This window comes from Anser anser (genome assembly GCF_964211835.1).
Source record: "Anser anser genome assembly, chromosome: 7".
Classification (NCBI taxonomy): domain Eukaryota; kingdom Metazoa; phylum Chordata; class Aves; order Anseriformes; family Anatidae; genus Anser; species Anser anser.
Genome location: NC_139727.1, coordinates 31,167,465 through 31,280,721, shown reverse-complemented (window position 1 = coordinate 31,280,721; position 113,257 = coordinate 31,167,465). Strand labels below are relative to the sequence as shown.

At 45.5% G+C, this 113,257-nt stretch overlaps 3 protein-coding genes across 5 annotated transcripts in view; 1 reads left to right on the top strand and 2 right to left on the bottom strand.

Annotated features, from left to right (window-relative positions):
- Positions 1 to 21,535: 21,535 nt before the first annotated feature.
- Positions 21,536 to 25,134, bottom strand: ADRA2A (adrenoceptor alpha 2A). Its single transcript, XM_083843201.1, has 2 exons — positions 23,295 to 25,134; positions 21,536 to 23,194 (listed from the first exon to the last, which is right to left on the bottom strand). Exon 1 carries the CDS (start codon positions 24,800 to 24,802, stop codon positions 23,468 to 23,470), a length of 1,335 nt encoding a protein of 444 aa, XP_083699327.1. The 5' UTR covers positions 24,803 to 25,134; the 3' UTR covers positions 21,536 to 23,194; positions 23,295 to 23,467.
- Positions 25,135 to 35,630: 10,496 nt separating this feature from the next.
- SHOC2 (SHOC2 leucine rich repeat scaffold protein) lies at positions 35,631 to 102,497 on the bottom strand. 2 transcript variants are annotated; one of them, XM_083843194.1, is made up of 9 exons: positions 102,341 to 102,497; positions 75,348 to 76,286; positions 61,919 to 62,056; positions 49,498 to 49,628; positions 45,836 to 46,024; positions 44,286 to 44,408; positions 42,081 to 42,218; positions 41,465 to 41,582; positions 35,631 to 40,275 (listed from the first exon to the last, which is right to left on the bottom strand). In XM_083843194.1, the coding sequence occupies exons 2-9, from the start codon at positions 76,048 to 76,050 to the stop codon at positions 40,067 to 40,069; spliced, it is 1,749 nt and encodes a 582-aa protein (XP_083699320.1). In that variant the 5' UTR covers positions 76,051 to 76,286; positions 102,341 to 102,497; the 3' UTR covers positions 35,631 to 40,066. The 2 variants fall into 2 exon arrangements, with proteins under 2 accessions (XP_083699320.1, XP_083699321.1); XM_083843195.1 differs by lacking the exon at positions 102,341 to 102,497 and adding an exon at positions 101,510 to 101,534.
- Positions 102,498 to 112,181: 9,684 nt separating this feature from the next.
- BBIP1 (BBSome interacting protein 1) overlaps positions 112,182 to 113,257 on the top strand; it is a 2,376-nt gene continuing 1,300 nt past the window's right edge. For both annotated transcript variants that reach the window (XM_083843199.1, XM_083843200.1), the window contains exons 1-2: positions 112,182 to 112,320; positions 112,422 to 112,603. In XM_083843199.1, the coding sequence (XP_083699325.1) occupies positions 112,275 to 112,320; positions 112,422 to 112,579 (204 nt within the window). In that variant the 5' untranslated portion in view covers positions 112,182 to 112,274 and the 3' untranslated portion in view covers positions 112,580 to 112,603. The remainder of the gene's footprint in view (positions 112,321 to 112,421; positions 112,604 to 113,257) is intronic.

Sequence of the window (113,257 nt, the reverse complement as noted above, 5' to 3'; positions counted from 1 at the left end):
AGGTTCATTTTGCAAGTACCTACACTTGTCAAAAGGAAATCTGGGACAGAATGGTTCAGGAGATGAGATAAAACTGGATATGAGAATTAGTCCCCACTAATGAGCTAAAAGGAGGTTTCCTACTCACCTATGGAAATAAAACCAGGAGTGAAATCAACTCATGAATTCAGCTTAAAACAAAACACTTTTTTATCCTTCTGTAGTAAATTTTCTGCCATGTTAGTGAGTTAAATCAGCATAAAAAGGGCCTTACAGGCAGCAGAAGTTGCATAGATAACTGGTAGATCCTTAACAGTTGGATTGGAGAGGATGCAGGATTAGTGAGCAGTAGTCAGCAAGAAGATGATCTTACCTCATCTTATGGCACCCTCAGCCTGTAAATCTGTCGAGACCAGGACAATACTTCAGCACTTCTGTGCACTTCTTGATCTGAACCTACAGATATAGAAAACAGAATTTATAACACACCCAGAATAAAATATCATCTATGATCTATAAAGTACAGTCTCTACATATAGGAGTATAATATAATCAATACAATATATTGGTTATATATATGCGTGCGTGAAAAGTGGTGATCAAAGGAGCTCCTGGTTTCTGCGGGACTCTTGCTGTGGATTGCACGTGGCTTCTCCCGTGAGCAGCCTGTGTAACACCAACCTCTGGTGGGTTGCCTCTAGCTGAAGCACACACTACCACCGTTTTCTGCTGCCTTGGTTAGAGCCAAGTCCACTGGACACGGAACCCCTCCAGCCTTCAAAGCACTCCGCGAGGACTCCTGGTCAGTGCAGGAGGAGGGCTGGCAGAGCCCTCTGGAAGCACTCTCCCACACACCTCAAAGTTGCATGGGGAAGAAAGGGCTGGCTCTTCTACACCTGCTCTGCATGCTCACGGCAGTGCCGCGCTGGCCCGTGGTGAATGACACAGCCACATGGCTGGTCACATCTGAAACCCAGCCAGCAGCTTCTGCAGTGCCATTAGCCCCGCTAATTAAGGAGTGAGTCACAGCCTTGGCTGTGGCTTTCCCCTCTTTCAGAGAACCTTAGCATGGACATTTCACACTTGCCGACGGCATGCTTTGAGATTTTCTCCCTTTCTCACTTTTTTTTTTTCTTTTAACTAAACAGCAAACCATATGGTGTATCGTTGTCTGATTAGCTAACAGCTTCCTGATGCCTGTGGGAATTACTGTGTCCAAAGCTTTTAGAGCAGGTATTTGCACCGCCTTTACCTGCCACTCTCTGGATTGATCAATTCCTGCCTTCAGGATTTTATTTCTGCCAGATTACAAGGATCACTTTACATTAAATCCACTCTATCTCCTGGGTACACATCAGCGAGAGAAGCATGCACTGCGCTGTGTCCTCTTTAACTTTTATTATATATTAAAGGAAGATTGATAATAATGACTCTGCTTAAAATGCTGTGGTGCAGCAAGATGACTTTCAGTTCCCTTCAGATAACATACTTAGGGCTACTCCTGTTGTCTCCTGCATTTGCTTGTTTTCTTGTATTTTTTCCCCTTCAGTAATATTTCTTTCCCAAGAACTCTGCTGGGTACCAGCCCTGAGCCTGCAGGCTCACATCTGCAGCCCAGCTCTCCCCCACTGGCCACTCAGAAAGCGTCCCCTCGGAAGGGCACTGCCGACGGGTGCAGTTCCTAGAAAGAGGGTTAGCTGCTTCCTCTGGGCCACGACCGGGTCCCGACCCTGCCAGCAGAGCCAGGCTTGGGCAGAGATACACGGGCTATTCCACACAGGCAGGGACATTCAAAACAAGCCCTCTGCCAGGTAAAAAATGGTAAAGAACAAGGAACGAAAAATCCTCTCTCAAATATGGTAGAGAGAAGAATATTTGTGCATAATCTTATACTGTACTGAAATAATACAATATATAGTCTTATACTGCACGATATGTAGGATATTTCAATGGGTTTTCAGTGTCCAGAAATAAGCCTTCAGCAGACATAACACGATTTTCCAGTATATTTCAATGAGTCACGCTCTCACCCCTACAATATCCCTCACACCTACTGTCCTAAGACTCAGTCAAAAAGGATGGTGACTTTACTCCGAGCCTGCTTCTCAATACATTCTAATACTGAAATTTGTAAGCTTCTGTTCAACTTTAAAACACTAATAAAAATTCAAAAGCCTCATAAGCACGGCCATTATTGCTTGGCTGCTTGCCATTTTAGACAGAAAGTTGTTCAGGAGAGAAGACTTAAGCATTGCAATCATGCTAGTAGGAGATATTTGTCCAACTCAGGATTGTCCAAGGAGATATTTGTCCACCTCCCTAAGTCGGGAATAAATCTACTCTTTAGGAAGAAGAGCTTGACAGTCCTAGCAGCCACTGGCTGGGAGCTCCCAAGGACTTATCGCTGACCTAATTTTTCTCCTGTTTGTATCAGTGGTATTTCTAAAATACCATGCTCTTCACAGATTGGAAAATGGAAAATTCCTGGCTTGGATTCATTTCAGAAGTTGTTCAAATATCCAGTGTCAGCAAACATCCAAATTCTGATGAAAAGCAAAGAGAAAAAAAAAAACTCCTAACTGATGTAAAAAAATTATGATATATATATATATATAAAAAAATAAAAATATATATTTATTTTTAAATGGAAAAGTCCTGGAGATATAGTAGCTTCCAAGCCAGTTACTACCAATCAAATGAATGTTGTTGACTGCAGAGTATCCAGGATGTGTTATTTTATTTGTTGATATTAAAGAAAAAAAAATCCAACAAATTGGGAGCATGGTGCAGAGAGAAACTTCCTGGGTCATAAAGTCCAGACTTCTAGTATCCCAGGCACCACATAATTGACTCCTTTTCATCTGAGTTATCTCCGGTCTTCTAGATGGATGCCAAAAAAAATATAAAACAGGAGAAGCAATGAGAAAATAAAAAATTACATTTTTTTTCTGTATCATAAACAAAACCACATTAGCAGTAGGAGCAGCTGTAAACATAGCAATCTGTAAGGCTCCAGCAGATAAGGCAAAGACTAAAGTGTCGTGAAGGATCTGATTAATTTTTAAATAAACGTGTTGTAGTCTTATTACACCTATATTACAGGAGCAGCTGAAGGTCCCTGGGAGAGAGGCACTGAAGGAGAGGGCTGGAGGCTGGGGACTGTTTGGTACCTCGTTCCTGCTGTGCTTGAGGTTTTCTCCCACTCCTGCCTGATGGGATGCAAACATCCCTCACTCACAGAGGAGCGATCTTGGGTTCAGCCCATGGTGACAAAAATCCAAGAGTAAGGAAGCCAGAGTGACAGTAACACAAATGGGAACACAGCTGTGTCCTATAGGGTTAAACCATATCTCTGGCAGAAGAGGTACAAGGCTGATAATTTATTGGTTGTATAAAGTGGTTTAACATCTCTTTTAAGATCTATCAGCACCCACTGTCTCCTTCTTGGCATCAGTGCCAAATACTAGGGCCATGTTTCCTTTCAGTCTTTTTGTGACAATCAGCATTTAACTGGTCTGTGTGAACTGAGATCTGGAGGGTCAACTCTACCTGGGCAGAGATGGAACTTAAAGTCTGGTCTCTCTTGATGATGAGCAGTTGAGTGCAAATGGAGGCACCGTTTGTATTGTTGTTTGTAAAGAGAAGTCTTGTATCCTACAGCAGAAGGTTCAAAGGTCCAAAACCTAATAAAGAAGTTTCCAAACTAGAGAAGGTAGGTGGTGGGTTTTAATAGACTCTTCTGTCCGTTTTCCAATAGCTTGGGAGATTGCCAGAGGAATATCCCAAGACTGGTTGCTCTGACTCTCCATATATATTGAATGAACCCTAAATAGGTGATGAGGTGTTTACAAATAAAGTTCTGAAATATGGAGCTTAAATATCATGGGCGGGTGTTCACCACTAACAGCCAAATCATATCGTCATTCAAGAACCCCAAGAAAAATCTCTCAAAAAATGACCTCTGGATTTTTCTGTGAACCCGCTGCTCAATAGCAACGAAAAACTGATCCAGCAAAGCACAGAAGCGAACAGCTAGTCACAAGGAGGTGATCAGTCCCACCCAAGCTCAACCAACAGCTGCAGTCACCAGGGTCTTGAATAATGGCCTTAATTTCCTAAAGAGACCTGCTAATGATAGTACCAGCCTGTGCACCTGATAAAAGGGATTTGTGCTGGATTTTTGTTTGACATGTTTAGAAGCAAAGGATGAAAAGGCTGATATTAATAACCTTGATTTCTTCACCAGGGGAAGGAGAAGTTCATATAAAGCTTTCTGCCTTACAAAGCCTTTCCAGACCTGTTCTCTGGACAAAAGAAAAAACTGTTTTTAAATATACAGTATTCTTAAACAGGCATTTGCCTGAAAGAGACTGAGCTTTGGAAACCATTTTTTAATTACAGCCTAATAGATAAAGCATTGCTTTGGGCTTTATGAAAACTAGAGTCCAGTCCCTCTGAAAAAAAAAAAAAGATATATATATATATATATGGACTATTTTGACAAGTAGAGTCATCATTGCTTTTTCTAATCCAAATATTCCGAAGTTGGCACATAAACAGATTACAGTAGAAAAATAGGGAAGGTCCCTGATCTCTCTCTTCTTTAACCTGAGCTTAGTTTCATCCTCCACAGTCTGTGCACTGCTTGGGGCTTTTGATGAGAGTTCATTTCCACAAGTTGTTCCTGTTCAGCTGGTGGGTCCATGTAAGAGCTGGCAGTGTCTCCTTTCCAGCCCACAGGGAAGATGAGAATCAGCCCTGTGTCTTTTACAGGAAGGGAAGGGAAAGGAGAAGCAGTAACAAACTGTATGAGGCAGAGGGAATTGATTGCAACCAGCCAGATATAATTACATTGTGGAGGACATTTAATATTTCATCTTGATCTTTGCTGTATCAGGAGAGTAAAGAAAATCACAATATGAGGGAGAGAGAGGCTGCAACTGCTCTTCATTTGAATTGTAAATTCCCACAAGCAAAACCATGAGTTACTTTCAGACAATCTGCACTGAATATATCTGACCCAGATTGCAGGGAGAACCAGAGAGCTACTCCACCTGCTTGGAGACAACAGTGGCACTAAGCCATCATGGCAGGTCCCCAGCACAGCAGGTATTTAATCCAACCACACTAATGAATTTCTCTCCTCCCTTCACTCCTGGGTAGCTACAGACATGCTGGCACAGGGCTCTTTGGTTAACCACTACAAGAAGGAAAGAGCTTTACATCCCACAATCCTAAATGGTTCTGTCCTCAAAGCCAGACCTTTAAAAAAAACACAGCATACATTTTGGTAATGACTGCTGTAATTAATGTACACACACACACACACACGAAGAGACAGTTAATGTTGAAAACAAACTTTACAGTGTTGAAAGGAAAAGGCGGTCAAGAGGCTCTGGACCAAGGTCGAACAGAAAGACAAGAGGCAGATTAAAAAAAAAAAAAGGATGCCTGCTATATATACATATACACACACAAAGAATGCCCATCCCATCCAAATTCTCCAAGAAAACATACCAAATCCCAGTAAATCCATTCAAACTCTACTGTTTGCTACTCCTGGTGCCTGCTGCCCCCCCAAAATGGGCTACACATTTGTTGTGGTGGGAGAAGGCCCAGCAGCATCAGCTACCAGGCACCTCAAGAGGGGAAGGGAGGATGAGGCATTGCTGAGCATCCCTGCAACCAAAACATCTCCTTATGACTCTGACTGGCCCGATGTGTCTCTGGCAGTTCTGACACCCACCACTGAAATGCAGCTCCCTGAGGTGGATCAGAGCCAGCTCAATCCAGACCTCATAGCAGGGAGAGAAAAGTTGCCCCAACAGCTCCGTGTGTTTGTCCTCCCGCAGCCTCAAGCTGCCAAACACATCTCGGTTTGCCATGATCACTTCCACACTCACTCAGACAACTAAGATCCAGCTCTACATATTAATTATCATAAAAGAGGAGGAAGATCCGCTCATTGCTCCAGATGATTAATCAGCTAGTCAGGCATAACACCACTCATGCTATTGTAATTGCAGTCAAATAATAACGCTACAACACACGCTGCAATCATAACCATCATCAAACACCGGAGGAGTCTGGTAATACAAGCAACTTTGTCCCTTCGCGGTCCACACAAGATGATCTACAATCTGGAACAAGTTGTTAAAGACAGCTCATGAGGTGCAGCCTGCTCACCCGAGGTGAGGGAGGGAAGCAGACCCTTACCTCTGTTCAGAGGACAGATGGGGAGAGGAGGGATGGACTCATCTGTGCTCAGCGCATCCATGACCTGCTCTTGTGAGCACCCACTGCAAGGGGCTGCAGCAACAATCTGGAGAGAGAAGACCGATTTCTTGGCTGATGGCTCTTTTAAAATACATCTCACTACTACTTTTGTCACCTGCTCTGGTTTCAGAGCAGTAAAGGCAGAGAATTTGCTTAACAGAATTGACCTTCTTTGCAGCTCCTCCTGGCCAGCTGAACCTGTACCCCAAAGCTTAGATAACCCTTTCCAGTTGCCTGGTCAGTAATTCTCCATGCACTGGCCCTGGTTTCTCACTGAACTTGTCACTTAACTTACCTCAGTGCAAGGTCTCTGCTAAACTTGCTGTTGGCCTTACCCAGAACTCAGACCAAGCAATGAAGATGAAGCCCGTACTCCCTGGTCCTACTCCCCAGCAGCCACAATGCGCTTTTCTTCTCGTTCTCCATTTTATACAGGAGCAATTTTCTCCTCCAACTTTCTAAACTAGCAACTTCTGACAAGGGTTTGGAGGACTGGATCCTGAAGCTGGGCTACAGCAAGGAGCAATTTTCACTAGCTACAAATTCACCATTAACCAAACATATATTTACTGTGGAAGGCAGGTGAGAACACTCCCAAGCTGGGGGCTGATAGTGCCGTCCCCAAGGCCTTGCACGTAGGTAGGCAAAGGTACTGTCTGCCCAACAGCCCTCTCAGCCCCCAAAACTGCTTTGAAACACCTTGTGCACTTGCAGAAAGATCTTAAACCCACTCTAAGTTTGAGCCAAGCCTTTGAGACTGACCTCACCACTCGAGACAGGCTATACAAAGACTACATAGCTATTAGCCTCGTAGCACTGAATCCCACCTCCTAGGATGAAGCCGAAAATGAAGTAGCCAGAGCCCAGAAGAAAGGATATAACGTAGAAGCAGCATGAGAACTTACAGTCATTATACCAGCTGTAAAAAAAGTGTTTTGCTGGGGGGTTGTTTTTTTTTCCCCAGTGCACATTTTGCCCAGCGCTGGTGGTGTTCACTTGTTGAGCAGCTCTTTGGCAGCCTGCGGGAAGCTGATCGGTCTTCTCAGTGGGGCAGTTTTAGTTCAGAAGGGATAATTTAAGACAAAGGCTATCAACCTGTTGTCCATCTTAGGAAAAGTGGCTGAGCCCGCTCGGGGGCTGCCTTCCAGTGGAATGAGCAGCTGCTTGACACAGGGATCTTTTCTCAGCTAAGTAATGAGCTGTATTGATTTCCCTCAAAAAGAAAATTGGACTTTTACAAACAACGCAACAAGCTGCTTGAGTCAGGATGTTGCTGAAGTGATCTTGTGACCACCGCAGGCTCTTTGCTTGTCATGAAAGAGAAGAAAAAAAGTCAACCATTTATTCTGCAAGGGCAGACTTCACCAGTTAAAAAAAAAAACAAAACAACTCTCCCTTCTGATATATTGGGCAAGTACCAGAGCAACATGCCCTGCAGGGATGGTGAACATTCATCCATTTGGAAAACAGCTCCAGGAACAACGCCTGTACTTGTTCTTGTGTGCCAAGGCCCTAAGTCTGCAGCAGGAGCCCACACCTCTCTCCATGTGGTCTCTCCATGGGGATGATATGAACGCTATCACCGCCGGCCAGATGCCTCTCTGTTGAGGAGCTCTGAGATACATCCTCCAGGCCACCTGCTAGCTCATCCCTGTCAGTCTGGGCAAAACAACTCCAAGGGCAGAGCCCCTAGAAATGTTTTTCTCAGTCCCACATGTTTCAGAGCAGCTGAGGAAGAACGCAGGTCCTTCACAGCCCCCACCCTGCTCTGCAAGCAAGGGGAGCCTGCAGGAGCCAGGATTAGCACCCTGATGGGCAAGGATGGGTCAACAGCAACAGAAAGTTTCCACCCTCTAGACAAAAGGGATCACTGCAGAACATCTGAAAGAAGAAACCTAACCATGGTGTGACCGACTGCTGCTCTCACGTGCTCAGGCTGTCCCCAGAAACCCAGCCCCAGCAGGGTTTGTGCTGTGCCCCAGCCCCCCAGGGCTGCCACCTCCCCGTGGCAGCAGCATCAGTGCCACATCCAAATCTCAGCTACATGCTCAAAATCCCCCTGGGAGCCCCACCAGCCCCACAGCGTGCAGGATGCTGGTGGGGGTGTTCCCTTGATGTACCCACTCCCAAGGCTTTGCCGTGCCCCAAAAGGCAGCGGGACACCCACGCTACCTCCAGCAGTATGACAAAGCAAGAGCATCCCAGACCTTGCACTCAGCTGGGACAGAGCCAGAATGTCAAGTGCCACAGCACCCAGTTGCTCTCGGCAGATCAAAAGATTCCTGTCTGTATTCTAAATGAGATCTCTGGACTCTGCAATTAAGCACTTTGGGGCACTAATTTCTCTGATCAGGCATGGACACCCATAGAAACATACCAGGCTAAAACCCTAGCCAGCATTTGCAAAATTAGAAAGCTGAAGGGAATAGCAGTAAGCTCAGCAGGGACAAGAAGTGTTAATTTTGTGTTGGTAAGTGGGAATTACAAGAAATGGAAAATAAATAAAAATGCAAATTCAAAGTAATAAAAAAGCACAATTAAAAGAAACAGCCAGCATACTTTCCTGTATCAGAAAGAAATGCAATTATCATCACAGAATAGGCTTTTCTAATATTTTTCATATCAGTAATTTTTGTGTTTTATTTAGTGCATTATAAAATTTGGAGAAATATTACAATCTCTCCAGTAAGTCAATGTTTCATTATTTAAAGATATGAGGGGAAGAGAGATTTATAAAAACTTCAGCCTACAAAACAAGATTATGATTTCCTTTCTAACTGGAAAGATAGTGCCAATAAGTGCTGAACTCACCAGCATCAGGAACCATCAGCAAGATGCTCTCACTAAACATGGAGACACAACATAAGCAGCTAAATCCAACCTGGGTTTAGAGGAAATAGATTTGGTGATGAGTGTAAGGATGAGGGGCACCTGGGCACTCGAGGTTGCCCAGCTGACCCCAGTACTTCAGCCCGTAACGAAGCAGCACTGACTGAGAGCAGATGCATCCTGCCCTCTTTAATTTGGGGCTGCGATGCATAAGTCAGCAGTGGCTGTGTAAAGGCCAGCACTGTTGTGATGTGCTCAGCTCCAGCAGTCTGCACGACCCAGCTCAGACACTGTGTGTTTTGCCAAGGAACCAGCAGTGATTTGCTGTGGTCATCCCCTTAATGGCTGAGCAGCACTTGGAAAGGAAAGGGAAGGGCTGGGAGGTGATCACCAGCTCAGGGTAAGGCATAACAATCCCAGTTTCCAAAGCCCCTCTTCCTTTTAATACAGACTGTGATGGTTTAATGATGAATGCTCACACAACATCCGACCTCGTTCCTAAAAATGAAATAGAAAAAAGAAAAATTAAAAGAAGAAACATCTCTCCTTTCACCTTCCTCTCATTCCTTTAATAATTTTGCAAAATTAAGCCAAATGTGCTGATTATTTTCCACGTGCATTAATCATAGCCAAATCACGTTAGCAAAGGAAAATGCACAGCCTGCTGTTTCCTCTCAGCACCCTCCTCACCCTGCACTCAGAATAGTCTCAGCCTGGAGGGCATCCTGCCGGTGCAATTAGCAGTGTGAAATGGGGAAGGGGAGGAGATGGGAAGATGGAGGAAAAAGAACTTTTCTTAAAACTTAGGCACAGCTTTGGGCTTAGCAGAGCAAGCAAGCAAAACCTTAAGAACATCCTGCTTTTTTCTCAGCTCATGAAGTCCAAGCAGGTGCGTGAGCAACTGCTGTCATCTTCTGCACTCTTACTGTAGTCCCTGTCCAGAGCTGCACTCCAAACTTACATGTCCAAACATTAGGTGCATGAGAAATACCTGCCAAGCTTTGCACGTTTTCAGATGTTTTTGTGCTTATTTAAATATTCTGGAAAGGCTTAATAAATTATAAAAAGCTGCAAATGGTCAGCCTCTCATGGTAGACTGGGATGGAGCCCACCAGGACAGGAAGTAGGAGGAAAGCAGGTTATTCCCTCCTTGATGGGGTTTCTCTCTGCCAGCTTGGCAGCTCTGCAGAACCAGCATCCCCCAGCAAGCTGGCCAGAAGGTTCCTTCACCACCAACCAAGAGAAAGTGACTGCTCCAAGTGATTCAACTCGCCTTCGTGCCAGCTTCTGAGGCTGAATCCCTCCAGCCCTGGATTGACTGGTCACGTCACTAAAGAGGTTCCCAGACCACCTTGTGGGAAGCCGTGGAAGAGCATCGCCAGCTTGGACTGGATGCTGGAGACAAAGTGAAACTGCACGTGTCTAATTTAGTGCTCTGTCACATTTCAGGCTTGATTTGGCCATCACCACAGGGAGGCAGCTTGTGCTACCAAGCAAAGAATGAAGCACAAACCTTGATCCTCAGCCTACTAACTCCTCCAAAGCATGGCCCTGCAAGCTCTCCTCCCCAGCAGCTGCTGCATCAACCAAGAATGGTTCTGCCAAGAAGATTGAAAAAAAAAAAATCAAAAGAAAGCAGATATGAAGTGGAGATAACCTGGCAGGAAGGATTTGGTGACAAGGCCAGGAAGTAAGCAGTTAGTGCAGGGTTATTTCCAGATGCACTGTGATTGTGCCATACATTAAAAAGCTGTGACGTGCATAAAGATGAGCAAACATTTGCCTCCAAAGTCAGCTGCTTCGTGCGTAGATACAGCCACTGTAGATAAACCCACTCTTGGGAGCAGGTTTCTACTCCTTGCCTTTGCAGAACAGGGCTAGACAGTAGGGATCCAGAAGAGGGGAAACCTAGAGCTCAAATAAAAAGCCATCAAAGGCTCCTAATGCACCTGAGCATCCAGAAACACACACATTTCATGTGCCAGGGCAAAAAGTTTAAGATGTCATTGAATGTCTGAGAAAAACTGTGGCCACAACTTCTGGGTTCTTCCTAGGGAAGTGCAAAAGTCTCTCCTCATGCTGACAATGAGAAAGACAAAAACAGGGCCTCGCAGGTGCTTCTGATGAAGGATGTTCCTCTTCCTCCAGCCTGGAAATCCAGATTCTCGTAAGAATCAGGCCAGCATTAGGTAAGCAACATGGCCTGAAAGCTCAGGCTTGCAATTGTTTCGTTCTCTGGGAATACAGAGACACACAGCAATCTGCTGTGACAGCAGGTGGTTTGAAGAGTATTTACTGAAAGATGGATTTTCCTCCCCACCATGCCCCAAGCAACACAGTTGGGCAAAACAAAGCGATCACAAAAATTACACATAGTGACAGAAGCAAAACATGTCACCAGAAAAATGCCTTCTGGTGCTGGTTTGTTGTTTTTGTGGGGGCATCCCAGTTGGGTTCTGAAAAGCTCCCAGCACTCCCTTCAGTAATTTATCTGTTTTAAACAGCTTGAAGAAATATCGCAGCTTTCTTCCTATGACAGTGATCAGGCGTGTTTCTGGGTGAAAGGACTCTTCAGAAATGAGGATTTCTCTTGATATCCAGCTCACGGGACATGGCATGTTCCAGCTCACAGGGTCTATTTAAGTCCCGTGAGGGTTAATATGTTCCTGGGCGAGCCAGCTGGGAGACCTGCCAGGCACCACAGAGGGTGCTCTGAGCTGCCAAGGTGAAGAGCCTGCCTTGCTCACCCCCCTCAACCCAAGGGACTCGATGGCCCTCCCTGTGCCACCTCACATCTCCCTTGCTCTTCTGCATCATACCAAAGGATTTGTGTAATGGTCTAATGAAGGTGAGACCCCTACAAAGCCCCTCGGGACGTGCAGCTGACACCCGCTGACCTCCTCTTAGATCACACATTGCTGACCGCTGACGCGATCCGGACCTCTTGGTCCCACCGTGACATCACCCGTGCTTTCACACAGTCAGAGGCAGATGAACTGAATCTCACCAGGCAGGTCCGAGACAGATTTTTCCCTGTGGAGCCATACTCCGCCGCAGACAAGTCCTTTGGGGAAGCCCCCAGTGCCACACGATGTGCGTGCTCTGCAGGCTGGTGGCCTCAGCACCCTCTTGTCACCGCGCTCTCCATGCTCTGGTGGTAAAGGTAGCAGGCAGGACTTGCCCTGACACACTGAGAAGATGAGGTGAAACCATCAGACCTGGGTGGAAAAGCATGCAGTCTGTCTATTTTCAAATAAAATGCACTCATGCTCATCAGCTCCAAAGGAAAAAAATCCCCTGTAAGATCTTAGGAGGAGGCCCAGAGGACTTTGTGATCACTGCTTGGAAAGGGCAAAGCTGGAGCAGAGATTAATATTATATTAGTGAGAGCTTTAGATGGAAAACACTCCGAGACTACTTGCATGCTGTCTGAGTTACTACCAAGGAGTACCCTGCAGGTTTTCAATCATTCTCAGGGCTTTGGCACCAGCATCTCTGTTTACAACCTGGATTCACTCTGAACACAGTGTTCGCCGAAGCTGTTGGAACTGCTGGCTTGAGAAAGAAACTGCTTGGGAAGCTGAGGCAAAGAAATACATGAAAAGGAGGGAAAAGCCGCCTCGTTGCTTCTGGGAGTCTCAGAAACCATGCCAGAGAGGGAAGGATGGCAAAAAATTAGTGTAAGGGGTTGAACAGAAAGAGAGCTCTGATCTTGCCTCGCTTGCAAGTATTTTTCCTTCTTCTCCTTCTGTGATGTCACTCCTGCTTTAACAAATAATGATAATAATTAAAAAAAAAAAAAATTAACAGCATGCAACTCCTTTCCTTAGAAACCCTTGCACATTCTCAAGATGGCTGCCAGCACAGCAACATGGGAACCTGCAATTCAGCTGCCCCTGGGCAAACCCTGCCCACCTGCGTTTCTCTCCGAAGCTGACAGCTTTGGATTGTGCCCACCCCTGCCTCTGGGTGCCTGCAAGCACGTCCCCTGCCACGGTGAGAGGTTGCCTTCCCTTCTCCTCTGAAGTGGCAGGCCGTGTTAGGCTGCTCGGAATCACATTTGGTTTTCATTTTCTAGCAGACATCCAAGATAATATTTTTAGAAGAAGCTATACTGGTATTTGCAAAAAATAGCCTTCTTTGCTTTTATCCCAAATGGGGTCTTTTCCAAGTTTCTTTTCCTACTTTAGTCATATTTTTAAAGCTGTTTGCATTAGACAATCCGATCCTGGAAGAGCATTAATCAGACTCTCCGTGGGCTCCAGTTGCATGTGTGTCAGATGGCAAAAATACAATCAGCTCAGCCGTAACCTAATTTTCTTACCGAGTGGATGAAGCCCCAAGCCGAGGGCCATATATGGGTGATGGCGAGATCAGTCAGCGTTCGCGTGGTGCCGCTGACATCCCTGCATCAAGAGGAGCCGCTTCCCGAGGCCTGCCCGCCACGGCGGGTACCTGTCCCTTAAGCCACCACGGCTCAGCCTCGTGCAGCCCATCGGACAGAAAGGGGAGCCACCAGCAGGACCCCCAGTGCCAGGTGCTGACCTGCCCTCCCGGCTCTGTGACCTGGGGGCACTCAGCAACCTGTCTGGGGAACCGTTTTCTCTGCTTGGCTACGTTTTCAGCTCTGCTGAAAGCCTGGCAGGGCGAGAGGGAAGAGATCCCTGCCGGCAACCGAGCTGGAGGCAGTTCAGCAGCACGGAGATGAGCGATAGAAACAAAGACAGGTTTCGTGTTTTTTTTTTAAGAAGATTCCTGGAAAAAGGGCCTGGGTTAAGGAGGTGCTGCAGCAGCAGCCAGTGGCAAGGCGAGCTGGGGGGGGCTCGTGTCTGCGCTGAGCTTTGGGCAGCCTACATCCACAGGAACAGGAGCGCAGAAAAAGGCAGGGAGTCACTGGGCTGGGCTCCCTCCCCACGTGTCTGCAGGTGCCCACACAGGTCCTGCAGTGTGGGGAGGCCCACGGGTCCATCACTGCTCTGGTGATGCTGAAGGCACTGGGGATGCCCCTGCCCCAAGCAAGGACCATCTCCATGGGCCATGTCAGGGCTCCCTTCCCCACCACGGCAGGTACAGATGTGGATCCCGCTGGGATGTCGGGCATATTTTTAAAGTAAGCTTAGTGTACCCAAACCCAAGTACATACCAGCTAAAATACTGCCATAGGATGGGATAGCGGAAAAAGAAGGGAGCTATTCCTTCCATAAAGGGCCAAACACCAGCACTGAAAGTCTGGGCAGTGAAAGGAACACATCCCAGCCCATCCCCTTCCAGCACCCTGGGCTGTCTGCTCGGGGGGCACCAGCTCCCCCGGGCACAGGACAAGCTGCTCTGAGGTCCACGATGAGGGAGGTGGCAGAGAGCCCCTGTGCAGGTGTCATGGCCAGGAGCAGAGGTGCCAGGAGGGCAGAGCTTATGCCCTTGGGGCTCAGGATCTTCATCTCAGACCTAAATCAGTTTTATGCCACCAAAATTCCCTCCAGACACGTACAGGCTCAGAAAACTCAGGCTGAGAAAGAGTTTGGGAATAATCTAATCCAGCCTCTTGCCCCAGCAGACCAGCTCTAAATCTTTGCCATCTGACCTTCTGCAAAATGGGGCCCAGCGTGGGTGCTGGGCTTGAAGATCAGAGACTTCAACAGGGCCTTGTCAATTTACTCCTGCTGGGGAACTGGCCCCAGCCACTCAAAGTCCCCTTAAGAGCTCAGACAGCTCCCACAAGCTAAGCACATCCTACTCTTTCTATTCCTCGCATGCCCTTTTCACACCGACCTGTGCAGATCACCCGCTATGGCACGTAAAGGGACATTTCCATCTGAGGTGAGACAAATGAGACCTCACAGACCTGGTCTTACCCCCGTGTCAGCCACACGGAGGTGGCACGACCCTGAGCGTGGTGCAAGCACGGTCAGACACGACCCAGCAAAAGATGGAGCAGACCTGGTAAAGGTGCCTTTAGGACAAAAATCCTATATATCCCCCTCCTGCTCTAAGTGCCTGGAGAGAGGCCCCGGCTGCCCAAGCCTGCTAACCCAACGTGCTTTAAGTCGCATGAAAAATTCTAAATAATTTAACTAAGTAAGTAGCCTTGTGCAAACAAATGAAACCCTATCTGCTGCTGCAGGAGCAGAGTGGATTTGTCACTCTAGGTTATAAAGCAATGCCAGGCTCTTACAGATAAAGCAGCGTGCTGCAATATTTATAAGATATCTGAACGTGGTTTATAAATGTGACATGAATTCCTCTCTCTTCTATAGGGAACCGTACGGAACTGCCAGCACACGGGTAGGCAGCACCATCAGCTCCAAAGGGACCTTTGGTTTGCCCAAACCACGAGCCCTTTTTTCAGTCTCTGCTCACTGGCAGGTGTATTTTGGCACAGGAGACTGTTTCTGGTTAATATCTACCCCCAAAGCCCAGCAGCTGATTTCTGGCAGCTCCATGCAGAGGCCCGGGCAGGGTGAAGGTAGGGATCACAGTCCTAATACCTCCAAAGGCGATAAACCACCCACAAAAACAAGGCACGCCCTGACCAAAGGAGACCTGTGCAGAGCCACGGAGGGAGAGGCAAAGCTCACGTTCATCAAGAAAAATAGTCAATCAATAATCCAACCAGCACCAGCTGAGCAGCGTGGAAGGTGCTGGGGCAGGCTTCAAGGGGCCCATGCCTAATTACAAGACCATATTTGCAGTTCACAATGAATTTCTGGGTATTCTGGTTTATTGCTGGCTTGTTCAAAGTGTGCTGCAAGCAAAAATCCAGGGCTGAGAGCTCAGTTTTGTTGTGGTTTTCTTCCTCCGATCTGACAAAGAGGGAAATGCCAACTGCATTAAGCTTTATTACATTTTCTTCCCCAATTAAGCCACAACCACCCATGCAGGAGGACCTTTCCTGGGGACCTGCTAGCTGGCAGCGATGCCACCAAGAGCAGCGCAGCCGTTCAAGTGACCACTTCACAGTCCTGCAATGAGATCACCAGCAACCACAGGGGAAAAAAATGCCCAGTGCATGTCCCAGGATTTCTTAACTTATGGAGAAGTCCCTTCCCCACGAAGCCTCCTTGCTGGTTCAACACAGACTTGGCAGGAGAGCAGAGTGCCAGCCAGCATTTCGGGGCTCAGTAGGCCCAGAAGAAGGACTGCCACATTCCCACGCAGGCTGATAGAAAGAGGGGCCCAGAGTAATTTAATCCCCATCTGCAGATGATGCTCCCATGCAGCTTGGGTCTTTGAACACTCTCTGGTGCTCAGAAGATGTTCTAGCATTACTGCCCACACAAACATCCACTGGGGCTGCTATCTGGGGGAAAGAGGGAGCTAAATATTTAATTCCAGTCTCTTTCATCAAATATTTAATCTATTTAATATTAATTAAATCTTGGTCTGAATAAACAACAGCTAAAAATTCACCTCTTCCTCCAAACATCTGATAACGTGAACGTGACAGTTCATGACATTCCAACTGAGATGGCAATTAAAATAAGGGTTTTTTTCCATCTTTACAGCCCCAGTTGTTGCAATTGCAATGGCAGGTTGTTGGCCTCAGGTTTACACCAACCATTATCCCCACAAACACACACTCCCAGACAACGCTGCATCCCCAGCCACAGGAATCCATGAATCCAAGGTGATGGGAACAGGCCAGGAATGGGCACTTCTGGGGACGATGAGTGAGGGCTAAAATAGGAACAGATCTTTTCCACCACGAAGGATTGAAGCCAATTAACACCGGGCCATGAAGGCAGCTGCCACCGTTGCACCTGCAACAAGCACCTTACTTTATGGCAGGAAACCCTGCTTGGACCAAGCCCCACTCCTACCTGTCACACCAGCCAGAACTCATTTTCTAATTAGCCCCGGCAGAGCCAGCAATGATGAAGGATTGCCCTGCACACAGCACCGCTTACCTTGCTGTCCTCAGCGCACGGCCCGTTTAGCAGGGCAGCACTGAGCACTTCTGTTCTTCTCTGCTGAGCTGTTTTAAAGGCATCTCACCCAGACGATGAGCGGCGGTGATGAAAGCAATTATGTTGCTCTTCAAAATGTATTGGAAGCATCTTCATCATCCTGAGGCAGCAGTGCTGAAGCCCTGATGGCAGTAAATCCTTCAGTGTGAGCAAGTCAGGTCATTCAGTTTATACTGGTTATTTTAGCTGTTCTGGCCCCACAAAATCTGGGGCTTAAAAGCCAGTCTTTGAGAATAATAAGTGCTGGATTGATTTTAAGTAACTTTTCTTAAAGTTTAGTCTTTTGTGCTTGGGTTGCTGGTCAAACCCACAACCAAGGGGATCAGAAGCTTCACCCCATTACCTGCAGCAGGCTCCTACCTCCCAGCACCTCTGCATTTGGGGCGTGAGGAAGCCCCACAGCCCAGCAGCTTGATGGACGAGAGGGAAGTGCTGGGAGGGCAACCAGGACCCCGCTCAAGCAGGACCCTGCACAGCCATGCCTGCACCAGCGGCAAGCTCCTTCTGGCAAACCCAGCTCCAGGAGCCATCCCAGGTCACATACCTGCTTCATGTGGAGGTGCCCCATAACTCGTGTACCCCTGTGGGGTAACCGTGAGGTGAGGGGCATGGATCAGCATCACTGCAGCCGACCCTGCATGCTTGGGTCTGGAACAGGAGTCATTTGTCCACATTTTCCTGATGGCAAAAGTCATCCCAGTGATAAAAGGCCAGAAATTCAGCATTTCGCTCTTTAAAGACATTTGGTCGATGCAGCAAAGCAGAAGGTTGGCTGCAGTGTTTTCAATATTGATCTGTACATTTACTTTTTTTTCGTCAGGGAGCTTTTCAGTAGCACCTTAAGGTTGCAAGCTTCACACAAATGCTTTGCAGCAACTCCAAGCATGCAGCTGAAGGCAAAGCAGACTTCAGCAGGAATTACTTTGTCAGAAATGTCCAGTGGTGGCTTTCTTTTTTTCTGTGGAGACCAATTGAAAAACAAAGAGGAAAAAGGCCACAAAGTCACAGCCCAGCAAAGCACAAGTGTTTCGACCAGCAAAGGAGCAATCAATTCTCTCATGTAGAATTTGATTTAAAACAAATGTTTCTCATTTCTGGGAGTAAACCTTACAGCAAGCAGGTCACACAGCTCTGGAGGACTGCAGGGCTACTCCTGCAAATGCAATGCCCTGGCTGGCCTTGAACCGATACAGGCCAAATGCTGCAAGAATGGCACACAGGGAAGTGGGGATGTTTAGATCAGCTCACCTCAACTCCTGGTGAACCTCATTTACCCCAAAACTCTTGCATTCAACTCAAAACACGTTTTTGAAAACCATCCAGACCTCCTGACACAGAGCACTGCTGAAGGGAAACACATGTTAGTGGAATTTCCCTGTTCGCACAGAAGGCACCACTGGCCTCACGAAGTCCCTGAAGATCCATCGATCCCCAAGGCTCCCTGGAAGGGTCCTTGCTCCTCCATGTTCCCTAAAATCTGCTGCTGGCCACTGTCAGAGCCATGGCAGGAGAGCAGAACCTCAGACCCGTCCCAGCATGGATGGTGCCTCCTAACCTGGTCAATATGGAGTTGACCACCACACTGACAAACTATCCCAGAGCCAGCTTAAGCAGTTTGAAGCCAGTTTAAGCCAGCAAGTTTATGTCTTTACTGGTAGACATATATGCCTCTGCTCAAGTGAAAGAGATGCCTTCTTGCTCTGTTTTCTTGTTTGTCCTCACATTGCTTTGTTGGATTTTGCATGCTGCGACCCACCTCACCTCCCTGTATGCCTGGCCATGAGATGTTGCCCTCACACACTGGTGGTCTCCTGTGGGAAATCAGCACTCCTGTGAGATGTCTCCAATGCCAAGAAAGGCCCCTGAGAAGGAAGGAATATTGAACGACCAGCTGAAACATCAGCATCTCCATTCAACACCTCCCACCATCCCGTACCCCACAGCAGCAGGTCTCCTCCTCTGCTTGAGACAAACCTCATGCTCAGGTCAAGCTAGTTCAGAAAATCCAGGAATACCACAAAGTAGAAGAAAAGCCAAAAGCTGTCTCTGTATCACCAGGGCACTGCACAGCAGAAATAAAGTGCCTAGGCCCAGCTCCCTCCTCACGCAGAGAAGCCCAAAGCCACGGCTCTGCTGGGCCAAGTGGCCGTCCACCTCCTATGTGGGCCCACGCAGGGGTCTCTGCTGTGCTCTGCCCCTGGGACTGGCCAGGCTCAGGAGCCACAGTGCAATCCGAGGAAACATGATTTAAGGCACTTCCCCACAGCTGTAATTTCACCTTGTCTTCCTGGGGCTCAGACTACAGCCCTCGCAGTTCACAGAAGAGTCAGGATCTGCTCGTGGAGCATTTGTGAGTTGATCGATGCTCTCTGCTGACCCTGCTCTCTCCTCACTCCATTTCTACCACCGCAAGGAAGGCACAGCAGCAGCAGCTACGGATACCTGGCACATCACAGAGACGTTACCACAGACCAGCTGCACAGTGAGGTCCAGAGCAGAAGCAGTGCCACAGCTCCACGCAGAGCTGTCTGCCAGGGCACTGGCTGTAATCAAGGAGCAATCTCTGCAATCTTTGAACTTTTCCAGCAGTGAAAGACCAGGGAATATTCGGAAATAAAATAACATGGAGAGCCTCAGCTGAGGAGAGCCTCCAGGCTGCGCCACTGCTGGGCCGGCCACCCAACCCAAGAGGGACATCGTGGGGCACCAAGCCCTGGGCGACAGGGTGCTGGGTGGGGGGACACCCACAGCATGGCACAACTGAGGGACATGGGGTGAAACCCACAGGGGCTCCCCCAGGCCTGCAAAACACATGGTCTGTGAGCAGAGTGACTGGGGCCAAGCCCATCCCTCCTTGGACCACCCTGAAAAAGGCTCCTCGGTGTGACCAGTTCCTTGTGTCCCAGGGAGTGGGGGCAAAACCCCACGGAAATAAATGTGAATGCCAGCAGGATGAGGGGTCAGGGACAAGCCCTGAGCAGGCTGTCATCAGGCTCTGCAAGGACAACCCTGCTGCTCCTGCTGATCACCCATGGGGACATCTGGGGACACTTGCCATGCCAGGCCTCCTCCTCATGGCTGCACATCCATGTCCCTGAGCTGGCACCTTCTCTGCCCCCGCACGGTTAACATTCCAGCCCCGACATAAAAGGTTATTAAAAAACAACCACAGCTCATTACATCCCATAATGTGGCATTTGCATGGGAATGAGCCGGAGCGCTGATGCTGCTTTCTCCAAACTGAGGGAGGAATGTGGGAGAGGGAAAACGAAGGGCCAGGCACTGGGACCGGGCCTGTGCTGCAGGGCCCCAACCCCCCAGCAAGATGTGGGGCAGGCTCAACATTTACCTCAACGTTTACCACCACACAGGGAGAAGAGCGGTGGTTTCACCCCAAAAACAGCATGACACGGCCCACAAGACCCCTGCATCTCAGACATGCCCCCCTTTAGCAGGCAGAAAGGGCCCGGGACAGAGCTGAAACCAAAAAGACCAACAGCTCAGGGAAATGAAACACAAAAACGAGTCAGAAGATAGCAAAGGCAGCAGGACGGTGGAAATTCAGACACCGGCCACAGGGACGGGCAGGCAGCTCCATGCCAGATGCAGGGAGTCACTGTCCCCCCCTAACATAGCCCCTGGGGTATTTTATTGGGCTGGGCTGAACTGTGAGGACACGGGGTATTGGGAGGGACACGACCCCAAAAGCACATTGCTTTTATCTTTGATGGAAACTGGGAACATTGCTTTTATCTTTGATGGAAAACTAGGAATAATCAGCCATGTTTCAGTTGTGCACAGCTTCACCGACAGCCCGTCAAAGCCACAGCCCCCACCCCCAAACCCACCAAAATATGCTCTTGTCTGTGCTAGAGACTCGGACATGAGGACAGCAGAGAGCCATAGGGATGAGGAAGGCACCGACCCCTACATCTCCCCTGGGTCTACTTTGGAAAACCCCCCAAGGCCACCAGAGGGGACAGCAGGACACCCTGCCTCCATCAAGCCCTCCTGGCCTGCAAAGGCCACCACTCTGGGCGGGTGGGCACTCCCGCATATAGCAAGGAGTACTGCCTTCCGCCCTGAGCACTTCTAATCCCATCTGCAACCTAATTATCACAAAAAAAAAATCAACAAAAGACCTACAAAAACTGCACCAGCCTGGCATTCCCAGTGAGGGCCAGGCTGCATTTCCAAGGAGCAAATCACACCTAACCTCTTTCCTTTAAGAAGCACGTGAATGCTCTTACCGGGGCATGAAAAGGGGGGGGGAAAGAACAAGAAACATCAAGGACTCATTTGTTATTCTGCCCTTGCGCAATGAAGCGAGCCATTGTTCCCTACCTGGGGTAAAAACGTCTTTCAGAAACCGCCAGTGCTTTTCCCAACGCGCTCTTGAAAAAAAATGTCAAGACCAAAGCTGCCGGAGAATCGGTGAACAGCTGGAAAAAATTACAGCTAACAGATTATTCAGAGGGTTTTCACACTTGATCTGTAAACGTTCTTTTATTTAATAAAAATAATCATCCATTATAGCAACTTCTGCTTGTGTTTTCTGTTGGTTTGTTTTACAGTAAAGCACAGTTTATTTATTTGCTTTCCTCACGTCTTGAGGATTCAACTCTGAAAATGCAAGTGAATGTAAACATTGCTCTCCAGGTCCCAGGATGCAGCCGGGCACCCTCAGAGTTAATTACAAAGCCAAAGAGAGAGCAAAATCAACAAAACACTTCCAAAAGTAAAAAGGTATTGTTTTAAAGTCTCTTCCTTGCACCACAAAATTCCAGAGAAGGCAAATTCATCCGATACAAGAGACTTAAACTTGGCTTTCTCAAACAATTTCTACGATTTGTCAGCACTTGATAAAGCTATTTTCATAACATTTAAACTCTTGCCAATGCATTTACTGTGATATATCAAGAATTTTTTTTTCCTTTCAGTATTCTCCATAAATTTCTTCATGGCACAAAGATGTTACATTTGTTCTGTTCATTATTTTTTTCTTTTTAATTTTTATTTTGTAGCAGAAAAAGCTGAAAGACATTTCAGGAAAGGAGTGTAAAAGCAGTAATAACTCTCTCTCCTGCTCCAATCTCACAATATGTACACATTTCTTTAAATAAAAAAAAAATAATAATACATTATAAAATACAGGGGAAAGTGTCAGTAAGTTTCCCATTTCAGGGTTTTGCCCTGTGTAAGACTGAAAGAGGGATGCTTCAGTATTTCCTAGGAAAGGTGAGTCTGGCATATTAAAAACTTAACTCTCCTCCGTTAATTCAGAAAGTTGGAACCACCTCTGCAAACAAACCCCCTCTGCTTCTCCAGGAAACCCAGCAGGATTTAAAACATCAAAAAAAAAATCAATACAAACAAGATAGCATGATATACAGAGCCCTGATATTTGCTATGAAATGTTATCTATTTACAGTTGGAGGTGGGGGAAGTAGTGTGTTAGTGCTGAACACGTTTCATCACTGCAGTGTGGTATAATATCAGGCGAGATTAACTCGCTGGGAGCTTGGCTGGGTCCCAAGCCTCGCACGGCGTGAGAAGGAGCCCACCTCGCAGCCCCCCAGGACTGCATGGCACTGCTCTACCTCCTAACGGCTGGGAAGTTCCCAGCTCAGCTGTATCATAGCACGGGCAACACAAAAATTAAATACAATCAGGTATGACACCAAAAGAAAAAAAAAAAAGAAAAAAGCCAGTCTGGCAAGATGTGTGATACTAAGCTCTGTAGTAAAAAAAAAAAAAAAAAAACCAGACAAACAAAAAAACAGGACGGACATCGGAAATTTTGGTAACGTCAGACTGATGGGTAGGGGAAATGGCTCTAATTTTTCAGTGGTTTTGAGTTTTCGGAGGGTGGGAAGAGAGGGACTTTTAAGGTATCAAAGATAATTAAAGCATTCACAGTTTCAAAGCTGCTTGCCTTACAAAACTTAAGACATTCAGATTCAGGGATACAATACTGTGTTTTACACGGGGGGGTAATATTAATTACATATACAATACAACGAAATAAAAAAGCCGACACCTCTGGGGTGGCATACTCCCTCTTTGTTGTTCATCTCATGGAGCTGCACGGAGCTTGTCTTTAGAGAGTCAAACTGAGCAGTCATGAAAATATCCACTGAGAGACTCTGGCAAAAGAAAAAAAAAAAAACTAACAAAGTAAACCAAGCAAGTCAAAAGCCATCCTCCCCTGGAAAGCCGAATGCCACGGCTCGGACTTCCACTTGCCTGCTGCTCCTCGCTGCTGCTGTCTGGCGTGTCGATAGGCTCGTCTCAGGTTTTGAGGGTTTCCTACTCACAGGCTGAAGGAAACCATCCCATGCAAGCACAGCCCAAGGGAGCCATGCCTTACACTCCTACAAAGTCTTGAATGATTAGTCCTGCCCAAACCAGGGGGTCCTTCAAACAATCCTTTTCCTCTCTATTCTGCAGAGGATCCTTTTGAAGGCCCGCCTGAAGTCATGGTTGAAAATTGTATAGATGACGGGGTTCAAGGAGCTATTGCAGTAACCGAACCAGAAGAAGAACTTGAAGAGGGTTTCGGGCACGGAGCAGCTCCTGCAGACGGCAGTCAGTGTGTAGGTGAAGAAGAAGGGGAACCAGCAGATGACAAAGACACCGATCACCACCGCCAGCACAAAGGTGAAGCGCTTCTCCCGGTTCTGCCTGCCCCTCCACCGGGACCCTTTGGTGGTCCTCTCCTCCTCCACCTTCCTGGGCAAACTGTCCCCAGGCTTAATCTGGCTCAGCTTAGTCTTGGCCTTTCCCCTTGATGGTCTCTCTGACTTCTTGGACTGGTTGTTGTCCTGGTGCTCGGAGGAGGAGGTCTCCTCCATGTCTATGCCATTGACCTCTCCCTCCTGCCCGTCGCCGCCTCCGGCCGCTTTCTCCCCGTTGAGCTGGGCTGTGGCCGGCAGGTCCTCCTTGTCGGCCAAGCCGTTCTGCTTCTTCTCGGGGCGCTCTGCCCGCTTGTTCGGCGGTACCCTGGTGCGCCTCTTGGCTATCTGATAGATGCGCACGTAGACCAGGATCATGATGAGGCAGGGGGCAAAGAAGGAGCCGATGCTAGAGGAGATGATGTACCACTTCTCGTCATTGATCTTGCACACCGCCACCCCCTGGTCTGCCTGCTGCCCGCTCTTCTTCTCGATGGAGATGAGCGGTGGGAAGGAGATGACGGCCGAGATGACCCAGACGATGAAGATGATGCACTTGATGCGGCGCGGGGTGCGCTTGAGGTTGTACTCGATGGCTTGCGTGATGGACCAGTAGCGGTCCAGGCTGATGGCACACAAATGCACGATGGAGGAGGTGCAGAAGAGCACGTCCAAGGCCAGGTAGATCTCACACCACACCTTGCCGAAGTACCAGTACCCCATCATCTCGTTCGCCAGGGAGAAGGGGATGACCAGCGTGGCCACCAGGATGTCGGCCGAGGCTAAAGACACCAGGAAGAGGTTCTGGGGCGCCTTGAGCGCCCGGCTGGTGAAGACGGCGATGATGACCAGGACGTTCCCGAAGACGGTGAAGAGCATGAGCAAGCCCGCCAGGCTGATGAGGGTGACGGTGGTGTGCAGGGGGTACGGCATGCCCCATCCCGGCCCGGCCCCGCTGTCGTTGAAGCTCCCGTTGGCCGCGGGAGGCGGGTAGCCCTCCTCCTCCCCCAGCTGCCGCTGGTACTCCATGGAGGAGAAGAAGTGGCCCCTCTCCGTGAACGGGCGCTCCCGGTTAAACATCAACCCCGGCTGCTCGGCGGCCCTCGCCCTTCGCCCCCAGCCCCAACCCGGGGGGGCTCCGCGCTCCTAGGGCGCCGCGGCCGGGGCCGGGGCCGCTCGGGGGGCGCCGGGGGGGCGCGGGGGGCCGCGGCTCATGCCGGGCGCTGCCGGCGGAGGGCGAGCGGAGCGGGGCCGGGGCTGCAGCCGGCGGCGGCTGCCGTGCTTCGCCCGCCTGCCGGCCCCTTTATAGCCCCGGATCAGGCCGGGGCTGCCGCGTCAGCCCCACGTGGGGAGGGAGCTGCCCCCGGTGCGCGCACACGGACACGGACACGCCGCGCACACGCGTGCTCCTCCCCCCCCCCCCCCAGCCCCCTGTGCTCACCCCCATCCGCACCCACCGCCCCCCGACCCTATTGTCACCCCCCCCCATCCCCAAATCCCCCCCCCCAGGGCAGCGCAGCCCCGCTCCGCACCGCTCCCCCCCCATCCGCAGCCCACCCCACGGGGGTCTCGCCCCGCTGCGGAGCCGCGGCTCCCTCCGTGGGGTGGGGACACGGGGGAAGGGGGGGGGGACACACACGGGTGGGCTGCTCCTGCCGCCACCCCCCCCCCACGGGGCTTCGTGCGCCCCCACGGGGGGGGCAGCTGCGGGCCGGTCCCGCGTGGGGGCCCCGCAGCCAACGTCCCCGCGGGGAGCCCCGGGGGGGGGGGGGGGCACCGCCGCCGCCCCTCCGTGCGCCCCCCGTGCCGTGGGGATGCTCGGGGTGGGGTGGGATGGGGGGGCCGGGGGGGCCGGGCGGCGGCGGGCAGCGCGGGGGGGCAGTGGCACCTGCTGGCCGCGGCGCCTCACTGCACGCTCCGGCCCCCGGGGCCGCGGCACCCACGGGAGCTCCCGGCCCACGGCCGAGCCCCCGCAGCCCCCCCCCCCCCCCCCGGGGCTCGTCCTCCTGCCCCTTCCCTGCCAGCTCCCCGCTCTTTCTCCCCAGCCCCTCAAGCAGGAGGGTGGGAGGGGGCTCCGGTCCCCACGCCTGCCCCACGGGGTGCCCAGGGGCTTTGCCCCGCTGCAGCAGCAGCAGCAATAAGGGACATTTCTGATCGGAAAGCAGAGGCGACGTACCTGGTGGCCCCGAGGATGCCAGCTCCCCGCACACAGCTCGCTCACCCCCCCCGGCACATGGACTCCAGCCCTGACCCTCACGGGCTCCTCGCTCTCATTTTCAGCCGGCTCTACCGCTGCTCACGCCGTGCTCCAGAGCCAGGCAGCTGGTAATTAATCGGCGCGCCGGGCGCTCGGGCCAATGAACGGATTTGCTCTGCGAGATGGAGGAAGCCCTGTCAGCTTCGTCCCCGCACCGTGCCAGTGTTATAAGCCAGGCCCAGGAGCGGCGATGCCCGGCAGACAGAGCTGGGGTGGAAAATGGGGTCTGGGAGCTGCAGAACCTCTGGGGCTAGCACAGGATGGAGAGGTAGGGGAGTGTGGGACCCACTGTGCAGCGCACCTGGGAAGGTGGCAATCCACGGGGAGTGACTTAAAACCTGTACGTTGAACCCAAAATGATGTGCATGCACCTTTCCATGCACGTTGGAGGGGTCTCCATCAGAGTGGCCGTGAGCTACAACCACTGACTTCACAACAAGGGGAAGGTGTGGGCACACAGGGTACAGGGACTCACCTGGGTATGTGGAAAGGCCAGGGAGGGGGCGAGGAGATGCTGGACGTTGGGGCCATCTTCTGCTTTCTGCTGGCCGCCGGGAGCTGCGTGCTCTGCAGGACATGGGGCGCTGCCTCCGGCAGCAGGGCTTGGTCTCCCTTGGGTGCGGGATCAGTGGGGGCTTCCAATCACCCCAGCAGAAGCCGGGGGACAGCTGGGAGCACGCTGTGCTCATCTCCAAGAGGAAACCTGGCACATCAGCACACTTTCCTTGCATCACCACCACAGCCATGCGTGTGACATCCTGGTGACATTATTGACGCTTTGGGAGCCCCAGCAGTACCCAGCGCTGCCTGCAAAGCGTCTCAGCGACGTCACATCTCCCTTCTACCTCCTCTGCAGGCCGTCCCATAGCTCTGCATGGCAGGCAGGTGGGAATGCCAGGGCCGGCGAGCACCCCTAGGATGCCCCACAGCAGCCTGCAGCTCCTACAGGATGCCGTGTTATGAGCTCATCCCGCACTTTATGGTAATTTGTAATAAAGCCTCAGCTCTCAGAGTCCTGGGATTTGCTAAGAACTGTGAATTTGTAGCCTGTGGAAGACTAGAGAAAAGCTTCGGGGGAAAGAAAAACAAAAAGTAAATAAATTTTTTATATCAATCCCCCGGCATTTGCATCCAGATGCTCAGCTTCTGAATGCGAGCTGCTAACAACGCTGGTGTGAGCGGCAAGGTCTCTGCAGCTCAAACTCCACCACCAAGTGCCTGATGAGAGGGCCCAGCACACAGCTCGTCCTCGTGCCACATGGGCTGCATCGCGTGCCGATCAGGGGATGGGAGTAGGGATGGAAACAGGATGGATTCAGACCAGTGGGGGACCAGGGGAAAAGGGCAAGCAGTAGCCACGGTGCAGAAACACTTCTGGAAGCAGCTCCGTGCGGGCTGTAGGAGGGAGCTGGAGGTCTGGGCTTCGCTTGCTCACCCTGATCTCCGTATTTCATACACATGGCAGGAAGCCCTGGTTGTGGCTGTGGGTTTTGATTGTGCTGCTGGCTTTGTCTGAATAAATCAAAACAGGGTGTTGTGCGGGGAGGTTTGCTTTAGTAACCGGGCTCTGTTGGGGGTAACGCGCTGAGAGCCCATGGCCTGGGATGCTCTGCGGTCTAACGACCAAATAGCCCCTCCTATTAGCTTCCAGAGGGACAGCTTTTCCCCATGACAAGCAAACTGCACCCAAGCCACACCAAAAAAATAGAAAAAAAAATATCAGAGAAGAGGCAAAGATCATCAGCAGGCAAACCTGGCATGGTTGGGTACATCATAGTGCCACTGCCCTGTAATACCAACGTCAGCAAATGCACCATCCATTTCCAGGGAGGCAGTGCAAGTGCTATGATTCATCTTCTTCTTCTTTAAAAAAATAATAATAATAATAAATACTTTAAAAAATCATCAGAACTGTGTCTGGTCTGGCCACCCACCCGTCTGTCCCCACCAGCTGCTCTGGGAACCCAAGCACTTGGCCCTGCGCGTGCATTCAAACCCACAGACCTCCCCTTCCCCATCCACCACTGCACTGCAGCTGTAGATTTTGCTCTTTTCCTCGACCTGACAGCGATGCCTTCCCCAGAAGCTGCGTTTTTCAATGGAGTTTATCTGGACTCAGCTGCTGGATGTACTTTCCCGAGTTATTTGAATAAACCATCGTGGAAGGGATAGCAGCGACGGCGTCCTGCGCTCGCACCTAATCCCCCGGCGAGCAGAGGGACGCTGCCGTGGTGTCGGGTGTTGGGCAGGGAGGAGAGGAGCACGCTGAATATTACCGATCCTAGCAGATCTTCCCTGCCCCGTGTCTGGCCCAAACCAGCACGAGACAGATCCTCTGTGACCACCTGCTCCTTCAGTATTTTTTTCCCACAAACAGCCTTAAAGCCCGGCTCGCGTTTCCTCATCAGCTGCACTGGGGTTGCCTGCCCTGTTTGGCAGGATTGTAGCCGCCAGGTTTGATTGCACAGCCCTAAATCAACAGCCAGGAGAAGCATTTCCGTGCTACGGCTCACAGCGCGGGGTGAGGCTGAGCGCAGGCACGGCGCCCACGTGAGCCTCCCCCAGTTACCATTTCCCCTCCTTTGTGCCGTGGTGGCCCCCGTGCCGCTAAAGGCTCACCTCAGGAGCAGGATGCACACCTCTCGGGCACCTCATGCCAGGGGTGGAGAGAGAAACAACAGTGCATGTTGTCTCTGTGGCACCTGTGGGTACGGATACAAGTTCATTCTGATCACAGGTTTTCACACAGCCTCTTTATCCAGTTCCGCCCACCAGGAATCCTCCATCCTTGCTGTGCCCTGCAGTGTGGCCACAACCAAAGGGCCGTGGGGCCAGCCCCGGCCCTCCCCCGGCCTCCCACCCCATCTGCCCACGGGATGCATCAGCCAAAATGGGCACAGAAGGGATGATGCACGAACCCGACAGACCACGAGCAGCTCCCGTAAGACCCCATACCAGGCAGCTTTCCCAGCCAGCACCGACCCATGGCCAAGGGCCCGGCTGTGGCAGGGCACCTGGGCCAGAGTTGCCTTTCCGAGGGCGGGCAGGCCCAGGCGGGCAGAGAGGAGCCGGGAGCGCAGCTGGGTGCCGCTGCCTTCCCTTGTAACCTCCCCTGAACGAAAACAATCCAGGTTCTTGCAGCTCAGCAAGTTACCTTTCATCAGCAGAGCCGGCCCGTGTTTAAAGCAAACTTGAGGCTGCCTGGCTTTAAAGCGTTTAATTTCATAACTGGGAGAGGCCAACGTCCAATTAGTCAGCTGGGAAGCCGTAACTCGTTCGCTCAAGCTGCGCACCCCGGGGCCCGACCGCATCCCTGCCCTTTTCCCTCCCTGTTCTTCACCATCTCTGTCTGAGGCCCTGACAGCGACGCTGCCTCGGGGCCAGGGCTGCAGTCAGCAAGTTTCCCTCCTTCACGGTGCCCCAGCTGAGCCGTGCCCTCACGTGCCAACCCCAAAAAGCTGCCAGCAACGTGAGTGACTGGGCACAGAGAGGGCCCGGCAGGCAGCAGCGAAGGCAGGGGCCTGCAGTGCCCACCCGGCAAGGTGTGGGTCTCACAGCAGGCTCAGGTCACCATGAAGGGGGTCTGGGTCATCCCCCCCTCTTCAATAAACAAGCAAGCTCCCACAGAAAGCTTTCTGAGGTGGCTTTCCACACACACCAGCATCAGGCAGGCTTGCGCTGCGTTTAACCCAGCTCGGCCTGTCTGAGTGAATCTGGAGTTAGAGATCAAAGGGCTTGGCGTGGCAGCAGCAGTGCTCGGAGGCCGAGCCGCATAAAGCATCCAGGGGATAATTGCCTGAAATTGCCGGGTTCCCAGAAAGCAAAGCACACTGGCGTGATTCCACGAGGAGGGAGGCCGCTGGGGAGCACAGCAAGACTCTGGGTGTTCTCACTTATTACTTACTTCACCATCTAGTGGCAAAAGCAAATAACGCTGAGAAATCATCCAGAAGCCGCAGCTGGATCTGCGAGGAGACCCCTCTGCGTGCCAGCTTCTCGCCGGTGTCCCCAGAGGTGCCTGGGAGCATGTCCCAGCAGCAGGACACATCCCAGCAGCCCTCCCCGGGCTCCCACAGCAGCAATGACGGGGAGGAGGATGCCAGAGGGCACAGGGCACTACCCAGAGCTGCTCAAGTCTCCCAGTCCTAAACCACAATGGCTGATATTTAGGCTGGCCACCACCTCAGGACCCTCCGTCCTGCCGCTGTGCCCCCAAAGAGCCCCCCTCACCCCCAGCAGCAGCCCCGACCTCCACACGGAGCCCGCCTGGCCCCAACAGCCGCAAGGGCAGCCCACCCGGTGCCAGCAAGGCCGTGGGCAATCCTCCCATCGAGGAAAGCTCGCACCTCGCTGGCAGCTGCCCCTGGTCCAACACCCTCCTTCCTGCTGGAGTGTCGGGAGCCAGGCAGGCAGGCAGGCAGGAGCATCCGACGGCCACGCGAGGGAGGCTGCTTCTCTCCAAAGCCGGGGCTCCCGTCCTGGCGCTGGTCTGCAGATGCTGCCTGTACGTGCCGCAGAGGGAAATCCATCATCGTGACTGCGGCCGTCCCCTCCTTGTCTACAGTACAATTAACCCTGTACGGATTACAAGGTACTTTTTTTTTTTTTTCTTCTGAGAGGCTCAAATTAAGTTTAAACACCAGCTTCTGATTTATTTGCTTATTCGACACTATGACCTGCTTTTCAGCAACACGCAATAGCTCTCTCCCCAGGAACCATTTATCCTATCTGGGAATACTACACCGAGGGCGGTGCTGCGTAACCAGGATAAGGCACTTAGAGGAGGCAGGCTGACACGCAGGATGCTGAGAGCAGAGGCATAATGCATCTCCGCTTGTGCTTTTTCGATTCTGGTTTTCCTTTTCCCTTGAAACACCACATGTAGCAAGGGAAATTTTCACCAGACAGAACTCACGAGCAAAACAATCCATGCCTTGCACTGAAGCACCACACAAAACCAAGCACATAACGTCAAACACAAACCTCTGCTGCTACAAAAAAACCCTCTTCCCTTTTTCCTGGGAAGTAATTTCCAGCCCTGCACAGGGCAGCGCCAGCAAATTCCCCCGCCAGGGCTCTGCCTCGGCGCTCGGACAGAGCCTGCAGCAGGTCAGCGCTCCCGGCAGCACCGGTGCCACCGCCACCTCTGCCCCTCGGGGAGCAAATGATGGGCACCGCAGCCAGGAAGAGGGAAAGGAGCGATCTCCTCTGACAGCCCCGCTGTTCAGCCCGCCAGCGTGAGTTAAACGAAGGACAGGATGGACAGGGAAGGCAGCCGTGGTGGGAAATGCCTGAGCTCCCCCACGGATGGCGAGCGTTGAACCCTCCCTGAACTCCGCTTTCCACTTGTAGAGTCCAAGCAATTTGCTGGGTCACAGCCGCCAAGAAGTGGAAATTGCCAGGCGGCACCCAAGCGTTACCGGAGGCACGGTCCCAAATGCAATCAGATGCACTGACAGGAAAGCAGAGTTACCGAAATCAGGGCTCAGCAACACCCTTTCATTTCAGCCAGGCTGGAAATAGCCCCCAAATCCTCAGAAAGGCAGCACATCGTGGATTTCAGCTGGCTATAACCGACAGCCCTGCAAAGCCGCTTTGGGGACACGTTGGCCACACAGCAGCCAGCCTGGGGTTCTCCAGCCAGCCAGGAACCGGGCTCGGGGCCGCTCAAGAGGGCTCCCAGGTCTTGGGCATCAGGCCAACCAAGTCCTCTGGAGCTGAAAACCACCACTGCTCCCCCACCACGACCCACTCCTCATTGTCCTTAAGCTGAGCTAAAGACAGCAGTGGCAAGGAGCAGTCATGGTAGCTTTAACACATACCTTAAGAAAATCTCTTCATTTATTTACATTTCTGGGGAACTAAATGTCTGTACGAAATGAAAATATCATTTTCTCATTAATATTTCACAAACGATTTAATTGTGGGAGGGCGGGGGTTTTCCCCAGAAGAAGCGATGAGTATTACTAAGTATTACACATATTTCAGAGCCCTTTCAGGGCTGCTTAGCGCTCTGTGTCACTTCAGGAACTAAGACATTCATCCTTGTTCCTGACAGGTTTGGAGCAAAGATCAGCCACAGAATTACTTAATCAAAATTCATTCCTCCCCAAGCCTCGGCACACACCCCAGGCCAAGCCATTTATCCAGTGAGTGCTCAGACATCAAAACCTTCACAGGGACTCAGGTTCGCTCCGGGACACCGCGTAAAAACCCAGCTGCACTCCATAAATCACGTGTACAAGGAGCTAGCAGAAAAGTAAACCAACGCACGGCTGAGCCAGATGCTGCAAGTCCATCTTTTATTTTCCTCCCTCCCAGCCACCTGTTCCCAAATCCTGTTTTCCTCCTGGTGTCTCCGTTCAGCAACAGCTCTAGAGAAAAGGGGGGTGTGATGGTACGAAGCAAATTCAGACGAGGATCAGGATGCACCAGCAGGTATATGGACCACAAACCACTGGGTACCCACTTTTTTCCCCCCCTCTCCCCCCCTGCCCTTCTCCACTTACTTCCACTCAGCACAGCACGGAAAGCACTGGGCCAAGACACCAGGCTTGCTGCAACAAGTGGGAAATCTGGAGAAGGAGCGATGGGAGGTGAGACGACAAGACCACAAGTGACACCGAAGAAGCTGGTAAGGTAAAAGCAAGCACTGCTGGAAAAGCCCTTCCTTTTCGTGCATGATTCTGCTGCTCTCATCCCATCCAGGCGTTTTAAAAATTTCTTGAAAAAAAATGCACTTCTGTTAAAACTATCCGGACAAAGTTTGGCCATCATTTGAGGCCCCACAACTGTAACAACACGGGACAAAAAGCAGCGACGAGGTCAAGTGAAGCAACTACCAGGTTACAGCAAATTAAGGATTCAACGTGAGTTTTAACAAAGAAATACTTTACCAACAGGAAAATTGAAGAAACAAAAAAAAAGAGATGGTGTTGTGGAAAGAGCTTTTAAAAGGGAACGATTTTTTTTCTTTCCCTTTTAAAAGGGAACAAGTGTGCAATTTTGCAGATAGCATCTTACTCAGAGCAGTGGGGTAGATTGATCTCTAAAGACTCTTAAAAGGTTTTGCAGTGGAAAAATAGTTGCAAGGCACAGTCACACAATTAACCGTGCAGCCCAGGCTGCCAGCTGCTCACTCCAATGCTCCAGATGGCTCCTCCTCTAAAACATCATCATTTGATCTTGGTAATCAAATTATCTCCCACTCTTACAAGCCTAAGTGAGGCCGGGCTTGTATGAAGAGATGATGTATTTTATTTGACTGACGGCTTGCAAAACCAAAACAAATTAGCTTTCAAGGCCCTCTGTCTCTTCTGATTGTATCCAAGCTAACCATCTCCAGCTCTTTAACACCTTTTTCTCTGGCATAGGCTGCTCTTGCCACCACCTCCAACTCAAAGCACTAGCTATAATCTATAAAGCTGCCTCGGGTCCAGGTTTCGTACGGTATTTGCACACCGTACACCTCAACGTGCACCATGTGAGTGAGGACCTGCCACTGGACAGCAGTGTTGGGAGACTCAGGGTCCAGAAGCACTTGGGGCTGGGTTAACTACACCAAAACACAACCCGTTTGTCTCACCGGGTACCCAAAACGCCGCCTGTACATTTTCGAGGCCTTAATACAGACTTTAGGACACAGGGTGCCGGGAACAGACACGCTCTTCACTTCTCACTCAGATGAAGCCCTCTTCCGAGGCCAGGCTCATCTGGGGATGTTTGTTTAAAGCATCTGAACAGAAAGTGCTCGTGGCAGGCAGGGGCCCCCTTGGGAAAATCAAAGCCAACCAGGGCAGCGTTGATCTGCAACTAAAAAAAAAAAAAAAAAGAAACTAACACTAGAAATTTCCCAATATTTTCAGAAAATGTTACGCTTGGGCTGCTTAAAATGGCCAGCTGAAATATTCAAAAGTCCTATCTTCTAAAACCATGCACTCCTGCTGGCACGAAGATAGCGTTTTAAGTTCTGGCGTTATTTAAAATCAGCACACTCGCGTAAAGTTTAACACCAATTTTGTCTCTCAAATCTAGTTGCAAGAGACAATGAAAATCAGTGTTACAGCTAATCAGAGGAAACAATTTGTTATTGCAGTGGGTGGCTTGCCTCCGAAATCTAAATCCCAATCTGGTCGGTTTGGAGTAAAATTATTCTCCACTGAAATTTAGCACTACACTTTATCCCCCACTGGGCTTCAGTTTTTCATGACAGCTGTACCTTTATTTCACAAACTAGAAGGCAAAGAACAAAATAGCCTGCTGAAAGCCATGAATTAAGGAAAAAAATGTCAGAGCAGGGCTAGAAAACTACAAAGAAAGGCAACAAGAACTACCCCAGAATGGAAGAGGTTTTGTTTGAAGATAAAAAAGGCAGAGCTCTATGACTTGAGGAAAAAAAACCCTCCCCTTTACGAAAAACCCTCAAGAATAATAAAAAGCAGATGAACAGGAAAGAGATTCTTGATAAATATCTCAGAATATAAGAACTGGGAGTCACCAAATGAAATAAGGTGGTGTGGTTTGAAACAAACAGAAGGAAGTCCTTTTTCACCCAGCACATAATCATATTGCAGAATTATTAGACACAGGATGTTGCAGAGGCCAGAAGTACAAATAGATTTAGGAGGAAAAAAAAAAAAAGAAAGAAAAAAGCACTTCTGTGAATTTACCAAATCTATCAAGGGCTACTCAATGCCACGATGCCGATGCTGCTTCCCGCATGGTGAGCCCTTCAGACTCGGCGGGTGAGCTCCGGGGCAGGGTGCCAGGGGAGCTGCAGTCCCTGCTGCTGTCCTTACACGTCTGCCACTCAGCACCATGAGATGGGCAAGGATGGTATGTGGCCAGCACCGTGGCACGGCACAGCTGCTCTCATGGTATGGCTGCAAATCCCTTAGGGTCGCCGTGTTCAGGTCGCTAGGACACCGATGCTAACAGGGATGTCCCCAGCTCAAAGACAGACCACGGGGCGGTTTGATCGCATCCACGCTACCGCAGCAAGTGCTTCAGTGCCCTCCTCAACACCGTATCTCAACTGCTGTGGCCTCTATATTAGGATTTCGAAGGATATCAGCATGTTTTTGTTTGTAGGACATGATGCAAGCCGTGACCTTCTCGAAACAGCATCTATCCTAGGGAGCTTCACAGAGCTAAAGGATAGCACTTCAGAGCTGTCAGGTCAGCTTGGAAACACTGCCTTGTACATCCCAAGTTTAAATGCAGATGACTTTCTTGCAGGCTGCACAATTCTGTACCTACTTCAAGTTTCTTGTTTTTGCTGAAATGCATTTTGCACTAAAATCTAAGGCATTCTCCCTTTCAAAGTTTTTTGTTGTTGTTTTTCTTTATGCCTTACTGTACTACAAGAAAATGAAAGCAAAATATTTTACCAACATTTGCTTTATAAAGGTGTGCAATTTACACGTCTCTTTTGAGTACAGTAGTTACTGTCAAGCAACTCTGAAGTTTCCTGTAATTGCTATACATGAAAAAACTGTATTTTACTTGAAAAAAACATCTTTTCAGGAGTGACAAGTATATAACAAGAAGGCAGTTCTTGATAATTTGGGGTACTGCAAAAGTATGACTTACATCCAGCTCGTGTTAGACTATAAATACTAGAAAACTTTCAAAAGACTCAGTGGCAGCTCATTTACAAATATACTATTTATAACGAATGCATTGATACAGAATGACTCTTATAAAAAAGCAAGGCAATCTTTTATATAGACATAACAATCAACATTACAATAATTCAGATTAAAAGTACATTTTTGTAGACTGTTTACACTCTTGTTTAGCTTGTAACCACAAAATTAGTGTGGTCTGGTATTTTTCCACAGCAAAAGTCCTGCGCAGTCCTGGTTAAGACCTAAACATCAGAATAATAAACATAATTTTCTGATCTTTGCCAGCATAAAAACAAAAACCGCTTGCAGATACTATCGTTTGTTTGTAATTGTCCTTACTGTGCCTTGAAGTTCGTGTTGGGCAAATTACTGCCAACTGCAGATCTAATTAGAAGCTATTCTGGCGTGCTAATTTGATACAACTGAGGTGTGATACTGACTATATGAAAATTCTTTGTTGTATCCAGATACGAAGACTCCCCAGCCATGAGTTTGCACTGATTCAGAAATTTAAATTAAAAAAAAAAAAAAAGCTCTGATAAAGTTTTCTAATTTTTAAATAAAAAGTACTTTTCCAACTCCCAAGATTGGAGATCTTGGGATTTCAGGTGACACAATGGGTTTAAGTGCTAACCAGCCAGCCAGTCTGAGTACTACTTTACTAAATCATGTACAAACACGACCTTCAAGAAGTCTGAACATGCACTCACACAACACCAGCAAAAGATGGACAAAATCGCAGAGAAAACCTAAAATCCAGAAGAGGCACTGAAGCAAATATTCTACAGCACGAATCTCTTTCTAAAAAGTGGGCATGAATTTAGAAGTGTCCAATAACATCTGACAAAGTGCCAATCACACAACTTTGTGACCCCACCTTTACATGCAGCACTTCCACTGCATTTTTACTAGACAAATTTGTTTAGGAAATTAAATATGGGATAGCCAGAGACATAACTTTAATAGTTTTATATTAGTTATACTAAAGGAAGTCTTTTTGCAGAGAATAATTACCAATTTTCTATTTAGCAAATTTAAATGCAAGATGTGACCAAAATGAGTCACGATAGCATTTAAAGCTTCTTTTCGTTATTTAACAAATCCCTAATCTGCTTTAGACCTCATCGAAGTTCCATAATACCGTATAGTCTATAGTACAGTAACTCAGCTTCTGTGAAGTCAAGGCGTGATTCAGGACAGTGTCTTTATAGACCATATGTATATGCACTTTTTTTTTTATGTACATAGGCAGACATACAAAATTGACATTTTGTCCATGGGCAAGCAATAAAGGTCATGATTTTCACCCCGAGTAAAGATTGTCACACTTCTCAATAACCCTTGTAAATTATTTTGAAGATAACAGTAGGGCAAGGAAGATTTAGAATATTTATTGTGAGTATCTGGGAATTGCCTGTTTCCCATCCTTATTTGAAAGGAGCCCTAAAGAGTTCATTTCACCACCTTGTCTACGCTTTCATACACATATAGATACACATATACATGTATGTATGTATGTATACATACACTTGTCAGGAGGAAGTTATTTCCATTCATACTTTAATTGATCAGGCCCAACAAAATACTTAAATGTTTATAAACCAGCATGTGTCCAACTGAATGTCATCAGGCATTAAATACAATTTAGAAACTGCACCAGTTAACAGTCCAGCATCCTGACAAATGCAGAAGTCTTATGTCAGGATATAAGACCGGTTTGAGTGGTCAAAACAGCTGGATTTATATGGATCTGTGAATAGATCTGGATATAAATCCCCGTATGTGCATATAGAGATCTATATGCACATACTCCTAAGCCATGCCACACATTTAATACCTAAACTTTAGGCTACTTTTAAGAACTTCATTTTTTTCTGACTTAATTTCTCTTGTACCAGAACTTCTCTCACACTGCTTTTATTCAAATCTCTCTTGAGACACTGAAAAAATAAGCACTCACCTCAGAATGTATAAAATTAAACTTCTAAAACAGGGTTCAGGATTATCTGGCACTGCAACAACCATACTAGTACAAAGATAGTTTGAAAAAATATCCTGTTTTTAATATAGTAATGAATTAAAACATAGCTTTATTTATTCCTATAAGTGTAATGAAAAGAATACTTTGTTTTTAAGCGAGTGTAACGAGCGCTATTTTGGTAGCCAACTTCTCCACAAGAACTTATGTGAGAGAGGGTCAGCTCCAATCATACAGTCATTAACCGTGTACCTTAACAAGGTGAATAATCAACATATTTACAAACTAAACAAATTAAATCCCGTCAGCTCTTCTAAAAATGGGATTGAGAAGCAGACAGGGAATGAGACCAAGATGCTTTAAAACACAAGGGGTCGCCACTTTAGTTTTAAGGAACCATATTACCCAAACCAGTTTCCCCTAGTGACCTGAGGGCACAAATACGGGTTTAGCAGTATATTCAATAATTAGATTACAGTCTTGAAAATATGCACTTCAGCATCTTCATATTTTAACACCTTAATGCTGAGAAAGATTAACTTCAGGCAGAACCGTAAGAAAACAGCCTTTTATAAACTTAAGTCTAAACTGAAAAGCTACAGTAGATGTAAAAAAAAAGGGGGGGGGGGGAGGGGGCAGAGAGAGAACGTGTGAGAAAGAAAAAAAATTATTTAGTAAAATCCAGTGACATCTACAATAGTTTTACAGCATGTTTAAGCCCTCTAAGGTTTTATATCTCCACCTGCCTTCCATTTAAAACTTACTCCTTGTTAATGAAAAGATGTAAGACAAAACAGAATGCAATGCCAAAAAAAAAAAATAGATCAAGGCAATATACATAAGTAAGCATGCCTGAAAGCCAGAAATAACATTCCCCAAGTTTCTGCATGTGAAATAGATTTCTCATGGCATCGGCTGATTTTATTTTGTTCAAAAGATACAGTCCTCTAAGCCACGCTACCCCAGCAGCAACTCCAATGATTACAGACTGGACAGCTCTTCAGTAAACGTGGAATGCAACCGCCTCAAGCTCCTGCCCTCCTGGAAAAGGACAACCGGCCCTGCAAGTGCAGCAATAGTGTATATTTCCCTGAAGCATCTTCTGCCTTTTGAGCAACCAAGAAAGTCGTGATAAAACTGAATGTCCACTACTTACAGTGTTTCTCTTGAGCTATCAACGTCTATGCACAAATGAAAAAGGTGCCTCTTTTTTAATAGATCAGTTTAATACTGAAACAGATAGGATGAAGTTAAAAAAGAATAATCAAGATACTGAACTGAATATTTTGAAGCAAGTGCCCCAGCTGTGGGGAAAAGTGCATTTAGTTCAGCAGCAAAACAGCACAGTGTGAAGATATTGTGCTTGGACACAGAAGTTCCATAATGGAAGGAGGTACAAGGCAAGTCAAGATATAAAACCATAGTACATTGTTAACCAACCTTAAAACTTACATATATTGCAGTGTTTAAAAGTAAGACACATTCATTTATTGTACAAGGACTAGAAGGAATCCTCAAAATTGCCCGTTGTAGTTTATGACTCAACATTGTAATAAAAATGTACATATATATTATTTCCTTGCCACTTAACTGTTCTGTTAGACCTCACGGAATCGTTACTTCACAACATGAAAACCGCTCTTCACTGAGGATACTCAATGATTTTACCAATCTGAAAAGGTTTACTTGTGCTAGAAAAGACCAACTGCAAAAGGCTCAGTTCAGATATGTTATGCCTGCAACTGATAACTCAGGGAAGCAAGACTTAGAATTCAAGCTTTTTTTTTTTCTTCCTTTTCTTTTTGTTTTGACTGCATCCTTTTCACCTGCCAGTTGTTCTGATGAGAATATGTCTTTAGTATACAAACCAGTTGATAAAAATTCATCAGCAGAGGCATATAAATTCTAGATATGATTGATTAAAACAGAGCAAATCAAAATAAAACAAAATCCAGTGATTTACTCTGACTGTAAACAATATAAAAACACCATTTGCTTCAAATTTCAAAATAAGTTAAAAGAAAATCCCAACCTCAGGACACATGACCCTTTCAGGCTTTGACACAAAAAAAAGAGGGAGTAAAACAGAAAAGTTCATTATATAAAGGTTACATGTTTCTCTTAACTGAAAGTAAATCTAAGCAAAACTATTTTTGTCCCTTAAATTTGAGTTCATTGGCAATTGCTTTAAATGAAATGGCATTTCCAGATTACTCAGACATCCATCCATCAAATTCAGCAAAGAAAACTTAGACAAGCATTTTTACAGAATAAAAAAAATCTAAATGGCTATGATTCCTCTATTAGCAGAAACACATAATGCAGTCTTAAATTCGCCTTTTTATATTATTTATATATTTATATATATATAATATAATATAAACCACATATATTATATTATATTATATATACATATGCAGACAATTACAACATTAATGCAGTTTGTATTTTGTACAGTGTATTGGACAATCCGATTAGCATCAGACCATGGCACGGTATGGTCCCTGCATTTTTAGGAACTGAATGATGAAGGAGGGTCCTCCTGCAACAATCTGAGGTGGAAGGTGGCTGAGCGGGCAGTTCTCAATACTCATTATTGACAGTTTGCTGCAAAGAGCCAGCTCAAAGGGAAGGCTGTGCAGATTGGGGTTGTCATTCAAATACAGTTCTTCCAGATTCTCCAGTGTACCTGGTTAAAATAAAATAATACAAAGAGGTATGGTTTGGTTCATGCAGTTTTTAACTTTTAGACAGGAGCTCTTAGTCCACTTGGAGACCCTTCGCAATATAAAATCTAGAGTCAGTTTCTCAGCTAAACTTCTAAACTGCAAGTTTTTTTTTCACCATTATCTAAACCGGAGCCACACCTACATTAGTTTTCCCATGAAAATACTGATTACAACATCTCCCTCAGAGAGCAACTGAGAATACACAGAATAAAACAACTGACAGAGATTTCACCTTCACTGTCCAGCTTAGCACTTTGAAATTGCAGTCAACGTTGAATAACTAAAATTAGAAGGGCCTAGAAACTACTCCTGCTCATGGTATCTATTATCTCTAATAAAATATCTATACCCTACCTTTTACACAACCTATTTATTACAGACCTGAAGCGGTAACTGTAATGTGTCACAGGAATATATACTTTTGAAATACACTCGAAACATACAAGTCCTCCTTACAACACGCCCCACCTTCCCATCTTTCATACCATACACTTCTTCTATAATCTAACAAACTATTTCATTCCCCTTGAGAGAAAGAGTAGCAGCCAGGGCAGGATGTCTCAAGTAAACAGAAAGAATAATTCTATTTCTCCCCTACTTTCTGTAGATCTCCTTGCTTAATTTTCTTATCTCCTCAAGGTGAAATACAGCATGATGCATTACAAACGGAAGTGTGTGCAGAGGAACTACCATCAGAAACGTTTGCTTCAGCTGTCTATACCTTACACAGGCACAAGGCTTTTACCTACACCATGGAATTAGAATAGGACTTGTGTATTTTCTAACACTGACCTCTTTCCAAGAAAAAGAATAGTTTTATGAGGTGATCAATAGCATGCAGCTTGTGGAAGAATTTGAGGATAAATGGCATCTCACCATTTCAAGTTAGCGTGCATTTGGCAGCTGTCTGCAGAACAACTCAAAAAAGCTAGACCATTCATTTCACTACAGCTTGCTGAGGCGAGATAAGTATCATACACTTATAGTGCTTTTTCAGTGGCACATCTTTCACATCAGGTTGTGTATACTGGAAGTTTCGCATGAATTTTGTAGCTCTACTTGTGAGCACAGTAGATGCCTATCTTCTGTGTCAGTAACTACTTTTGCTCAGCCACACCGCATAAAACTATCAAAAAAAATAGGTCTTACCAATTTCCTCAGGAAGGTGTGTGAGAAGATTCTCTCCAAGCCCAAGGTGCGTTAGATTGGTAAGGTGACCAATACCTCTTGGAAGGGTGGTCAACTGATTATTAGTCAGAACCAATTTCTAAGGAAAAAACACATTTTTAAAAGTTAACTTGTGCCTTAAAATAACAGCAAAAAACAAGATACATGGCTGATAACATGGTGGTTTCTATCTCCAGCATTTGAACAAAAAATTTCTACATCTCAACATTTCAGAACTCTACTAGGCATCACTAAACATAACAAAAATATAACAGTACTTAATATTAAAACACGCACTTCCCATCCTAAACATAAAAGCTTTCATGAACATGACTGAAACCACAGAAGCTATTCCCGTTGTAGTATCGTACTCACGGCGCACCACAGTAAAACTCTTTAAAATTTGTTTGTTCAAAATCAGCTGATGAATCTGGGGAAGAACTAGTGGGGACAGATTGGGGAGGAAGTTGTGAAAGATTCTTAACTTTTGGTTCTATATCCATCCAGAATAGTTTCCCTCACCAAACTAGCTGTAATTAAAACAGTATGGTGTAAAAAGAGGATATAAGATGTTTATCTCTGCCAATTATTGTTTCACCTGCAGATCCTTGAGGTAAGCTATTTCATTTGGCAAGGATTCCAGTTTGTTTTCCTCTAGATCCAACTCTCGGAGTTTCCGTAGATTTCCAATTCCATGGGGAAGTTTTTTTAGGAGATTGTTTGACAATATAAGAACCTTCAAAAAAAAAGAATTTCAGCAATGCAATAAGCAAACAACAAGACAGGCTATGTTATAAGATAATAAGACAGGATTCAAGTAATGAAGTCCAAGATTCAGACAAAATTATGGAAGCAAACTGAAAAAACTAAAAAACCCAAATCAGTGATTACTTTAAAAAAGTCTGTAAATGGTACAAATCCATAGATCAATGGCAGAATTATTTCAAATATTATTTTACAGAATAACAATAAATGTAAACCAAAACCAGAGAACATTTATTTCTGCAAAGAAAGAAAAACTATTTTTTCATGGGCTTCCCTATCATTTTGTAATCCTTCCTCATAGCTATCCTCAAACTCATATTTTACATTATTTGCTGTGTTTACAAGGTCCGCCTTGAAAAGCTGAGTACTTTCTTTTCTCCCCATGTCCTTTTGAGTAGGAGTAGCAGCAAGTGAACGTACAGATCGGAGCACCTAAGCAGAACACTGTGTAGATATCCATTGGCTTTCTAAAATGGTCTCCTACCACACACTCACCCCTACTAGAGTATTATCTTCTCATGTTTCTCCTTCTTTCTAAACTGAATTATAAATATCCTACGTTCAGCAAATGTATCCTCATTTGCAATGTCAACTAACAGAGTTATTCATTGAGCCACAAGTTATACTAGTCAACCATTTTGCTTCAGACAAGCCTAACAGTCCTTAGAAACAATCAAGCCTCACAATAACACAGTGAGCAGTAAGGTAATCACTGATTAAACAATGCTATTATCTAGTTATTTAACACGGCAGGCGAAAACAAAAGTGTGGAAGAGCACCCAGTGCAGAGGCTCATCCCTGCTAGGCTGGACAGTTTCAAATGCCAAGGTTCAACAATCTCACTCTCACTAGCTTCGTGGAGCCTGGAAACACTGAAGGCAGAAACAGAATCAAAAACAAGGATAAAATCAAAAGTGAAAAATCAAAATGAATAAAAGCCAAAAATTTAGCATTGGAACAAGCAATATTACAGTGGCCTTCCTTTATGTGTTAAGATACACAACGGTAAGAATAATAACGCTCTAATCGCATATCCAGAAACAAAGGCAGGAACAGAAAATATTACCTACACACACGGCAGCTGACTTAGCACTGCTGTGGGAACCTTCACTTTTGTGTAAACACTGCCCAAATAGCTCTTTGTATTTGATTCTTTAATTACAGAGAAAGATAGCACTAATGGTTTTGTGGACTGCGCAGCTTCCTAGCTTCGGCAGCTAGCAGACCACCCACAAATCCAGCTGTCAGAGATTACCAGCTTCCCAGTCCAATCAGCCCAAGCCTTAACTTAAAGAAAACTGGGCTGCTAAAGTGCTATAGCTCTGCCGTATCAACTTTGCCTCAGGCTAAACAAATGATTAATTATTCAGAGCAGCAGCCACACTGAAAACTTGCAATTTCAAATATACTGTTTGCTGTTGCATTTTAAGAGACTTTTCCCATTGGCTCACAGAGGTTGCGAAGTCCCCTAATAACATGTCAGAGCTGCCCCAACAAGCACCTCTATTCTTATGTCCCTCCAAGACAATTAAGTTTGACCATCTCTGCTGATGGTACCTTGAGAAACACGTATAGGGGACAAGACAGGTGTAGTTCATGATTTCCGTCTACAGAGCTCTTACCCCTTCAGGCCTGAGGAGAATTCCCACCTGGCTGCTTACAAGGTTCACAGGGCTATGTTCAAGATGCTTCTGACTAAAGACCATTTCATTGTGTTTTTCTGATCCCCTCTGTTTCCATGCTGGTGCCTCCAAGAATTAAAACTGAGTTCAGAGCCATTTAATTTCCAGCAATAACTTTCCTGTTGAAAACTTTTCTTTCTATATAATTAAAAATACGTATGCAATAACCCTTTGTCCACATTCATCTACAGTCTGAAGAAGTTCACGACAACCATAAAGAGATCAAATCTATTTAAATGCCATACCTACACGCATTCGTTTGGCCTTATTTGACCCCAAATAACATTACCTATACCTGGAGTAGAAAATGCTTATTTGCAGGGATTGAAGTAGCTCTTCATTTATACTCTTCTCACCTCAAGAGAAACAAGCCCAGACACATCCTCAGGGATTTTTGTGAGCTGGTTAGTCGCTAAGTTCAGTTCTACCATACTAGTCCAAGTTCCAAAGTCCAGCGGGAGAGAGGTCAGCTGATTGTCCTGTGATTTAACATACCAAACATTTAGGGTCTGCATTTGCAAGATGTCAACAAGGCATCTGAGAGATTAAACAAACATTATGGCTTATAAAATACTTCACAACAAAATAGTAGATAATTAAATCAGAAGAATAAAAAGGTGACAACTCCCTCCCCCTTTTTTTTTTTAATTCCTCAACATAAACAAACATAATAAGCAGTCCCAACCTATAGTTACAATCTACAGTTGATTCTATGTTACTAACATGAAGTCAAGTGTTAAAATCAGAAGTATGTATTTCCCAAGATCGCACGTCCCAGTAGTTAAAACATTTTTCCCTTTCATTGCTGAATACAATGGAGAGAAAAAAAGGACGGAGAATTCACCATAACTTGCAAAGTTGCTATCAGCAATGCTGAAATACTAAAAATATATAGAGTTTGATTAAAAAAATAATAATAATAAAACTCCACCACCTCTTCCAACCATTTAACAAAAAAAAAAAAAAGGTGAGGTAGTTACAAAACAACGAAAGCAAAGACATTACTCAAGGCTCTGACTACGTGGCTGTGCGAGCTGGGACACAGGGAACAGCCAGCAGTGCTCCATAGCTCAGTCTGAAATCAACAGATACACATGGTTTAGGAGAGGTGGGGAAGAAAAAATAAGAAAAAATAAGAAAAAAACAATAGAAATATACCTTAATGGCCCAGAGTAAAATAATCTGAAATTAATCTAAACATCCTACCACTCAAAATGCTCCTATGATTTAGATCAGACACCATAAATTAAAAAAAAAAGTCAAAGTCCTGGTAAACATGCAAAGTTACAGATGGATACGTGCTACAAAAAACAGTATAATGAAAACTGAGAATGCATGTGTGCCAACATATTTCTAAGATAGTTGCTGAGCTTAATTTCTGCTGAAACTTTTTTTTTTTTAAATAATTTGTTTCAAGAACTTAAACCCATTTATTGAAAAATTTCATCTCTATTCCCTGGTTCTCTTCACTCTCTGTTCTCTATGTGTTCACAGCACAGATTTAAAGGTCCTTTTTCCTGCATGTTCTGAAACTACTGCAAACATCCTCCAAACTTAGGTTTTAAAAGAAAACATCTTAAAAACATTACATAATTTTGTTTTACATAAGTTGCAATACATGCTCACATCTTATTTGATGATTAGAAAACTTTGCAGCCCACTTTGTTACTGTTCAGACTCCAGCAAATGTGACAAAAGATTAACTACCAAAAATACAGACAATTCAATAACATTTTGACAGTACATTTTTAAACCAATCCAGAATGGTTTCAATGTCTAACAGCAGCAGTGCCCACTTGAGCATGATAAATTCATTCCTTATATCGTTAGGCTTGCCAGAATTCAGGGAATAGGGAACAGTGCTCCTCATTGATTTTACAAACAGCAGCATGTTTCTGTGCCTCACCTTCATGTTCAGCTTACTTAATACTTTAGCTCTAGAGAAAATTCCAAAGGGGATTTTATTGATGCGGTTGTGCTCCATATTGAGAGAGTAGATTGTGGAGAACTGGGACGGGCCACCCACAGGATAGGACTGGAAGCAGTTCCTGGCCAGCGTTAAACTAGTCAGTTTGACAAGGCTGGATAAAAGACCCTGCAGAGAGAAGAAAACCACCCGGGAACTTAGGACAGATTTATTTGAATACAGCTCTTTTCCTTCACGGGTCTAATTAGAAATGCTTCCCCCCAAAGTCTATCCCCCAAATACATGTTGCAACACACAGAGCAGGGTTAAATTTGATAAAACTTCCATCAACAGCAATCTCCCCTCACAGTCATCAACCTTTACGTTATTTCCCGTTTTCCTTATACACTGGTATATACAAAAAAGCAAAGACGCCACATTTGAAAGCACAAGTTGAGTAGGTTTTGCAACTCTTTTATCCTCAGAAAGGAATTTTTCAATCACACCTTGCTACCACTTGGGCAGCTCTGAAGCCCAGGCGGCAGGCCCAGCCAGCAGCATGCCCCCATCGGACGTCCTGGCTCTGGGGGATGCACAGCCCACGGCGCTGAGCTGCAGATCGCTTAGCTCTGAGCTCTGCTCACAACTCAGAGCGAGGCCCAGAGATGTACCAACTGCACACACTGCTCTTCAAACAGGTATTAGATACCTCCTTTGGAAATTGCTTTGAAAATCCCCTTTTTTTTTTTTCTCCTATTTCCAAAATATTCCTAAATAGTTATCACTCCACCTTTCTCTTCATCCCTCTTCAGAAAGGAAAAGCTAAACTGGAGCTAACCAGGTGGCAATGGTTGCCCGTTGAGTGCACAGCCTCATCGTACCCCTCCTCACCAGCTAAGCTGACTCCGAAATCTCAGCAGCACGAACCGTAGGGTTTACCGTTAGTTACGTGCCAAGCACGTTGCTGGAACCACGGGGATAAATAATGAGAGCTAAATTACTGCTGAAAGCGTCACCTTTGCTTATTACCATGCCAACTTGAATTCAGCCCTATATGCTTAAGTATTGCAGGAATTGGAGATTTATGTGTGGCATTACGTACCATAAATAATGCAACATCTGCAATCAGGAAAGAGCCGTAACAAGATAAAGATTCCGACCGTACTTCTAGTGTCAGTCTTTCCGGATGGCGATTACAGTGCTACATGCACTGTAAAACTTTAAGAACATGGTTTTGCTGCTTTCACCAGGAAAGCTTTGGTCAGTTTTCTCTTCTAAACTCTTTACTAACATTGCTGTAAGTAAAACGGGATTAAATAGGGAATTGTCTACATGTCATGGCTAAAATTTTTAAGCATCAAAATACAATTCTGGGGGCATCTCAGTAAGCATCATTAAAGCAGGTTTCCCCCTGAAGACAAAATAATGGATCTATAAATCAGTATTAGTCATTAAAACCTTATCATTTACTAATACAACCTCTGAGTAGGAAATACTGCTTCTAGCTATACTTTACTTAACTGATACTCTTTGTCCTAGGGTTAGGCAGTCCCTGAGCTCTGTTACAGAAACACTTTATGGCTTCAAATGCATCTTGGCATTTCCTAAAGCCATTTTTTCAAGTCTGCATCCATACAAAAAATATTAAAAATGTTAGCTAATATACTCTAATAGCCTAGAGTAATTAAACACATTTGAAGGGAAGCAAGAGAGCTTTGGCAGTACAAAAAGAGCAATGCTCTTATGTCTGTGAAAACTGTGGCAGTGCTGCCTTCTCCCAACCCACCCTTTTAAGATAAAATATTTATTAGGCATTGTGTCAGCAGCCTCAGCTATGTTTTGAAATTCCAAAGTTTCTTCAACAAATACAGTTCTTTGTATTATAGCAAGGAATGCTTTATTTTAAGCTGATTACATTATAAATGATACACTTCTGCAAGGTAGCTGCTGAGGTGGTAACAAATTATTGGCAAATACATGAAGAAGTCAGCACAGTCTCAAATAGTTTTGTATTAGGACTGAACATATTTTAAAAACAAGCAATCATCTTCACATTATCTTTTTGTAATTACACCATAGTTGCTTTTATAATATGTCTGGGTGGGAAGGGCTAGCTTAGTTCTCATTTTAAAAGCAGCCTGGTGGCTTTCACTCAATGGCATTTCCTTAAATGATAGTTTTATCCAAACATTTATTAAATTCTTTGTCTTCAGTCTATCATTGCTGAGTTTAAAAATTTATCTGAAAGAAAAAGGTCACGACATTTTGTTACTATGAATACTTTGCTAACTCCAAATTTAACTATAAATGCATTTATTTTTTTCTTGTATGTATAGTTTTATATACCTCTTTGATGCTAGTGATTTATAGAAATCTCTCTTTTTTTCAGCTTAGGAAAGCAGTTTGGACCACCATTAAAACAGAATAGAATGTAAACTCAAGGCTTTGTCTTGCAGCTTTGATCTCCAAACAATTCTAAATCAATGGAAGAAACATCCAAAATAAGAATAAATCACATCAGATTTTTTTCTGTTGTCCAAGCAATTCTGCCCAGGCACTAATGCTTCAATTCAAACGTTTTCTCTAAATGTTTACTAGCACCAAAAGCATGCAGTCGAGCATCTTACAATCTGCTGCCCTGAGAAATCAGTCTCAAGAAATTATGAAAAGAAAAAAAAAAAATAGGATGAAATGTATAACCCAGCAGTATAAATAGTTTGAAAGTATGCAGACACCAAAACTGTATTGAAAAAACGGTCTGTAACCAACTACCACACCTATCCAGGACTGTGAAACTGAAGGCCAATGAGGCGAGTTTCAGGGAATTTCTGAGAAGGAGTACAGACAAATATAAAGATGCACTGGGGACTAGGACTTGTGTCTCCACCTCAGCGTTAACAAAGCACTCCATTCAGGAAATGTGTTGCTTGAAGAGACTGAAAAGGTGACTCCAGAACTTCTAACAATGAACTTTTTCTTTGCTCCCACACTAAGCTTGTAGCAAGAGACCAGGGTAAAACAACCAAGTGCAACAACTATGAAAAGAAAAGCATGAAAACCGATTCTCTTCCCTGTTCTGTGATCCTTGCAGAGTTGCTGGAAACTGAAACATTATGCAAATTTTTTTTTTTTTTTTTGTAACTTATGAAAGGTGCATCAATGAGTAGCTGGATGATACCCCACCAGTGCCAACAGCATATGGTTTTCCATGTTAAAATGAGAATGCTAAAGCCAAGTAAGTAGCTGTAAGCACACTTCATTCACTCTCTTAAAGGTCATTCTTGCCTCAATTCGGGATAGTTATCCTTTTTTCTTTTTTTCTACTTCTACTTCTTCCACGAAACACCTTATACGGCTCAAATGATGGGAACCCGGGCTCCTTAGTTAAGGTTTCCTGAAGAGACTCAGGACAGCCAATTTAACCACATGTACTGCTCCTACTCTTGACGGAAGTTGTGTGACATAGGCATATCTAACTACTATAGAAGAACTTAATACGTACAGAATTGCAGTATTTCATGTTACACATGTAGATTAAAACAAAGGGTATTCCTCAGAGTTGCGAGGCAAAACGAAATGATTTGACATGTTCCAAATCCTCTACAAAACAAAGATGCCTTACAACGTATTCCCTCCCAAACCCACTCCCCTCTAACTCTCACCTCTGGCAAAGTAGAAATGTTGTTGTTCTCCAGATTCAGTTCATCAAGTTCACTGCATTTTGCTAAAGACTTCGGAATTGCTGACAGCCTATTGTACCTCAGGCCAAGACGACTTAGACTGGACAGATTTCCTAGAGGGAGGAAACAGTTATTAATACATCATTATATTAACACCAAGGAACAGAAAACGGTTTGACTTCTGATTCTTCTGTAGTCTCACACTTTACACTTCAAACTTTTCATAGGGTGAAATGGAGCTGTCATCCCCAAACAGGACATTCATAGCTTACCGTGCTTTCCAATGCTGACATCAACAATGCAGGAGAAGTAATTGTACATGCCGCACGTTATTCTTAACTTGTACATGATACAGTAAGCAAGGAAAGGAAAGCCTACATCCTGTTGCAGAAGTATTCCATCCTGATCTTTCTACCAAAGAACTCTGTCATTTTCAATATCCCCAAAATAACTTCTGTTTTTCAAAAAAATTTACACACAGCATCACTGAATGCCATGACTCATATTACCAGAATTTGGGCATACTTCACACAGCTTAGGTTCTGGCAAAACAATTTCCTCTACAGGGGGCGAAGGGTTGTGGGGGAAAACCACACAACACCAAGACTTTACTATCCTCCAAAAGCAACACAGTCTTAAAAAGTGATGATGGGGAAAAAAAAAAAAAAGTCTTCCAAGTTTTTCAAATGATACTGAGGGAAAAGTCTGGGAGAAGTCCGCAAAAATCTGGACAATAGTGCTTTAAAAATATTTCCCAATATTGCCAGGCTGACAGTCCCAGCTGATCTGTATTTCTGTCTAAAGAAAAAACCTTGAGAAGCTTGCATCTTGAAAATTTCCTATGTGAAGATCCCTTTAGCTCCAACCTTTAACAGATAACAAGCACTCAAGGCCAAAATCAAGTGCTTAAGGATGTCTTTGACCTATACAGTCCTGGGGCATTTGGTACTCTCCTGCAGGTAATAAGGCACGGAACTTCTCTAAGAAGTCATCTGACAAATAGTATACAGAACAGTGCAAAGCCTTCTGTCTCATCCATGTGTTTAGAAAGCATGTTTGTGCACATGTATGTTTCAGCATCAGAAGCTTATGAACAAATTCACACGCTTAGTCTTTGCAAAACATTCACTATTTTAGACTGTTTCACATTTTGACAACCACTCGTGGGACAACCTATTTCTTCTGCATATTGAAGTACCAGAAAGATACACTATAAAAGGAAGAGAAGATTCAATTGTAGCAAGAATAACCAAAATATTTTTAAAATACAAATAAAAAATGAAGGGAGCCTTATACGTATAGTCTGAGCGATTACTCATGCACTGAAGGATATAATAATGTCTACATATATGAACTTCTACAAAGGTTATCAGAACACAGCAAATGAAGAAGCAAATTAGTGTATGAAATGTGCTTGGAAGCAAGAGATGAATCTAAAAAAGAAATGGAGAATGAAAATTAATAGGAATAGCATAATGAAATTCACTAGACAGAGGAAAAGTCTGAGCAAAGGAAATGGCAAAATACCTCTTCCTTGAACTCCTCTGGACTGGTCAAAATATACTGTAAGAATTGACCCTAAATCATTGAGCAGCTAGACTGGGAGCGTACCTAACAAAAACTGAAAACTGGAAATGCTGAATGATTCACTGTAGTTACTAAAAAGGAGATTCATAAGAACAGTGAGAGGCAAAAGTCCAAAAAAGCCTTCCATAGAAAAAAATTTCCAGGTCTTACAAATCAAGAAAAAAAAGATGACAAATTTTTCAGTGTGTTATCTACTGTCTAGCTAACAAGCTTAGCAACAAATTTCACTTGGTATTGTCAATAACGAAACAAAAGTTTAAACAACAGGTAGCCACCTGGAGCTGCTTAACTAACACCATCTCCCACTGGGATTTTTATAAGTGCTTTCTTTCTGAGCAAGTCTACAGTTTACTTTGACAGAAGCAGCGAAATAAGTCTTCCCCCTTAACCAAAAAAGGCATTCAAAATCCAGGGCTACCAATATTGCTCTCTGATGCACAAATTGTCATATTTTGGTTTTAAATCCTACAGCACATATACACACACAAAGCAGAATACTTAAGACCTGCTTTGAACCTACAATCCACTAGTATCAAAATGCGCATTCATGGGCAAAGCATGAAAAGCATTTCATGCCATACTCAGCAAGATCCGTCCATACAGGACACCGGCCTCGCTCCACAAGATGCGCATCCTATTGCAAAGCACCACGATCATTAGGATTCGCTGCTCTACGATGAACAAAGCACACCCTGATTGTGTTTCTCTGAATTAGTATTTAACATTACTTACAAAACAAGCGATAAACTTTACACAACATGAGATACTAATTTATTTTTTTCCACTACTTAAACCTTGAGCTGGATGCTGATCTTGATTTTTCGGGCACTCTCAAGGAGAACAAAGAGGGCCCGGCTCGAGCAGACAGCGTGATGCCAACTGTTGCTTAGCAATACAACGTCGCTGCGCCGATTCCAGATTGCGAGCACAGGTTGGATGGCTATGGCTCCATTCCCACCAGCAACGTGGCATTTGAGAAAAACAAAACAAGGCAGCTGTTACAGAGAGTCAAATTATGCCTTAATTTTCCAGGAGAGAATGATACACATTGGTTGTCTTCATAGCGTTGTCAGAAAGGAGGCATAAGTAGCAGCTTTCAATACAATTTTTATCATGAATAGTATTTCTCAAATAAACTTTTGTTTTCTCTTTTGCAGAAATCTTTCTCCTCCACAGGAAAGGCATACCACAGGAAAAGCAGAACACACATCCTACGTGTCCTACCTTTTCGTGACTGTTTTACACAGCACAGCAATAATATGGTTAGTTCTTCCTGGGAACGGCAACACAAGCAGCATGATTTCAGCTGGAGCTTCACCTCCAGCGCCTCTCCTGCTCCTGGAAAGGCTGTCCTGCACCCACCGACCCAGTCAGCACAGGCCACCTTCTGATTTCAAGCCAGTTTTATGGCCAACTCATCGCCATTTTGTCTTGTGTCAACAAGACTCGGGTATCTTTTCATCCTCTTCAGTGTTCGTATTCATGCCTCACTGTGAACGTATCATAGTCGGCAGCCCCGATTGGCTTTTATTTTGGTAAGATTTGGCATGTCCAGCATAGTCTTCTCTTCACAGAACAGGATGATCCTTATAGCTCTTCCCTCTGCTCAAGATGTTAAAAATTCTCCCTGTGCTTTTTTTTTTTCCCCCAAAAGGCAAGCCTGCATTCTTCAAAACGAGGGTAGATTTATTTATTTATTTATTTATGCGTGTGTGTGCCATCAGGAAGTTTTGTCTCCAGACGTTTGCTTTTGCTGCCCAGAGCCGCAGCGATACCGCCAACCGGCAGCTGTCAGGGGGGGCCCGGAGGAGGCAGGGCCGAAGGCCCGCAGGCCCCGCAGCACAGCCTGCTGCCATCTTCCTCACCCCGCTCCCCAGCCACCTCACCTTCCCCGTGCTCCCCTACCTCTTCTCCAGTTTAGCTACCGGTTTGTGATATGGCACCACATTAAGCCCTCAACTGGCATGCTGTCAGGCCGAATCTACCGTGCCAGAAGTGAGGCGCGGAAGGTACCAGCTGATCACGATCAGTTCGGGCAGTCAGACAATCAGGATCATCTGCGGCTGTACTTTTGTCACCGAAACCATACCGCTGTGGTTCCTCTCCAACAGCCCCTTGCAGGCAGGGTGACTCAGAAAACGCAGCACTAAGTGTTCACGAATGTGACAGTTTGATAACCACAACTGAAAAGCAGCTACTGGCAGAAAAAGCAACAACTAAAAACCCTTCCAAGAGTTTTTCTTAGGAAGCCCATTCCAAAAAAAGAGCTCATAAACTCAATCACCCCGTTCACAGGTAATTCTCAACATCATACTAAAGCCGACCTAAGCCCTGAACTCACACCAGGCACAAGGAAGTCACTGTACAATTGTCTTAGCTCAACCATTTGCATGAACAGTCACTCTTAGGAGTCACTTTTCACACAGCCACCTTTGTAGCAATTGCTTCAGACACATTTTATTACAGGCAAGACGTACTGACACCCATCAGCAGGCTTCACCTCGCCCGGCGTGACACCCATCTCGCTGCACTCAGTTCTGAAGCGCCCTGAGCGCAGAACTCCCCGTCACCTCGCTGCGGAGAATACGGGTCTCTCTTAATTTACACAGAAATTAATTAAAAGTCACTTGGAAGCACGTAAATCTAAAACTATTAAATTAAATCCTGCTATTACAAATGGGACTCTAGTTTAAATTAAATTCTTTATCAAAGATACCTCACAAACGTTAAAGAAAAAAACCCAGTGCAAAAGAAGGGAAGACTGAAATAAAGCGGAAAACCATGCTCACCTAAACACGCTTTTTAGAAAGACCACTTGAAGCAGTTCTCTAATTAGGAGCAACATCTCTTCCTTGAATATGTCAAAATCAAGAGAAATGGGATCCAAAGCATTAAATAATAGAAATAAATCCAAATTCCTATTTCAAAGTCTTACCAGCACCATCTAAAGGGGGTGACAAATGTTCTTTTTTCTGAGATTCATCACACCTCTTTCTCTCCCTTCTTCAGTTAAAATAATCCTTCAAATTCACTATCCTTAGATGAAGGGTCATTATTTAGTGCAAAATATTACCGTATCGTTACTAAAACATGGAGCAATTAGTCTGATTTATGCAACTTCGTTCATCAAGCTAGTTTGCCAGTTGCTTTTTCCTAAAAATACCAGAAACATACTGATCAACTTAAAATATGTTTGCTACAGAAAAGCATATTGCAGATAGTATTAACACGCAAATTTAACTAAAAGTGCTGCACACATCAAAAACCCTTCCCTTAAAGATTGCGATAATAAGTATACATGAACTTCAGCATGGAACAGATAATCACAAGACTGAACTACAAACATGGCTCACGAGTATTTTTGATGATCTAACTTTGATAAATATTCTTAGATTTCGATTTGACTAAACTCTGCATGCTGTAAGTAGCAACCAAAGAACTTACATTACTATACATTATTTCATACATCTCAACTCACTTAAATCACTAAGGAATTTTCTTCTAAGGGAGATAAATTATTTTGCCCACAAAAGGTACCAGATGTCATTGATTAGCCTTAAAACACCACATATCCTTAATGCTGTTTAAAATAACAAAGATGACAATATGGAAGAAAAAGTCACAAGAGGTTCAAAAAAAATTAAATTTAAAAAAATAATAATTAAAAAATATATTAAAAAATAATTATAAAATCCAAAGAAGGTAAGACCAAGGGCCTTAAGAGCTGAAAACTTTAAAGGAGAGACCAGGCAAACTAGATGTGGCCAACTATGGATAGAAATTAAACGCTGTTCAAACATTTCAGCAGTGCTCATAGCCTAAAATAGCCGTAAGGCAAACTAGAAGTTGCCTATATCACACTTTGTGCTTAGTACGTATTAATTTTTCCAGATGTCAGCCATACTCCATGACAATTGTTGAACAGTTTCACAGATTTTTTTAGGTGAAAGGAGCTGTTGACATCATTGTCATTGACAATCTAACCTCTTGTCAGAAAGGAAAAGATTTCCCCTGATAGGTGTGGAGTAAAATGAAAGGCTTTAGATAAACCATTTTGATCTTTGCTTGCACTCCTGAAGCACAAACCATGCCTATGGACATCCAGCACTGCTAGAGAGAGAAGCCAGTGGCCAGGCAAGCCATCCTGAACATGATCTCAGTAAGCATGCTGCAGAGGAAAGCAGAACAAAATCCTACAGTCATTTCTCATCCGATGCTCATCTGAGATGTTTCACTCCTCTGCCTAATCACTGATGTTTCAGGAGAACTGTGGATGGGGACAGAAAGGTGATTTGGAGGACAAGGGGAGGCAACAAATCAGAAAAACTATAGAAAAGAAACCCCTCCTGATTAGTGCTACCAACTACCAAAGCCAAAGCATGAAATGCAATCATATTTTTTCCAAATGCAAAGGCACAGTAGGCTTAAGACTGCTGAACAACAATTCAAACAATTACAAGTTTTACTTGCAATCTCTGGATATTACTGCCTTAATAGCAAAATTATTCAAACTTTTCTTTCTGGCCACCAGTACCTCTTGATGCATCAGACCAGTGTAGGAGACAGATTCAGACTCTCCAATTACGAGGTCAATAGCGCCCACCATTTTTTGTTCTGCTCAAACCAAAGTGCATTATGCTTCTTATGCAACTCTCCAGAGAAATCCTCCTTGAGAAATTCTCCAGTAAGATGTTAATCTATTAAAAAATCTATCATCACTTTAAAATGAATCTCTACAACTCTTATCAAGTTAAATGCCATTTGAAGAGAGCAGAGATTCCTCTATTTTCAATCTAACAGTATCAACTAAAGACGGGTTTCCTTCATTATTTCAGGGAGACGAAAGCATGACCACTACTTGTTTTTCCAACTGTGATTCAATACCAAAATCACTGCAGAGTGCATGTGGGAAAGATGTAAGATGCTGGCAAAAACTGAGTGGCAGAGGCTAAAGTATCTGACATGTACTATACACAACACCTGTGTAAGGTAAGAGAGCACAAACAAGAGCGACATGTTTCTGAAACTGTCTCTAAGCCATGAAAATTCAACTTCCTTTAACATGTGTTCATCAAAATGCACTTAGCTAAGAGACCTGCTTGCCTTGATTCCTTTGAATCACTCTTCCTTCCTGCCTGCTTCTTACATGTAAGATTATGGGCTTTTTCTTCCTACAGTATACAAATCACCCTGAAAATGCTGAGCTGCAGTTATAACGCATCTCTCCATACCGGTCTCTGCATCTCATTACCGTGTGATGGTATGCACATTCGCTAAAATAAACAGTCCCCATCCTAGTCTCACCAGAAAGAATATCCAACCAAAATACAAAATAAGAAGTATTTTCATAAATACAGATCAAATCAATAAACTCAAAATTAATAAGCCAACAGAAGCAGGCCTAATTTTTACAGAAGAATACATGTGTATCTAATTATATACCAGGCTTGCACTGAAGATTATTTATTGAAACAAAAACAGAAATTATAATTAGCTGAAAATGGTATGAAAACAATACAAAAACACTTGACTGCAACAGTCAAAAGCAACAGTTGGGACTTGCTCTGGATTATCAGTGAAATTGTTACATTTTTCTCAATTCATATTTCATACAACACAAACAAAGCACCTGAAATTTATTTCACTCGTTTTTTCTTTGGCAGTCTTACTTTCCTTTTCAACTGAATATTAAAAACATTTATATAGATCTTGAATTTCACAAAAAAGTTAATCACCGAGAACAACGTATACCTAACTCACAAGTATCTTCTCTCCGGAAAGAAAAGCTCAACAGCCAACACCAAGAGAAGCAGCTAAGGAAAGGGAAAGCACACCCTGAAACTTCCCCTGGAGCCTGGGGAAGATTCAACAACGTGCGGCTCGCAAACTTCCTGGAGTTAGCAGCAACTGATACAGTTTTCTTCTGTGGAACCGTCATGCTGTCCTGGGAGCCCGCGAGCTTTCAGCATCCACAACAAGCTGTGCAAACACCGACACCTAAGCGTTACCTACCCATCGCAGTAAGGGCGGGCTGCTTTTTAGTCCTTTGGGGGCTGGCGACTCACAGCTTTGCTCCATACCCTCCAGTTCAGCCCCCAGGAGGCAGTGAGCAGGCACTTCCCACTTCCCACCTTCGTGCCACCCAGGATTTTGGGACAGTTTCACTGCTTTGTATTTACTAAATTTAGAAGCAAAGACTTCATCCCCTTTATGAGAACACCCTGAAAACCAGCAAAGGTTTGTAATAACCTGAAAACTGAAAGAGAAGAGTGGGAGCCGCTGCTTTCGAGGAGGTAGAGAGAAGGCAAGCTTATTGTGATTGCCAAATAGGAACAGAATCTAATTTAAATGCTCCATTAACAGCACAGTCCAAGAACAATAAGTGCTGACCAGATCTCTCCTCTCCTTTTGAGACTGGAAATGGTCTTTATCCTGAAAGCACTGAACGCCCGTAGACCCCGCCTGACCAAAGCACTATGTTACATGCTTCAATGTTAATGACATGAAGATTGCCATCCAAGCTGGTGCCTATCCTCTGCTCCACCAGGATGGCAAGAAATGGAAGCGATCAGCTGCGCGGTTCCTGAGCAGCAGCCCTGCCACCAAGGGCTGGCGGTGCTCGCCTGCTTCTCATTAAGACCAGAAGTTTCAGAGTGAGACTTCTCCAGCTTTTGCTAAGCCTGCAGTACTTTAAAAAATAAATAGTTTCACTTTTCTATGGAAATATCTTTATGAGGAATTCTAGGGACCTAAAGGTGTCACAGCAACAAGTCGTACAACCCGAGCTGCATGAGCTGTGCTGCTCTGTTCCCAGGTTTTATCAACCACATGCATAAAAGCAGAGCAGCGCTCTGAAGGTAAAGCAGCTAGCAGCACAGTTTGTAGCTCGATGTCAACAACAAAAGCAGCAAAGCTTCTCCCCAGAGTATTTGCTTTCGTGAAAGTTGTGATTTCAGCTCTGAGCTCTTCTGTCGTAGCGAAGGGCACGAGTTCTAGGCTTTGAATATGCCTCCCATTCTCCTAACCGTATTTTAGGAACAGTGCCATGTCAGACACTGGAAAGTGTATCCAGTGACAGAATTTTTTGTGCTTTTAAAGCATCATTTTGGAACATTTACAACTGACTATTCTTTTTCATATTAAAATTTCTGTTGCCTTAAATGTCTATGAATATGCCACATTTGACTATAATCAAGCTGCACACGTAAACACATGGAAGTGGAAAATTACAAAACAGTTGAAGAATCTGGCTCTTTAAAAGCAGAAATTCAACAGAAACAAAATTACATTCTCAAATAAGCATTTCTGAGCTTTTAAATAAGAAATTGCAAACATTTATACGGAATGCTATAATAAAGTCTTCAAAAAGAGCGAACGCTCACAACATGGTACGTGCAGCATAACATTTTCTAAGCTAGTTTAATCCAATGGTCACCTAACAGAAACACTTTCTTCTACCCCAAATTTGCTATCTCAAAAGTCCAATTATTAATTTTGATAATTCACCTCCTTGTTTATATCTTTTGGATAATCCCTCTTATTAGTGCACCAGGTACTTATGCAGAGATAAACCCCTGAAAGTAAAATCAGATTTTAATTCCCACCCCAAACCCCCCCAGAAAACACCCAGGGCAGGGGGGCAATCTGCAATTAAAGCACGGAGAAGCTAAGATCCCACTACGATTTTGATTCTAGGACTTGAAACTCTTGGAATGTGCTAAGCTGTTCCACAAAGCTCATTTTCCTTGCAGGAAGTGACCTAATATACAAAGTACTTTACAATTTTCAATCAACAGAGATACAGATATGAATGTATTAAGCCAATATCTGTAAAGCAAGACATTAGGTCACTTCCTGACAACTAATATCTAAAATTGACATTTGCTACTGCAAGAAGGCGTGCTTATGAAGCGTTAGTTGAACCAAGAACTTTGTATTTTTACAGAGTGGATATATTGGCTCTGCTACCTCTAATCACTGCTGATGCATAATCCCCTCCCAGCCACTCCCCTGCGTGTCACCCTTTGGCGTCCCTGCCTTCCAACGCCGCCTCGGCTCAGGAGGTACTGGTAGTTAGAAAAACAGCTTCTTAGTAGTATTAGCTTTTTATTTTTTTATTGGCAGGTCCAGGAACCTTTCTGTGGTAAAACCAAAACTTGGTTAGACAGAGCAACAGTAAATGTAAGCATTTTCCAAGTTTGTTTGTTTGTTTTTCACTTTTTTTTCTGTCAGGGGTGTCTGTTTGGGGGGGGGGGGGGGGGGTGAAGTAGAAAACGAAAGGGGCTGCTGGTTTTTCAAAGCAGCTTGACAAAAACATCCCTCACAAGCAAAACCAGGCCTCCATCCGAAGGGTGTCAGCGGGGGAGGAGGGGACAGATCTGGCAGTAATGGAAAGTCTCTTCCACAACAGGAGGATTGTAGTGCATTAAATATTTATAACGAGCAAATGTGTTTGGTCTTTTTTGTACCAAGCGTGCAACCCCCACGCTGCTTCGAGTAAATTAGGGGAACACTGACAGTGCTTCTATACCAAGCATGCCAAAACCTGGCAGAGGGAAGGCGCTGCAAGACATGGCAGCTATGCCCAGCAGCAGGCAGGTATCGGCGGGCGAGGGAAGAGGCAGGAACCGGCGAGAGCGGCCGAGAGGCTGGGCAGGGCGTCCTGCAGCCCAGCCCCTGCGTCTCGGGCCGGGAGACGGCCTCGGTGTTTTTCTCAGTACTCAAATTCTCTCGCTGAACAATCCTAACCGCAAAGTAAGCTGTAATCTAAAAATCAAGCCACAACTTGCTTTAATGTTGAACCAAAACTGTGATGACTAAGAATTAAAGCCAATGCTGCTGAACTGGCTACGGCTGCCTTTTCTGTAACATGCATAAATGTAGGTTGATCATTATCATTTAAGTTGGAGCTCAACTTTTTTGCCTTAAGTTTCCAGTTCTGGCCATTTGTGAGCTACACTTTATGCGACACAAATACTGATCTCTGGTTTTCAGTTTTCACTTAAATGTGGTGCTCGGCTCCTAGACACATTCATCAGCACAAACAACAGGGATTTTCCAGTGGAACAAAAGCTTAACCAGTGCGAAGTTAAAGGCAGGAGAGTGCACTGTAATTATTCATCTGTCTTTGGTGGTTTGTTGAGCTACACAGCACTGATGTTCAGCTCCGATAAGCAGTGTAAAGAGACATCTGTGTGCATTTAAAAATAAATGACTTCAAAACACTGTAAAAACAATGCAATGGGAAAACAAAACAAAGAAAACATGCAGAAATCCAGTTTGACCAGGTATAAACTCAATGCAAGCAACCTACCTTTACAGTAACTTCCTAGAGAAATAGAAGAGTCCAAACTATCTTGATTGCATAGTCAGCAATCTCCTATCTATCACGAATGGCTTAACAGCTTAAGTAACTCTGTGCCTCTCACACCCAAGGACCTTTCCTTGTGTAAAGCAAGGAAGCTCAATGACTGCCAACCACTACATAACTCGGTACACCTTTGGCACCATCCAGTACAATGGAAACCAACTTGCCTAAAGACTTTTTTCCGTAATTAACAGCTTATCCAGAGAACTCTCTTCCTAAATATGAAATTTACAGTACATGTAAATTTTATTTAAAACAGTTTTCAGTAAGATTTACATAACAGCTATAGAAATAAAGGCTGTGCTTACAAACTGTGTAAGTTAGATGCAAATTCCAGATGGAAAGAGATCTCCAGAGTTTAAAAATACCATCAAACCAGGAAGGAAATTTAGCTAGAGTGGATAGTTCATCAATGTAAACTCCGCTCCAGTCAAACTTTCTAATCAAAAAGCCACAGCAACTACACACAACAATTTACTGCTAAAAGAAAAGCTGGAGTGTTTTTAAGTGGTTCTTCACTCTTCTGTTCATTCACTTCACTACGCATTAAAGAACATTAAACACTGCCTAAGTGATAACATATATTCTTTTGAGTATGTTGTGGTGACAAAGAAGGGCTTAAAATCATGATGGCCTTGGTTTTTTGTCTTTTTTTTCTTGTCTTTTTAAAATCACAGCATGCATCTTCTCCTGCCATCTGTTTAAAACAGACTAAATTAAATAAGAGAATCTCCTACACGAGATTCTGAAACTGACCAAAAAGCCTCCCAACCTCAGTCACAAACCCTCTGTATTTTATTGCATTGCAGAATAATTACTTTGTTGACTTGAGAAGTTTTTTTAAAAAAATCTTTTTTAATTTTCTACCCAAAAGCATAAAGCAGACAGAATTCATTGAAAACATTTACCTTTTTGGTTTTATTTTCTTTTAGCCAAAGGTGTTAGTTAAAACTATCTGTCCAAGTATTTATCTTCAGCTAATACTCTTTTAGCCTTTTATTCCTTTACATGCTTAATTATATGAATTTGTCCATTCATTATAGATGAATTTGTCCAGTCAATGAATGGACATTCAATGAATGTCCATTCAATGAATTTGTCCATTCATTATAGAATGGACAAACAAGCTGCAAATACTTAGTCATGCTCACAGAACACCTTAAATCGGAGTTAGAAGTGAAGGATTTTTTTCTATATAAAACTCTCCTTCTTAGACAATGCTTTACAGACTCTGTGACACAGCTAAATTTAATAACATAATTCCAAAAACTAGAAACTACATTTAAAGTAAGATGCACACGTTGCTTCTAATCTCAATGGTGAAGTTGCCTTGAGCAGAACACCAGTCATTCTACAGCTGCCAACCAAGCACTTATTCGCAAATTTGCTCCTCTTACTGAACATTTTGAAATAGTGATTTGTTTTCCCTTCCCCAGCCTCCTTACATACCTATGGTTTCTGGCAGGTCCAAGAGCTCATTGTGCTGCAAGTCAAGGTTGGTGATCTGCGTGCAACTTCCAATCTCTTCTGGAAGGTGTTCAAGCTGATTGTGCGCTACATCCAGCGTTATGAGGTTACACAGCTCACCTAGAAGCGCACAAGAAAATTAAAACATCAAGTTATTTAACGTACAGGTCTGGAGAGATTTTTCATGATGATCATAAAAATATATATTTATATATATATATATATATATAGCTACTATAAAATTATAAATATAAACTCAGGCCTTAGAGCATCATAATTTTATTAGTAAGATTTAAAATCTGATTGACAATTTTTTTAAAAAACTTGGATAAAGCTTTTTATAGATTCTCTAAAGAAATCTTATTTATTGATTTTCTTCTAGCACTTCAAGCTGTGGAATTTGAGGAGTACAAAATCCATTCCTCACACTTGTTTCATGCTGACCAGAAGTTTAAAACCTCATGGAGTAAGTGGATTGTATTGAATTATGAGAAACCAAGATCTGCTTTTATGGCATAAATTATGTTCAGACACAAAATGAACGCTTAAGAGACATCAAAGTTATTTGGCTGACACCCTACAAAACTCATCCAAAGTCCGGAATGTTATTTTTAATCATTTTTAGTCATCAAGAAAAGGCAACTTATCATAAGAAGACTGTAAAAACTATTTATACAGATTATGATATAATATATATGTAAGCACAGGTATAGCCAATAAAAGTTTGAAATAAAAGACTTATCTGTTAAGCCTTAAAAAGGATAAAAGGATTCTACTTGCTTAGAGCTAAGAGCAGCTTTACTGCTGCTCTGTTTCATTCCTGACTCTTATGTACCAACTGAAGAGCACAACTAGGCACAGCTCTCTCTGTACAGTAGTTCCAGCTATTTTAACAACAAACGTTGCATTCTGAGCAATAGGTCACTGGATTTGCTTGAGAAAACATGCATGCATGCATGCACACAGGTACCAGGTACACGTGCTCATATTTTTTGGATCTAATGGAGGTGAAATTAATGTAAATGATTTGAATAGCTTCAACTCTATCCAGTAAAGGTCACTGTATTTGTGTATCAAGAGCATCACTCAGTGAGTAACAAATTTGGAAAAGAGGCAAATTCCTTTTGAGGGATGACTGTCTATTTTTAAGCTTCAGTATTGTATCTTTGACATGATCCTTTAGGGATTTTCCCACAGGCTTGGCTTGGGCAAGTTCTGATGCGTAGACTGTCTACATATTACATCATCAGCGGATCACAAATAATTTATTAAATTGTAATATATTTATGGATTCAAGACTCTATCCAAGCTGCAAGTGGCACAAACTCTTATCAAGGATCAGAAAACAGTTGTGAAAATCCAGCCAAAAAAAGAGTCTATGTAAAAGTGACCCTATTTTCAGCATTTATTGACACACATTGGGGTGTTTTTCCTTGAAAATAGGCACATGAAAATGTAATGCTTAAGCACCACCTCCATGACTGTGTGTGCTCACCTCCCAAGTCTGAATTCAAGTGTATTTCAGGCAACCACAGAGTCAATATCCAATCATGCTGCATAAACCACACGATTCAATGCCATTAATAGGCAGAAGAAAGCAAACTTAAGAAGAAGGCCGAGCAAGAGTTAATGTTCTGTGGTAGAAGCATCTGCTTGATATTCATGAAAACAAGTGGGCAAAGTGTAGAAGGCAGTAGAAAGAGGAGAAAAAGCTAGAGGAAAACTTCATTCTCCCTTTAAACAAACCAAAGAAAAAAGAACCCCGTATTATCTTTAATAATAAAACCCTAGAATTTTGATAGCACTTCCGGTCAGCATTTTTCACCTCACGACTGCTGAAGTTCAGTCCTGACAATCTTGTTTTCATTTCTTTTTCCCTGCACACCTAAACCAATGATGTCAAACTCGATGTGGCACAAATTTCATTTCATCCCATTGATTTCTCATTTACTTGACTCTTCCCACTCTACATCTGCTAAAGTTGAGGGAAGAGTTGGATTTCTGCAGTACCATTTGCTGCATTTCCCTTTTGCACCTGCTGAAAACTTTGACAACAGCAAGATACGTGTTGCCACAAACATCTCAGAGCTAATTCTGGGAAGAAGAAAAAAAAAAAGAGAAGCTCAGGTTCATGTAGCCAGTCAAGCAAAAGTTAAAGTCCTATCATGAAGTACAGTGACTTAAGGGAAACAATTTCAAGTGATACTATTCAGTATCTCCCATTCAGCTTTCAGTTCACGTTGCTCTGTAAGGAATCTTGCTCTTGGATGTAATAATACTTGTGGTCTGACAGCAGCTCACCAAAATGTCCTTCCTAGCCTACAGGCAAAGGGAGAGGGGAAGGGAAGTGAAATTCTTTCAATACTTTAATGTGGATTGCTGAGGCACAACACCAAGACCCTGCAAGTCAACAGAAAACACGCAAGGTATACTTATCCTGCTGTTCTCCAGGGCAAAGAAAAAATTCTTCCATCAGATACGCTTCTCGTAACAAAGGGAAAAACGTTTGGGTAACGTGGTGGGGGCTCACCTCCAGGCACAACGAGGAAGCCCAGTGGGGCTGTGACGCTTCCCATGGGATGCGAGGAAGAGCACCTGGGGACTGCAAGCCTTACCGCGGGATCTTCAGGGAGGGAAAGCGGAGGAGTCAGTGCGGTTTGGGAGGAATAACCACGGGAAGAGTGGAATTGGGAATCCAAGGGGTCCGATCCTTAATAAACCAATGCTGGCCAGGCCCTGCGCCTGATGAGGCCAACGCGGCCTGCCTCTCACCAGCCTCTGCTTCCAACGCCTCCCGGGCACGGGGCCCGCGGCCTGCGTGTGCTGAGGGGCGAGCTCCAGCCTCAGCGCCGCCAGCACGGCCCGGCCTCCGTGTGTGAGGGCAGGGGCTGTCAAAAATCAAAAAGAGTTTTCCTGAAGGAAAGATTTGCACGGGTACAAAAAGCAAAATGGCTAATGAGTGAGGAACTCATGGTGCTGTTCATACTGAAGACCACCCCAGCTAGAAACGTGCTGCCCACAGCTGGAGATGAGCCTTACCCGGCCTGCACAATCACTTCACCAGCGAAGGTCAGACACCAGAGACCACTGGAGGAGGGCAGGCAGTACTTTAGGGAAAAGCTAGTCACAGGTAAAGTGAAGGAAGCCGTTTCACCACAAGTAATGGCCAAAATTTTCATCTCAAGGTAGTGAGCAAGGAATTCTCTACAGACTGCTCCCAACTGCACTGCAGAGATGAGCAACCTCAGGACAATCAGAAAACAAACCAGGAAGTTCTGGGGGGTTGGAGTTGGATTTATATATATTTTTTAAACACTATTGCTCTGCAATCTACACATAAAAGGCTATTGAAACCCAAAGTCTGCCAAGAAAGCGGGCAGAAATTGCATGTACTAGCAGGCTTGGTAATAGGAAATTTTAAAGTAGAAGTAATGTCCATATGAAATACATAAAACAGCTTCTCCATGAACAGAAGGCTTAATTATGTATTTTTTTAAATCTTACATTTTAAAAGTGCCTACAAGACAAAAATTGCAGACAATTCACATGTAGTTTTCAGAGAAAATAGTTCTTGAAGATACCGAACTACTTTCTAGTTAAAAACATCACTAAAAATACAGCAAAGTACACTGCTCAAAAAAAAAAAAAAAGTGAGAGGAACAATCGCTTCACTGCTTTTGAGAGGTACACAGAGACTAAATGGTATGGTATGACAGAGCTAAATGTGTATGCTGGAAAAACACTCCTGGGTTAGGAGGAGACTCGTGTCTTCCACACACTGGGGCAGAGTTACAGTCCCATTACACGGCCAACCTGGGAAGCCTGTCATGACAAGAGGGCCAGGCTACGTGCCCTGACTTACGTAACTGAAAATTCCTCTTGGCCATTTAAAAACAGCACACAGCTACATTAAAACAATATTAAAGGCTTCACAAAGTAACAGTAATGTAGGGAGATAGCATAGGTCAGCATCAAAAGGGCTGTGGTGTCTCCCACCACAAATTCTCTCGGTGGGCAACTCTCTTGGATGGCAAGGAGGATTCGCAATACAACCTGTTTTCCTCCGGATTAACTCTATGCCTGCCCATGCTTAAGCAGATTGAAAATTGTGAAATCCTTCACAACATGACAGATCCTGGGCCAGATGACACAGCAGGAGGATAAAGACTCCTACAGAAAGCGCGAGGAAGAGGAGAATGCAAACAGAAGTGGAACTTGACTCCGGTGCGTCAGCACTCTGGTTGCAATCTAATTTGTAAAGAACAATTATCTGAAATCAGCAACGCTGTGAACAAACTTCAAATATTTCCCATAATCATAACATTCACCTCTCACTAGGTTCCCTGATGGGAGGGGAAGCAACCCTTTCTGTTTTTTTTTTTTTAGCCTGTCTATAAAGCTACTTGAGGTAAGAGTTCTGATTTTAGTAAAAAAAAAAAAAATAATAATAATAACTGCAATTTCAGAACCTTATCCCTGAACACAAGGGTTGAGTACATCATTGTAACAGACAGGATGAATTTTTTGCTGTGTATCACCAACAGTTAAAAATAAGAGCTATTTTGAATTATTACTGACAAAATATAGCCTATACAGAAGAGTTACACAGTAGAAAGAAAGAAATCTTAATATGGTTCCAAATTACTTATGTATCAAAATTACAATATTCATATAAATAAATAAGCACAGTGCAATATTTAAAATTTGCAGGGTGTAAAACAGAAGCTAGTTATGGGAACCGCTCAACCACGCAGAAGCTAAGCTCACTGAAAAGACTAAAAATCAAGCCTAAAACAAGCTTCAACAAGACAACAGCAAAAACACTTTTTGTTACTTTCAGTTATAAACAATGAAGGAATACAAATAAAAACGTGTTCAAACAACCTTTTAAACATATGACACAGGCAGAAGAAACAGCCTCAGCGAGGGCTGCAGACAGGGACGGAGACGGGCACGTAACAAAGCAGCAGGAAGCTCGCGGAGCTGGGGGAAGGCAAGCGCAGCCTTACAGCCCCGTGAAGCCGAGCAGCCTCGGAGCAGCCTCGGAGGACTGGGGTTCTGGACAGGCTGAGCCTGGGGTCACATCTTGGCCCCCATGCCTTTTGAGGGAGGAACAGCAGCATGCACAAATAATTAAGGCTAACCACACACCGCTGCGTTAGCGAGGGCAGGCTCTATTCAGCGCTTATGAAGTACTCCAGCAGTTAAAATAATTGCAGCATTGATATTAAAGAAATGCTGGACTTCTAACAAGCTGTCAGCATTCACTGGAATACCATCAGGACATCATCCCAGTAAGCTCCGCAAGCAGATCAAGGAGGCAGGACTACTCAATCGTTATCGTAAAGCCAGTCTGAAAACATCTCAACTAGGACAAATTTGCCAAATAGCTGACGAGACAAAACTGAGTCCCCACATGAGCTCCCGCAGGAATCAGAAGCCAAGCACCAAAGCTGAAGCTGGCCAAAATCAAGTTCTTCACCCTGCCTGAAGCTCAGGAAAGGGACCAGAACTGCATCAACTACGGAGTCATGTTGACTTCTAGGGAACAGCACACGTGTATGGACACCCGTATTTATTACACTTTGGTTCCCAAGGTCAGGCTTTAACCACGTTAGACCACAAACATACAAAGATATTCTCACCCACTGGATTCACAGATATTAGCGTGACAGCCGAGCCCAGGACCACAACTTTCAAACTGCTGAAACTGAAAAAGAGGTTCTTACATACAAACAGTATTTCTCTGTATTGCCAGGTCTGCTAAGAAAGGGGAAATGAAATTCAGAGCACCGCTGAGAAGCTTTGCAACCAAGCAGTCACTGAGTAAAGAGGCACCATATTCAGCATGGAGTAGACACGAAGTAACGCAGCTGCACGCATCTGCTTTGCTGTCTATGCTGCCGAAAACCAAACAGGTGCAAGTGTTATGAAAAAGTTTCAAAGTAGTGAAGAAACCACAAATGATCTAAATATTGGGTAGATGGGGGAAGGGAAGAACAGACGAGAGTCTTAGAGACATTCCAAGTCTGGTGTAGGCAGATTCCCTGAATTACAATCTAAAAATATTTCCCTTGCAGAACAGCCCTGACCAGATTCTCCACAGAATAAGAGTTGCATTCACAGACAGAAAACACAATATTTGGAGTCTTAAGAAACTTACAGAAACTAAGCAGATGAAATTTCAACTGTGTTGACTATATTATTTTTATTTGATCTGTGTGCTAAAGAGAAAAAAGTCAAAAATTGTATAACACGCAACATTGCCTTGGTAAAGAAAATATCAACTTGAATGTGCAAAACAATTCCTTCAACACAACGTGAAAGAATGCAATAAAACTCTAGATATAAGAAATGCAAAAAACTAGCTTAAGTAGCAGACTGCAAATCGAAGCATTTGCTTGGCCTCAACCCAGAAGAGTTCCTCTGGTTTTCCTCCTTCCCGTGCTCCCTGTCTGACTCACCATCGCGTTCGCATTCTTCCATTCTAATCTTCAACTTTTTAATCTCGGAGGAATGGAGAATTTACCAGATATGGCGATGAAGCCAGAGTCCACCTTGTGCATTCATTTCCACATTATCCCTGGAGATTGTTTTGGCAAAGCTTCCACGTGGAACCCTTCCCATTAACATTTTTTTTCCATGGGTGCCACCAGAGACTCAACAGCCAAGCGCGCAGGTAGGTTCTGCTTTCACACTTGCAATGTACGCGTGTTCAGCGAGTGCACAACAATGAGCTTTCCATCGAGGGCTGAGCAGCAGCAGCCGTCTCCGGATTGAGACTAAATTATTCACGACCATAAGGACAAGGGTAGAGTGAAACACTGCAGAAGAACTCAAGTCTAAGTGACTGAGCAACAAAATGACAGATGAAATTCCCCTATATACTCTAAAGCAATGCATATGGGGGACCAAGAAAAGAAATGTATCTAGCTTTGTGTATGAAGTGATGGGTTTCAAACAACCCATCAGTGTTCAGAAGCAAAACTTGGGGAACAATATCCAAACTGTGAATGGCAGAGAGATCAGGATGACTGCTGACCATCTTGGAACATGAGAACCGTAGCTCGTTAAATGAAGCGATCAAAAGCTGTGTTCAAAGCAAACCTGTGGACCTTGCCAAGGATGAGAGAGTTTATAAAACTTTAAGGGAAAAAAAATGGTGAAGCCCTTGGAAGAGGAGTCGATTGAGAATTCTTAAATAGAAAATCTGCACCAGACTCAGGAAATCCCCAATATGAAAATAGCTGGGATCTGGGAAAGGAGTCAGGTTAAGCCTTGTATACATCTGCATAATAGCAGGGCAAGCATATTTGTTTAGGGCCACAGTCAGGAGCAGGATATTGGGCAAGATGCACTCTTACAAGAAAAAATAGGTACACAGAGCAACGAAGAGCAGCTTTGCCATCATGAAATTTGCATACATAAATTCTCACAAGTATTCCAATAAATAAATAAATTAAATGATGCTTTAGGAAGGTGGGGCTAAGCTGGTGCTACCAGAACACCCATGTCACACAGGATTTTGTGGAACATGAGATGGAAGGTGGGAAGGAAAAAGGAAGAAAGATTCTGAAATTATAAAATGATGCATTTTCAATGGCTCTGTAGAGAGTAGCTTATCTTTCCTCAATTTGCAATGCATTTCACGTGCTTTTACACAACATAAGCAGTGCTACCTGTGAGATTTCACAAGTGAGCTGCAGCGAGCCAAGCTGATTTAACAGCTCAGCGCTGCGAGAAGCAGCAGTCATGCTCTCCCTGCTGCAGTCCGTGCTGTCCCACTGCTCCTCTTACACCGGATCCCGTTTTATCTGAAATTTCGTTGAACCCAATTAGTGTAATAGAAAACAAAAGTAGCAAAATCATATCCTGTCATTTTAGTGAGAAAAATCAGCTCACCAAGGAACAATTCAGATGCATGAGGCAGAAGGCCTCAGCAGCTGGGAGGACAGGAGGGGGTACTGCCCTTGTCAGCATCATGAAGTTGTTGCACATCAGCACAGCCATTTTATGAAAACTCTCCCTAATTCAGCCACTCTTGAACAGATCTTTTAGCTAAACATCCAAGAAAGGATGGATTAAATATATATATATATATATGTTTTCAGTTAAATGTATTTTTATGGATTTTTAGATCTTATTCAAACAGATCTATTTATATTTGAAAATAAAACAACACATCAGGATTTCAGCTTGCTATGCAGCCTATGAAAATCATTTCAATTGCATTAAAAATGTAGAAACAATTCATATGTTGCTGGAAAAGTGGTTAGGAGAAGTCCAGTAAAAGACTGGCAGCAATGACTTGCTACCTACCTAGCGCCTGAATTTGCTGAGTTACTAAAAATCTTTTTCCAAAGTACAGAGAATATTTTCGCCATTCTTTGGTTTACTCCGTGAGCTCAGTAAGCTGTTATTTAAAGTTAGGAAATCCAAATATCAGAAGACTCAAAAGTTACTGTCATCATCCTACCTACCCATAATAAAGCAACTGGAGGCACGGGACCAAGATATACTGCATTCTGGGGGAAAAAAGAGACCAGAAACACACACATCTGTTTACTAACTATAGATAACACTTCCTCTTTCTTATAAAAACTTTAAATGCAAAGCAACTTTTCCCCCCACTGTAGTCACCTCATCCACGTTTGTGTTTAATTACTGAAGGTGCTTTAAAGCCCAAAACAGAACCAAACAAGTATCAGAGTGCTTCCTGTCAGCTGAGCGCTGGAAGGTTCATCTCTTCAAGGCAATACATGCATAACAGCTCAGCTGTTTTCGAGCAGATTCCTCTTAAAATCTGATGAACTACAGGTTTTGTAAACAACATTCTGTAAGATACTTTACCTTCACTCAGTCTCTTCAGAAATGTTTCAGTTTCAGGTCTCCCGAAAGGCATCTATTTCTAATATTAGCACTTGCACAGCAAACAGTGGATGTTCTAGGTAGGCAGTTCTAGAAACTTATTCTGAAATCACATAACCAGTAGTATAGCTTTGACAAGTCATCTATCAAACAAGGAATGCTGCCACAGGACTGAAAACCAATTCAAAATTTAAGAAAGGAGAAAAACCAAAGGGAGATTCTGAAAGGGCATCTAAACACTACACAGAGCACCAGGTTTAGCAGGAGACATTAACAAAAGGCATGAAAGTAGAAAGAGCTTTCTACAAAAGTATGGCAGATCTACTTATTCTGTCTAGTCCACCAAGACTCTGCCAAGAAGTCTGATGTAGTAGCATGTAGAAAATAACCAGGAAACTCAGGTGGCAAGTGGTAGAAGTCAAGATAGCAACTTGCTATGGATGTAAAAGGACTGAAAGTTAAATATCAGCTCATTGTTCTTGTGTCTTCAGTAAAGACTAGTCAGAAAGGGTCTTCTCAGAACCTGAAGGCACTGGAAGAAACAGGTAACTAAGAATTACAGAAACTGTATGAAACTTAATAGTGTAAAAAACTAAGGCTATACTAAAATGCTACTTTTACCTTAGGATCTCAGGGCTGTCTTCTGGCAGAGGGGAACAGCAAAGGCAGAGTGCAGGTATCTGAGGTGACCACACAAGCATCTGTATGGTGACAGTCTAAAAGCTGCAGTATGATCCAGATGCAGTGAGTTACCTCCAGCACAAACAGGGAAATGCTGACCTGGAACCACACACCCAAACTAATCAAGCGTGCTCTCCATCCAAAACAAGAGAAAATATAGAAAATGGGCAGTGGGGTGACAGAAGGGATGGAGATGTTACGCAAGACTTAAAACTGAAACCTGAGTAATTGCTAGGAGAAGATATGACTGCTGTCTGCAAATGCAATGGGGGAGCAAATATTAGCAACAGAGGAAAAGTGCTGCATCTAAAACCAGCGCTACACCGCAAGCCCAGAAACCAGCAGCTCACAGACTTACCGGCTGTTGGCAGAAAGATCTCAAACATCAGAGCGTTAAGGCTCCAGAACCTAGTTTCAATTTCTTTGATTAAGAGCAGAAGGAGTACAAATTGTATTTAATAAGGCTGGAGACTAAAGATTCCTAGAAAAGTAATTAAATGGGATGACTGCTTGCAAAATCTGGCAACCCTTTATTTAAAACCAGCAAGCCCCTAAAGCTGGGAAGCCTTTTATAACTACACAGGACTGATATCGTGTGGTCAGTGGTACCAAAAGCCAGCAGAACTCTTCAGCGCCAGGGTAAGACTTCACAGTCAGCCCCAGCTCTGTGAAGGGACTCCTCGCTACGGGACAGCAGCAACATCCCACGCCTCAAGCCTGGGGTTTGCATTTCTTTTTTGTCCAGGGCAATGTTTTTAGTAAGCATGTCTACCACCAAACGTAAACCAAGGATTCTTCGCATACTTGCATACCAGGGTAGCTACACGAACAGGCTGTAGCCAAGCGCTGCCAGACTCTTCCTTGCCGGACAAGTCAGCAGGTTACATAATCTGTGAGTTTTTAGACCTACAAATGAGCACACTAGCTCACCATCAGATATGTGAGCCTTGGGCCTCAGAACAATGGGGTATTTTTAAAAAGAATTTGTAATGTTCCGCGTGATATTGCTTTATAAAAGATAATGGCTTCATTTTACTTCCTGCTTTGCAGCACCAAAAATTTCTGTGTTATTTACAAGTCGATAATACAAGAATGTTTACTATTAAGTTCAGCTTTGTATGTAATATTTGGGAACCGTATTACAAAATGTACAAATTAAGATTTCTGGGGCTTAAAAAGACTAGTATTTTTTTGAAGCATGCATGCAAGATGTAGAGAACTAACAAGTGTTTAAAGAACCAGAGAAATTCCATTGGAAAGTAAGAGATACATTTCTTAGCAGTTTCATTTCTCAGCTGTGTCCAACTCAAACATTTCATCTTTGTACCAAAACAAAGAGATGTGAAAGTCAGCACATAGAAATCAATTACAGAAGTGAAACCGTCTTGTCTGTTTTCACTACTTAGAAAAAAAATGATTTTCAAATAGCTGTTTTGTATGTTTTGACAGTTGAAGTTTGTGTTTCTTAAACTTCAAAATCCTTTAAACTCATTTTTCCAATGATTCAAGTACAGGCAACCTAGTCAGAGAAATGTGCTTTGCATGAAGTCTGCTGTTAAACGTGGTGATAGCCCTTCCAAATTCTTCATCAGAGTGAGTCTTCTTGCACTTGTGCTTCTAAAATGCCTTCCACGGCAAGGTGCTGAGCCACGAAAGGAACAGAACCATTACCGCAATACAAACATGGGCACGACTAACTTCTGGATACACAGAGAGAAGTAAAGTGGTTCGTGTTCTCAAGCTGGAGTTTGATAAAGAACCAAGAACTCTGCCAGTACGCTAGCAAGACAATAAAAAAAAAGGCAAAATGAAATGCAAATGAAAGGAGTAACTGATTTTCTCCATGCAACTATTACACATGGTCTCTTTCAAGACTACTTTGAACACTTGTATGTAGAGAAACCACGTATTTTAGTGGAAACCTAACCATGAGATTCCACAAACGAAACAGCAGAGAAACAAAGCAGCTCCACCAGCACCAATATCTGCAGTATCAAACACACCTACTAAACGTTTGGAAAGGGCAACACCAAACACTGGAATGCAACATCGCAAGAAAGCTTTTTCTTCACAGACTGCTATTAATTTAAATATATGCAGAACTATCCCCAGATGAACTTCAGAGGCTGACTCTTTGCTAGGTCGTATTTAATAACAGCCACAAAACAGACATAGGTAAAGTACTGACAAATGCATAACATAACCCAGCCAACTGAATCAGTCACAATTTCTTCGACGTCTGTAGCAACACACAGCACGTTTCAGTATGGGTCTTTGATTCGTGAAAGACCCGGGCCGTTAGGTTGAAACTGAAGTGTCAAATAATCGGTCAAAATTATCATTCCTTAGCTCTCCCAGGGGAAATTCCCAGGACTGCTATGATGCTAGTTGCCAACTGAAAAATCATTTTATCGGAAAACGTACCGTATTCACTGTTCCATTTCTGCCTACCAAAAATGAGTTTCTGTGGCTCTAACAGAATCCACTCCAACAGCACCTGCAGGAAGCCAAATACTGACACCGCCGGCAGACAGCTTCATCACATTTCTTCACTCCCTGGTGAAGCAGAAGCCTTCTGCATGTCAGCATTTAGGAAGTGCCGAGGAGTTCTTGCTATCCAGCACACGTTACTTTATATATCTCAAATATCAAAGTGATGAAGGAGGCAAACACTGCTGGCTTGAAAGAGATCAGTTTGGGATCCAAACGAGCATTTCCCAAACTTTGCAAAATTAGTGAATATTGGGACAACTTCAGTAGTGCTTAACTGAGCCAATGCACAAGTGTATTGACAGGAAAAAGTGCCACATAATTTATAAACACAGGGCTTAGGAATTCTTACTCAGTGTTACAAGGAGTAAGGAACTGCTACAAGATTTTCCCCACACTTTAAGAAACTGCTTCAACTTTCTCCGATTCATGAAGAAGTTTCTGTTCCCCCTCCACCTAACAGCACTAAGCTATGCTTGTGTTTTAAAAACTGAAGCTACCTAGAGAAAAAGCTCATGGTACACCTTCCCTTTTATGAAGCACATAAGTTACAGAAACACTGCTTGAGATCAGTCTGATGAAGAGATGTTTTCCATGAATCAGAACGTACTGGGAACAACTTAGGAGTTACTGATATACAGCCATTCCACCACACTTTTTGTAATAAACTATTTAAATCAATAAGCCACTTTTATATCATTTCACATAACCATCTTTCAAACTTTTGTAACAACACTTGGAAAAACAAATACTACTCATTAAAAAGTCATAAGAATCATCAGCCGTGCATACAACATTTGGTCACTTTATATTGGGATTCCATGTATTAATATATTCATGACTGAGAAAAGGTAGAGGCTTTCACGAATCATTAACCTGCATTATCAGCTGTTAGGGCATCCAGCAGCTTGCCCGTGGTAATAGCATGTAGCTACCTTTTCTACCTTCTGCTGCTGTGGTCATACCTCTCTGTAACATGCCCATAATGTGTTTATAACTTGCAACAGTTCGTAAATGATTTATAAAAAAATCCAAAAATAAGATGTGCCCCTGTATCCTTTCTTTTAAACCATCTGGGCTCCAAAGACACAATATGTGAAAGCACAAGGCAAAGATGAAAACAAGATATAGCTGGTTTTAAGATGATGGATTAAGAAGAAAAAAGGGTGTTGTTTTGTTTAAAAATATACGTCTAGGGTATTGGTTACTCTCTGTACAAGCTGAGATTGCAACAGTATGATCAAGACCATAACTGTATGCACATTTTAGAAGCAGCAGAGCACCTGAACAAGTGGCAGTTTACATATACATAACTGAACTGCAAAATTAACTTAAGCATTGAATTAAGCCCTTAATCAGTGCAATCGCTTACCAATTTCAGCAGGTAGTTGCTTGATTTTGTTCTCTCGTATGCTAAGCATGGTGAGTTTTGACAAGTTTTTGATATCCTTTTCCACAGTAGTTATACGATTAAAGCGTAGGTAAAGAGTGGCGAGAGAGCTTAGCCTGTACACCACCGACGGGATCTCTCGCAGTTTGTTATGCCGCAGGTCAAGCATGCGCAGTTTCTTCAAGTTATCCAGAGAGTCGGGCAAACTGGTGAGTGAGTTTTCACTCAGGGCCAGTGTCATCAGGTTCACAAGACAGCCCACCTCTGCTGGTAGAGACTGCAGTTTGTTACTGTATAAATAAAGTTCTGTTAACTGCGTTAACTCTTTGATAGCGGATGGAAGCATGTGTATAGACCTCTTGGACAAGTCCAAGCGCATTGAATTCTCTTCCCGGCATTTATTTAGCTCTTTGATCACTTCAGCATTGCTGGATTTTTTGCGGGTACCTGTGGCTGGATTAGGTCTTTTTATCGTATTGTCCACTGAAAAAGCTACCCCAGGCTGCGTGCTACTGGAGTCTTTCTTTCCGTCTTTGGCATCTTTCCCTTTGGTCTTAGGCTCTTTCTCTTTGCTGTCTTTCCCAAATCCTCCAGAGGCTTTGGCCTCCTTCTCCCTTTCTTTTGACGACGGGACTTTTGGATCCTTCTCTTTACAGTCCTTTTCTTTTCCCAGGTTACTACTCATGGTGACTCAATGTTTAGCAAGCACCACATGAAATCCGTTTCTGAAGTTAACAAGAACAACTCACTGCTGAGGCTACAAGGATCCTTAAAACATGCACGTGTTGAACCAAGGGGGGAGCTTCGGAGGTGCGATACCCATTTGCTACATATTGGTTCTGAAGGCACTCTTTCCCAATCCTGGTCTCAGGAGATTCAGCTGTTAGGGATTAGAAGGTCAAGCACTCCGTATTAGTATTTCTGTAACACAGGAGAGAAAAGAAGCCAAAGTTAGTGTAAATACAAAACCTCCCTTCCAGTTAAACCTTGAATGTTTCTAATTCCAGCCAGCACTCACTCACTCAGGTTAATGATTTGTCCTTCTCTTCAAACACCAACGAAAAACCCCTTGTTAACACAAAATACTACACTTACTGCTCAAAAGACCCACTGCAGTAGAAGAGCTGTGGTAATTAGTACACACGAGGAAAGAAAAGTACAACTCTTAAGCGTAACACTGCCTTCAGTTCTCCATTTGAGTCACGAGCTGCCACCTGATGTCACAGCTAGAGCTGAGCATAACACCCTGGTCACCAGCATGAATATTCTCTCCCCTCCGTGCCCAATCAGTCAACAAAGGTCTGCTTTAATTTTAAGTGCCTGTCTCTTCAAACAAACTTATGCAGGTTTATTCTTTCAACACGAGAGAGCCTCAATTCGATCTACAGTGAAATTTAACATGGCGCTGTAACACGAACACTTCGCTTTGAGATCTCCCTCCTGACCCGTTCTGAACCACAGGTCTCTGCTTTTAACACGAAACAGCATGCTGTCACCAGGCGCATATACCTCGAAGACGCAAACGGAAAGATTCTTAACTATTTGAAGAAGTTCATTAAAGAATAAACCAAATGAAAAGTCAACTGAAATTTCTGAAGGAACACGGCACATTATGCTTCCAGACAAGCAAGATTAGCAAGGAGTTGTTCATAAACGTAGGATATAACATCTTTGAAAAATATCTTGACTATCCCCCCAGTGAATATAATGCAGCCTAATAACTGAACAAACGTCTGAAACCTACAGAGTCCCTTTTACATTTTCACAAAATCATCACGCATCATAGGAAGCGGTGCAATTCACGTTTCAATTCAAAACACAGGACACAACCAAGAACTTCACGATTCTGAATACCCTGAAGAGGTTTTTCAAGTTATCTTCACGGAAGAAAAGAAACAGAGAATCAGTTGCAACAACAATTTCATGTTCCCATGTTAGTCCACCTAGCCCTAACCTAAAGCCAACCTTCCCGTGCTGGGCAGCACTCATTGACAAGGAGAGCTTTGTTTGCTTTTCAGAAGAGCACCTTGCTTTTCCCAGCCATGAGAGCTGTTGAAGCCTCCTTAAAACCACCGCAGGAACCTTCTCTTTCATGACACCCCATCTTCTGCCCCAGTTCATAAAGCTGATTATCAAAATCAATTAAGTAATATTTTGCATGCTTGAACCATCATCAAGAACTAGAACTACAAGAAACTTGTAGCAAAGCCTCAGCAGCTATTTTTAATTGCACGGTTACACTGTGTTTGCTTACCTTCAAGTATAAACATGTGCTCAAAGAACACAGGAGCACACTTTGCTCAAGGTATTCCTTCACATAAAAAAAAAAACTAATAAAAAAATCTATTTAGGGACAGGGTAAGGGGGGCAAGACATTTCACCTCTGCAGCAAATCGGGCTGTTTACTGCCAGGGCTCACAAGAACCCTCCCCAGGAGGCAGCCTCCAGCCCTCCGCCCTGATCCATTCCTGCTGCAGCATCACAAAGCCTGTGCTCCAGAACACGTACCGAAACCCTACTGCCTCCAGTCACCGCGTGCCGGAGCGCTCTGTTGTAAAGGACTACGGCAGCTTGAGAGCAGCAGCTTTTAATTTTGACATTCTCACCAACAGAGATTTCCAAAGCAGCACAAGCTAGTTCCTTATTGTATGATTAAGATTTTACACCCAGCTTTTACAGCATCCATTAACCTGCCCTAATCTCAAGATTACCAACCTCACCACGTTCTATTTTAAAACTTGTTCTCGGCACTGTGTAATCTACATGCTTGCAAACCTCCAGCAGTAGGAAATGCAATGACTCCACATGCAAAAACGCAGCTGACTAAAGGGTAAGAGCCTCAAATGTCTGTCAGCTGGTTTACACTACTAAAGGTGGCAAGCAGAATCCAGTACTAACACAGCCAGGTTCTAAATCCTGGTAATATTGAGAATATTATTACAGAGCCAGCCCCTGAAGTGCCCCTCTTGCCCCCCACAAAAAAGGCTGCTGCTCTGGTGAGATTTCAATTCAGTCAAATTTAAGCCTTGACAAGAGAGACTTGGTTAATGTCTTAAAGGCACTGCAGAAGCAGGTTTTGAAGGAGACTCAGAAAGGAAAGCCGGTGGGAGACCAGCGCTGGTGAAAGGAGCTCAGGAGGGCAAATGCTCCAAGCAAGCTGCGTGCATTTCACTGCCTTCACCAGCGATGACTTGCAATCTGAAAAAACAAAGTGGGTGGGAGGCGCTCCCCGTTACAGCGTGCCAGTTTAACGTTTCATTTGACAGCGAGGGACAAAAAATAAATTTTCACCTGTACAAAAGGATAAAAACTGAAAAATGAGGATTAAAATCAGATCAATACGAAGTGTCACTACCAGGTATTTCAACCCTTCCTCAACGTTAAGGGTGTTAGGAGGCAGTCAGCTTGCAAGCAAGCAGCAGGCAGAGGCAGCTCTCTAACGCACAGAAACAAGGGCAGAGCTCAGAGCGCAGCAGGGCTTCAAAACATACACCTTGTCCACAGTGACAAAAGGCCAGCGAATAAATGTACTGCACCTGTCTCTTATCCCTGTACTGAGGATTTTAATTACTGCCTGAGTCCACAAAACATATTCAAAATAGTCTGAGAAGGTTTAGTCTCTCTTTCCAAACCAAATAGTTCTCTAGTCCATACAATGAGAAGAACTAGCGCTTCTAGGAAGGAAAATAAAAAGCTTCCCATGAGGAATTCTGCAGTCCGACCGTCCCAAAACTTGACACAGCAACTCTGCTCAATCAAGCCAGCACTTCCACAACTGAAATGCTCAGCCTCACGTAAGCATCTCTACAGAAATTTCACTGCTGTTGCGGATCACTCAGGCTAACAGGGTTACTCGCAGATAAAGTTCAGCAGATACCCAAACTTCTGAAGGACACGAGCATAACTTCATCTAGCACAGAGGAAGTCGAATATTTTTCAAAAGGTTATTCATATTTTTCAAGCCCTTTTCATTAAAGGACAAGAGTCACCATCTCTACATTAGAGCCCAACAAGCACTCATTGTATTTCAAAAGGAGAGCTTCTTTTAGAGATATTTTTAGCAAAAGGAAATTCAGTGAAATTAGCCAGTTCTGCCAACTACTTCCATTTTCCAATGCTGTTCAGACTGACTTCCTGGCAATATTAATTGACATAAAAACATTTAACCATGTGCTGGAGATCTTGGGAAATGGAGCTTGGAGCTCCTGCTTGGTGCAGCGTATGAAGGAAAATACAATTTTTAGAGAAGCTAAGGAATATAACCCCTTTCCTGTTCCAAATATATATATATATTTTACGTAAAAATACTTGTAAATAGTTATAAATAACCAGCATCAGAATTTTGATTTGCTCTTCCTTATGTCTGGCAAGCAGACCAATACACCTGGGCTGTTCTCCTGACAGCTGTAACTGACAAAGCTTCAGAAACAATTTCAGCCTAAGCTGTACCACCTTTCTGAGCCGCCTGACAGGGTCCACACCCACGTCGTGCACGCTGGAAACCTCAGTAAAGTGCCCAAGTAATTGGAAAGAGATTTCAGCTGCTTTGAGGAACAGAACCCAAAACATTCGTGCAATAAGAGCTTTATAAAAAAACACGGTAACGTAAGAACAGCAATGTTTCTAATTCCAGGAATACTACTAAACCAACGAGCTGCAACTCGGCAAATAAATACTGGTGCTCGCAGGTCATTATCTAATAAAATCTTGTCCTGAGATACAGGACTCACAGCCTTCCGCGAACAGCAGCTGGGTGAAAAAACTTAACTGTCTCCTACCTGCTACTGCTACTGTTAAGTGAACCAGATAATTTCTGTGTTTAATGAGGCATTTAAAGGTAAAATTCTGTTCTCAAATGCTCCCAACAGACTTCTACACGACTCCTTAGGCTCTGAGGACCTCCAACGGGTTTTCTTCCGGGATGACCCGGACCCAGAGGCCCATGGGATGGGCCAAAGCTCCCCGCTGGGAGCTGCAGCAAGGCCCCGCAGTGAGACCCCACAGCGAGACCCCACTCTGTGCTGCTGCTCCCAGCCCGGAGCGTCCAGACCCGTGCCAGCCCCTCAGCTCTCGGGGGATGCACCAGGCTCTGACTCACAGGTAGCTGAGTTTCCTCTGGGTTCACCCAGGCAGCCTGAAGATGTCTTTAAGTGAAAGAAGTGTTTCCCCGCTGCTGAAGTGTCTCCTCTCTCTCAGGTGAGGAGGCGAAGCAGCGGCAGCCCTTTCTGCCAAGGGGCAGCACGGCGGCACGTTACCGTACACAACGGTCACTTTGCAGCGCCGCTGAAACACTGCTGCTTCCCACTACGTGTTTCAGCAGACAAAACAGGCGCTTCAAATCACAGACATATCACACACCCAGAACAATAAAAATTTAAGGCGTTATATTCACTAAAGCCTAATACACTACACCCAAATCAAATGTGATTTTGCTTATTTCATAATGTAGCAGGAGGCCTAAAGGCCTGTGTTTAAACTGAAAATCCCTTATTACATGTATAGTTTTATCTCAGGGAATAGAAATTATTTTTTTTCTTTATTCCAGTTGTGCTAGACTTAACTCAGAGGCACAGAGCATGGCCTGGGCTTTCCAACCCAAATCACAGGTGAGGATCACTGAGCATTAACCACGCCAAAGAAATAAGGAATCAGCTCACACTGACACTCCAGAGTAAGCAAACAGTGATTCCACTACACAGTAATAATAATAATAATAATAATAAAGTGTTTTGAGGCAGCAACTCTGATCGAGGAAATTCTTGGTCAGACCTGAGTGGCTTTTAACAGCGAGGCAGAGTTCAAATGCTATCTAGGAATTGCAGCAACACCTGCGCACATACAAACAAGTTTGAGAAAGTTACCTCTTAAAAGTGCTTACCTTTGACTTAGAATAGTGTGGGATATCTCAAAAACATTACATAGTGCACTACCACACAAACAAGCAACGGCTGAAACTTAAAGTTTAGCCAAAGACCTTCCGTTCTCAATACCACAAATGCAAAAAGCGATGGTCACTACTTTCATTTCAAAACCCCAAAAGCTGAAGCCAGGCAGTCACTTGCAAACAAAGCAAATTCTCTCCTACAATTTACTAGCTTCAGCCATCTGACCTAACAGAGTTTTCATCAGTGTGAGTGCAGCCGAGCTCCTGCTGCTGCAGCCACCAGCAGCCCAGCCGGGAGCAGAGCGCTGACTCAGTCACCGAGCGGTCGCGTTCCTCCTTCAAACACAAAACCTCACGCTGAGGCTCGCAGACAGCAGGAGAACGGCTAGCCATCACGTAGCCATAGATCACAAAAGTAGCCTGATCCATCCGACAAAAGGAATGCTCCCGGGACACGCCGGCCAGACACTTCGTGTTTTCCTTCTTTGGGCAGAAATCTCCTCCAGCTCGGAGCTCAGGGCTGTGAGCGGCGGCGTAATGCTGCCACGGGGTTCATGCCAACTGGACGGCTGGCTTGCTCTGTTGAGAAGGCAGGCCATTAAATTCATCTCGGTCCCGTAGACGAACAGCCAGCAGATGGTAGTTTGCAGAGCGCCCATCTAGCCTGATTTCAGTGCATCTGCCCGTGGCCCCACTCCCCCCTAATCCCCTCCCGCACGGAGGGAGCAGCCTGCGTGCTGCGGCGCTGGGTAAGTGAGCGGGCATGGAGCCTGACAGCCCGCTAAGCCCTTTAGGATATCTTCATCTGCCATAGGACCGTAGCCAAGACCGCGCTGCCTGCTAGCTGCAGAAGGGCCGAGCACGACCTGATCTGGCATCCCAACAGAGCCTGGAGGTGCAGGGAACGACTGCGCAGCCTTCACAACAGGGCAGGGCCAACAACTGGGCCATTTTTTGAAGGCTTGCTTATGTTTTACTTGGGGTTTCTTCAACCTGGAGACAAATTTGTAACTGTAAACATATAATTACAAATCTATGTGCATTTACAGCTTGCGCCACTATGAGCAAGTCAGCTTCACCAGGTGTTCGGATGCTGAGCACCTTGAACTTCAAGAACCAGGCACAACCTCCAGGACATCCCTTTCCAGATTCCTACACAGCCCTCAATTTTGCAGCAAAGACACAGGCACGCAGGTGTTCCCGTCCCCTACAAAGCCTTTGAATTCATCTTTCATCCCCTGATCTCTGCGGGTTCTCCAGCACGCTGCCATGTCACACACCACAGTCCAGATCCATCACGACAAAAAGGTCACATGCTAGCAGACAGAGTCACCTAGGAACCCCAAGTTCCTGGGTGGTAAAAATAACCTTTTGTGGCCTGCCTTTGAGCACACCTAGCAAATACAAACACATATATAATACTGTGATTCATGCTGTATGCTCCAACATCATCTTCATGAAGCATTTGGTCTTTTTCTCCTTCACAGAAAGAAAACCAGCCCTAGTTCTTGGCCAAGTTACACCACTTCATGTGTCTGTAGAAAGAGACTCTAAGAGCGAGTACAAAGCATCTTGCTGACTCCCTGAGGCAGCCTATTTCCAACTGTGACGAGGGAGTTTCTGCATGTGTGGCCCCCCAGCACGCACCTCTCGGACTGCATCTCTCTGTTTGCATGGGAGCTCGCAGGATCAGCAGGCAGCCCAATGCCACGTAACACGTGGGATTGGAAAATTGTAACCTGCTCCGTAAAGCAAATTTCCTTGTCTCAGTATACGTCCTGATAACTAGACATGCCTAACAAGGGGTTATCCAAAATGGACATGGCCCTAGGGAAATCCAAGAACAAAACCAGAATGAATTAAATTAACAGAGACTAGGACTGGGATGCAGTTACGAAGAAGCAAAAACCAGCATCTCCTTGACCTGTATGCTATTTTATTTCGTGGCTGTACAAATTGTGCATCTGCAGCGATACACCGCCTTCCACGCAAGCACATGGCAGAATCTATCTGTTACCCTCTTTTGATCACAGACCGTCCTGCTGCAGCAAAATCTTACTTTCCACCACAAGAAACTTCCTTATGACCAGCACACAGAACAGAGAAGGGCCCATTTTGGGTCTCTGCACAATTCCTGGGAACAAAGGATGCAGCCTGTCTCTCACTGCTCTGTCACAAACTCCCCAGAGAACGTCACTGGTCTCAGCAGAGGTGGTGGTGCAAGCTCTAAGCCAGCATCAAGTGTTTTTCTTTTATCCGTCATCTCCTCTGAGCAATAAAAGCAACATCTCAGAACAAACCAACCAAGCAGGAGACAAAACAAGAATGATGGGCAGGAGAGAAAGTAAACACACAAAGCAACAACGGAGTAAGAGATTCTCTCCTAACGTTACGTTGATCTCACAGAAACAGGGACAAGCCACATGCTGAATCCCAGCGCAGCTACACAAACACTTCTCTATTACAATCTGGGGTAGCATCCTACCCATGTTTCTACCAGCAACACAGTTACCCAACAAAAAGGCAAAATTATTGGTTATTGCAGCAGTTCTCCTCATTTCGGCTCTGAACGTGATCCAGTAAGTTTGCTCATCTTCTTCACCACGCTTTTATGTAATAATTACGACCGTTTTGCGGAGTTCAGTGCTGGCTGACTCTCAGTCCCTGCATTTTCTGACCATAATTAGTGACTGCAAGTCACAAGATCCCTTTGCAGAGGGTTACCCTGCTAGGAAAACAGCCTATCTGAAAATCAACTTAAAAGGCACTTTTAACATAATTCTGAAGATGAAAAGGAACGAAGTCTGCTGCAACACAGAACACGAAGAGCCAAAGCCACAGTGCCTACATATGGCAGCTCCTCACTGCACAGAGCCTGGCCCTTGTTAACGTTTTTTTCTAGCTCAGATTATTTGCAGTTCTTGATCTTCAATTAAGAGAAAAGAGAAAAGTCTGGATTTGTCTCCTAGAACACCTAGTTTAAATATAACTGAAGGACAGAAATGGACATATGCAGGAAGATTTACTTTCCAACCAATATCCGTGAGTCTGGAAGATACACAATGTCTGGTAAAGAGCAAAAAAACATGTATTTACCCACAAGCTTCCAATTATAAATCTCCTCAGTTTTCAAAGTCATTAGCATATCTTGCAGCTAACCTGCTCTCAAAAAACAAATCTCTTTGAAAAGATTGGCATTCTTCAGAGAGAAGAGATAACAACCACAATCGGAATCAGATTTGCTCCTATTTAAGCGTACATTTCCGCTTCATTACAACTAAATTAAATAAAAATGAAATTTATTTGAAAACTGCACAACGATGAGCTGGAGTTGTTTCCTCCAGGAGGACATTTTTCAAAAAGTTTATGTTATATATTTAAATAACACCAGGAAGCAAAACAATTCAGAATATTCTAAATGAAAAATAAAAAAAAAAAAAAAACAAACATACAATGACCTACACGTCTTCCCCCATTACTGCTTAACCAGATATTTTTGCAGTACGGGGTTTGTCTGTTTTTGTTACCTGACCATTTCAGACACATGCGTTACACCTGGTCAAAGCAAACTGGTTGAGGCCAAGTTAGTATATAGATAGAAAGAGAGGGTGAAGAAGCTGCTGCGCCTCAGAACGTACTTTATAACACTGATCTCATTTTCCAGCACACGTTTGCCTAAACAAGACGTGACGGACCACTTCTGCCTTCCAAGCGTTCTCACTCATACGCAAGAAGCAGGAATTGCCAAGGAGAACTGCTGCGTTCCCTGCGGTCCGGGCGTGCTCTCCAGCCAAGTTCTCGTTAGCATCTGCCGCGTGTGTTTCTAACACCGGGCGCGTTGTGCCTGCACAATTCCCCCTGCGCTGGGGTGCTGCATCAGTCCCGTCCTGCCCTTACCTGGCTGCACGTGGTCGAACAACTTCCCCGTCCCAAAGCCAGCCCGGCGTCCTGCAGCGCTGCAGGAAATGGTGCTCAGCCTCGGCTGGGGAGAGGGAAGCAGCCTGGAAATAGCTTGGGGAACCCCGTAAATTAGCAGCACCACAGAAACGCAGGCTCATTACACACCGTGATAAGGTGCTGCGGAATAAAATTGCTCCCAAGACTTTTTCAAAGCTTTCAAATGTTTTCCCCCAAGAGCAAAACAGAATTAAAGATAAATGGCATAAAGCAGTCAAATATTATTTAAGCAAATCCGTGTACCTTACAGGGGATTCAGGTAGCACTGTGTGTAGCTACACGCAGCCAGTGCTCTGTGGTAAAGGCTCTTGTAACCACACTGAACTTTTTTAGACTTCACTCCTCAAAACTGATGTTTACTCTTGGAGGGGAGGGGAAGGTTTCTGTTTGTTTGTGTTTTTTTTTTTTCCCATTTGTTGGTGGTCGTGGTGGTAGTGTTTGTTTTTTTGTTTTTCTTTTTTTGAGGGGGAGGTGGCCTTGAGGGCCAAGAAGATAGGGAAAAGGTAAGACAAGTTATTTAGTTCACGTGTTTATGACAAAGCTGTTAATAGCATGCTGCTTTGTTCATGTTGAACATAATCCTACAATGCTTTCATGACACCTACCATGTACTCTTGGTTTACACCAGGGACCTGCAGTCTGTTAAGAAGCTGTCTTGGGCCGTGCCGGATTTTGTCACATTCACTTCTGGCCACTTTGAAACCTCTAATAAGAAAACTGCGAGGAATTCCTCTGGCAGCACAGACCTGAATATTTCATACGCCCTGAGCCTGTTTCACCTCCTCAACTCCTACACGCCAACTTCTTTTGATATAAGGCATTCCCACAGAGCAAGTCAAACGCACCGTGGCCGAACAGGCCCTTCCTATCTGGATGAGAAACTCTCTCTGACAGCCCTGTGCTCCCCGCGGGGTCACAGAGGCCGTGCCGAGGAGCAGAGAGCTGACACACAACCCGCCCGGAGCACGAGCACGCCGAGAAGCGTGGGGCAGGCAGCCACACGCCGCGGCTGGAGCAAGAGCAGGGACAGGAGGCAGCAGCGGTCAGGGGCTCCATATAGAGCCCGGATATAAAAACACGGAGGCAGCAATCATTGCACGGGTGGCGTTCCTGCTCCTTCGTGGTAAGCGAAGGGGTCCTACGGAAGGCAGAAGTACGTAGCAATCAGCGATGCACTGAACATATCTCAACAAGCACAGCACCTAGAGCACTGGAGGCCATCTTCCTCACACCTGGCTCATTTTGACTGCTTTACACTGCAAACTTAGCTTTCATAACCTCTTAGATACAGTATTTTTATTGTTTTCGTTTAAAATACCTCTTCATTTAATGCTTAAAAAAAAAAAAAGAATGACAACATTTGAATTTCTTTTAACTTCTTTCACACTCTTACAGATTCAACTGACGATCCCAGAGATCTCTTTCCCAGGACAGAGGATAAAGCCAAAACAAACAAAGAAAAAAAAAGAAATCTCTGTTCACCTTCCTGTGGAAATCCACACGAAGCCCAGACCTGCCACGAATACCCCTCGTGCTCGTCCTTCCCTCCCACGAACCGTACGCCCCAGCCCGACATCCCAACACGACAGCCCCCTAACCAGCTGCGGGGACACGAGACTGCGAACCCCCCAGAGCTGGAGGAAGGCTGCCACTCGCTGCGTTACAAGAGGGTAGGGTTAAGAAGGAGCTCAGCTTCCACCAGCTTTTTCAAGGAGAGGGGATGTACTTTCAACAATCTTAACAAACAAGTTAGAATACGAGCTGCCTGTACGCCAGCTACTCCATAGAAGCAACCTGCATACATACATTTTGCTGATAAACGCTAATTAAATGCTAATTAACTTAGCCTGTCAGTCAGTGAAAGAGTGGCATCTTAGGTCACTCCACACCGATTTGATATATCCTTCCTTTTGGTTTTTACACAATCTTATTTAACAAGGACTCTCTTGCAGTGTAATTCTTTCAAACATTAGCTAGAAGTTTACACAAGTGTAAGCAAAGCCTGACAGCCTAAATTACCAGTCTTTACAACGATAAAAATAAAATAAAAAAGCAGTTTTGCAAGACTTAGATTCTGTAGGGTTTTTTTTGTCCTGATGGTCAAGACATCCACCAGCTAATGAGCTGAACACTATTCTGCTCCTAAGTAGGAGCCCGATTAAAAGATGTCACACGCTAACAATTCTGGAAAACGCACGACAAATTGGGTATCTTCACAAGAACAAGATGTTTTCCTTCACAAGGGAAAAAAAAAGAAAAGAAAACCACTGTGATCCCTTGCAAGCAGATTCTTCAAAATCTGTTCAGATGAGGCATCTTTTTTTTTTTTTTTTTTAAAAAAAGAGGTTTTAAGTGACATTTTTACTAGAAATAGTGAAAAACATGTTTTCTGCTTGCCACAAATCAACGGCATGATACGGTCTTTAGCACGCTTGAAAGGTTTGTACATTGTAAAAGCAGAAAGTAGCAGCAATGATAATCTGAAAAGAGTCACAGAAAAAAATCCAGACACAAACTGAATTAAACACCACCATACAAATATCATGCCATAAGAAGCCTTTTACCTCATCAATTTCTGATAAATTAAATAAGATAATGGAAATTTAAAAAAACTGATGAAAAAGCAGAACAGCTTGGAGTTCCAGGGAAGGTCCTACCACTACCCCAGCAAAATAAAACAGCACAAACTTGTACTGTGTGCCTATTCGTAATGAGCGACAGCCTTGCAGCTTACTGTCCTCCGTTTCAGACAGAAAACAGATGTCATTCACACATGTGTAAGTCAGCAAGGATTCACCCGAGCTGTCTGTGAACGTTTAGAAGTTATAAAACAAATGACTAAGAAAAATGCCACCTTTACAGCAGCTCAGGCACGGCAGTGCCTCCCCAGGCGGTGACAGCAGCCTGCAGATACTCACGTGGTGCAGGACCTGGCCAGACTGGAGGGACCGGAGGGCTGCACCAGGCAAGAGACGATTCGGGGCATTCAGAGCACCCACATCTGCTCCTCTCTGGATTGCACAGAGGCAAGCAAGCATTGCAACCAGATTAAAAGAGAATTAGCCCTTCTCTAAAACAAGTGTAACCCAAGAAGTACTACACACATGCAGAAAGCACTCAGAAAAGGTATAGAGACTCACAAACCTGCTAGAAGGACTGAACGAGTTTTATTATGACAATATGCTCCAGAACAACGTGTTCAAAATCAGGATACCATGTTTGTAAATGAACACCCTGAGGATGCAAGGAGAGGGCCTGAAGAAGTGCAAAAGAGCTCCTGAACAGAGAGACAAAGAAGCTAAAACACTGGATACCTGAACCTCTGAAAATAAAAATAAGTTTTATGGTGAAGCTGATTAACCAATATTAACAAAAATACTCACTACCCATCTGTTCCTTTTTCACTTAACCATTCTCAAAATGGGGGGAACAAAGGAAAAAAAGGCACAGAATGACACTTCCAGGGAAAACACAAAGGACTAGAGGGAGAGTGAGGGCAGGTACAGGCAGAGGAGAAGCAGCCGCCAGCATTTGCCTGAAGCCAGAGCAGGAGGCCTGGGTACGGTGCGGCTGCCTGTAGGGACAGCAACCAGCAAGGGGTGGAACAGAACCAAAGAGGCCGTGGCACGTAGGGTGGCAGAGAGCAGGGAAGGCAGGGGAGCCAGTCCCTCCCAGGGCAGACAGCCAGTGCCCCCTTCCCTGCACCCGCTGCCTGGCAGCAAGGCACCAGGGGCCGGTGCGGGGCTGCCCCAAACCTTTCTCGATCCCTCCCTTTGCCGCAAGGAAAGAGCCAGACAGACTACAGCGAGCCTTTGTTCCTCTGCAGGGCTGGAGGATTAGCATGTGTCTGATGAATCCTCCTCCTCGCTGGCAGCCTCCAGCTCCTGTGACTCTTGGACGCGAGGTGGTGCGAACGGGGGCAGCTCCGCTCCCCCACGGCTCCTCCTTTCTCCCCTTCTTCCGTTCTCTGGCAGGCACCCTTCTCGCGGAAGGTGGAAGAGAAGCTGCCATCTAAGAGCTGAACATTGCTCATCTGTATCGCACAAATTCTACCAAACCAAAGCCTTCTGTAACTCTTACACGGACCACGAGTAACGTAACTGGTCTGACAATTCTCGGTATTGGCTCGGTGTTGAAGTGTACGTAAATGCTCTGAGTGTGTTTTCCTTTTCTGTCTTTAAATGAAGAGATACCTAAAATCAGTTTATATTAAAATCCATGTCCTATGAGGTTCGAACCCCAAAACATTTCAAAGAAGGAAGTTTCAGCTGAAGGGATTCTCACTAGGGCTCAATGTGACCTGTGGCTGGGAGGACCAGCAGTCAGACGCAGGACTGGGAGTTTTAATCCCACCCTCAGTTGTTTGCCACACTTGGGGCTGTCTGTAACTCCTAAACTCTTCACATCAGGTCTGGGGAATCTGCTTCAGCTCTCTCTTCTCTCACAGCCAGCCTCTGAACAGAGCACATAACGTTACCACTAAATCCAGGCCAGCCGATCCCCACCACAGCCAGGCTCACTCCTGCAGGCTGCATTCAGCGTACTTAATCCTATACAATATTGTCTCTTTCCTACTGCTAGCATTTATTAATAAAACTTCGGTTTTAATTCAGGAGTTCTTAACTTAAATCTCTCTCCAGAAGAACGTGGTATCTTCACGAGATGCTTTTGTGGGACAATTGCTTCGCTTTTATTTACGGTCACAGCTTAATCCCGCAGGAGCCCACCAGAAAGCTGCCTACACATCCATCCATCTGTCCGTCCTCCCTTTGGCCACGGTACTGCTATGTCCAGCGAACTGGATGAGGCTACAGAGTGGTATCTAAGGAAAAGCTCAGTGCTTGAAGCACTTGCGGCCCCAATAGCCCTGCCACCTCCCCTTCCAAAAAGCCGAGTCCCTGATGTACCCCTCAGGCCAATTCCGTGGATGGCTACGAAGCTCCACTGCCCTGCACGCCAGGTTCATGCTCGCATACCCAACACACGAAGCTGCTAAGAGAGACAAAAGCTTGAATGTCACACAGAAACAAAACCTCTAAAAAGGCAACAGAACTTACCGCCTTCCACCACTGAGCAGATGACATTTTTCTGTGTGAATCAGATCAAGACAGAGATCCCGTAAAATAACTTCAGCAGAAACAAAACAAAAAACCTACGTATTTTAAAACTAAACTTAAAAGGTCTGGGGGGTTGTTTAAGAAGACACCCTTACAGATTCCATGTGACCATAAATCAGACACTGGATGTCTGCACACACCACCGCGAACGTGAAATTTTCAATACCTGGGAGCGAGCAGAAAAAGCACGAAGTGCTTCACCTGCCACACAACGTGAGGTCAGCAAAAAGACAAACTAGTACCTAAAGCATCGATCCATTAGAGTTTGATCTCTCTCTGAATTCAGTTTTTAACTGCCACAAACCAATTTAAATACTGTTACAAACCCAGAATACTATAAACCTGGAACCCTTACAGACCCCTATGACAAGAAACGACTATTTGGGGGTTTCCCCTCTGGAATCAGAAGTAAACGCAAACAGTAATTGCATTTGATCACTATTTTTGGGACCTCAATTCCTATACTTATAAACAGCTCCCAAATGCAGGTGCAGAACTAAAGAGCAACTCAATCAACAGTGAAACAAGATTATTTACTGTAGTGCTAAAGTAAATTGAGAGTGAAAATTTTGCATGTTTCAGATAAGGTACAGTGCTGATATTCTGTTTGGTTTTGTTTGTTTTTTAATATTTTCAAGAATATCAAAAACTTGCACGTATCCTTACACTCAGAAAAAAAAAAAAAGCAAGCATGAACCCAACAGAGGACAACCAAATCTCTCCATTAAAGAAATTATGGTAGGAAACACAGCTGTTCACCATAGTTAACTCAAAAAAAAAATTAAGACTTGCAAGAAAATACGATCGCACTTGGTTAAGTGTTTTTTTGAGCCATTCAAATCTGTACTTCAGCTGAAATTTGACAATTTATAATCTAGTAACTAAAACATCCTCTTCAGAAAACTAAACCAACCACAAACAAGAAGCAGAAGGCACAGCCATATCCCAACACCTCCCCAGCACCTCCTGGAGTTCCCTTCCAGTTCTTCAGCCACTGAACCAAGAGAACACGGCTTAGCTTGAGGGGTGCGGCCAGCCCTGCGTCCCTAAACACGGGGGGAAAGTTTCCAACATTTCCAGAGAGCAAGATGGTTACAATGAGCATGCTTAGCTCTTGAAGTCTTATTTTAAATAAATAAATAAATAATTTAAAAAGAGATAAAAGAACAAATCTGAATGGAGCCAAAAAAACCCACCACCTGTTCTAGTCAGAATTTCTTTCTTGCCTCTATTAATGTCAGGAGCTCTCATTTCATTACTTATTATTTCTGGATTTTTTTTCAAATATTAAAAGACTTGCATAAAAGGCACATTACTCCTTCAAGAATCACTACATGTCATCAGAGAAGAAAAAAAAATCAGGGAGCAATCCACAAGTGAATTTGGCAAGCTTCACAAACCACCGCATTGCAAAATAATCTTTTTCTTCTCCCTTCCTTTTTGTTTTATAGCTCACGTATAATGGTAGAATTACACCAGTGTCAGCATATGAGAACACCTCATACCGAAGAGCAAACCTCACAGGCAAATGGAAAGCTTGATTCAAAAGAATCAAATGCCTTGCGCTGGTGAATTAGTCTGCCCTGCGATCACGTGTTTAAGTGTACACATCAAAAAAAAAAAAAGCATTTCAATTTGTCACTACTTTTCAAGGTTGGCTATTTTATTTCCATTAGCCTGTAAGCACTAGGCAGTGCTAGAAGCTGCGTGTTAACAACAATCGGAGCCAAACGGTGCTCTGAGATACAAAGTGCCCGTGGTCACATCAGAAGAAGAAAAAGGATCGTCCAACCTGTCCCCCTTGATCTGCTGGTAACAGAACTCACGGTGCTTACATACTGATTACAGTTTTGACAGCAAGGAAGATCAGAATTCAAATGAATCCTAAATGCTAAAGCTGTGGAATTATCATCTCTACGATGGATCAACGTAAACCTCGTACTAAAGCAGCCCCCATAAAAGTGGTCAAAGTCTGGGCAAAAGGGAACATTTCCAGCATCAACCAAGTTCTGCTCGTGCGCTCCTGGTATCGGAAAAGCAGCACGGCTTGCAGTGAACGAGCAGATCACACACCTGCTGTACATATGGACGAACCATCAAAGTACAACTGCAAAAATGCAAACTTGTTAACAAGTTCCTTAGTCTCTCATCTCGTTCATAAAACACTTTCTACAGTGCTGACTTTAATTTAAAGATCGTAACTAAACCAGATAGCCCAGGCTGTCACCCACCTCACCCCAGATGCTCAGATGGAAAGCTTACTCCCGACAGGCAGGCAGAGGTCCAAGCACTCTGCACTTCAACGGGCAGCAACCCGAAATTCAGCCCACGGCCTTTTACAACCACACACAGCCTGTGCGGAGCTCTCTCTGAAGCCCATCGTCGCCAGCCATGAAAATGGCTTTGCCATTGAAAAAGCATACGAGAAAAGTTCACATCCTTATCCAGCGCCTTCTCTAAACAGAAATCTAACGACCAGCAGTATTTTGGAACTAGCACTTCTCATACAAACCTTCCGTACTCACTCTCCCTACTTCTGTTTGAAAGCTTTATACATCTAGCTAGCCTCCCAACCAGGAACTTGATGGTTGGAGGCTCCCACACACCAGTTACTTGCAGAAAGCCTGGCCATGCACACACACACTCCGGGTCAACACGAACAGAGGCAGCGTAACTCACGTTACTCTGGGGTAAGGGAACGCAGACAAGCAGTTACAATGAGTAGCTTTCATGCTCCAAATTCACACCTCCTTACCTCGCATTAACTCATTCAGGTGTCACAAAGTAAGATATTTATTTACAACAAAGATTACAGAAACTTTTTTTTGGAGCATTTCTTATTTGTTGCAACTCTATGTGCTGTGTTTTCACTGTTAATTAAGGGGCTTCAAAGACGAAATGACCCGAAGTGAAATTGTACAAAACACGATGGGAAAATGTAGGAGATGCAGCAGTAAAACCACACTGTTGATCACCATGGGACACAACTGATCAGCTTCTACTACGGATTTCTGAAACCCTACCATGAAGCCAACAGACTGGACCAAAACCAGGAAGCACTTATGGACGTACCACAGCCGCCCCAGGCCCCTTGCAGGCAGCACGCTCACTCGTTGCCGCACCACACGCTCAGAGGTGTGGCACGTCACTGCGTGGCTCTAAATGCTGACAAACATTTCACGGCAGCAGCCGTTTGGCACCCACTGCTTTGCCCCGGCAGCAGCGGGGAGCAGGCTGTAACCCACCTCGGTCCTGGCTCGGGGTGACCAGGGCAGGCTCCCACCAGCTCACAGCATCGAGTCTCCGTTCCTGCTCGTCGTGAGCTTCCCTGTAACTTCTGCGCCCTGACTTCTCCATTCCAGTGCAAAAGGGATAGTATGCATATCACAGGGAAAGGTCAGAAGGTTAATTCAAAGCCATGAAAGCCTACAAGGTATTTTTGTTACTGTCACAGCAAGTTTGGTTTGATTTTTTATGCGCTTTTGAAGCAGAACACTGCATCAAAAGCCAACGTGCATCTTGAGATATGCAAGAAGTTGTTACAGAAGCGGAAAACTGGTTCCCTATTCTCAACTCTTTCTCTTTTATTTTTACACAACCCGATTTTGAGAAAAACATTTAGGTTTTCGTTGCCACAGGAGGGCAGGAGCATGTAACACTACTACACCAGTTTCTTAGAGAGAGCAGAACAAGCAGCGGGAGCTGGAACGCAGCGAGAGCCAAGCCAGAGACCCGGAGCGTGATGGAAACTCAGTCATACCAGCGGAGTTAACTGCCTGGTAATGAAGGCGTATGCATCCCATCTGCTTGCTGCAGAAGAGCTGGAAGGGGTTCAAAAACGGGCCAACAGACATACCGGCAAATACACGATGCAAACATGTGATCCACGCTCAGAAGTTTACCCCGTCGACTCGGACAGGGGCAGGCGCGCAGGCAGGTTCGCAGCGGGACGCGAAGCCTGTCCTCGTCACGGCCTGACTGCCGCTGCCCGTTGAGAACAGACAGCTTCCCCGGGTAATTTGTTCATTCATTAATTCTCATTGCAGGAGAAAGTTCTGGCCGGCACCCAGCAGCTAATTGGTTCAATAACCAGAATCTTGGTTTAGGAGGAGAAGAAAACATAATGCCGCAGTGACAGCATGCAAGTGAAACCTCGCTGTCTGGGTGGGTACGGCTCAGGGCTTCGAGAGAGCTGGAGCGCAAAAACCATTTCTGAAAGACAGCGAACAGCTGACATGCAGGGGACAGCTACCAACACTTCTCTGAAGACTTCCGGCAAGTAAGAGGGGTGACAAATTACTGCTGTAAAGATGTACCTAATGGTGCCCCTAAAGCACAGAAAATACATTTATGGACGACGTCGTGAAATAAAAAATCCAGGTTGTTGTATCCATTTGGTGAGTTACGACTCATGGTGATAATACTTGAACTTTTGTTTCCTTCCTAACTAGGCCTGCCACACACAATATGCTATCAAGAAAGCTGCCAAACAATTGTTTGAATGTTCAAAAAAAAGCCAAATATGCAGCCCACCGCACACAGAACAAATACGATAGCCTGAAATCTGCCTTATTCTGCACGCTGTACAGGAGTTCAAAGGAATCAGAGGGACTTGCCAGAACAAAATTTGCTGCACAACCACAAGTTCCCATGTACCTTAATTCACATCACTTACTAACAGAAATTTCCCCTCTCGTGAAAACGGATAATCTAAAACATGAAATTCACTGAAACTCGGGTAACTGCTCTCATTATAAAATTCCCTTTAATAAGAAATACTTTAGGTTTTGCAAATACTGTACAATATGCATAGGCATTAAATTTTAAATTTTATTAGAAAAGTAATTGCCACAGATTGAGTACATTAACGAGCACATTTGAACTACGGCTTCATTTAACCCATTCATCCCTTCAATAAGAAAGCTGTGCAAATCAACCTGCATACTTTACAGGATTTTTCTTGGCTTTAAAGCCTTTGACTGTACAATAATTCGTACAATCAATGCACAAGAAACAGCAAAACCAAAGCTCGGGTACTCCAAGCGTAATGTCACGAGCAAGAGCAGGATGGGTTTCCATTACCGGTCCTTCCTATTCCGCTACCATCAGCGTTTTGCGGGACTACAGAGATGGATTCTCTGGTAGCCCCTGACTTCCTCGTTCAGGAGGTGACTTTTTCACACTACTTCTTTTTATGAAGACCTATTTTAGACTGCTGTGTAATTGTGTTTACGTATCTGGCCACCTGATGCCTCCAGGAGCCGTATAGTTTGCTAGTGAAGTCATTTTCTCTCTGCTACCCTCCGTGCCTCCACGTAACCGAACACTTCTAAGCAGAACTGAGCGTGCAGGGAAACGTGAAGAATCCTCTCGGCGTGGTTATCCCTTACAATTAAAAGAAACGCGTGCTTCTGCTTTTCTGCGGCGGCTGACTCGAGGCGGGGGGAAGGGAATACAGAAGCCCTGTCCGAAAAGCACAAAACTATCAGCAGGATTTCAGCAACACGGCGGTTCGCCTAACGACGAGAATAAAGGTTACTCTCCGAGGGCTGACCGGGGTTTTTCCTTGTTGAGTTGTGGGGAGAGAGGGAGAGATTACAGGCTGGGTTGTGTGTGTTTTGTTGTTGGTATTGGTGGGGTTTTATTTACTTGCTTTTAAATGAGGATGAAAATAAACTCCAGTATTTTGCTGGATTAGCTGTAACACGAAGGTAAAATAAGACTGAAGCTTAGTTACGAACCTGAACCCTGCTACAGCACCATGCTCTTAACTCAGTACCTGCAGGTGCACCGTGTGTCGCTTTGACCAATTATTTACAAATTTACTAAGACTTTCACTGCACTGCTACACAAGCTTTAACTTACAGTGACACTCTGAATGCCTTCTTTCATTTCAGAAATATATATATATATATATGCAATGGTTATAATTGCTTTTCTTTTTGACACATGAAAATTTCCTCCCAGGACAATGATAAATCAACACGATTAATGCTATGCATTACAAACCAGATTATAACCTCACTTTCAGCATTAAAAAAATACAGCAGTGGAAAATCTCACTATCCACAAGACCGGACAGTCCGCACGCGGCAATTTCACAGGTTGCCATCGTGGCAGGCCACAGGAGAGAAGCCTCAGGCGGAGCAGAAGAGAGCAGCCCCCCGGTCTGTGACATTTAGGTGACCAGGACACAGACGAGAGGAAGGAAAAGAGCAAAGCCTGAGTCTCCACGATCGTCGCTGCACCTTGCCTGTGAGTAAATATCGGGCCCTGGTGCTTTTTGGCTACCAGTCAGGCAATTCTTCCTGGAAGTAATAGATGTGTTTATTTTTCCTTCCCAGTCAACGCAAGACGACAGACCAACAGAGAGCTCTGACCATTTAAACTGTCAGGAGCCACCTCTTCAACTTCTTGATTTAATACTGATTCCTATTAGGATGGAAACAATGAAAGCACAGATCGAAATACCACAGCAAATCCTGAAGTTTTGCCAATATTCTTTGGAGTACTAAACCGACACGATCTGCAATATTGAATGGATAACAAAAACGCAAGCCCATGTACAGTATAAGCGTTCTACGTCTGAAGGTGTCAGGGTTTCGTGATTTTTATTCTTTTATAATGTTAGTTACTTCACCTTGTATTTCTGTGTTCATGGAACACTTCCTCTAAACTTCTGGTAGACAAAACACAAGCTTTTGACGCTCTAAGTGTTAAAAAGCTGGGTTGTAGTACTAGCTATCCTGTTTGCAGCACGACACACAAAGCCCAAGTCAATGACTATGCAAGTTCCAGGCAAGTTTAGGGCTTCTTGCACGAGCATCGCGTGCTGTTTCAGAAACCTGCCCTGTCATAACTTCAGTTCCAACAACAGGGTCCTTCATCATGCCATTAACCTAACCAACTACTGCCGCTTTAATACATGCAAAGAAGCAAAAGAGTGACAAACTACTGACATCAGATCCAAATTAAAAAGAGAAAGACCACAGCCCCGTTTGATTTCAACATCTTTCTTGCTGCAGCCTTCGCAAACTAAACCATGTCAGACAGAACGAGCTCTCGGACCACAGCTGACAGGCCAACAAATCCAAGTACTAGTGTAACACATCACCCTCCCCTAAATCTGACACACAACGCGTTAATAACAAGGCTGTGGCTACGTGCAGTGAATTCAAGCCCCTAACGATTAAAAAAGAGTCACTAGGCACCTACTAATCGCTGCGAGTCAGGTAAGTGTCACTGCTCGCTGCTCTGGTTAACAACTCTGTAAAGCACACTTAGGACAGGTAGGTGATGGCAATCTGCCACCAGTTCCCAAAAACAGTCACTGGTTTCAGTCACATCGCCGTGTCGACACTTTCAAAGGAAATTTAGGGCGGTTTTGGTAAAGCTAGTCATAAGTCACTGAACGTTTCAGCACCAAAACAATGGTGGCACAATATTTTGCATTCCTCATGAATAAAACATTCCCACAGACATCTATAGGCATTCTGGAAATAGAATAAATGCAAGACCAAGTCTCGAGCAAACATGTTTTGCAACCCCAAATATAGTCAGTTTAGAAACAGTTGGTGAAAAACTGCTGAACTGCTTGAGGTCGCGGGGTTTTGGTGGGGTTTGTTGTTGTTGTTTCCCTCCCTCTGAGCGGCTCTATCAACCTGTGGGCTGAAGGAGTGGGAGACCAGAACACGGGTAAGGTAAAACTGCACCTCATCATCACGGAGGGAGTTTGCCATTTAATAAAGATGGGTTTCAGAACCCCTGTCCGAGGCAACCCCAGCCATGAGCAGGATCCAGACCACAGAACGAGCCTGTTTTAAAGCGTGGCAGCCAAAGCAGCGAGAGGGTGAACTGAGATGTGCTGCAATATTTATGCAGCCATTATCATGCAAATGCACAAGGTACCAGAAAAGCTGTTTGCATTGGTGCCCAGCCCCTCCAGTCTCCGCACAATGCCAGCAGAAAGAACAATTAGGATGCATGCATAACAAAAAGCCTCCGACCTCAGGGCAGGCAGCTCCGCTGAACCGGATACAGAAGCTATGGCATCATCAGGGCTCCGTGGAAATACCCTCTCGTGGATCACTTCGGACCTCCTGCTCCTCCGTAGGCCATTCCCAGGTAGGAAAGCGGGGGGAAGACGAGCATGGGAAAGGTAGGAGCCAGCCACAGCCCCCTGCCCGGGCAGGCAGGGCCTGTGGGCCACGCCAAGCGATTGACAAGCAAACAGCCACAGACCTTCCTGGGGCACAGCAGTTTTTGTAACAAAAAGGGAGGCGGGTGTGCAAATCAGGATCTGGTGTACGTACACCCGCTCAGAACGCGGGCTGTCCTTCCGCAGGGAAGCCAAAAAAGCAAGCGTGGTCAAGGCCGGCCTGTGCCTCTCCACGTTCACCTCCAGCAAAGCATCGCTAAAAGCTGCGCAGGCACGGCAGGTTGTTTTAAGAAGTTGTGTGACCACACGCAGCAGTGTTTATCTACACCAGTTCCCTGCCTCTTCCCGTATTCTCACGCTGATCGGCACGGCCACGGCGCTAGATAGGGACAGGCTGCACGCCCGCGTTTCCCTCCTAGAGCAAGCGCTTCAACCGCGGCCATCTCCAACCCGGCTAAAAGTAACTGCGTGGTACTGAATTACTTTTTACAAAGAAATCAACACCGCATAATTACAAGGCATATCCATTACCTAGGGGGTCAGCGATGGCAAAATCCTCGGTAATTAAAACCCTCTTTCTGCGAGATCGTTGCTTTGCTACACCCCAACTGCCTTTCCTGAGCAAAATTCAGTGTCAGAGAACACCCAGATTTAATAGCACACTATTTGCATTTCACAACACGGCCAAGCCCAAGCAACGCAGGAGAAAAAAAAAAAAAAAGGCAAATTAAGGTCAATGGGTAATATCGCAAACATTACCCTCTTTTTATACAACCTGTTACATTTTATCTCGGGAGATTTTGTAACACACCAGGACTACTGTATGAAACAGACTAGAATATGTCTCAGCCAGTACAATCTTAATGTAAACAAGGGCTCTTTTTATCTCTACAATCTAGCTACAACTGGTTGTTTAATCTTCACTACGGTGTCCTCCCCAGCCCTCTCTCTCTCTCTCTCGCACACACAAACCCACCAGAAAAAGACAGAAATACCTCCTCCGAGACGAAGAGTTGCCTGCAATAAAAATAAATAGCAGGTATTACAGCGACAGAGGAAAGCAAGCAGCACTTCGCTTAAAAGAGCATCCACAGAGCTGTCCCACAAAGGAAAAAAAAACAAGAGCAAGCCAGGAGCCTCGAATGATTTTGGGTGGGAAAGGCGGAGGGCCAGGCGGGGTGGATGCGGGCTGCTCAGGCTCTGGCCCCGCTCTGCTCACCCAGGAGCGGGTCTGGAGCTGGGTCCGGGTCCAGGCCCTGGCGCGCTGGGCAGCGGGGTCTGTGCGGGGCCGGAGCGGAGGCAGAGCAGGCAGAGCTGGCTTTCAGGCGCACGCACGGACACGCGAGTTTTCGTCTTTCCTCAGACAGGAAGGAAAACCCGCTGGAAGAGAGAAACGGCTCCTTTTTAGCACCTACCCAAATTCTCCACGGCGATACTACATCTGAGATCTCTCAGTGCAGTCTCGTCTCCTTATCGCCTGCCCAAATCATCCCAAAAGGGAGCTCGGTTATTTGCACGGCTTCCTTAGCCTGATCAAGAAGAGATCAAATTTGATCTTCCCAGCCAGAGCAAACGAGATACATTTATGGCCCTGACTCGATTAATATGCATGAGCATTACGCACGCACACAAACACACGCCTGCACCTCTTTCACGGGCGTTGCACACCAGCGAGGAGCAGCCGGCCCGCACGGCGACGAGCAGGATCGCCACACTCCACTCCGGCAGCGCCACGCGTTTCTAGAAAGCCACAGCCAAGCAACAATAAATCCAAGGGTTTCCTAAAAGGCACACACACGGCAATCCCCGGAGAAATTCACCCCTGGACGAAAGCTAAGAGAGCGTGAAGACAGACGGAGAAAATATCCATCCTCGGAAGGAATCCCGGCCACGGAACGAAATTCCTGGAGGAGCACACACCCGTCGGGGCGATCGGTGTCACCACAACAAAGGAACGCCCCTCCCAGCACCTCCTGCCTCACTGACATCTCGGCTCGCCCGGGGAAGGGAAAACTACCCCGGGAACGGCAGCCAACGCTCTTTACAGACCCTACCCTCGCCGTCACCCCTGGGAAAAAAATCCTGGGGGGTGGTTAACATCTCTAGAGAGCGCGGGAGAGAGGGACGCGGCAGGAGGCAGCATCCTCGCTGAGGATGCCTCGGTATTCCTCAAAGGCAGGCTGTGGACGCGCGGAGAGCTTTGTCTGGAATCATCTCTCCGCGTTACAAGATTATACCTAAAATGAGTTTTGCCCGATGTACGTGTTTTGCCTTGCCACACGTACAGAAATCCTGATGACTGACAAATATTAGCCTAAATTAAAAGGAATCCAGCTTCAAATTATGAAAATAACCCTTCATTTTGCTCACCCAGAACAAAGAATAATTACATAGAAAACCAAGACAGTCAAGCCCAAATCATTCAAAAGGAATTAAGAGGATAAGGGTGTTACTAAAATTAAAATGTATGCACAACAGAGTATTAATAAATTCATAGGATACAGTAAATCTCTCCCAAAACCAAGCTAGGATTATATCAAGATCACTATACAACATATGCCTGAAATATGGCTGTAAATAAGTGTGACTTAATTTGACCACCACCTACTTTAAGCCCTTGATTTTATAAATAGAAGCGCCCAATAACGCCTAGTGATATGTATATTAAAAAAAACAGTTTAGAAGGTAAAAAGGGAAAATAATAAGTAGAAAACTGAATGTACAAACAAGTAGACAGCAGAAAATTAAAACCTTGAATCTAATTACCGAAACCAGTTTAATTTGTATTTCAGCAGTCACAGAAATCTCTGCTGCAGCCATGACAATACACACAACTACAACTCCTCATCTTTACTATTCTGCCTCAAAAGCGTCTTTGTGCGTGCACGTGTGCAGAAGCGCACAAAACGCAGGCTCCCACAGCCCCATCTCAGATACACCCGTCAAAAATCGCTACCGATACTTTCGTGTTAATTTAGCTTTGTGACTGTTTTGTTACGCACGGTGATTTTGTGTTCCCTTCCCGCACCTGCTCCCGACGAAGCCCGTCGGGCCGAGGAGCTCCACACTTTCACGCAACTTCAGCACCGCCGAATTTCTCCCCGGCTCGGGCGCCGTGGCGCTGGCAGGCAGCACACGCAGCCGCTCACCTTACCTGAGGTTACCAGAGCCTTTCAGCCACCCCGCAGGGACGGACACCAAGAGCTGGGCGAAACCCAGCTCCAGAGCCACGGGTACTCGCGGGCAGCTGTCACTCGGCTCCCTCAGTGCCACCCCTAGATCCCGGGCACCGCAGGAAGGCGATGACTGCTGGAAGGGGACCCTGCCTGCCTGCCGGCCTCCACCACAGCCGCCACGACGGGAGCGGGGGGCGCGGGCCGGGCCCCCCCCGGCCGGGCCGGGGCAGCGCACGCAGGGTGAGGGGGTCACTGCGCTCCCCCCAGCTCCTCCTCGGGGCCGGCCAGGAGGAGAGGTGAGGCGGCGAGGCTGTGCTTCCTCCTTTCTTTATTTATCCCCCCCCTTCCTCCGGGCTGTGCCACCCCGCCGCGGCACGGAGGAGCTCAGCACCCCGCCGCGGCGCCCCCACGGATCCGGACCCCCCCAAATCCCCTCATATCCCCCCCGTATCCCCCCACGGGGCCCCCCACCCGCCGCAGCCCCTCCACCCCGCCGCAGCCCCGGGAGCTCCGTGAGGGGCCGTGGGGGGGAAAAAGGGGGGGGTGGGGGGGCAGGACCCGCGCGGGGCCCTCCCCGCCTTTGTGCCCGCGGCCTCCCCGGGGCCCAGCCCGCTGTCAGCCGCCGCCGCCCCTCAGCCGGCCCCGCCGCCCGGTGCCCGCTCCCCGCTGCCCCGGCGCCGTACCGTGCGGCTCCGCCATCCTCCCGCGGCGCTCTCCGCACCCCCCCCGGCCCCGGCGGCCCCGCTCCGTGCGCCCCGAGCCGTCACGGGACTCCCCGCCCACGGCCCTCCCGCCCGCCGCACCACGGGGGCGGGCGCGGCGCGGCGCGGCCCGGCCGACGGCTTCCAGGTCACGGCGCCGCCGCCATCTTGGCGCCGGGCGGAAGCGGCCCCCGTTGCCCGTGGAGACGGCGGCGCCGGGGACGGGCCCGGGTCCCGCTTTTCAAAACCCGTGTATTGGGGATTTAAAATAAAGCTTTGTGCTGGCTTTGCCGTTTTCGTGGTGAAACGTAACGCTAGGAAGCTGAAGTAAAGCGCAGCAGGGCAATCGTCGCTGGGCAGGGAATCGGCCAGCAAATAGACGCTGGTAGCTGCACCCTTCTGCTGCAATTCCTCAAATATGTCTCACAGGACCGGTGCCACAGTAACGCTTGTGCCAACAATCCAAACTAACAGGCGTTTTTGCAACGGCAGAGTTCATCCGTGCAAGACTGTTTTTTAATCTGCACAAATGGAGCAGTTAATTTTGGGTTACAATACTGGATGCTGGGGAGCTGAGCTCCAGCCTAATCCTCCAGCAGCACTGCTTCTCCCAAAGTCTTCACAGACACAGACCTGTCCCAGCATAGAAGACAGCCGTGAGAGTCAGGATCCTTAAAAGTATTAGTTAAGGGTCCCTCAGCTTCAGAGGACTACAGTGACTGGCCCATACTTTGAACCTGGTGGTACTGTGGCTGAGTACTTCTCCTTAAGAGAGATCCACAGACAGTAACTCAGAAGTTCCTTGGTCTCCATTTCCCTAAAAACCTGTAGAACCATGAGAGGATCTTGAATTACTGCCATTCACGCTGAAAGGAACAGCAGGTCAAATAAAATTAATGAGCATTTCATAACCTACATCTGTGGACAATCTGAATTAAGGTTTCGCAGGCAATTTCATTTGGACATTGCCTAACTTAAACACATGGCTTTGCAACCTTAATAATGGTCCTTCAACACACGTAATACTCCCTGTCTTCCCAAAAAAGGACAGCTGTCATTACAGGATCACGCAGCATCACAGCCCTTCCCTGGGTCATCGGCAGTGCTGGTACTTTTACGTGCCTGACACAGACCTCTGCCCCGTTCACTCACAGAGGCATAGGACAGCAGACTGTTATCCTCTATCTAGACCAGCACTGGAGAGGGATGAGTCCTGCAATTTGGATTATTCAGTGGGTACATATGACCATTCCTAAGGCTATTTAGTATTTACACAGTTGTTTCAAGCACGTTTCTACAAAGCAGTGTGATTTATTAGGAGCTAGATCTTACACAATGAACTAAAATAAAGCAATTAATTAGTTAAGCTTGCTTAAGCTGACCACGAGATCAATACAGCAACTTCAGAACCATCTTTGACTGAATTCAGATACCTCTGATATAACAGCCCTGCTTGCCTTTTCTTAATTTAGTGGCTGCCAGACTAATGAATCGACCCTTTCTCTCTTGTTCATGTGGCCTTTCTACTACCTCCTCCCAACTGTAATTTTTTTCATCTCACTACAAGAAAGCTCTCTCTCCTCCCCCAGGCAGGCAGCTGCTGCCGCCTCGTCCCAGCGCACTAAATTCTGGCTGTTTCTGGGGCAGACCAACAAGAGGCAAATTCTTGGCCAGCCATGCCACAGCGAAGGCCAGCCTCAGGGAAGCTCTGCCCCACTGCCAGGGTGTCCCAGCAAGCACATCCCCCTGTGCCCCTGTACCCAAGCTTTCCCTTCCGCCAAGCCCACAGCTCTCCCTGGTGCTCCGCTCCCTCCCCTCTGCCTGTGCCTGATCAAGGCTTTCAGACTCGATCACCTGCCTCTCCTTTCTTAGCCTCCAGTGCTGCCTTCAGCTTCAGTTCCCCACGCCTTGCTCAGTCTCTTTTGTCCAGTTCTTCATCTGACTTCCTATCCCCCCTGACTTTCGTTGTACTGACAAACTGAAATCTGCCGTGACTTCGGTCCCTCCCCTGCTGTCAGTTCCTCGCACAGCCAGTCTCAGCATGAAACCCCTCTAATTCCCAGTTTCACTTTCTTTGTGAATCTCAGCCTCCTTCCATCACATCAAAGCTCCAAATTCCCGGTCTTAGGCTTTGCCTTCCTCCCTTCTGCACCTCAGCCTACCCAGGCCTTCCTGCCTTACCCTATTCCTTTCCCTTCTCTTGAACCATCGGTTTACCAGACGTTTGGCTTCAGTCTCTTAGCCAAGGCTTGCAACGTGTCCCGCTGTTCTGTGGGAGAGAAGCATGCTTTGAAGGCTGATGGCATGATGAAGACCGTTTCATTTTGTGAGCGTCATACTGATCACAGAAATAGCGTATGACTTCAGCGCTGCTTTTCTGTCTTCACCTTGAACGTAATCTTGGCTCTACTGCCTTTATCACGGGTATACAGAGAGTGGGGAGGCTGGAAGAGCTGGCACAGCTGAGGAGCTGAAGGGGACAGAGGAATGGTGCAAGGCACAGGAACCGTACCTGGGGGATGCACACGGACGTGCAGAGCCATCAGCAATGTCCAGCGACCAGCACTGTGACAGGGTGGCCAACGACAAGATCTGTCACATCGAAGAGAGACTCTGCCCCGCCAGAGCGAAAGCTTCTGCTGTTGCAATACAAAGGATACAAAGAAGGGGAACCTCAAAATGTGGTTCTTAGTTAAGGGCTGCAGTACTGTAAGATGTTGCTATTTTTACTGCCTGTTCCTTTTCTGTGTTCAGTCAGGTCTGCTCACAAAAAATTATTTTTGCTTTTTTCCTCCCATCGGTTCTACAAAGCAAACACGCACATGAGAAAAGAATGGAGTTTGGCTAAGGTGCCTGTGTTCTCAAAACCAAGCAGCAGCATGACTTAGGGTTGCAAAACTGTCATATAAAAAACTGTTCTGGGCCTGCCAGCCTTACCTTTGTTAGCAACCTATCTGGCAGCAATTTTTCAGACGCGCTTCCCAGGTCCTACAAGGGCTTCTCCAGGTGGAAAGGCAGGACACATCGACCCTGAAATGGCACATCCAGAATGCCAGGCATGAGATGAGTTTCCCATATTTACCAGTATGTTCACCAACTTTTTCAAGTATGCGCTGTGTCCTAACTGCCCCAGGCTGGCAGGTCTTCAGTTTATTCAATGCAAGGGGAAACTGCAAATCCAACCGGCTATCAAGCAAGCTAATCTTCACTTACACAAACTGAGAGTCAACCAGTTCAAACAATTTATCTTTCAAAGTCAACACTACAAACAAGAGAAACAAGCAGGAGCTTTTTCATTCACAACAGACAATAAACTGTATTTTTGTAGTGTAGATTTCTAGAAAGGATAGTATCAGCTGTTAGAAACTCCTACTTTTCTCTAGTGAAAGACACGGCAAATTAAAGGCTTCAGTTGTCTGTACTTTGAAAAAGGAGAGAGGCTGGAATGAAAACTCGCTTAAACTGAAACAGATGCTGATTATTCCAGCTCCAGTCAGGCTATCCATAAAGAAACCGACATTTCTTGACTTCATTTGATTCTTCTGCTACTTGCAGATCCACTTCTGACATCCCATCAGAAGCCAAAAGGACAAAGCAGGATCCAACAGGGCATGCTGTTCTGTAGTGGACAAGGCTGTGGGTCTGCAGCACCTGAATTGCAGTAGGCACTCTGCCTACCACTAACCCCCAGCATAAGTCCCAAAACTAGGGGGCAGGAGGGGATGGGTACTCACAAATCCCCTTTAAAACTACAGAGGTTAAGCTCCATCCATACTCAAAACGATAAGCCTGCGTTCAGGCACTCTGAATCATATTCTGAAGAAATCACTTTTTCCATTGACCTCATAGGGACCCTGGGGAGTTGAGCTTTCCAAGGGAAAAGCCACTTCCTCCCCGGGAAAGTGCATTCGAGCCTGATGTGGCCGTGGGTTCCCCAGCTCCTCGCATGCCGCGCTTTGCTGTTGGGCTCCGATGCTGCGCGAGCACCGTAGGTCTGCGTGCCTGCAGGTGGTACATGGCATCTCCTGCCACTGTACCTGTTTCACTTGGCTCTCGCGTCAGACTTCTAAAACTGGCTGGCACCAATACCCTGGCTGAGCTTTCGTTTGCACTGCGTGTCGTTTCTTGCCTTCAAAGGTCCGTGAAGATTAGCACCAGGCTGACGGGTAGAGCACAGAATGCAGGAATGCGAGTGCGAAAGCCCGAGATTTCCTCTGCCGAACTTCATAAAAGGCCAAGTCCTGCCTCTGCTCCACACAAAAGAGGGAGCAGACTTCGCTTCCCCATTGTCCTCGGTGACCGTCCAGTCCCCCACAGGCACAATGGTGTGGCAGCGCAGCCTGTCCTTCAAAGAGAGAGCCTGGAGCCAAGCAGTTCTGTACTCTTATCATTTTCAGCCGATAAAGGTGTGAAGCCGAGGGAAAGAAGCTCTCGCAGAAGCCAAGAAAGGGGAAAGGTCTCAGGGAGTGGTGGCCCTGGGAAGGTCGAACATTTTATTACATGTTTTTCTTAAGAAGTAATCTTAAGAAAAACAACTCGGCTGTGTCCTAAAAGTGACTGGGAGTGGCAGCATATCCATGCTGAGCTGTGTAAAAAGCCAGCTGCCCCATGCCCAGGCAAGTATCACTGCCAGCAGGTTAACCAAGGCCAGAGGCAGCAGCAGTTTTACTTGGGATTACATCGTGTCAGGGCTGCAAGCTCTGCTGTCTGAAATGTGGAAGAAGATGAAGATCAGCAAGAACGGGAGAGTACCCAGAAAAACAAAGCAAAACAAAAATCTACAACAACCTCTTCTCCCCTCAAAAAAACAAACAAAACCAACCTTAATTCACGTTCTCTCAAAGAGAAAGATTTTCTTTAAAAGGTATTTGGGAAGGGAAAATTGAGTTGGAATAAAATATGTGCCTGTTGGTCTTAATAGCTTCAGCTCTGCTATCTATTTTCTCTCCCTCTTCCAGACTGTCAGCAGGGACTGAGTGTTCTTCTGGAGCCAGGGATGGATTTCCTGAATGGTGACAAATAGCAGTAAAGCCTGAAGTCAATTCCACAGTGAAATCATTATATAAATTGCTCTTTCCTGCAGGAAAGAGATGGATGAAAAATAAAACAAATCAGAAAATAGTATGAAATGAGTAATCTTACAGTTATGGGAAGCCAAAAGCAGAGCCCCAGAAACGATGCTGGCTCCGTCAGGCAGCTAGGCATTATACGGAGTACACCTGTGGATGAAAATTTTGGTTGAGGATTTATGAAAAAAAAAGGAGCCCTGAAAGCTAGATCTATTCAAGCAGACAGTGATCTTCCAAAAGGACATCATGAAACTCCCTCGGCCTAGAGACAGGAAAACTAGTCCAGGGAGAGTGCCAGCAACCCTAATATTTACCGTTAGTGTAGGAGCACAGAGCTGTTTGATCCCGATCGCGTGTGCTAGGTGCTGTACAAAAAGGTTGCTCTGGTTCGGAGACGGAAGACTGAGAATAAGACCAGAAAAATGACGTGCGTTTATTTGTCGCAGACACGGGGAGCATGAGGAAAGGAAAGCAGTCAACACACTGCCAAGTTTTTTTATAGACCATACGGACAAGGAGAGTGTTGGAGAGATCTCTCTGCAAGATGATTTCTTTATTTCAACACACATTAATAACGGCTTTGTTGCAGGCTTGGAGGAAGCAGAGAGGTGTTTAAAACTGTAAGAACTGGGCAGTGGGACAGGTCAACACAGGCTGATCCCAGGACAGAGCTGATATCCCGGTAATAAGCAAAACCCATCAGTCGGGATGGGCTAGGGAAAGAAGGCTCTTGGAGATGAAGGCGTTTGGCATAGAAGAAAAGAGAGAGCTAGTAGCCAGAAAAGGAAGAGGTGGCACAGACAAAGTGACAGGCTAAGAACAATCCTGCATTGTGAGGACAAGGGCTGGGTTATTCGCGGGTTTTCTTTCCCCTTCTTGTTTCTCAAGGGGCAGAGCGGAGTTTGAAAGGAGAATAATACAATCATCTGACTGTGTTAAGAGATTTATGGCCCGAGTTTACCATGTGTTAAAATATTGATTCTGTTTCTAACATATGTTTTAGACATTTACATTATTTTTTTCTGCATAGAAGGCTGGCTTCTGCGTACAAAAGCTGGGACTTCAAAGTAGGATCCAGTGATGCTGGGTAAATACAAAGTGACGTAAACGAAGCGCAAGTCTCGGATTTTTTCCACTCAATTAAATAAAGATAGCAAGAGAGACACTAAGCAGTGTGTGGCAGTGAGAAGCTGGAATAATTAAACAATAATATGACAGACGGTGCATTTACGGGCAATTACAGCATGCCTCTGCTGGCACTTGAAGGCACCAGGCCAAAGACTTAAGCGATTCAAACCACACAAGTAGAGCGGTAACCTCCTGGAAATGCCAGCCTGGGCCTGGCAGCCCAGAGCAGGGCTTTTACGGAGCAGTAAGACAGGCAAGGGGCTCCGCTTTCACTGGGCGTTATGGCTAGAGAGAGAACAGAAAGAGCAGCCGACCAGAAAGCTGTTTCTGTGTCCCTTGGATAAGGCATTTCCAGGCACCTGGAAGACAAACCTGCACGCTGAGCAAGGACGTCTCCTTCTTGATGAACTCGGGAACAGCCCCGCGTCACACAACAGATTTTAAATCCTTACATTCAGCAAACTGAACTAAAAGAAATTGCTTATCTGCCAACTGCCTTCCAAAAACAAGGACTGGGTTAAACATCATGCTCTGAAGGCATTTGTGGTTCCCCCGGGGAGTCACCGAGGCTTTCTGCTCCCAGGACAGCAGCACCACCCTCCTCCTGCTGCCTGGACGGTGGGCTCTGTACCCTCTGGTACCACTCAGCAGCTCTGGGGGACAACGGCATGAAATCTACACACCTGTACTTTTTGCAAGCATGTGTATGAATTATTCGACACACGTTAGCCACATGCAGAGGTGAGACAAGCTCTAAATGTTTAGAAAAGGAGAGAGCTGCCTGGAAAGCAAACACAGACAGGTGTTGTTAAAAGCGTCTTAAACTGTCAACATAGCACTTACTTAAACTTAGCACTGAAAGATGGGCAATTCTCATGAAAGCAGTGATATTTTTAAACCCGCCGTGTCCGGAGTTACATGGCTATATGCGACTCTCAACCAGAGTTTTGTTTTTAAAGGACTCAATTCCAGACTTTCTTGTTGTATGAAAAAAAAAAAAAAAAGGAAAACATGAACTTGAAAGGCTCAAAAAACAATACAAATAAAAACCATTTAAAATGTATAAAGACAAAAAACAAGCCTCGTAAACAAATGGAACCGGCCATATCGCTTCACCTAAATGTTTTGGGTTCTTTTCTTCTACTTGGTAAGAGAAGATGTTTCTCAAGACTTAAAATAAATATTGTTTTTTATCTGCAGGGCTTTCAGCAAGTGGCTGCCACGTTATGAAACTCTCCGGATTCCAGCAATGCACATCTCTGCTGCCTGCTGTACTCAGAATATCTGGGAGGAGGAGGAGGAAAACAAGCTTATCATTTATAAAATTATTGCTGGTTTTGTGGTTGTGAGGCTTTCTGCAGCATACAAGAATAACTTGTTTGCGACATCAGTAAAACGAGGATGGAACCTAGTGCGTTGTCCTTGTCTGGGGGAGTGCTCTCACACTGGCAAAGAAGGTCTTTTCCAACCAACCTTAATGATTCTATGATTTTATGATCTGAAGGCCGAGTCTCAGCACTTTAAAAAGCCGCACGCAGCGAGGGCACAACTTGAGACCTGGGTATCACCACACAGCCCTGCTCCGAGTTCCCCAGGCACCTGGGTGCCACCTTTAACTATGCTTCCCTTTGCAGAATAAGACCAGGTCCCCCCTATGTAACTGAAAAACTCACATCTTGTGTTGTTGTTCTTCCAACAAAAGCAGAACTAGGTCCTATGTGCCGTGCTTTCCCCTCCGGCCGACTGTGGTTGTCACTACTCTAGTGAATGAACGCTGGCCTGACTCAAAGCTAAGCCCATCACTGCTTGTAAGGCACCTTGAAAAGTGTGACACCAAGCTTCAGACAATGCCCATGCCTCTCTACTCTCTCTCATCCAGTCCTTCCAGTCCTGAAGATGGCAACCGTGTTTTTTCCCCAATGGAAAAAAGGTGTCTTAAAAGCAGACTTACCAGAGACTGCTGAAAGCAATCCCCACAGCCACTCCTCTCTCAGTGCTATCAGCTTATAGACAGGCTGCCAAGCTGGCATTTGACTAGCTAAGAAAATGGATTTAGCATGAAGCCAGATTCCACTCCTCAGTCACTAAAACGCTCAAGTAACAAACCAGGTTGGCCATTATTTCTTGTCACCAAGCAAACAAACCTCGCTGGCAGGAAAACTGTATTGGGAAAGTGATTCCCTACGTGACCAAGGGGGGCTCTGGTTGTTACCAATGCCAATCCGCACATAATGCTGGACTCCAGGTGGTCATCAGCTCTGTCAAAATAACCATCTTGCAATTTAATTCCAATGTCTGGCTTTCAGTTTATCTTCCGCTGCTCCGCAGGCCATACTTGTTACCACAGGAGTAACTGTTGGTTTCACAGTGCAAGACCTTCATTTGTAACTGGCCGTCTTTTCCACTCATTTCTAGCCAGCTGAGAGGCTAGAAGGGTCAGTTTGAAAACTAAATAAATAAATGAATAAACAAACAACGAAAATAAATAAGTAAATACATACATAAACACCCAAAGCCCATCAACACAAAAACAAAAAACAAACCTACCAAGTTACTAATCTGCAAACTGCACGTACTGTGTAAAATGTCCTGGTCTACGAACATCCACAATTTTTATAAATCAGCCTCCAGTCCCTTGTCCTTTCCTCTCCCAATCAGTAGGAAACGCTAATTGGCACACACCGACCAGCACAGCAGACAAAGGAGGCAGCTATTCCCACCGAAGTCAGCGGGAACACTTCTGTGCACTTCAAAGGGCAGAGAAGGATGTCCCAAGCAAGCACGTCCATTTTACAGTCTCATCGATGCCAATCTTTTGACCTGCGAGTGGAATCAGTGAATCAGAGCACGGACGGGCCCGCCGCCGGGCTGTGCTGGCCCAAGCCAGCGGTGTTGTCTTTGGCCGGCTCCACAAAGGCAGGAAGCGAGGGACCCGCGCGCAGCGGCTGCAGGTTGCTGCGGGCCTCACACGGAGCGAGGGAGGCTCGGAGTGGAAGCGGGCTACCTGAGGGACCACCAGCTTCCTACCGCAGGTTGCCTCAGAGGAAAAAGGAAACAGCGCTGGAACAATGCAGCCGGGGGCTTTACGTAACTGTCCGAGAGGGGCCGTTACTGGAAGGTGAAGTTAGCTGCAGACCCCAGAGGGGCTGGGGTCCTGTGGCAGACAGGCCCGTGGTGCGGGAAGCTCGGGGCCGGCCGCACCAAGCCAGAGCGGAGAGGCGCAGCTGGCCGAAAGCTGCTTTCACACTCATTTTCCTTCTGACTCGTGACTTATTGGGTTCATCCGCGATTTTCCTCACAGTCCCTGGAGCAGGAGGCCGAAGAGAGCTCCCGGAATTTCAAAACAATTAAACACAACTAAACAAGTCCCCGCCGAGGCCGGGTCAGCAGGGTGCAGGCGTTCACCACAGACCCACCGCACAGCCCGGGGCGGGCAGGGCGCGGAGGCCACCCCGTAACGCCTACAAGGACCGGGCGGGGCCGGGGACGCGCACACACACTGGGCGGCCAGGTCAACCTCGGGGCACTACCCCAGGGCCTTGCTGCCGGCATTTCTGCCCGCACCGCAAAGAACTACATTTCCCAGCATGCACTTCCCCAGCCCCTCCCCGCGGAGGACTACGACTCCCAGCACACACTGAGGGTGAGGGCGCTCAGGCAGAGCGCGGCGCCGCGCGGTGCGCGCAGGGATTTGTAGTTCTCCGTGCGGCGGGGCCGCCATGCCGGAGGGGAAGGCTGCGTTCCGCGAGGTGCTGCCCAAGCAAGGTAGGGGCGGCGGGCGCGGCGCGGCTCGGCTCGGCTCGGCCCGGCCCGGCCCCAGCGCGCTGCCCGCCGCCGCTCACCGCCTGCCTGTCCCCACCCCGCAGGGCAGCTCTCGGCGGAGGACGTCCCCGCCATGGTGCTGTGCAAGCCCAAGGTGCTGCCCCTCAAGTCGGTGGCGCTGGAGAAGCTGGAGGAGCTGCAGCGGGCCGCGGCCGAGGCGGCCGGGAGGGCCTCCGGGGGGGCGCCGGGCACGCAGCGCTAGCGCCGGGAGCCGCCGAGCCCCCAGGTAGGGCCCCAGGGACAGGGGCTGGGGGGGGGGGCGGCGAGCTGCGGCCTCCCGGGGCTCCTCGGCACTGGGGACAGGGCTGAAAGGGGGGCGGTGTCAAGTCTTCCCCTTGGGACACTTCACTGTTAGGTATCCAGGACATAGCCCTGTCCTACGCAAGCCCCTTCTGTTTTATAAACATTTTTTTAAGTTATTACCCTTAATTTAATCGCTTAGTCACTGCTCTTTTGCATATTCTAACTAGTAGTGTGATAGGTGTACACCTTAACCACACACCCGTTGGAGATTTGAGCAGTTCAGTTTTAAAAAGACGTTTTAAAAAAAAGAAGGCAGAAAGCAGAGCTTCACAAAAAATATTTTTAATATGTTTTTACCAGAGCGTTTCACTTTTCCAGTTACATAGAAAAAAAACATATCGACCGGTTTGGTACATGGTGGCTGGAACATCTAAAACCGACCTGCGTTTTGCCCCAGAACAGGTGAATTTGTCCCATGACCCAACTCCATTTTCTCGGGCTCTTTACAACAAAGAAATAGCTATTTTTTCCTCCCAAAGCACAGTATTTCTTCAGCAGCAATGAACATGGGATCACAGCAGCTTAACTTGACCCTTCTATAAAGCTTTGTACAAACCAGTGATTTCATGACGAAGAC

Bases quoted from the DNA above. Each gene is read 5' to 3' on its own strand.
- ADRA2A (XM_083843201.1), bottom strand. From the start codon at position 24,802: ATGTTTAACCGGGAGCGCCCGTTCACGGAGAGGGGCCACTTCTTCTCC.
- SHOC2 (XM_083843194.1), bottom strand. From the start codon at position 76,050: ATGAGTAGTAACCTGGGAAAAGAAAAGGACTGTAAAGAGAAGGATCCA. The intron at 49,629-61,918 runs GTATGTAAGGAG...TCCTCCCTCTAG, and splicing joins GGACCTGCCAGAAACCATAG to GAAATCTGTCCAGTCTAAGT. The intron at 46,025-49,497 runs GTGAGAGTTAGA...TTCTCTCTGCAG, and splicing joins ACATTTCTACTTTGCCAGAG to GGTCTTTTATCCAGCCTTGT.